Consider the following 125,052-nt stretch of genomic DNA (forward strand, 5'->3'; position numbering starts at 1 on the left):
CTTAACTCATATTCCACAAATGCGATATTAATCGGAATGCCATGTTTGGACTACTGAGTATGCATAGAACATATTGTCAAGAAAATTTGGAGTTGACTTCCCTTCAACAATGTCTTTAGGACACTGGCTGCTTCTCCGTCCACTGCGGCCTCAAGCGTATGAGGAGCTGTTATAAGCACAGTGGAGTGAAACAAACACAGACAAATTGACTTTATCCTCTTCTGCAAAGTTCAGGGGTCTGACAGACGGACAGATGCGGCCAGATGGGAGGAACAATATCTCTGAGGATGTGTATGTCACCAAGTCACGGGCCATCTCATGGAAAACGGCAGCAGGATTTTTGAAGCCGGCGGTAGTGGTGGCGGCAGAGAGGGACAGTGTCATGTGGAATGGCGGGGCAGTCGGAGGGGGGGGGGGGGGGTCTTTGTGCCTCCAGGCAGGTGGGGGTGGGCCCAGAAGTTAATTGGTAGTTTGGGCTTTGACGGTGAGTGGCGCTGACAAGTCTGTGTGGCCGGAGCCAGCCAACCCGTGCTGCACATTCACTGTGTTGCGGGGCATGCACGGCGGCAACTGTCACAGCTCTCCGAGCGCCAGCGCGAGAGGCGGAGAAAGGGCCAGCTAGGCAGGGGGAGGATGAGGATTGTGGAAGAGGTGATGGAAAACAAGTCGCACTAGAATGCAGACCACCGCCAAGGCCAAATCAGGGCTTCTCAACACGGAAATGTGGCTTCAAGGAAGGCAGAAACGTGCGTCTGCAAGTGCGGCTTTCCTTTCCACATGCGAGGACATTACAGTCAAAACGTTTGTGTGTGTATGTATTGTTTTTCTTTGACTTAAGGTCAAAAACTTAACAGTCAAAAACTTAACAGATGTTTGGTAGGTAGTGAGTTTTTTTTAAAAGATGCTTCAAGCTATATGTTGCCACTCCCAGTTGAAGTTTACTGTTAAGGGTGGAACGGATTAATGGCATTTCCATTCACTTCTATGGGGTGAGATGATTTGAAAGTGTTTTGATTCACAGAATGAATTCAAGTCGTGTCACGGCACCACTGTATATTGATATGAGGTTGTTCATATGCCATCACCTGTGTGGAGGACATTTGGCGCAGCGTGAGTGTTTCAGCAAGTGAGGGGAACGGCGGGAGGGGGCGTCTGTTGCAGTGGTAGCCCGACGCTGGGGTGACTCAGAGAGGACCTGCTTCTAATTGTGGCGCAAGGAAAGCATTGTAGCTGAGGTGCGGGTCAGCCGGGGGGGGGGGGGGGCCCAGGAAGGTTACGCTGGCCCTCTTAAACCTGTTGTTGCCTGGCGCTCACATAAAAATGACACCTCGTAAATATGGACAGCCCGGGAGTGTGTGAGCCAGCACGGGGTTTGCTTACTTGAGTGAACCTTGCCCTTTGAACTTGTACTCACCTTGATCCTGCCGCCAAGTGCCCGTTAGCTTGTTAGCTTACATACTACGAGGAATGGGTGACAAGCAGCTGCCGGACTCTCTGGTTTTGGACTTTTGGTTTGGGTGGGTAGTATAATGCTGCCTACGCTTGTTTTTCGTTTGTTGTTTTTTCTAAAATAAATTCTTAGAATATTTTATTTTACACAAATATGCTAATACATGAATGAAGTCAGTATAGGAAGATAAACAATATGAAATAACAATAATGTCAAAGATTTACAAAACAAAAGTTGTAATGTTACAAGAAAGGAACACTTTTTTTTTTTTTCAAGAATAACGACTAGAGAAGAAACAAATTGAAAAATCGGTTTTGATCGAAGAGATGAGTGCACTGTGAAAGTGCAAAGTGAACCGAATCTAATCGTTCCACTTTAAACTCGATGGCGATACCAAACGAAACACGTTTTATTTGAAAGCTATATCTTTGAAGGCCACATTTACAGTACTGACAATTTCACCCAACTTGTAAAATGCCAAACTCATTGCAGCGCGCTCTCTCAAACTGTGCCTTATTGAATCAAATCCTAATCCCAATGATTCAAACCAAATTGAATCGTTGGACATTAACCCTCCTTGAATCGTATTGCATCCCGAGTATAGATATACATATTAAATATATATATATATATATATATATATATATATATATATATATATATATATAGAGAGAGAGAGAGAGAGAGAGAGAGAGAGAGAGAGAGAGAGAGAGAAATGGATCCCAAGTCGAGGGGAAAGCATCAGAAAGAACAAGGTATGTTTTCGATGTTTATTCAGTTCAAGAGGAGTCTCGTCACTCTCCATCACTTCGCCCTCTTCCCCGGCCCATTTTCCCCGTCTTTGCTTTCCCGGAGACCAACGTGGGAACAATAGATTTTCATTTAATGCGGGCCAGGCACGGGGTAGCGAGCGTTTGATGTTCCCGTCGAGCGTCCTCCTCGCCAAGTGCAGGTCGTCGTCCGCGTCTGGCCACGTCCGACTTTTCCATCGGAGGCTATCGGCTCGCGCAATATTCAAATTTGGGCTGTGGAAATAAGCTGATGGCAGCTGCCATATGCCAGAAATAATGTTTGCAAAGCCAAGGCCCTCATTATCTCCCTGAGGCCTCAAGTGGAAAGACAAAGCGTGGTCGAGAGAGGTGGGGGGGAAATGCTTTTAGCCTCCTTTATGCTCAATTGTTGTGTGTTCCTCTTCACTCTCATGTGCCACTTGCATTTCCAATTATTGCGAGCGGCAACCGCCGCGCGGACATATGAATAATGACAGCATTAGCAGAGACACTCCTGAAGACAATTCTTCTTCCATATGCAGTCGGAGCCTTTCAAGTTCCCTCATCGTTGACCTCAGAAGTCCATCAGAGGGCCAACAATACAGAAGAGCTTTGATATGGCCAAGATTCACACGCTTTAAATTACAGTGCAACGCCGGAGTTCAAACGCTTTATTATGCTTTTTTTTTTTTTTTTTTTAATCTCACAATGCCACTATACTTGTTTTTTCAGGTGTAGATGTTGCGCAGGTACATTCTGACCTACCTTTGCCTTCTTTTTAGGGGCTGGATGATTTTGAAAAAATAATGTTTTCGCATTGCTTTTTCCTCAATATTGCGATTGCGATTGAATATGCGATTGTTTTGGCCGTCGCGACTGACTCTATTTGCATGATTTTTCCAAGACGAACATTCAGCTGCTTCAGCTGCTTCCACTTGGCAGGATGTAGCGGCACCCCGATATGATATATTTGACAATAAACTAATGGCCTATTAGAACGCGTATGGACCACTTCCAGGTTTTTCCAAAGTTAACAATGCTTGGCAGAGATCATATTCCGCACTTTAATGCGAGGATTAAGCGGCGCGACTCGTATTCAATGGAGACATCTGTCACAGTGATGTATGGGACAAAAATTGTTACACAAAGACGGGAAATAGTTCAAAAACTGCCTTGTGTGTTCGGTCTCGTCATCTTGATGTTCCGTCGGGATGCAGGTGAACGTGTGTCACCCTTTGAAGCACTGACTCACTTGGATGGTTCCTTCCAAGGTGCTGCTTGACACTTGACTTTTACATCTTAGAAAAAGCACTTCAAAAGGTGCACACAGTCCAATAATTATGGGGTGCGTTCGTTTAGGTTGAGGGAAATACGTTGGGCCCTAGTGTAATGTACCCTTACTTCAGAGAGCAGTGTTGTCCCTAAAGTGGGACGATTTTCAGAAAGGTGGTCAAAGGGCTTATAAAACCTTTGTTAGGTTTAAAAAAAACAAATGATAATAAGGTTAAATGTACATGTAAAATATAGTCGTTTATTGTAATAATCAAATCCATTCTGTATTCTGTTCGTATTATTTCTAATGAATGTAATTGTAATACGTTGAGCCAACTCTTTGATACGATTTAATGGAAAAAATAGTCAAGTATTCATTTTACTAATATTTATTTTATTTACAAGGAATCCATTTATCATTTATTTAATCCACAGATGTCAAACCCGAGGCCGGGGCCCAAATCCGGCCGACCACATCATTTTATGTGGCCCGCAAAAGTAAATCACGAGCATCGACTTACATGACCCTTCCTAAAATGTGTTCTGAAATTTTAAATGATCATGTGTAATAGTTAATGTTCGGCTTTTGACAGAATTTATTGGAATTACCTTTTTACTTTTATCATCCTTGAATTCTGATTTCAAAACAAGTAGGCCATCTTATTTGGTTTCACCATCATGACCGCTCATTGAGGGAAGTCGTAACTATAAAATGGCCCGTGACAAAAAATATTTAGTCAAATACGTGATTAAAGGGAGGAGAAATTCTGGTGTTATAGTACAGCAGATTGTTAAAAAAAATAAAATAAATAACAGTAAATAAATTGAAAGTATGCTCACCTGGCACATATTCTTTATCCTCTGCAAAAAAAAATACTAACAATACTGCCGCTTAGCCTTCTGTTTGTTTATCAAATCTCTGAGTTGTTTGTCTGTATTATACTGCCCTCGGCTGGTCAAGACAAACAATTCCCATTGAATGCATGCATCAGATCATGTTGCACAAACAATTGAACTCTTTACATTCTATTTCATTATTACCGTATTTATTTCATATACAGTAAAGTGCAAGACGTTAGAGTGGCATTTCTCGAAAAACCCATCACCAAAAAACTTTTGTTGGTGTTTTTGTGGGGTTCTTTTGCTCTCCTTCCTAATGATGTGTGGCGGGCAACAATGAGAGGAAGAGCACGCCTGCGCAAATGTGTGCAGTAACAAGCATACAAAAATAAACATACGCACACACTCAAGTGAAATATAAACATAATGCCGCGTACACATTTGGCACAGTGGTGGCAGGTGCTTGTGGAACATGTCAGTCTTTGATCAGGCCAAGTGCTGAGGGACAGAGTGTGTTTTCCTAGCACAGATGAGGGCAGGACGCACCCGCGTGTCAGCCGCAAACTTGTTGTTGTTTTGTCCGTGAAGCGGCTCGCTGGAAATGTGAAGTGTAGTGTGGCGGCTAATGAGGGTGTTGAGTCTTTTTTCCCCCCCCTCAAAGAAGATGCAGCGCACGAGTTGCGCACACACACACCATTAGATGCAAACAGTAGGAGAAAGCGGGATGTGACCCATCAGTCGCAAGGGGAAAAATATCCTGATACGGTATCTTTTCTTTGGAAGATGCAGGTGCATCTCAATAGAATGTTTCACTGCGATATCAACAGCGATGTCTCAAGTCGTCATACCCCATCAAGTGAATGGAAATGCCTTTATTACGTTATGGTCTCCCAAAATAATCTAACAAAAATATTTGTCTTTTTTTTTCTGACAAAGTATATTGTACTATTAGCCTCAGAGAAGTCAGTGCTTATCATACTATCCACAGTCACGGTTTCATTAAGTAAAATTCACACATACCAATCTTACCCAACACACTCATAATACAAGCAAAGACAGTATTTTTTTAGAATATGGATGAATTAAGAGGTTTTTGTGTCATTGTGCGTTTTAGATATGATTTGAATGAATCAGCCATTGATCCCAGTATGGAAAATGACGTCAGCCATCTGTGATCACTCTGATTGGCTGTTGACTATAGCCAATCAGTGTACGAGGTCGAAGTTTTTACCATGAATGAACTGAGCTGCGGCGACAAGAGTGATGTTCCTACGAATGAGACCATTTTCTGATTCTATGGTTATCTTTGTAGTTTTCTTCTTGGAAATCACAAAACTGTGCACCAAAGACACCAAAGAAAAAGCAAAATATACCTGAAACCAAAGTCTCGAACCAGTACGTTTTCCCGATTTAGGGTGTATTTTACTCATAACTAAATGTCACATGAGGAACAAATTATCACTTGAAGTTGTGATAAAAAGACAAACGTGTGCTGCAAATGTCCGAGGTACTCTGCAACGTGTTTACTGCGTTAGCAAATGTCACCCTCAGAAACAACACACTTGAAAGTCAACAAGGGATGATAAAGAGATGACGGATCACCACGGAATATTTCAATCCGTCCGTAGCCAATGAAATGAAAGCTCATGTGCCGAGGACGAATTAGTGCCATCTTCTCATCTCTTTTTTTTTCCCCCCTCAATTTTATTTTATTAAAAACGATGCCTTCAATTTCCCTGCGCTAGGATCAATCTCTTTAAGTGTGTCTAAGACATTCCATTTGGCTGTCACTTTGAATCGCCGTCTTCTCTTTGAAGAAGCCGTCTCGCCCCGCCAAAGCCAATGGAAGTGGCGTGGAGTTGTGCCACTCTGGGATACTTCGGATGGTTGAGGTGTCACAATGGAGCAGAACCACCAGCTGACGGCTATCAGGCGCGTGCAAACCAACAGGGAAAAAAAGAAGTCATTGTGTATCGTTTAGGATGGCACCAAGCAGCGCATCAACCTCCAACATAGCTGAAAACAAATGGCTGATTTTAAGACGTTTTTATTCATTTAAAAAAAAAAATAAAAAAAATAAAAAACTCCTTGTGTAAATAATCATAACACCAAAAGTGCTAGTATAGCGACTTTGCTAGTCACTAATTCACACGAGTGTATTTCGGCACTCTTTCTGTAATGCCCACAAAATGGCTCTAATAATAGGAAAGTAGTAATTACTTTCAAGAAAGTATGTTCAGAAGTTACGCAGCACACAAAGAATTGAAAGAGAAACAACATGCGGGGTCACTAGTAGCAGGGGAGGCAAGTGAAGCAGGTCCTCACTGGCGCCCCCTGCTGGATGTTCTCAGCAAGTGAAGAGTTTTACCATGTTTACCGCACGTGCTGACCTTCAAAACTCTGTCGAATATATTTCGTGAATGTGTGTGACATATTTAGTCACTCTTACAGCCAGACACCGCGACTCAAGTGCGCGCTAGGACCCAGAATGTACCGAGCTGCTGCCAGCGTGTGGCAGTGTTGCGCTCCATTGTAGCAAAGTGTAGAAGAAACCCACAGACGTCTAACCATAAAGGAAGCCTCGTCTGGTTGAGGACGTGCCGACTTAGCCGCCATCTTGAACCGGGAGTCCCCGGTGATCCGAATTTGGCGCCAATAAATTCATCACTTGTCAAATTCTTTACCGAATTTGGACATGGATTGGTTTGTTAGAAACGTCAGATGTGGTGTTATGATAGCCGACACCGAGGTGGTTTTATTATTGGGGCTTTTATAAAATTTCATTGATTTTGAGTGTTGAACATCGATAGGAAAATCGACTAGTTAACTACTCAGTTGAAGCCCAATTCAGAAGCAGATGTAGGTAGACGGGGCTTTGTGAAAAAGTCCACTACGTTTATTTTACAATTCACTCAAATGGGGCTGCAGTTTGGACTCATTGCTGCCCTCCATCTTGCCATTTTGTCACGTCTGTCGAATGAAAACGACATCACAGTTGCTCAGGGCTCAAGTAACGACCAATCATGGCTGACCTGTTTTCTGAAGCTGAGCTGAGCCGCGATTGGTCGAGCCCTGAGTAGTTGTGATGTCATTTTCATTCGACAGAAGTGACAAAATGGCCGCCCCCTGACATGGCGAAAAAGGGGTGGATTTTGCTTCTTAACTCATATTCCAATAACGCAATATTAATCAGAATGCCGTGTTTCAACTAGCGGGCCTGCTGGGAACATATTCTTGAAAAAAATATGTTAGGGTTGACTTCCCTTTTAAGGTCCTTTTTTTTTTTTTTTTTTTTTCTGAATGTGCCAAATGGTGATGAAACCGATCCTCGTGCAGTTGCTGGCAGCAGTGAGGAAGTGAAGGAACCGTTGGGCGGGTGCGTGAATCCAGTCAAACGCCGGCAAAATTCTCTCATCTTGATGAGAGGCGGGAATAATCAGATTAGATTTTTTTTTTTTTTTCTTTCTTCCTCCTTTCCCTCTGAGTGAGAGTGGGCGTTCGGGCCAAGTCTAAGTGTCGGGTGATGATGTGAGCAGAATGGACAGAACAAGGAGAGCTTTCTCCGGATGGAAGGCCCAAAACGAGCCTGTTCTCTTGGGGTTGGGTGGAGATATTGCTTGGGGGGGGGCAAGGATACCATGGTGGCAAAAAAGCACTGAGGAGTGAACATGAAGCTCTTTGCGGAAAGCAGAAGATGCAGCGGTTGATTTGTGGCTCCAGTAAGAACGACAGGAAACGAGTGAATTTATCGCGGTCATTTTGGTTTTATGTGCTGGTGTGTGCGTGTTATTTACAGTACATGCATAGTCACAGCTCAGTTGTATAACACAATTTCCATGACTCTGCATTCCACTGCCTTTGCATATTTGGACAATGTGCTGCTTTTATCTGTCCCAAAAAACAAAAACTACATGAAATGTGAGCTTGCTTGGAGAAGAAACAGTGTGATAGTTTTCGGATATGAATCATCCATCAGTGGAAGAGTATGTTTGGATAGGGGAGGTTATTACAACCTTTCTATTATGATGAAGACTCAAAACTTACTTGAATGGATGACATGACGGCACTCACGCCACACTTGCTGGCCTCTTCATTTGTTTAGTTACATGATGACATCATACTGAGAAATGCTGTTATAATTCATTGTAGATGAGTGTGGGTGTGTGTGTGTGTGTGTGTGCGCGCATATACAATTTTATTCTCCCCTTACAAAAATCAGTGGTTGAAAATAACTGTTTCTATATTACTGTAGAAAATACATTGAATTTTACAAATATGAAATAAAACAAGCCAATTGTTTGTAATTATGGTTATTGATTATGCAAGTAATTAAATCTTTAACTACGATTTATTCTCATGACAATGTTTTACCTACTTGATTAACCCCACAACACACACACACGCAAACAACATAGACGCACACAACACATGTGAAGTTGAGTTTGTGTGCGTATGACATTTCTGGCACTTTTTATTTCGAAATGCAAATAAAATCTGATTTACGGTAAATCGTGTATGCATGCTGCAACATTTATACGACCATAAGCAATTTGTTTAAGTTTAAATTTTAAAAATAACCATATTGAGTATGGATTTGACATTTTCTGATATAAATAAATTGAAGCTTGTTGAAAAGCCTGATTGGTCATGACATTAAAACCAACAATCAGAAAGGTGTAAGCTTCATTAAAAGTTACTTTGCAATATTAATATTTTGTTTTGTTTCTGTTGTACTAAAACAAAGTCCAGCTTTTACAATCAGGAGAGAAAATAGAACAAAAGATTGTATTCTTATCCCACTGCAGATTAAAATACATTTTACAAGACATTTATATATATATATATATATATATATATATATATATATATATATATACCTCAAATTCATAGTCTTTCAACGGAAAATCCTCAACTGGAAAATGTTATCCATCCTAAAAAGTTGAAGTTGATTTTCCCTGAGAAAATGTTTCATTTCTTTTATTTCGGACAGTGCATGGATCGATATATATATATATATATATTTTTTTTTTTTTCTCTCCCAGTTTCTGCATTTCTAATTCATTGTACAACATTTCAGTTCCGCGTCGGCTACTCAGCATTCACACGCAATTTCTACCGTCAGCGTTCTTCCTTCCTATTTGTTTGTTTTGCACACCAAATCATTGTCTTGCAGGACCCGAGCGCCATTCAGTGGTCGGAGTAATACAATTTTTAAAACATATAAACACGCGTGCAGACGCGTGACGGTTAATGTGACCCCCCCCAACCCCCTACACACACACACACACACACACCCGCACACACGCACACACACACACACACACACAAACCTTTAAATGATAACTCTCCCATTATTTGGTTGATTTTAAATCGTTTATTTTCTTTACGCGCCCTGCTTTGGGTGGGAAAAAAAACCCACGCCGTCCTCCCCCACTTTGATTCGACGTAGGTTTGCACACATCACATCAGAAAGTCAAATAAACTTGACTTTCAGTGGATGTCAAGAATCCAAAGCGTTTTAGCCCCTCAAATCCGTTTTGGGGAGGGAAAAAGCTTTAATAGCCTAATTGGGGCCGACCCAGTAAAATTGATACAATAACATCCCTGCGTGCGTGTGCGTGTGCGTGTCTGTGCGTGCGCGCGCGCGCGCGTTTTTCCACCCTAATGACTTTTTTTATTCTTCTTTTGTCGTCGTGGAGAAGCCGAGAAAATATTACATGAATACATTGAAGACTTGATTTGTCTCTGGCGCACTTTTGTGCGCCTCACTCCTGAAGGGAGTTTGAAAACATGTCACCTTTCATTAGTGATGTCCCAGTCCTGCACTCCTCCTTCTCCTCCTGCTCCTGCATGCCTCCGATGGTATTTATTTGCGCTAAAACAGACACACACTCGCACGCACGCACGCACGCACGTACACACACACACATACACACACCAGTCAAAATTTTAGAAATGCAAACGCGTGTCAATGTTTTTTATTTTCGTTTTTAACCTAACAAATCATTTTTTCCCTTTTTGGGGAGGTTTTTCTTTTATTTTCAATTTTCAATTTGTAATAACCATTTAATGTGCCCCCCGAACCCCATGTTTGTAGGAGGTGTAGCGATTATTTCATTTCAAGTGTTATCCAGCATGACGTCATTGATCACGTTTTTTTTTTTTCCCTAAAATGAAGACGTGAACTTTGTACGCTTGATAATTAAACGTTAATTGATGCACTTATTTTATTGGCAAAGTAGAACTTGAAGAGATTTTCCTAGGACATTTGAAAAGAATAAAATAAGCATTGTAGTTGTAGTAGGAGTAGGAGTAATTTTTTTAGTTCGTTATTCTTTGTAAAAGGTAAAAAAAAAAATTTCAATTTTAAAATTATAATTTGATTGTTATTGTTGATTTTGTTATACAAATTATTTCATTTCTGAATATATATTTGAAAAATAATTTAATTTAAAATATATGGTGAACGCTGCGTTAAAGTGTTGATTTGCTCTATCTGTCGAGCTAGTTAGCTAGCTAGCTAGCTGTCTTTCTGTGCTAAAAAGAAGAGCAACTAGTAAGAGGTTGTAGGCCTGACAAGTCTGTGTCGCTCCAAATGACTGAAGAAGAAGAAAAATGAGGTTACACCAAGTCTTCCACATGTCAGTGACGAGGCCAATGTCACCCATAAGCATTGAATCATGTTTTTCTTCTCATTTAAGGACACGCTAAAAGCAAGTCATCAATCTGCGTCTCACACCACCAGCAACCTTAAGGGTGTTTTGTTTTTGCTTTGCGTTTGACTGCTGTACTGCGGTGGTAACGAGGTGGCGGTGGGAGCGAGGCTCTTGGTGAGCCGCCATTGAACTAAGGACGGCTTCTCCATCTCGCTTTGTCAGGGGCGTGTTGATGTGAGGAAACATCTGCTGCGTCCAAATAGAGAGCGATGACTGAAATTATATGCAGACACGGAGGCCTGCCAGCCCTTGTGGCTAATGTAATCACAAAGGAGAGCCTCTGATCGTCCTCCTTTTATTAAACAAAACAAAAAAAATAATAACATGTGCTCAAAGCCTAGAAATGTAACTTCTTAAGGTTGCTGAATATCACCCTGGCCAAACATGTTGTCACTATCAACCACAACAACACGTGGGCAAAAGTATTGCGACGTGCCACCAAATCAATAAATGAAGTCATTTCTTGAGAATGACGAGCATGGATTTGATTTAGAATGCACTTTACATTTGGAGACAAATCTCAAAGTGCACAGTACAGGCAACCATAACTGCAATAAAAACAAACAACCGATAAGAGGAAGGAATTAATTTCAAACAAAACAACGAAAAGCAGTAAACAGATCAAATCGGGTAAAATTTGGCAAGATTTTTTTTTTTCGATAAAGGAAGATCTGAAAACAGTCCTTAAAAGCTAATTTTTCTTTGTACTCATGAATACGACGCTTGGTTGTTACCTACCCGGCAGGCCTGGGAAAAAAAAAACATCCGGATAAGTTAGCTACAAAAAAAGTGTATAGACAGAATGTCAGCCTTGACGGTACACCGGCGCCATATTTCTTGCCATCTTCCGCACACATTTTCATTCAACGTTTGCGAAAATAATCTCAAATTATTATGGCTCAAAGAGGGAGAAACGGACCCATGGGTCAATTTGACCCAGCTTTTTGGGTTATTCATTTGATCCAAAAAGTTGGACCCCACAAAACAACCCCCCAAAATCGGGTAGTTTTGTGGGTTATTCAATCGACAACTTTTTGGGTCAAATTGTGATAAATTGACGCAAGTGGAATCCGTCCGTTTTTGGACCCATAATTGGGTTATTTCTGACCCACAGTCTGTTAGCACCCTCTACTGGTGGAAGGTTGATACTGCAGTCAAACATTAGGTAACGGGAATCTGCAGCGTTTAGCCCAGCGACCCAAACGAACGACCATCACAATTTACAATGTCATTTCCATGGTATTGACGTTCAAAAGTTCTCTCAAAACTCTGTTTTGACCCCTTGTTGGTTATTTTTGACCCGGCTGTTTTGAGAGTGTTAACTCACACACACAATCGTGTGTTGATGTGTGCATTTTAAGGGGCGTGGCCTCGAGTGACATCAGGATCTGCAATCAATCGGATTGGCTGTTTAAAACCCAGTTACTTCAGTGTTAACGTCTGCGCCATGCTCCTTGCGAGTGCTTTCATTTTGTGCATCGGGTGGCAGTTACTAGTTTTTTTTTTTAATTATTATTCTCACAGTGGGGCTATGTCCCTATTATTACAGTAAACTACTGTGGGGTAATAACAAGGTAATATTTCGGTAACGTGATTCCACAAAAAAGATTTGGGGTCACAAATTGGTCGAGCAAATTCCTCACTGACATCGTAAAATGGCCCCAAAAAATCCTGACACACTCACATTAGCTTACCTTGTTGCCGGTCCTGGGTACGATACGCCACAATCTCCACTTTGCTTGCAGTGCCCCGCTTTGTGTCCTCTTGGATGCAACGTGTGTCCTTAGCAATGCGGTAGATCCCGGAGATGTGGCGTCTTGTTGCCAGTGGGTGTGGTGGCAACCGAGCGGCAGCCCAGTGGAAAAAGTGGCAGCCGGAGATTGCGGGCCTGGTCAGAAAAGCTACAAATGTTCTTCCCTCCCTGGAGGTGTGGAGTCAAGTGTGCCCCGATACTTTTGGAGATAGAGCATGTGCCAGCTTCTCCGGATTTGCTGTGCCCCTGGGCAGTCTGTCGCCTATCGAATCCCCCTCCCCCCTCCCCCCGCATGGTCCTGGTAGCGGTCCACTTGAGAGAAAAATAAATTTTCAAAGGTGGGGCCCACATTTCACCTGGTCGGTTTTCACTCGGCAACAGCAGCTCGCCCGATGCTTTTATGATTGGGATGGCTAAATTGGAACCAGAGAGAGGGAGGGGGGTGCGAGTATAGGGAGGGGTCGGGTGACTTTTTCAGCGAGCATCACGGCAGCCGGTGAAGCTTTGTTAGGTTTTTTTTTAGGGGCGCAATGAATGTTGTCATTGTTATTATAAGGATAATCGCCACGTCCAGGGCTCGCTGCGCTGCATGCTAGCGTGTCACTTGTCATGAGCGTCAAGACGTCGGCAACGAGAAAGCTCCACTGCGGAAACGTGTTGGGCGGCTCCGAGCTGTGACACTGACAGCAAAACGTTGGCAGCTTCACTCAAGTTTCCCCAAAGGAGACACGTGGGGAGGCGAATTTTGCGCAGGACAGATCGTTGATCATCTCTCTGGGTTCGGCACTGGATGGATGCAGTGTCATCCGGATGACGTCAGGACAGGACTCTTGTCATTTTGGCTTTGACTTTCTTGCTTCTGATTTGCCCTTTTTTGCTTGCCCTCTTACAAATAAAAATCTTAAGAGTAATACTATTCTTTTGACCGCTCTCTTTATTGTGTGTTATAATTATGATGAACATTATTATTATTAGAACTGGTCGTAGTATAGTAGCAATAGTCCAAGCATAGTACAAGTTGTAGTAATTTTATTAGTTGCATTCAAGTAGAACTGTGATGATGATAATGATGATTGTAGTAGTAGTATGAAGTAGTCGTCATCGTAGTAGTAAAATAAAATATTTAGTTCCATTGGATTAATTAAAATCTTTATTCAGACATGTACATCTGCTGCGCATTAGGAAAATGTGTTAAATTCACATGCATCATTTGAATAGTTTTCTCAAAATTACGTCAGTTGATTACATGCATACGTTTAGAAATATTCATTTTTTAATCAATAATCACAACCAAGCTTTATTTTAAGGATAATTGTTTTTAATTTCAAGAGGTGCTGATTTATTGATGTTTTATTGGGGTTGCATCTTTTGAAGCTAAATATCATACTAAAAATATATTTTACAGTACATGCACAGACAGGCGATTGGGAACAGAACAGTGATGTAATGTTCTACACCACCATTACCATAAAGATATTGTGAAATGTTTAAATATTTTGACTGTTTTAATTCAAATAAAATAATAACATCCAAAACATGAATGTCTTTTGAAAGACATAATTTTAGCGACTGCAACAGATATTTCTTTATCTTTCCAATTCTTAGTAATCCTACTTATTCTACTGCGCCAGGTAAAATACTTTAAAAGTGATTCTTTTGATTGAAATAAATGCTAACATTTGTGAGCGTCTGTAGTGCCGGGTTGGCTGACTCCATCTCTTGAGTTACATCGCCTCTTTGTGGACATGTTGGGTATTGCATCAACACGGAGTCGACATAAAAAGTCTGTTGGCTTTTTTTCCCCTCATTATTTACACCAACTACCACCTCAATACTTGGCACCTCCAAGTGCCCGCTGTAACTTACATTCAAGGTGAGGAATAACAATTTATTTATTGTTTTTTGTTATTATTTTTTTATTATTTTTAAAAAATAATAACAATGAAAAAAACAGAAACAGTAAACATTATTCAATTCAATCTACGGAATTCAAATGTATTGCCCATAAAAGTTTATTTTATTTTATTTTTAAATCAAGATTTGAAAACTGAATGTCTAAAGGATTAAATGCTTAAACCTGTTAAACGTGAAATACAACTCAACTATAATTAATAAACGTCCTGTACTGGATTTAAAAAATAATAAATGGAACCTTTTGTAACATGCACAATTTGAACATTTAACTCAATAATTTATTTTTTCGTACCACTAGAGGGAGTAGTACTTTACTCTTTTTTTTTTTTTGAAGGTAGCAAGAACATGCTACCATCTTCAACAGCATACTGTATGGATATATTCACATACAGTGAGCAAATCGGCGTTTATGTAAAAAAATAATAAAAATCAAACAGCATAAACATTACATTTTTTTTATCACATTCAAGCCACGAGAATATTGTAGTATTATATATAAGTGCACAACATATGGAAAAGTAAAATGCTTTTGTTTGTGTGTCTAACAATTAAATCGAATAATTAGCTCTAACCACCATCTCTATTGATGAATAAAAGGCCCCAGGGAGGGGGAAAAAAAAAAAAAACACTGCGGTTGCTAGGCGACACACACACGCACGAACACGCACACACATATTCATAGGAGTGTCTAATCACCCAATAGCTCTCCATCGGTGTGTGTTTTCAAAGTCGCTGAGGGTTGAGTCACAGGTGTGTGGCGTGCTCGGGTGTTTGACAGCTGCATCAAACGTCGTTCCTCTCGATAATTAGGTCAACTCATTAATGGCACAATGAAAGAATGAGCGTGGAGAGGTCGTGTTTTACATCTCAGAGGCGTTGATAGGCCTCGTCGCCGGGGCTGAGGGGGGCTTGTGTTGAGCGATGGCTCGTCGCTTCGCCACGAAAACAACTCGAGTACGTATTGTGAAGCGCAAAGAAACATGTTGCGCAAGTGTTTTATTGTGTTGTCTTTGGGAATAGTTACACCACAATGGCTAATCGTAAACCTGTTCGCGAGGGGTTTGATTTAGTGCATTAATATGCAATGATTGCAATTATTTTCATATGTCAGGGATCATGAAAAACAGCTGTAACATCCATGCACTCTTAAAAGCAATAATAAATATATAAAAGGGCCCGACCGATATGCATTTTTGTGAGGCCAATGCTGATTCCGATATTTGACAGTATAGTGTATTTAGTATTTGAGAAGCTTAAAGTATTAGAAATTTCATTTCAACACTAATGCTAACTATGGTGCAGTAATGCAATTCAAAATGTTTATTCATGATTTTTCATCTCATTAAAATGTATTTATGAACAACATACACTTATAAATTGTTACCCAAACTACGATCATATGCATATTGTTGATACCACTCCACTAACATATTTATTTTGCAAGGGCAAAATTGTCAATACAGCTCTTCAATTGGATTGCGCAAGTGTACCTAATGAAGTGGCTGGTGAGCATGCGTCCCAGCACAAAATCGTGTCAAGCCTAATGTGGTGTTTGCATTGCGGCGTCTTTGAAGGATCTGATGCCCTGCAAGGAGGAGGCATTGTGTCGTACAGCGACTGCATTCAGAATGTGCGTCGTCCTTTTAGGCGCCTCTTCTTGCAAATGCAAATCCCCCCCAGGACTCAATCTGATGTTTCCAAGCAGGCCACATCGTGTTTTGTTGGCAGCTGTTGTGTCGCCTCAGCAGTGCCTTGGAACAATAGTTGCTGAGAGCTGCGAGCTTGCGTTTTTTTCGTAATACCATTCTGAAAACAGCTCAGATGTGGTCGGGATATCACGGGACGCTGGTCCACAGGACGTAATGCAAATGGAAATCTTCTGTTCCAAGCAGAATTTTTGGTCGTATTTTAATGTTCTTAAATTGTGAAAAAAAAAAAAAAAAGAATGTTCTTAAATCGTCACTTAAGATGTCAGATGTAAAAATGAATGGCCGCAGTTAGGACACCCCGAAAAGAATGGAAATCGAAAATCGGTTGGAACTGGAATTGAAACAATGAATCGAAGCGGAATCATTGAAATTCTAATGATGCCCAACCCTACTCTGCGCTGTTTTGTTCTCTTCGCGCTCTTGTTCTCATTCGCACCATCGGCAGTGACTCCTACATTCCCAATAAAAGACTATGCCGTAACGCTACACAATGACGTTAAATATGCCCATTGCCGGCGCAAATGCCGATATTCCACACTACAGTCAAGAGTGCAACAAGCGCAAGAGAGGTAAAGGATAAAACAGCAGAGCTAAAGTTGAATAAAACAAACAATTGCCTGTTGGATATTCTGATTGGCTGGTAACTTTAGAGAGTCACAAAGCCGCATTGGCAAAAAAGTTCGTAAAGAATCCTGATCGCATCATCATTTATTGAAGAGATGCACGCACACGCACACACATGTATGCATGTATATATGTATATACAGGAAGTCTTCAATTTACGAGTTCCGTTCCTACGCTGGCGATGTCACCCAAATTTCCGGGCAAGTCGGATTTCACCGTCAACGTGAAATCTTACGTCAAAATACTAAGTATATATAAAAAAAAAAAACTAAAAGACATTAAAATAACAAAATAAGATGCTGTACTTATCATTACTGCTGTAAAGTGGATGGAGAAGAAGGAGGGGAGGGCGACAAAGGAAAAGATACTCCCAGTGCTCAAACACAGATACGATCGGAATATCCCGATTGCACAGGACACTCTCCGCATGCTCAACCTCGAGGAATCTTGGTCTTTGTACTACAGGAAGTGCTTGTATGTGCGCTATTTGGAGTGCAACCCCACCGGAAATACACAAGCAGAGGTAAACAAACTCAGAAACCCAGCACAAATTCACACTTTTGGAGCGAGGAGGAAACCGTGCTGCTTTATTCATGTGGTGAGTGACATGAATATCAAGTGTTTTATTGATAGTCGAAAGTAACACGTGGAAATGACGTCCATTGGAGTCAGGACGCCCATGTGTCACCGTTCACAATGGGTTATTCAAAAGCCAGAGCAACTCTGTCCGCTCATTCATATAAACGGGGTATTCAGAATGTTTCAGAAATCTGAATTTTGACCTTAACCCGAATATTGACTGCATGTAAACGTGTAGTCACTATGGTGCTGGGGACAAAATGGCGGAAGAGGCACGGGCGTCGTAAAGTCGAAACGCGGTAGGTTGCGTATGTCGTAATTTGAGGACTTCCTGTATACGTGGTATATATGTGCGTGTATATACACACACACACACACACACACATATATATATATATATATATATATATATATATATATAATATACAATGTACAGTATATATATATCCACCATTTAATGGATCATCAAGTCCAACATGTATCATCAAATCAGTCACTGAAAATACGAGCAATAGATCACTTAGCTTACTTTAAAATATTCAATCAGTCAATGAGTGTAAAACGTCCAAACCTTTTAAAGAGTCAAAGTCAACATGGCAGTAGTAGGCCGCCACCATTCCTTACCTCCAGCGCACCTTGGCATCCGTTCAACACGAGCGCGCCTGAGGGCTGAACATCTTTCTTCATTTCTCACGCGGCGTGTGATGACGGCGCAGCGGAGCGCAGTGTTAAACGTGTCCTTACACGATTCTCCTGTAAAGCGTTCACACGTACACATCACGCCTCGCTTTGTGAGGCAGCCGCGTTCGCATTCATCAGCCTTGACCACGTGACGCTCCTTTCATTTTGTGCTGTCTCATGTCGGGCGCGGGCTCGCAAATATTTGAAGTGGTGTGTAGTCGGTGGAGGGTGTGGATGTGGATGGACTGATAGTCGTTACATAACTCACCACCCTAGGTGGAACAAAAACAAATTAATTGCTGCCGCCTTTCTTCCATCATTGACCCAGTTTTCAGTTGCCACAACACCCGCACTACGCTAGTAATGACAGCCAATACACCCTGCAAAAGTATCGGAACGGCAAAGTCAATTCCTTTGTTTTTTGTTGTATACTGAAGACGTTTGGGTTTCCGATCGAAATAAGGAACATGAGACAAAAGTTCAGAATTCCAGCTTTTATTTCATGCAAGGCCAAGCCAGGACATGACTTTGACGTGTCTTTTGCAGCATAACTGATCATTTCTTTCGCCATACTTTTCCCTTTCTATCACTTTGCCATTCCATCGCAATTCTAAGAGAATTACATGTCCAAATGAATCAAAATCACCACAAAGTTTAGCCTGTAGTGTGCTAGCTTAATGCTACACATAACCATTTTTTATGGCACTTAAATCAGGGAGGGGCTTTTTCAATGATGGATTGGCTCACATTTTTTCATTAGCATTATTGGTGGGCCTCAAAGGTTCACGCTCGTCCTTACAAGATGTTCGACAAAAATGCCAGTTTAAATGATGACAAAATATGTTTGTTAATATACGGGATTTTAATGTTCCTCAACTACAAAGGTTCTAAAGGATACAAAAAATGTGACCCCCGTGCAAAGGGCTCTTTGCATAAAAATTAACATTCAAAGATGGCACAAAACTGCTGAACAGCAAACCAACAAAGTGCAAGAACTTATTTTGTGCATGTTTTTTTTTTTTAATTATTTTAATACTGCATTACAGCATGATTATCATGCATGTCATGCAAAATTCAAAATTCTTTTCCTGTAAAATACAACAGTTGAACGATACACCAAAGATGTACACCAAATATGGAATTTGAATTTGTCCGTGCAAAGTGCGCAAATTATTTTGGATTTCTCCAATGAGCCGTCAAGTAACTTTTAAGTAAGTAAAACTACGTAAAAGTCCGTATTTGCAATTAATCGCGATTCATCTTTTGTCAACCCTAATGCTTATATAACTATTTAAGTGATATTTAAACACAAAAGATGCAGCAACACAACAGTACTCGCAGTCGTCTTCCCCCTTTGTGAGAATCTGAGACGGGCTGAGACGGGCCATACCCGTCTGTCTGCCTTATACTGCCCCCAGGTGGAGCAGCAAAATGGCCATTGTTTTTCTACTTAATGATGGAATTACTCTCAATGATTTGAATAGTACTTACTGCATATTGTGACTACAAATACTCTTACTACTACCTACCACTAATGTTATTTTGATATTATTACGATTATCATTCATTCTATCATTCATTTACTACCACAGTCACCAGTTGTCACTGCTTCCCTTACTTCCATTGCTGCTACTAGTGCTATTACGATTTACTACTGTTGCTACTACCATTATTTCTATTAGGGTTATCTTTATGATCGCCATTATTAGTAGTGGGGTGTTTTCGGGACAAACATGCAAGTAGTAATTAGTTTGAATTATGCCGTTTAAAAAGCATGCGAACACGGCAGTTTTCAGTCCTGCGCGACCTTTCACCCCTGGCATCTCGCACATTGTAACATTGCCGCTTATGACCCGCGCCACACACAGCGTCCCGAGCCTCGAACCCTCCCTGACCCGGCAGCGAGAGGCCCCAACCACGTCGTACGGGCCCCCGCCCCGAAACCCCGGCATCACCTCCGATTGCCGTGACAGACACCAGACAGACAGCAGTGTATCCAAGGAGTGTGTGTGGGTTGTGCGCGCGTGTGTGTGTTTTTCTGTCTGTCTGTCTTTAAGTTCAGAACAAAGAATGGTGTTGCCGCCGACTTCAAGGCGGTGTGACGTTACAACCGCCAGCTGCCTCCACTTCATAGGGCGAGTCGGGGGTCATCTGGAGTGACAGTATGGCTGCAAAACTCACCCTGAAATCAACTTTTTTTTTTTCTTTTTTTTTTTTACTTTTAGCTCCTTCCTTGTTTAAAACTTGTTTCTTGCTTGAAAGAACTTAATAATAACAAACAGCAAAGATAATTACTTCTTGTGTAAAAAAAAAAAAACCACACGGCTCTACTTTGCCTTCCACTAGCTTAATGCTAACACACAATGCAAAACAGCATAGAGAGAAAACGAATAACATTGATACTTGTTCGAACCCTTTAAGCAACGGATACACAAACGGTGAATCAGCACATGTAGACAGACAATCTAACAATACTTATACCTGTGCTTAATGTTAGTGGCTTACAAGAAGAAGAGGTTATGGTGTTCGGTCCCAGTGGGTCTTCTACATCCCACCCCGTTGAGCTGGGCCCCCTGGCTTCATAACTAAAGCCAACAGTCTCGAACTTGGGTTCTAACCCCATGTAATTCCACCTGGCATTTTTACCTGAACGCCTAAAAAGGTACACCCAAAGAAAATTTCAACCAAAATTTGAACCATTTGGAGTGTCAGCATCCTCAACTTTGAATCCTCAAACAGAATCTTTTTAAGTGCTACCGGCACTGAATTATGGAAGCTTGAATATGTAAAAGACGGCAGATTTTATGTCCGCCTATTTATTTATGTATGTATGTATGTATGTATGTATGTATGTATGTATGTATTTATTTATTTATTTCAAAATCTGCCTGGAAAATTATGTAGGAGGGTGGTGGACTGAATAACACAACAGGATTACAGCTCAAAGGCTCCTAAAATTCCATTTCAAATTTGACAACAATACGACAGAAAAGGGTAGGGGAAAAGGCTGCTACTCTGGAATGCTTCAGCATACAAAAATTATCAGGAGTTCTCATGAAAAGTAAGACTTGGATCTATCTTATCCTACATCCAGATTAAAAAATAAAAAAAACATCAAAAAATCAAAGAAGGTGACGTGATATGAGGTGCGCTCTGACGCACGGCCTGGCGTCGTTGCCGGCGGCTTTGAAAGTGTGTTTTACACAAGTTATGCACGGTTTGTTTTTGTTCAAAAGGGCACCAAGATGGCCGACGAGTGGGTTACGTTGTGATTAGCGTAACCCTGAAAAACTACAGCCTACGGTGCCTCTGGTCACCAAAACCGCCTAACTATACATGGTTGTTTTTTCTACCAAAAAAACGCCTTACTATATACATGGTCGTTTTTTTTTCCCCCAAAAAAATGCCTTACTATACATGGTCGTTTTTTTCACAAACAACACCTTACTATATATGGTCGTTTTTTTGTTTTTGTTTTGTTTTTTCACAAAAAACATCTTTCATTTCCAGTTCAGTTGTGTTTAACTTTTAACCGCAATACATTTGCATTAAATCTTTCAAAACGGATTGTTTTTAATCCTTTATTAAGGTCAGTAGTGTGGTAATAGTACGGCCAGTCGTTTAGGTTCACCTCAGGGGTATGAGAAAGAATCATTGACCATGTACAGTTCAGTTGCATTTAACTTTTTTTAATACAATTTTCCATTATCAAGACACAATGTTAATGTTTCAATTGTGCATAATAACTTGCAGTAATGTTATTTTCATGAACACTATCTGTACACAGTAGCTGTACTTAATATTCCAGTGGCTTGAAATAATACTAAATGAGTATGTATTTACAACAGTGACTGTACTAAAGTACATTCAATTCGACATTCTATATATTCAATGTCGGCCCCCTTTTTGACCCCATTAGACCTCTTATGAGGCTGTTATGGGATGTAGCGCTGGGAGAAAAGCGAGATAAAACGCCACCGACCTCCAACTCTTTGCGAGTTAGTGTCCTTAATGCCTCGGACGACTCTGGCCTTCTCCTCGTCCTGCCCACGGGCCATTTGGCTGCGGCCCAGTCACGTGCTAGTTGTATGGCCATGGTCTAATATGCCATCTGCAGGCAACACAATGCGGTCAATTAAGAGGCCGCTTCCTCCAGTGGCTGCGGCCATTAGTCAGGCGGCTCCACAAGTGACCCTTCACTGGCTTTTACTCTTCAACCACTCATGGTGTGTTTTTTTTTTTTTTCCTTTCCAAGCGGGGCCGCTGCCTCCAAGAGTGACTTGTTGTCTGCTTTTTCCGTCCCTTCTGGCTCCTTTAAAAATGTTGTTTTCGCCCCTCAGTCTATTCATATGACCTTGACGGTGGCGGCACAATCTCTTCAGCGCTCGTTTATATCGTCACAAAAGCAACGCAGAGATCGTCAAGGGGGATGTGTTTTGGAGTGGCTCCTCAAATGTAAATTCTCTGTTGGCACATTGTCGGGACATTAACATTAAGGCCCTTTAGCCACAGTGCTGGCCGCAAACCTTGGGAGGATGAAAATTTTCAGTGGCGAGAAAATATAAGAGGTCATCTGTCAGATGATTAAAATGCTCGCCACACCATGTTCATTCAAAGGTAAATTACTTAATTACGTAAATTAATTAAAGTTGTATTACCATCTTGTTAGACACTTAACAATAACCTTGTGATAAAAGTTTTCCTCCTAGCGTAAATGGGCTGCTAGCTAGCTTCAGGCAAAAGTTAGCGTTCTTGCGCTAACGTCAATTCATTCGCGTATGTGATGTGTGTAGTACATGCAGGGACTTTTGCTGGACATGTCGAAATGGCTAAAATGTGACTAAAACTAACAACACTGGTCACCATCAGATGGGTATGTAAACCTTGGTTAGCATGGTGACCAAGTGGTTAGCATGTCAGTTCACACATTTCCTGTGAATTCTGTTCAATAATTACGATGGCAAATAACGACTCCTTTTTCTTCTTTATATTTTCCGGCAGTGTGGATGCCCTGAGGCACCATGCTGCCTCTCTAAGGTCAGTCTTGGTAGCATGACCGAATTCTTGTAGGAGGAGACTAGCGATTTTGGGTGGAGATATAGTTGTGTGTTGTATTTTTTTTTTTTTTTTAAATATAATTTGCCTCATCATGTATACATGGCGTCTCTCACGCTTTAAAAAATGGTTAAGGTGTTAGAAATTGATGTGTGCCTAATGAAGTGTGCCAGCGAGTGTAATCAGTGCAAGTAAAAGAGCACAGTGAACACATCCTGACTTGGAAGGCTTTTAATAATTTACTTTAAAAAATAGTGTAAAAGTAACAGATATCTCCCACTTGTGTGGATCTGTTCCATATTCAAATTGATGACCGACGTAACAAAGTCTTGCAAACTTGCATTTGTCTGTACAATTTGTGAACACTCACTTGGCAATTTCCACGTTTTTGGCTGGAAGTAAATGACTTTTGCACTGTATACTGTATATATTTGTATGTATAAAAGCTCACAGCAAAAAACAAAAACAAACAAAAAAAAAACAACAGCTTGAAATGTACAGCTTTAGAAAATTCCAGAAAAAAAACACAGCTGAATGGTGTATAATACAAACATGCTCAGATTGTAACAAATAGCAAAGTGAAGCGGACGGGCCTTTCTGGTGGTTTGCTTGACATCATCTTGAAATCCTACAAAGTGTCATTCTTAAATATTTTTATTTGAACATCTTCGATTGCCTAGTTCAAGGATTCGTTGTACTTATAAATATCTCCTGCATATTTTAATTGAAAGGCATTAAATAAACCAGAAAGAAACTATATATGTTTTAATTGATGTTCATTCTGTGTCCACCACCCTTTATTTTCATTAAGTGCCTGTTTGGAAGAGGTAATATATATTTATTAAGTATATACGTATAGATATCAAATTCTATGACATGATATAATTTGTATAAATATTGCATTAAATTGACAACGTTCATTTCAGACCCCAAGAGATTTAACATTTGGGGATAAAAAGGCCTTGGTTTTTTTTTTCCATTTGTTTCATTTTAAATATTACAAAATAACTTTCAATTCTTTGCAAATGTTTTTACATTATGAACACCCCTGCCTGTCTTCATCTTTTTTGTTGTTGTTGTTTTGTACCGCCATCGCTTATCTACAACCTTCTGAAAGGTGAGGAAAAAGTGCCGCTTGCAAACGCTCCCCCATCGGAGTTAAAATATAACCTTTCAACAGCTCTTTTTTTTTTTTTTTTTTTTTGCGTACAAAAACAAAGTAAAAACGACGCAACAATGCCACGTGTGTGCGTGTGTGTTGACATGCAAATTTGCTGGTTGTACAATATTACAGGTATGAAGAGTTCTTCTGCAGACGTTTGTTTCAAAATGCCACTTGGGTCTGACGAGAGCTGCAGTTTCTCTCCATTAGAAAGCACCGTGACTGCCATTCCGAAGTGTTTTCTTTCTCCACTGGCTTTGCGTCTTGTCACTCCGATTTACATTCCACGCCCCGGGAGAGTCCTCTCTCTGCGAGAGGAGGAGCTGCGAAGAGGGAGGCCGAGGAGGCACGGAGCCGTTGGAGAGGAGGTGCACACGGCTATAGCATGTTGAGGATGGCGTTGTACATTTGGACCAGCACGGCCAAGTGGACGGGCAAGCAAGACTGGCGGTCCTGGGTCGCTGGCGTGCAGGTCAGCCAGGAGAGTGCATTGTACTGCTCCAATACAAATCTGCATTTAAAGAAAAAAAAAAGGAATGTAGCATTAACTTTCCGCAGCACATTTATACATGCACATTTGTGGTAAAAACTGCTCAAATGAAAAAGTAATGATCATTCCTTAAGTAGCCACTGACATTTTATAATGTTAAAGCGGAAGTCAACTCAAATATATTTTTTTCAAGGACATGTTCCCAGCAGGCCCACTAGTTGAAGTACGGCATTCTGATTAATTTTGCGTTTGTAGAATATAAGTTAAGCAGCAAAATGCATTCGTTTTTAGCCATCTCAGGGGGCGGCCATTTTGTCTTCTGTCGACTGAAAATGACATCGCAACTGCTCACAACGACCAATCACGGCTCAGATTCAGAGAACAAGTCAGCCGTGATTGGTCGTTGTGAGCAGTGATGTCATTTTCAGTCGACAGAAGACAAAATGGCTGCCCCCAGAGATGGCTAAAAACAGGTGAATTTTGCTATATTCCACAAACGCAAAATTAATCAGATATCTGTGTTTCAACTAGTGGGCCTGCTGGGAACCTATTCTTGAAAAAAATATGTTTGGGTTTTTCATTACATTACATGACAAAGTAGTGTCATGTAAAAAAAAAAAAAGCTGTAGACAATATCATAACAATGATAATAGGTAGGTAGATTGATATAGAATGTTTTCTTTGATCGATGCTTTTTAAACCAAGAAACTATTTGTCGCATTTAGGAAATGTTTCAACTTTGGCAGTCTGAATTTATTATTACTAATACAATAACCATTCCAAAAAAAAAAAAGTGCTGCTCATAAAATTATAGAAATAGCTCAAAAGCCACATGCAAGAAAATACTTGTGTGCTAAGAAGTTAAAATAAATAAATACTAGCAACAATTTTTCATGTGTCATCCGCATAAGTTACGACACATTGTGGCTTTGGAGCCGCAGAGCTTCTGGAGTCACTTTAGATCCCATTCGACACCCGCAGCCAGGACATCCGACATGTGTTGCATATTTACCGGAGCACATCAGAGGTGGTCTTTGAGTCCAGCGGGTGAGGGGTCCTCTTTGTCTTGTCCGCCAGCAGCTCATCTGACTGGACCATGGAGATGTGGTGGTGGAGCGAGGCCTGCGGAGAAGCAACGAGCGGCAGCTCAGCGTCACGTGTGGTGATCGACCGCGCCACGGCACATCAGCCATCCTGTCGACCCCGCGTCGCCGTTTCTTTTCAGCGCTACTTCGAGCCAATTTCAACAAATTTGACTGGGATTCCCTCGCGTGCACGTGATCACGCCTCCGAGCGAAAAATGATTTGGCGGCTATTTCTGTCAATAATATTGATTCTTGGTTATTCACACTCATAGCACTGGTAGTGTTGTCTGAAAGGTTAAAACTAAACAAAAAAACAAAAATCTGTTAAGCCATTTAATCCATTACAGCTCCTGAAGAAAAGTTATCAAAAGCAAAATGGCACTATGAATACATAATGAAAGAGAATGTTAAGAAATAAAAAGACATTTTATTACTGTACATACTGTGTGTTGGATGTGCTTTTAAGGGGTGTGGCCGAGTGAGTGACATCAGGAGCTAGGGTTGGTGCAAATTGGCCGTTTGGTTTGTGAGTGTCCGGGCGTGAGTTGTGGTCTACAGCAGCTTCTTTCGTTCTCATTTTTGTGTGTGTGTGACTGTTCAATAAATGACCTAAAGTACATTTAAGTAGTGCAATACAAAGTACAAATTACATTATACTGTAGATAGCGAGCTATGTTTTGTTTTTCCAGAGCTGATGCAGGTGCCTATTATTAGTAAAGAAGACCGATTTGAAGCCGATTTCCATTTTGAAGGTGCGACTTTTCACAGGATGTGTTATGCAGATGTTGGCCTGAGAATTGCAGAAATATAATGTTAATAAAAGGTTGCAATGACTGTTGAATCTTTAATACACAATGTATGATTTTTTTTTTTACTGTATTTTTTTTTTCGGATGACCTTCATTCCGGAACATTTTCAAAGAAAATTCGCAAAAATGTAGGTTCCTCTGTATTAAACTAAAACAATTAAGCTAATCAAGCAAATGCTTAATTGAATCAAAGTGACAAAAATTGTTTAGGAAACAAGGATAGTTTAGTAATTAGGTCTTCCAAATATGGACAAATGTGGAAATGTGTATCAAAATAAACGACTTTAATCCCAAAATGTAATATTTTAATTCTCTCTTATGCAATATAATATATACAATATAATTGCCAATGAGGGCCCCTTCATCGTCGCAGGGCCCTTAGTTCGATTTTTGCCTTGTTGCGATATTTAATCTGATATTTAGTTACTTTCCCGAGCCATTGAGCTGAATTTCTTTTTGTAAAGGAGAAACAAAATCTAAGCGGAATGCAACTGTCATGTTTTGAGTACCTTGAGGAACAGAGGGCACTGGTTCTCAGCTTGCGGGTACGGAGCCCAGAACCAGTGCGGGAGTCCGCTGGCCTGCGCCGTGGAGACGTAGTAGCCCAGAGCCAGCGGCTGCTGCTTCAGCTCTTCCGGGGGATTGTCTCTGGAGAGCAAGCGCTCCCCCTGGCTCTGTGCAAAACAGGAAATTCAATTATTGTCCATGTGCATGGTGAAGGCGTGCAAAAACAAGCGAGATGCATCACTGATAGTTCAAGGAAATGAATGCAGTCCATCTGGCAGGCCTGTATGTGATTTTTACGGTGGGAAAAAAAAAAATGTTGTTTACGCCGCGCAGCCATTGAAATGGCAAGGAACCGTTTTGATTAACTTAAGCAGAAATGGCCACAAAAGACGTCACTATTGGGTCAGTGGAACCATCTCAGCGCTAAAAAAAAAAAGTAGGGTTAGGGTTTCCAAGTAGGGAATCAAACAAATGATAGGGTTTCAAAGTCGGGTTTCAAACTAGGGTTAGGGTTACAAGGCAGGGAGTTAAACTAGAGTGTGATATATATATATATATATATATATATTCAATATATATATATATTCAATATATATATATACATATTATATATATATATATATATATATATACATATTATATATATATATATATATATATATATATATATATATATATATATATGTATAAAAAATTACGCACACACAATATATGGATTAGAATTATTATATTGATAGTTGATTCGATTTTATGGATATATTTTTTATTTACACCCAAGTGAAAGAATGACTTAGCTTCTCCAAATTGCGCATAGCTTCAAGCGGTTAAAAGGACATTTAACTTCAGCGGAGGCAAGTTCTAAAAGAGAAATCACATCGACTATTTGTTGTCTGTGAAACAGCGTCATCCTGTCGTTTCCAAAGGTACAGTATGCGCAAGCTTTTCCCATAAATCAGAGCAGCTCTGAAGTCGACTTTTATCTCTCCCCTCAGGTGAGCGATGACACCGGCAATGCGTTGGAGCCACGCTGCTCTCTACTTTGCGATTTAGCCGCTAAGAAACTGTCATCGCGTCTCTCTTCGCCCCTTTCGCCTCGGAGCCAAATTCCTCCACGCTTGGCAGCGCTTCACTCTCACATGCTGTTTGCTCATGTGATGCGTGTGATGTTAAGTGTCAGTCAAGATGCAATCGCATGAATCTGAGCTTCAACAGGTACGCTGCTAAATACCTCCCCGTGTGAAGAAATATACTCTGTCGCCAATTCATTAGATACGCCGGCACCAACATATTTTTTGAAATATACAGGGTCTTCCCAAAAATTGTAACATTATTTCCAAAATTAGCTCAATTTTTGAAAAAGATATGAAAAGATGGAGTTTAATGTTTAACTTTTTTCAGTGAGAAGGTAAGAAAATCCCATTACACTTACTACGCTACCACTCGTATTCCTCTATAGAGCTCAAATTGAATCAGGGTCTTTCTGGAATTGGTTAGAAAAATCAATATCCATTTGCCTTGGACAGTGATGCTCAAAGCGTGGTACACGTACCATTAGTAGTATGGCGTGCTCCCTTTAGTGGTACAAGAATCAGCGCCTCAGTACAGTTGTGTTGAGTTGAACTTTTTAGTATATTACAATTTAGGGGTGTAACAAAAAAACGATTGAATCATGAAATGGGTTTTGATTTAACAATACTGAATCGCAACATATATATACATATAGATGTATATATGTATATGTATGTATATATATATATATTAGGGGTGAAACGGTACGCTAAATCACATTTTGGTTCGGTTTGTTTTTTTGGGAAACTTCAGTTCTGTAAATTTTTGGTTACACCCCTAGACACACACAGTATGTTAGTTTAACACAACAATATTAAGTTCATCCATCGTTCATTTATTTTATTTTGTGTTGAACAAACATTAAATGAAAATATTGAGTGATTTTTTTTTAGATGTCTCTGTTGTAGCAGTAGCACAATTTACATCTTCAAAAGCACTCACCAGCCTTTAATTAGTCTTGTTCAGAGGTGGGAGCAATTATTTTTCACTCACCCTGGTGTGTTGAAAATGGGATCCCATTCCCATTCCGGATGGAGAGCCCGGCGACGGCACAGGGGAGGTGTTGGGGGAAGGATGGAGGTTACCCGTGATCAGCATCATGTCATGGCCGATGTCGTTCTCCAGTTCATCAGGAAAGGGCAGGTCGAACATGTCATCTAAAGGAACAAAAGTTATTCATTTGCTGATTTTAAGCTAGATAATAATGTACTTTTTCATTCCGTGATTGGATTGCACAATGTGACAGACATGGAAGTTCAATAAACTGCACAAGCCATACTATTGGTGAGATGGAACAAACACGCCCCCTATTGGTGGAATAGAGTAAAATAACTCCATCATGTTTCTTTGCATTGCTTACTCTATTAATGTTCCACTGGAACTTGACATTTTTCAAGAAACGTAATGCTACTGTTTTTTTTAACTGAAAAACATGAATGAAAAGCACAGCTACCATTATAAGTCCTATCTGCGAAGGCAGAATAAATTATACGCTGTTGCACCATCGGCCGAGCCCATGATTTCACTGGCTGTGCATGCGCAGCTTTATGGCTGTCTAAAGACGCGACCTTGGCGCGACAGTATCCAGTAAAAGCTAATGAGTACCGTTATTGTCCTCAGTGGGGTAGGAGCTCGGCGCCAGCTGGGTGGTGGCGGATGTCGGGAAGACGAGGATGTGTGTGCACGAGGCGTCCTGAGGCGTGTTCAGCTGCGACGTCTGCAGGTTCAGGGCGGTGCTGCGACCGAACACGGAGCCCATCGTCACGGCGTCTGAGCGCAGGCGTGTCACAAAAAAAAAAAAAAATTACATTTAGTGTCGTTAATTTGACTTTGTTTTGTTTCGCTATATACAGTGCTTGCGGATGTATCAGGCCAGTACGAGCATCGCTCGTGGTAAGCAGGCTCCCTCTAGTGGTATGCGAAAAGTATCACTGCTCAGGTACAGTTCAGTTGTATTTAGCTTTAAAGGTCTATACATTTGCATTTAATCTTTAAAAAGTCATTGCCTTTAAACATTTATTTAGGTACAAATAAAAAAAAAGTGTCACTTCTAAACGTCCTTATTTTCGTAAAGGAAAAGCACAACATACAAACATTGTTTTTTTTAAAAAGCATCTCAAAGTTAACCTGAAACTTTTAAACAGTGGTATGTACATTGTTTGATCATTTGCTATCGATTTATTTTCAAAGATGTGTTATTTATTCATGTATTTGTGTATGCCCACGATGTTTTATGTTCTCTGGCCCTCACTGTGAAAACCCTCATAAATGATATGATCACCTTCACGTGGGAACTCAAGAAGTCTCCACTGCGCAGCCTCTACTTACCAGGCATGACCACGAGGGAGCCCTGCGGCTCCATGGCGACCAGGCAGGCACTGAGGATGGAGGGGGTGTCCGCCGCCGAGATGCCACACATGCGACACGCCTCCCTGAGCTGGCGCCCTATCGAGTGCAGCGAGTGCTCCCCGAGGAACGAGCTCCAGTCTGGCGGAGAGAAAGAGACAAAGTGGTGTGACCAGAGGAATCCTCCTGCAGTTAAGTAAAGACATCATCTTCATGACCGAGTTAGCAAAATGAGCAGTCGACTAGGTAGCGCGCTCGCATGAAGCCATTTTTTACGGATGCTTTTGGTATTCGTTCTTGTGAAAATTCACCGATACTACACACCGATACCACTTCACCGGCTCAGCCTGACATAAAACCTCCGAGTCGGAGCCATGTCAGCCACGCGGAGATACTTTAAGGTAAATGTGAGTGAATTTTACATAGTGCCCCCTAGTGTTCAGACTGATATGCCACATCACTTAAAGGCTTCATGTTCCCAGTTACATTTAAGATTGAGCAAGACTGTTAGCAAAGCAGGCGGGTGGATGTTAAAATGGAACTAATGGAATGTTGTTGCTCTAAAAAAGTGACATTTGTACCGTGTTCAAGAAACGTTTGTGGTTTCAAACAGTATTTCATTGAAATAAAACATTTTCATCACAATTGCAAGACGTAATGGAATTATCAAGTATCGGAACTTGGTTTCAGCCACTACTCAAATCGTAGTATTTGTACTACTTGTACTAATATAATGTAACATATAAAATAAAAATGACTGATTGAAAATTTAAATAAATACATGAATAAGTATGTCAAGTATTTTTTTTTTCTTCCATAAAGTGAAGCCATGTCACTCACCTTTAAGTTCACCGTGGCCCAGTCTCCCTAACCGACCAATCACAATCCTCCATGGTAGTGAGGTCATCTGGATGATGCCGACGCACCACTCCCACAGCTTCTGCAGACCCATCTTCCGAGCGGACACCTTCGGGCGCCGTGCCCTGCAGTGTTAAAAAAAAAAAAAAAAAAAAAAAAGTTCAAAGTCTGCATATGACGAGACGGAAGTAGCAAATTTGCTGAGGTCGACACCAACCTGTTAGGCACGTCCACGTTGATGATGCACGTCTCCAGCAACTCTCCATGCTGGTCGGTGCACGACACCAGGATCCAGCGCTGGTCATGTGACAGGCAGTACCCCACAAAGAGCACGTTGTATCTGGGAGGGACTTCGGCCCAAATCTCTCCTTGTTCTGGCTGCTTGGGACGGGTGGGCCCAAGGATGAAAGGGGGCGAATATAGATGCACAGAGCTGGGATGCTGGGGGAGGATAAAATGTACACATGTAAAAAAACACCCCAAAAAAAAAACAACGATCTGCATGTTTTAAAATCCTACTTATCATCATTATGATTGTTATTTTCATCACTTACATCTGGGCTCTTGAGGACGGACGTGATAGTGGACACGGGGCCAAAACCGGTCAGGGACTTGATGTGGGTGTGCTGCGGTCGCAGGCGTCTGCACTGGGAGTAGCAGGAGAAGGCCAGAGAGCGCAGGTGCTGCAGGTACAAATGGCTCTCTCCACTCGCAGGCTGGAGGAGGTACTGACATGGCACCACCTGCAAGAAGAACAGTGGCGAAGGCATGCTCTTAAATTCTGGGGGGGGTTTTTCAAGAAAAAAGAATTAGATTCGGGTTTGTGCCAAGTTATCAAAACAGGTATTGTAAATAAAAAATGAACTTTGACTTTTTAATTTTGTACAGGCTCTAAAATGTTCTTAGTAACAGAGGTTCAATCAAAATTTCTATTTCTGTATCTGTACTTCTATTAAGCAAACCCCGACGGGACAAGCCGAAACTCCCAACATCGACAGTATATTCATTCTCCGACTTAAAGCGGAAGTCAACCCAAAGATATTTTTTTCAAGAATATGTTCTATGCAGGCCCCACTAGTTGAAACACAGCATTCTGATGAATGTGTTTGTGGAATATGAGTTAAGCAACAAAATCCACCCGTTTTTAGCCATCTCCGGGGGCGGCCATTTTGTCACTTCCGTCGACTGAAAATGACATCGCCAGCTCAGATAACGACCAATCACAATGACAGAATGGCCGCCGCCTCAGATGGCTAAAAACAGGTGGATTTTTTTGCTTAACTCATATTTCATATTAATCATAATCAAGAACATATTCTTGAAAAAAATATATGTTTGGCTTGACTTCTGCTTTAAGTACGTACATGTTGCTTTGGCACCCCTGATTACCTGTAAAACGAGTGCGGGTCTAATGGTCTCGGGCAGGGTCTGCAGCATTTCCGTGTAGCAGCGAAGAAGCCCGAGCAGCCACACGCTCTCTGCCTCGACTTCGTCACCTTCCTCTTCCTCCCCTCCTTCGCCGTGCGTGCCAGTCGGGCTAAGGAAAGCGTCCACGATGTAAACGACGATGGCGGGTGGGTTGGTGCGGCTGTCCGTGGAGTCGGGGCCAGTCGGGATGCCGATTCTGGATTGCTCGGCGGCGCTGGAGAAAAAAGCGGGTACCATCAGGTGTGCACTAGTGCAAGGGTCTAAATGGTAGGCGAGTGGAGTAGTGTCCCACCAGATCCAGCAGATGGCGCTGTGGTTATAAAAGACACTTGTGATGGGAGTCCATCTGTCTGTCCATTCTCGTCTCAGGGCTAGACGTTACATGCTAACCACTAGTCCACTAGCCCTTTGCGAGATTAACAAATGTTTTATTTTCCTTCCGGTATGTTTTTTGGAGGATAGCAACAGGTTTTCATAAATTGCTCCAACACTGAGGAGAGCAGCAAAAAAATCTCGGCAATTCGCGGAGAGATCAAATTCGTCATCAGTCAGAAATGAGTCCGCTAATGAACAAATGGAAAAACCATCCATCCATCCATTTTTTTTTCGACAATATCTCAAAATTGCGAGGTGGACATGCTAACCGGTATTGCAGGCTGCCGAATGGACAAAGAAACAAAAAAACGCGGCGATGGGATGTGAGCAAGTTGTTTTGGCTCTTACACTTCAGGGTTCTCTGCTGGTGCGTTGGCTGCTGGCGCGCCACCCGAAGTTCCTTTGGACTCGCCGGACCCTCCGGGCGTTGTCTCCCCCGTCTGGCCAGAGGGTGTTGCGGACGGAGTGGAGGCGCTTGCTGAACCGGCAGCGCCAGAAGCTGCTTCTGCGTCGGGTGCCCACGTTTGAGCTTGTCCGGAGGAGGCGGGCTGCGCCGAAGAGGTGGGTGGTGGGATTTTGGATGGCAACAAAAGCGTGCTGTCCAAAGGCAGGACCGACAGCTGGGGTCCTGCACAGTCAGCGGGGAACTTGTAAATATTGGTATATGTGTAAATACTGCGCATATGCAAGAGTTGGGATTCTATCAAAGGTGCTTTTATTGGAAGATGACACTTGGAGGTTCTTACCTAGCTGCAGCTTACAGGCATAGGCGTAAAGTTTCAGTTTGCTGAGGTTGTTTGTGTGTTGCTCTCCAGCCCAGGGACCGCTCAACCACCGGTCCACATCCAGCTCCTCGAGCCTTTCCGACTCCACCTCCTCCCCCACGCGGATTATGCCATCCCGGGACACCTTGGCCAGAGGACGGTGCTTCCCGAGGCGACATGTCTGAGAATGACGACATCTTCTTTGAGGACACTTCCTTCGAGGCGCTCGTATTAATTTGACCAATTATTCATTGGAGGCTCTCTCCTACCTCGTAAACAGCGCTGAGCTCCTGGAAGAAGGCTCGCGCTGCGGCCAACAGGGGAGGGCTACTGGGACAAAGTACCACGTAGGCCACATCTCGCTGACCGCCGTAAGGCTCCAGCAAGAGTTTCTCCCAGAAGGGCAAGGCCAGAGGGGACAGTGCCAGGAAATCCCGTTCTCGGTCGTAGCCGAGCAGGACCGTGGGGATGGGCAAGGGCTCCGGGGACTCCTCAGAACCTGGAGACAGGATTCCCGCCGTGAGCCTCGGCTTGAGTCTAATCGGGCGGCGAGCTAAAAAGCATCAGTCGTTCCTACCATACGAGCCTCTCCCCGCCATCTTATGGAATTGCTGCCAGGTGAGCGGGCCCTGAACGTGTTGGATGTTATCCCAAGTCCGGCCGGTTCTTTTCTTCTGGATGGCGTCTTGCAGGAAGGGCTGCAAGGACAGCAGCAAGCGCACCATGTCCTGCGACGACAGCATGCTCATGTCCACCACTGCGGGGCGGGGGGGGGGGGTGAACAGAGACACAGAAACGAGTGCACGCGCGCGCGCACAGAACAGATACACACGCGTTAACGAGAGCCTGTACACCGAGGAAACAGATGAACAAACATGAAACACATCAGTGCACGGTTAAGGTCGCGCGGAGGCAGACGGGAATTTGCAGAAACCGTAGATGTTGCTTCCAAGGTTGCTCATCCACAAACATGCCACATTTCGCCGCTAAATGTGCATCTCACCGTTGGTGTGAGGCCACGGATGCAGAGCTGTACTTCTCACAACGGCCGGATCGACTTTCCCCCCCGTGGAGTTGTCCACGTACTGCAGCCCCTGCTCCAAGGCGTTGTAACACTCCACGCAGGCGTCGCTCCCGTCCGCCCACTGCTTTTCCGACATCCAGCTTTGGAGCAGCGCCCCCTTGCGGGAATAGCCGGAATAGCCGTGGGGAAGGTGCAGCGAGGCAAGGGACGAAATGGGCTGCGAGCACTGCTCCTGAAGTAGGACCATGACCGACGGCGAGGCGGGCGCCGCGTCCTGAGGCCGCTTTGCCCTGGGGTCGCCCATGGTCGGCTCCCGCCGGCTAAGGGCCAGCCGCCTCTCGGCCGCCCGGCCCACCTCGGAGGAGCGGCCGTAAATATCCAGCTCGTCTTCCAGGAAGAGGCCCGTGCCGTGGGCCAGCTGCCTGTTCACAATGGCGCTGAAGCCACACATGCAGCGGTACTGATCCTCACAGGTGGAATCGGGGATGTATACCCCTACGTCCGCCCCTTTGACGTTCATGTTGCAGGCGCAGATGCAGCAGCTGTCAAAGTTGCGGTCCTTGAAGACGTTAAGGACGGAGTCGGACAGAAGGAGAATGGCGTACAGGCTGTGGCTTTCGGGGAGGCAAGGTCTAGGTCGAGCGAGGGGCTCCACGGAGCTAAGAGGCATGCTGGTGGAAGGCGTCGAAACGGGCGAGCTCAGCTCAGTGCCGTCCTGCTTGACGGAACCTTGGCCCGAGCTGGCGGGGTTCATACCCCGTGGCGTGCGCGGGGTGCGCGGAGTGGGCACAGAGAAACGAGGCGTGGCCGGGGAGGGCAGGATGCCCACGGTGGTGCTCACAGAAGCCGTGGTGCCGCTCATCTGGTTGTAGTCCTGGTCCGTCAGAGCGCTGACACTTGGGACATTTCTGAAAGGCAACAAAACGTGTTCAGACACTATTTCACGTTCATACACTATTAAAGCGGAAGTCAACCCAAACATTTTTTTTTTCAACAATACGTTGCCAGCAGGCCCGCTAGTTGAAATAGGGCATTCTGATCAATATTGCGTTTGTGGAATAAGTGTTAATCCACTCGTTTTTTAGCCATCTCCGGGGGCGGCTATTTTGTCTTCTGTTGCCTGAAAATGACATCACAACTGCTCACAAAGACCAATCACGGCTCAGATTCAGAAAACAGGTCATTCGTGATTGGTCGTTGTGAGCAGTTGTGATGTCATTTTCAGGCGACAGAAGACAAAATGGCCGCCACCCGGAGATGGCTGAAAACGAGTGCAGCCAGTCCAAAAAAACAACCAAAAAACTGACTGATGAACGAGGAGTCGGCAGTAAATAAAACAAAATGTCCTACCAGAAAAAGGGGGTTCCCTAGATACCAAGAAGTATTTTCCAAAGCATGTCTATTCTTGCCGACATCGCCATCTAACAACTCTCCCACCTCTGGTCCTCTTTGTAACATTAAATCGGCGTATAGAGTTTCTGTTCTGCGTCATTGTTGAGAAATTGTGTGTGATCCTGTGAAATTTTTGCCTTGGGGGACATTGACAGTCAAAGACAATCGTTGTGTTTGGTGCTCTGTTTTGAGATTATCAGAGGAGACCACACACAATATGACCAGAACTGTTAAATGCCTGATTTTCCATCTTTATATGTGGGAGCCATCCAAGATTAAAAAAAAAAAAAAATCCTTTAATATTTGAAAAATCCATATACCCGACCTAAGATACAAACAAAACACATTTTAGTTTCATTTACTGTTTAGGATCATAGCGTACTTTCAGAGAGAAATTTCAAACCCGTTTGTATGAACAAGCGCAATGCTCAAAACGCTGTCGTTGCATTTTACTCACGTGTATCCGTCCCTGACGAAACTGCTGTTCTGGGTGTGCATGGCGGCCGGGATGTGCTCCATTTTGGGCAGGAGCGCCCAGGACGGCCGGTAGTAGCACTGCTCGGGAATCTTGAGCGGTGCTAAACTCTGACTAGGGAGGCAGGAAAGTGGCGCGAACATGCAGGAGACCACCTGTGTCTGGACAGCGGGGACAGAAAGACAAAAAACATTGCTTTGGAAGTGATGTCTATATTGCTGCGAAAACGGGCATAGTAGTGGGATCTGCATGCATTTGTCTATGATTAGCATTTGCCAGCTTCTGCTCAATATAACCCAGGGATGCTTTAGGTATATAAGACAGATAACTCCAAGAGGGGATATGTGACTCCTTGTATTGATTTCCTTGCTAAGGAAGAATTTTAATTGGATTTAAATGATTTATGAAAGACGCATTGTTTTTGTAAAGAAAAAAAAAAAGGATTGGGACACTTTGCAATTACACCTACAGGATGTGGAAAATATGTTCAGTGGTGCCATGTGTCTCATTAGCTTTACACTGAAATGAGTGGAATTAATAATAATCATTTCTAGCCTTCCCCCCCAAAAACAGCAAAAAATATTTTATTATTTTAATGATGAAAAATAGCACTCAATAAATGGAACTGGCCTGGAACTCAAGTCAGATTCATAATAATGCGTCATTAAGATGTCTCAACTCCTCTTTTAGACGCCAAGACTATTTGTTGCTCTACGCAGAGGATGAAGAATATGTTCCACAAAGAAAAAGTGGTGACTTTTTGAATAGCAAACCGTGAACACGGTTCTTTTATAAGGTACCATTTACTGATTTGTCCTAACCTTGAAATCTTCTTGCCAGGGACTAGCCATGCCCTCCTCATGCTCCATCCTGAATTCAGGCAGCTGGTTGGAAGTGACTGGCAGAAGGTGGTCAGGCCCTCCGCTGGGTGCCGGAGGCTCCTGGCTGGGCGTGTCCCGATACGTCATGATGGGAGAGAAGGCCGGATGCTGCTCCAGAGAGGGTGGCGTGGGGAACATACGTTGCAGGTCTGCTACTGCTGAGATGGACAAACGCAGATTTATTATGGCGTTATACTTGGGCCGCGTTCTCTATGACGGCGGATAGATGGGAACTCACTTGATGGATAAGGTACTGCCGCTCTGCCCTCTTTACTCAGAGGACGGTCCTCTGTGGATACTGTGACTTTGGTTGAGTGCTGGTTGGGGTAAACCGTCTACAAATTAGTACACATCAGATTAGAGGATCGGGGAAATATAGCTTGTCAACAACAGAAACGTATGCTCAGGTCGGCCTAAGAGCAAAAGACAAGTTGCAGTAAAGATTCTGCCTTTACAGTGCAAAAATGTAGCATTGTAGCATATTTCCTCAAATAATTGTATTATTCACACCACTACAGTAAGTAGCAGGCATTTATTCGAGGTAACTCATTTACCAAACTCGGTCCTCAAGGGCCTCAAGGAGAGCCGGAAATCAGGCAGGAAAGCGGCCCTTGAGGACCGGAGCTGGGCGTGGCTGTCTTAGAGCGAGAGACAGCGTTTTTGTTTTTTTTTGTACAAATTTGGTCATATGTTTCACAAATAAATTATACTTACAAATGGTAGTAATTGGTGTCAAAGAAGTATGTTGAAGGGTTGTTTGCGAAACCTATGGACAGTCTTTGTCACATAACTTGTTTCCCCTGCTTGGTGGGATTTATTGCAAGTGTAATGTTTGCAATGATAATGATTTGGTTTTTCAGTAGATTATTCATATTTTGGGGATGTCATTTCATGTTTTTTTTCACTATTTGTGTGAGGACTCGTGCTTAATTAATGCACTGTATAATAAATATTTCATATGATAGTTATTATATTGATTACTGTACTGTAACTTGTTGGTATGATTTGCTAGTATTTTGAAATAAATTGGACAAATTGGTAAGAATGAATGACTCAAGAAATAATTTGACACTATCAAATGTCATTAATAACATTTGGCACTATGTATTGTTTTATTTCCTAAGGGGAGAAAAGCAGGCATTTATTTGAGGCAAGTCATTTTTGTTTGGTTTGATTGATTGATTGATTGAGGCACCAAGTCTAATGTGAGGAAACGCTGCATTCGATTTGTGAAGGCAGAACGGTTGCTACTTGCTCATATTTCCCCAAAACAGGAGCTTGGATGCCTCACCCCAAGCTCCTCCTCATCTTCATCAAATATGTTGTCCAGATCCGAAATGTTGACCACCAGGTCTTTTTCTCGGGTCAGAGAAGGATTGGCTTTGGCGGCTGCATCGTCTTGACTGGACTCGTCTGAAGGAAAACACAAACAATTTAAGGCCTGATGACTTCTATATGACAACAAAGTTGGTTTACAATGTGGAAGTGCAAGTCCCACCTGACTTGGGAGCAGAGTTGAAAATGGACATAGCGTCTTTCCCATCTGGCAGGTTGCCATTGCTGGTGATTTCGTCACTCTGTTGGGTGATTTGGAAGAATTAGTCCAGCGAGAATAACTCTGAAAGCCTGTACAGGCTAATGGCAGTGAAGCCGCTTTTAATATGAGCGCCCTGTGTTTCCCTACCTTGGCTCTCTTGCTGGATTCCCGCCCTTGACTCTTTAATCTCTTGGAAGTGGAGAACGTGTACTCGATGTCGCCTTCCTTGAAGTCGTAAGGGTCTTCCCCTGGCTCGCGCAGCACCTCCGCGACCGGCTGCTGGAGCAGGCCCAGTGTCTGGACGTGGTCCCGCAATCTCTCGTCTGAGATTTTAAATCTCTTGTGCGTCTGTGTGTAAAGTCTGTCAGGGACATTTGCAATCTATTACAAAAACGAAGATTTCATGATTTTATTTGACCTTCAAATAACAACTCAAAAGCGCTTAAATAGCACACTGGCTTCAAATAAGATAAGCAGCATCTCGATCACTGCCATGAAAATCTCGGTTTCCACATCGCAGAACAGCCTCGCTCACATTTACATGATCACCGAGGTCTCTATTTTTGTGCGAGTCCAGGGGCGTAAATCTGTGCAGGGGTGGGCTAGACCAAGTTTTGGTATTTTCACCAAAACATGTAGTTTGGCACAGTTAAATATGAGTGGTCTCCGCCGTTGTGTGAGTGAGCACGGCCCACTTGGTTCGCACCAATCGAAGCGGCTCTTTTCACCCACTTTAAAATAGCCGCACCAGAGGTGCACAGTCCTTGACGTGGTGGGAGCAGAAACTGATTTGCTGGAATCCATGCAGGAGTTTGAAGCATATTACGGTAATAAGAAACTACAGGCGGTTGACATATAAATGCCCGGGGGGATCGCAGATCTGTTGTGAAGTGGGCAAAAAATGTATGCCAAATTGCCAAATCAGTGTTTGTTGACCTCCTGCGATCTCCTCCCTTGTTGTTCATGATCTGCTATCACCTCCTGCTATCTCACACCAAGAGCATGATATCTCCTCCTACCTCTTTAGCGCAACTCCCTCAGGGACCGCCTCCGTCTTCCCCTCTTCGAGTTTATCAGCCGAGACTTCTGGAGGTCGGAAATCCATTTTATCAGTCCTGGGAGTCCGGAAGCCTCTCCACCAGCCGGCCTCGTTCTCCCTCTGCTTCAACAAGGCCGTGTACACACACGTCTCGCTGGTCATCAGCCCCATGGCCGCCGCTGCCTCCTGACATGCGTGCATGTCCAGCGGCTCTTCTAGCACCTCTGGGTCCTGCACCCGAGGGTGTGGGCTAAGCGTGGGAGGGAGCGGAGACATTGGCGACAAGAGAAGTGACTCCGGAGCCTTCCTGCCGTTGGAGAGCGGTTTGGGATACTTGCAGCTCGCCAGAGTGGCCAGAGGCTCCATAGGTGGCTCCAGTGCTACCAGACCACTGAGCTGGGCCCCCCCAGGTGAGTCCTGCTCCAGAGAGGTGTCCTGGGTGACAGATACACGGTGGTGAAAGGGAATCATGGCCGGTCTCTTGGACTGTTTGTCAGCCTTTTCCGTCTTGTCGCTGGTCTTGTGTTTGGGGATGGAAGACGCGTATAATGACGAGCCAGAGGACGGGTTGGCACCATTCTGGGGGTTCGAGATGCTTGCGGTGGTTGTCAACTTCTGCTGCTTCAGCCTGAAATTGAAACAGGACAACGGCATGATATTTTTTTTAGAAAAACAAAGTTATTGTCATGCCGTCAACGAAGAGCTTTGAGAGAGCGGCTCGCTGGTACCTCGAGCAGCTGCACGGCGCTCGTGCTCCGACGTCATTGAAATCCCACGCGGTGACTCCGTTTGGCACTTCCTTCTTAGGCGTCACGTCAGCCGGCTGCTTTAGTCTGCCAAGAACAAACATTTGCCCATTCAAGTCCGTCCTCCACAGCGGGGGACCACAGTGGGCTGACGTCACTCACATGTGCTGAGACTGGCTGAGGTAGCACTCCCTCCAGGCCTGATGGACCACCTGACAAGTCAGCTTCTTCCCAGAATGCTTTGGGCTAAGGCTGGTGACCCCCAGACTGCTGTCTGGCGTTGGGACACTCGAGGCCGAGGTCACGAATCCGCTGTCCGCTGGAAATATAAAACGTATCTATTCAGTTTATCATTCGGTGTCTTACTAAACTTCAGAGGTGGCAAAAATAATCACACTACATATAAAAGTGGGAAGTACTGATTCAACTCCTGTACTTACAAAGTAAGTAAAAGTAAAAAAGTCCCGACTGTGAAATAGTAAAAAGTAAACATGACTTTTTACTGTTAATTCTGCACACCGTTTCCTCTTTCATTCATTTACAAAGTGTTCGTACTGAAAAGAAGCAAAGAGAGAAAAAACGGTTTGTGACATGTTGTTAGCTAGAGCTAGCTAGCGTTCATTTTTATGCTATCAAAACAGTGTACTCTCATAACTTTGCTAACATTGCGGTGTTATGATAATGATACAAATACCCTTTACTTTTATGTGTTTTTTTTCAGATTTCAGAGAATTTTTGAAAGCTAGGAGATTGTGTTTTTTTTTAGGCTGGCACAAACCACAGCACATTCAGCCAACAAAATCAAACTATTCTCTTAAATAAGGCCATGGATAGGAAATATCTTGCTTAATCGAATCTGTTGGCCTTAACTTGAATGCTCACTGGGTTATGTACCGCCATGCCACTGTCGGCCTGTTTTTTCCGCCCTATAGAAACTATAGATCTCAACCAATCTATATCTCTTTACATCTTTTTTATGTGATGCCGTCATCTGCGGAGGTTGAGAAAAGTAACAAGCCTATTTTGATCAAGTAAGCAGTCGAAAGCGTCCGGTCTCTTGGGAACGCAACACCTGGCCGTGTACATGGTGCAATGGCATTTGTGCGTAGTCGTTACCGGAGCAGGGCTGCTCCGGCGATGTTGGCGGCGTGAGCGGCACGCTGCAGTGGTTCTGCTCTCTGGCGAGGGCCTGAGCTGCAGGAGCAGGTGGAGGTGGCTCCACCGGCAGCTGGCCCTGGGCAATCAGCACAAAAGCAGCTGGGTAGGTCATCCGTACTCCACCTGAAGAGACCAAAAAAGGACATAATGAGGCTGCGGCTTCACATCCCTTGCCTTTCACTGACATGTATGGGCCTTGTTTATTCCCATTTTTAGAACCTACTGAATGGGTGTCTACAACATCTTGATCAACGCTTTTATTATTTGTTGGGTTTACAGCTAACCAGCGAACGTTTTACCTGCTTTTAATGAACTAATTCTATTCCCTTTATATATCATCTTTTTAACCCAAGATGTTTCTGTTCTAGTTAAAATTGACTAAAAGATGTTTAAAAGTTCAATCAATGTTAAAGCGAAAGTCAACCCCCACATTTTCTTTACGAGAATGCGTTCTACAGTATGCACTTAAGTCGAAACATGGCATTCTGATTAATTGCGTTTGTGGATAATGAGTTAAGCAGTAAAATCCATCCGTTTTTGTCCATCTCAGGGGGTGGCCATTTTGTCAAATCTGTCGACTGAAAATGACATCACAGTTGCTCAGGGCTCAGATAACGACCAATCATGGCTCAGCTTCAGAAAACGAGCTAGAGGAGAGCGTCAGTAAACAGGTGAGCCATGATTGATCGAATTGGCAAAATGGCCTCCCCGTGAAATGGAGAGTACATAAACCTTAAAGTACTTAATTGTATTGTTATTATTTCTATTATCATCACCATTATTTGAATTATTAATACTCCCTAACTTAGTCTTCACAGATGCCATATTAAACTGCAGTTTACGCATCTGCCAATTAGCATTTCAGTGGAATGTTATCTAATCTAATCATCATATCAGAAAAAAAATACTTAGGATATTATACGTGCATAGTAGACATTATGTATCTATTAGGTTTTTCAATAACATTTGAAATAACGTGATTTTTGTATTAGAAATTTTGGAACACGTTCCGAATTAAAGACAATGTAAAAACAATGCAAATGTGTTTCGTAAGTGTATGTAGATCGCCAACTGAGGGGCCGCCATATAAAAATCGCCATATTGGGTAAGGCTGTTTTGTATGTGCCTTGTTTCCATGAGTGTCCAAAAAATATACAAATTGTTGCTCAAATGGAACGGGATAGAAGAGAAAGACTTTCACATTAAGAAGTGGCTGTTATGCATTTTTTTGATTGTAACGATGCCAAAGCCGCCCTGAGGGAGCAGACCAAAATCCCGGGAACTTTGGCTTCATCGGCCCAATTTGAACTTCCTGTCATCTCATTCATCCTCCTTTCCTTCCGCATCATTTGATTTTTTTTTTCTTTTTTTTTCCAGCCGGCTAAAAGGCTGTGAAGGTGCTTTTCAAGAGCATCGGCAAATACCTCAAAGGAAAGCGAGAGAGGAGGAAGAGAATCGGCGGCTAATTTATGGGATGCCGTTCGCCCGTGTTTGCTTGAGCAGAACAAAGTCACTGTGGTCCAAAGTGATTTCAGGGGGAGTCCAGCATTAATGTGCGGCAGTGGCTTGTGAAGCAACACCGGGGAAGTTGCGGCATACCGACGACCACCTCCAGCGCCACGTGAGCGTTGCGATCATCGGCCGGCTCGTCGATCTCCTCGCCTCCTCCCGCCTTCCGCCGCAGTACCATCGGGTAGAAGTAGCTCCACTCCTCCATCAGCTTGCGTGCTGCCGGGTCACTCATTTTGTATGCCTGACCTGTCAGAGTACCGCTCAGACCGTATGGGCTCAGGATTACTGAAAAACATGGCAGATCAAACGCTTGCAGTTAGACCAATGAAGTGACAGGTACTGGTGTTATGCAGCCTTATCGTAGATGAATTGATTTTTCTGTCTTATCGGACTTTGGATGCAATTACAAAGTCTTAAAAGGATGCAATTCAGGATGTTTTAATACAACATAATATTAAATGAGTAAATGAAAGATATATTATAAGGTTTAAGTGAGTCCAATATAAGACTTTTAAGAATTGGCAAATCCAATCTCATTCATGGAATATGACCAGTAAGGATTGGTCCATATGGGCTCATTATTGCAATATTCTTTCTTTTTATGGCATTTCCACTTTTTTTTAAATCTACATGAAGAAGGATTTTCAAAGAAAATACGGTATTGAAACTGAAACTGTTTAAAGGGGAAAATGAACCCAAACACATTTTTTTTTCCAAGAATATGTTCCCAGCAGGCCCACTAGTTGAAACAATTCATTCTGATTAATATTGGGTTTGTGGAATATGAGTTAAGTAGCAAAATCCACCCCTTTTTAGCCATCTCAGGGGGCAGCCATTTTGTCACCTCTGTCGACTGAAAATGACATCACAACTGCCCAAGGCTCAGGTAACGACCAATCAGCTTCAGAAAAAAGGTCAGCCGTGATCGGTCGCTACCTGAGCCCTGAGCAGTTGTGATATCATTTTCAGTCGACAGAAGTGACAAAATGGCCGCCCCCAGAGATGGCTAAAAACGGATGGATTAACACTCGTTCCACAAACGCAATATTTATCAGAATGCCTTGTTTCAACTAGTGAGCTTGCATAGAACATATTCTTGAAAAAAAAATGTTTGGGTTGTTAAATGTTTAAGGATCCGTGCAACCCCTTACTGTATAAACAAAAGTATTGGGACAGATGACCAACAGTTATACCAGCAGGTAGTACGAACAAAATGAAACTTTTTAGTGTTTTTCAACTCCTGATTGATTACTTGATTAAAAATGTGTGTCCACTTGTCTCTGATCATTTCCTTTAATATAATTCAAATGCCTTTCTAAGATAAATTATCTGCGTTCAAGAAAGCTGAATTTTAAGACTTTTAAGACCTTTTTAGCCCCTTAGGGGTGGGCCATTTGGGATCATTATTATTAAAATGAGTGACAGTGAGAGTCAGAGAGTGTGATCAGCACATTCCAAGAGCGATAGAACAACACTGGAGGTTAGAAGTGGATGTCATTGAAAATTCTCAGGAATTAACAACTTGTCAATTTTGCCATCCAAGTCCTTGTTAGAGAACAGCAAATTGTGCAAAAACAACATTGAGCAGTTCGGGATTAAAATAATAAGATCACCTGTAAAGGTTGTAGTCCATTTTAGGTTCATGTGAAAATTTCACCCGAAAACTGAATATACCTAACTTATTGTGACTAGTGTCTAGGACTGTATCCTGCGCGTTACCTTGTATTGGTGCGACGGAGGTGTGTGCGAGGCGGATGTGCTGTTCTGTGACGTGGTACGCGGGCTGGTGCTGGGCGATCTCCACACTGGTGCACACGTTGCTCTCCCCGTGCAGGAAGAAAGAGAAGGAACACGATAGGTGCTCACTGGGGGGGGACAGAAGAGCACACAGGTTTCCATCAGGAGAGCCAAGGCCAGCCAAATTAGCTTTCTTAAATCTTTAAAAAAAAATAAAAAAAATACGGTTGACTAATTGAGGACTAATTCATCAACTCACTACCTGATTAATTAATCAACACCCGAACAAAGCCAGTAAACGCCGTGACTCTGTGTGACCGCTTTACCTGCTCAAACAGAAATTGCGACAGCACGTAAAGCGCTTGTGGGCCGTCCAGCCTTTGCCACACACATCCATCATCGTCCTCCTACGGCCTTCTTATTGCAGGTATAAATCCTCATTTGCTTAATGACTGATTGTTCATGCTGCATGTTTATCGCTTTATTACACCACCTCAGACCGTCCATCATGTATACTTATTTATTTTTAATCACAGACGGGTAATAATTTGGGTCTCATTGCAATCTACATAGCAACGGGCGATCTGCGCGCCATTAACCGCCACCGAGGCTTCTGTGATGTATATTTTTAATCTATAAAGCTCCTTATAACCTTGGTTATATACATCAAGATGACAATAAAGTCAGCAGGTAGGGCGATCTCCTCGTGATTACCCCGCTGCCCATGCAATATCTCCTTTGCCCCCAAGGCACTGGACCTCCATTGGAGCAGTAATGGGTCATCAAATTCAATAAAAAAAAAAAAGAAAAAAAAAAGCAAGTTCTGGCTTTAATGGGCTGAGCTGAAGGATGAGTCGTTAAATACTGTCCTAAAATGGCCTCCAGATGGCGCTGAGTGCACTCAGAGGGAAGGGAGGCCCAGACCGGAGATGAATGTCTGGGGCAGAGAAACAAAAGCATAGAGCAATGTTTCCCAGCCTCTATTGAGCCAAGTATAACCACATGAAAAATGTCTAAAATGTATTTTTGATTCATCTAATATCATGTACAACATATCTTTTTTTATTTAAAAAATAAGGATACTTTTAAGGACCACCGACTTTCGAACAGTATTGCATTTCGTCGCTGTCCTGTGAAAGACACTTATGTTCAATTTTGGATTTTTTTTTTTTTTAATTTTCATGTTAATGGGATGTCTACACCATTCATGTAAAAATAAGAAAATTGAAAAAAATGGACAAAAGTGTTTTTCACAGGACAGCGATGATATACTGTTGTGTATAACGTGTCCCACCTCTCAACTGAAAGTAGTCTGAATTATGATTTTGTAGTGTGTTCATATATTCAAGTGACATGTTATACAATTAGAGAACACCTGTTAGTGAAGCAAAGTAATAAAAAGAGCATCCATTTTTAAATAAATCCTTTGGCAACGTCAGTCAAACTCTTTCATTTTCTTTTGGATACGGATCGCGCATTATGCTGTCATCGCCGGGCGTAAAACTAATCACTCAGCCAAAATGTAATGCACGATAATTATGACGTTAGCTCTCCGACACTGTTGGCACGGCAATAACAAAGACGTAGTTAAAGATGAGCTACATCGCTGGCGTCAAACTTGTTTTCATTGTGATCCACATAGCCACCGTTGTAAGCGCGAGTCAACTTCCAGTAAGTGCATAATTGCTATGCCAACTACTTAACAATAGTAAGGGAACAAAATGAAAAATAAGTTTGCATTTGGTGTGAACGGGAACAGATTTACTGAAACCGACCATTAAAAACAAAACATCAATAGTGCGTATTTCCATCAATAGTATGTATTTTTCTGATGGGAAAAAAAACCTAGACAAAAACAAGAACTGCAAGAGGCTGCAGTAAAGGCCTGGAAAAGCATTTCAAATGAAGAAAGCAACAGTCTGGTGAAGTCGAGGGGTCGCAGGCTTGATGCAGTTTTTGCAAGGTAGGGTTATGCCACCAAAGGATAAATGTGACTAACTTTAAGTTAATTTAATAATGTGTGTTCCACTCCGTTTGCTCACTTGAAAAGTGGGCGGCTTCAACAAAAAGGTGCTCAGGACTTATTAACTCTCAATGTTAAATACCATGATAAAAAAGCTGGAATTCGGAACTTTTGCGTGATATTCATCTATTAATTAGCAATCACCCCAAATCTCTTCACGTGTACAACAAAAACAAAGAAATGACCTCGACCTTGCTGTGACCAGTTCACTCATTGACATATTTGGGAGTCCTGACTAGCAACGGCTAATATGAGTTAGCAGTTGATGCACAAAATTCATGTTATATTCTTTAAAGTGTAAAGATGTCCTTTTCATAGCCGTTTGATGTGTGTATTTCCTAACTATAACAATTACATACCATAGCCACATACGTAACCTGTGAGCCACACATCCACACAAAGGTACACGTCCTTTAGCAAAGGGCATTTTCCTGCACCGTAAGCGAGTGTGAGTATGTGGACACACAGCACTTCTTGCGTCCTCTGGGACCCAGTGTGCACGTGTGTGCGTGTAGGAGTGTGTGTGTGTGTGTGTGTGTGTAAACAGTAGTAAACATGATGTGCGGATGGTACTCAAATGGAGAGTGATCGACAAAGCTGGAGAGAGGGTGATAGGAAACGACGGGAATAAGGTATTCATTTTATAACATGTAAAAAAAAAGAGAGAGAAAGAAGAATCCCTGGTGGTTGAAAAATTAAGCAAATGCACGAGATGAAGCGTAAAGCTGTGAGGCAGGCACAGGCAAAAAAAAAAAAAAAAACATACAGTTTGAAATATAGAGTGAGAGCAAAGCCAGCCTGAGAGAAAGTGCTGCGAGTGAATAATTCAGCGACACACACACACACTTTGCTGCAATTGCCGCACACATATCAATGAAATTGGAGTTTTAGCAAGTGCGTCTATGTTTACGCTAACAGGATTCAAGCTGTGACAAGCAGAATCCCGATCAAAACGTAACAGTGCTTTTATTTGAGATGCTGTCATTGAACTCAATATGTTTATTATTATTGTTGTAGTGGCGTAAAACGACGCTGCATCCTGGAAAGTGATTTTAATCTAAAAAAATAATAATAAAAAAAAGGTAAATTCTCTCAACATTTATCTTCATAATATGCAAATTATTCTCCCAAGATTTTTAACTTTAATAAGGAAAATATTCAATTTTTTCCTCAAAAATAAGCAACTTTAAAAAATATACATATAACTTATTTTCTTGGAGACATTACTTTTTTTTTTTTTTTTTTCAAAAATATGCAACTTTATTCCTGTGAGATGAGGCTTTATTCTCAAACATATCAAACTTTAGCATCTTAGTTGTCCTCCAAAATATTACTCTCAAAAATATACAACTTTACTCTTGTAAGATTTACAACTTTAATAATTTTCTTAAAATAAACACATCATTTTATTCTTCAACTGTAATCTCCCAAAAAACGTTATTCCCCCCCCAAAAAAATTCTCAAAAATATGTGACTTTATTCTCATAAAATTACAATTTTAACCTCATAGTGTATTTTTTGTTTATTCAGCGTCGTCTTAATACCACTTTGTACCTATCTATCATTATGACCGACTGTCTGTCTATTGTATCTTGTTTCAGTTCTAGCATCGGATCTCATCGTTAGCAGGTGTACCTAATAAAGTGGCCGCTGTGCACATACATATGATTAATTGCATGTGGGCATGAAGAGACCTCCTAACTATGCTATAAATATGCAGATAAGCTCGCGTCCCGTTGTGAGCGCAGTTCAAGTGACACTTACACGCGTATTGCAACATCACTTGCTGAGGCCAATGAGGAAAAACGGAGCTCTTTACGTGTCAAAGTATTGTCAGACTAAAGAGGACGGAATATAATACCAATAGCACAATAACAAGACGTAGCGAGCATCTGTTTCTGAAAGCCAACGGTGCGACAGATGCATACTCTGCTTATGCATCTGTATAGTGTTGGAACTTACATAGGAAGTGTAGCTGTGCCGACTGAATTTATTTGTATTTTTTTGGTCCAAATTTTCACTGTACACTACTGCAAATACAAACAAAGAATATATTATGTTTTCTTCTACTACTACTGTAAGTTACTTAGTAAGATTCTGCAATATTATTAATTTTCTGTCGAATAGTATCTACTCCGGTGATTTATGCTCAAAGATTCATTGCTCCTAAAACCGCTACTATCGATGCTAACTGTTAGCATGGCGTTTTGCATTAAGCATTAAGCTTGGCGGACTTTTTCATGAATCGTTTTAAATACACAATGTCTAATACTTTATGTTTAGTGTGACATTAACTTCAACTGGGAGTGGCATTTAAATAGTTTGAAGCCTCTTTTTGGATCAATTGTTCAATACTGTTACTTATTGTGAGTTGAATTGAATTGGGTTCACTGCCACCATACAGCAGCATAAAAAAAATAAAAAAATAAAAAATCTTCTTAACACTCTTAGTAGTTGTGATAAGATGCCAGGCAACACAAACTGGCGCCAAGACTGAGTTGCCACTGTGGTTAAAAAGAGCAAAGCAACTTTTTTTTGAACTTTTCTATCTTCCGTGCTAATTAAAGTGAAAATCATTTGCTACTCTGATGCGTCGCCATCGCCTCCATTGATCCTCGGTTTAATTTCAGCCTCTGGCTGGGGTTTACCTGCTAATGTTAGAATGATACCAGACATCTGCGGAATGTGGTGTTGTTTGTGTTCCACCTCTCCAGGGAGGCCCGGTACACGTGTAGTACAACATGTTTGTAGTGCGTCAATAAAGCGCGTATTTAACGAGAACGCTTCAAAATAAATTGGCCGCGACGCAAACGATGGGCTCTCAACGACAACTTTAATTGCTAATTCTGTCAGTGCACGTACATCTCTAGTGATGAATGGATGCACATTTGCATGAGAAACCACATTTATAGTCCAATTAATTGCTCACTGTTTACCATTAGCAAGGATTGTCCTAATGCCTTGACGTCTTTAATGACACTTGTCAGCATACTGTATATCGTCATTGTCTGGTGGAATCCTCGCATCTTCACAACCACTGCAGGGAGATTTTTTTTAAATTGTCATCTTCGTTGGGTTAGCAAACATCGTGAATGTAATTCAACCGCCCCCTTTCTGTGATCCTTGAATATGATTCTTTTAAAAAGTTTGGCTGCAAAGTGAGCAGAAATCAGCTGCCACACGAAGTAAATAAAACTGAGTTTGCAGAGTTCATTTTTATAACGCTTTATAAAATTTAAATTCAACTCCAAAGTTAACGCTTTAACTTTGACTGCCCTAGTTTAAATTGATGATTTTCATTTTTCTGTTATGCTCCGATGCTTTCACCAGCCTTTTTTTTTTAACCATTTAAATGTGGAAATGGAATGTGGAATGGAAAAACGTAGAATCTACCTTTTTTTTCCCTAGTGAAAGAAGAGACTATTCTTTTTCATTTGGTAGCTTCAATGATCATACAACAAAATAAAGCTACAGTTACATTATGCACAGTTTGAAAGTTTAATTTGGTTAATCGTTTCTCACTTTGGGAGGACTAAGTCACCCGACTGCCCCAAAAATGTTGCGGAAAATTCATCAAATTGCACACGCGATAAACACCCCTAGTTGCACAATAGAACACACTTTTAAAATAATAACAAATGCAACGTATAATAGCACCAAAATGTTTCCCTTCTGCTTCGATATTCCGTGACCTTGGGATATGGCCGGGCACCAAATGTCTGTTGCCAAGACGACGGCTAATAGCTCAATGTCACCCGAGGAGAGCAGAGCATCTGTGCGCTATGTATTTAGTATGAAGTATTGTTAAGGAGATAATACATCTTTCGCCAGCATGGTCAGTCAGGGGAGGATTTTTTTTTTTTTTCTGCTTTAAAATATGAATAGAATATGCTGTACTGTATATGGCCATGAATTCAAATGAGAATCCCAATAAATTTACATTGTATTGTAGTTGGCATGCATACAACTGACTGAACTAATGAGAGGGACAGACTGTAATGCATCAATTCAGCCGTCTGTAGTAATGATTAATTTATGACCATAACTCCAGCCCCCCCCTCCCTCTCATCCCTCTTCCTCCCAGTACCCCCCCCCCCCCCCACCACCACCACACCCACCCACACACCCCTCCTTTTAAGCGTCTGATGCAATTCGCTACCAACCCAGAGAGCTTCCTCCTCATTCCGACACAAAGAGAGCAGAGGGAGGAGGTTTTGGAATTCTCTCCTGGATGCGCCACTCTTCTCCGCCACTATGGCCCCAGGGACACGCGCGAGATAAACACCGGGGAAGCTTGACAAAGGCGGAAGGGGGGCTGCGGGGGGGTAGGGCGGGCGGCTTGGGCCACGATGATGGCGCGCGCTGTTATAGACGCCCTCTGTTGGGGATAAAAGGCACGGACGGAGTGAAGGTGCAGGGGAGACAAAGGAGCTGGTTACAGCTGAGGCAGGAGGTCACATGACATCAACTGAGCAATGCTCCCTCGTGGCGTGAGCAGGTGGGGGGCGGGGGAGGGGTGGGGGTGATTCCTCAGGCTGCTGCAATGCTATTGTGGAAAAGAAGGATGTACACGTGGGTTACATTTGGACCGCCTGCAAGAGAACTGCAAGCAAGCAGAATGGCTTTAAAAAGAAGTGTCATTGGCAAAACCCCGTTTGTTTTTGCACAATTGAAAACTGCAGCGATATTGCGCCTTCTCCCTCTTTGCAGGATGCTCAATAATTCAAAGAGGCAACAGTGGCTCAGCATGAGGCGAGGACGGGAGGGTGTGTGTTTGTTTGGGGTGGGGGGGGGGATGGGGGGTCGCAGGGGCGCATGCCACATGACAACACAGACACACAGAGAATTCAAATCAGATATTGATACACGCCCACTGATTCTTTAGAAATAAACAATAGAGAAAAACTATTGGGACACCTACAGCAATGTTGCAACACTGAGGGTCGACAATGGCACTGACGTGACCTTGGTCATATTGAGGTAAATGCCACTGGTGTGTTAGTGATGTGCTTATGTGCCACGTACAGAGTGTAGTGTATGAAGTGCAAAACTTCTTCATGTTTGGCGTAATGTAATTATTTGGATAAAACGCCTGATCGGAATAAAAATGTTTATTTCATTGACGAATAGAGGAACGGACGAAAACCCAGTTCCGCCCTCGCTTAGTCCGTTCTTTTCAAAAGACTTCTCATCCTCCGTCCGTCCTCCCTGGGACGAAATGTCCTGCTCAAGTAATAATGATTGACCAAACATTTTTTTTTTACTGGCCTCCAAATTCAAAAGTAGTTCTTCCTCAATTTGTTGTGTATACTATATGTAATATAAGGCCATCATATATTTATTTGGGTTCACAGTCGTAGGAAACCATAACAACGATGTGGCCCGCGACCACAATGAATTTTACACCCCCGTGTGTATGATATGCAAAAATAAAATGTTTCATCTCAGGATACATCCAGCATACGATTTTTTTTTTACGAGTTAAAACAGCAATTATTACAACTAGCAAACATACCAAACCAATCACTCCTCCCTACTTTAGCTTCGGCCGTAAATTTGACATCCCCGCGTGCTTTCACTTGCACCTGCCCAGTGGGGGAAGCAAATACCGATTGTTGTAAACTGTGAGAAGAGGGCCAAGACAGCCGTCGCCAGAGTCCACAAAGACTTAAACACACACACATACACACGCATCCGCACACATCCGCTCTAGCTAAAATTAACCCCTCTACCTTTGAATCACCTCGCGCTGGGGGGCAGGTTGCTGTTGCCCCGAGGACGACGGCGCGGGACAAAGGACGTGAAGGCTGTTCCCGCGAGCTGTGACACTCTCTTAAAATGCCGTTTGACAACATACTGTAAGCGCGAGCGGGTAAAACACACAGTTGAGTGAACGCCGCTCACCTGCTGCCCAGAGACTTTTCCTGCACTTGGTGCGGCTTGAAGAACCACTTGCCGACTCGCACGAAGCCTTTGTCCATTAGACATCTGCAGCAGTGAGAAGAACAGACAGAATGTAAGGATGATTGCAATTATCATTATGACTAGCTTTGTATAGCACCTTTCACGAGACTAAAGACTGCCTCAATAGATGGATTAATCCACTGCATTGTCGCATTTTTTTTGGTGGTCTTTCCGAAACGCTTTAAAATGACACGCGTTGGCTAAACCGGAAAGTAGTACAGTCATTGTTTCCGAGGAAATATGTCAAAAAGAAAACATCTCGGCCGAGAGCGAGGAGGGGTTAAGTTTAGCCTGGGTTGATACAGTATTCACGTGCGAGTACATGTGCATATGCTGGTAAATTATTCATTTTTCAAGATCAGTTTTTTTTTTTTTTTAGTGGGAGTGTTGGAAGATGAGTTTAAAATGTTGTGAAAGTGTTATCAGGTCAAATTCGGTGGTGGTTCAAACGAATAATTCAGGTAATTACACGCAGGGCTCGATCCCGAATGACTGCTATTGATGATAGATGATTCAGAAGCAGAAACATTTAATGCTTCCTCTTAGAGAGCCCTGCATACGTATATACGGTACATATAAATATATAAATACGCACACATTGTACATACAGTATATGGATCAATGAGCCTTGTGAAAATAATACGAGGAAGATTTTACCTCCCCCCGAAAGTATATTACTTTATTATACTATGCATATGTACATTTTTTAAATGAATTTATCATGCACTTTACTGTTTTTTTTCAAGGGTTTTTTTTCTCTATATAGTGCTTCTTTCATAAACTTTATACAATTTCATACTGAAGTTTAGCAGTACTTGAGCTCGTTTAGTTCTGTTTAACTTTTTCAAATACTTTTTAGTGTTCTAACTAGGATTTTTTTTTTTTTTTAACAACCAAGTAGTTAAATCTTTCTCAACAGCAGGCTCTAATAGAAACATCAGAGACGGGAAGGAGCAAACGTGTCTATTGTACGCCTCCACAAAACAAGGAGCCGGTAAACTTGAGTGGCACAGTAAAACCGACAGAACGGCATGTTAGAGTCAGCAAGTGCCCCGACAGTATAACGGGTTCATCAGATGTATTCAAATGGTATTTCATTCAAAAAGGAAATGCTTTCTTTAACCACAATTTCACAGCACAGAAAGGCAACCTTCCAAAGTGGGCTTCCAGAATCTCGCCTTGCGTCAGATGCTTTTGATGCTATCAAACAGTTGAGTTACTATGCGCCCAATTTTTTTCTTTCCTCCTTTTTTTTCGCCTCCCCTCAGTGACCTTCTCCACGGTCTTGACTTGCACTCTGTGTGCCGGCGCCAGAGAATTCCAAACTGGATCTTCTGACCCGGGTCAAAGATTTACACGCTTGTTTTATAGACTGCGCTTGGCAACGTAAATCTGCGCAGCCTCCGGTGCTTCCACTTTACGTACATTTCGTCCGTTCGTGCATTCGTTGGCTTGGCTTCCATGTTTCATGTCTTTACTTTGATAGAAATCAATTCAACATCAATCCAGTGGGGGGTGGGGGAGCATGTGAGCAAACAAATTTGTTATAATTCATCTTACTAAATTGTGGTACACTCATATTGATAACTGCAACTAATTTGAGCATTTTTCTGATCAAAGGGGGTGTGTTAAAAATAGATTTAAGTGCTTATAAAACGTATAACCTCGACAATATTCGCGTTTTGTCAATATTGAACACACCTCACATAGCAGGATAATCACTTAGGGCAATCTTGCAGAGACATCTGATAATCAATACCTTTGTTGACTTTGACTTTGGGCACAAATTCAACCATGTTATCGGAGTGATTATCAATAATCACTCGGGATAATCTTTTAGACCCATCCGATAATCGGGAAGGGAAAATGCTCAAATTTGGTCCGATTGTTGGTATGCATGTACCACGCTGAACATGTATGATTTTATCCGATAATCGGGAAGGGAAAATGCTCAAATTTGGTCCGATTGTTGGTATGCATGTACCACGCTGAACATGTATGATTTTTTTAAGAATATTGAACAAAAAAATTCTAACACACCCCACACCATAGGATAATTGCTCAAGATCGTCTTTTACAGACATGTGATAATGGGGTCTTTGGGTGGACTTTGCGGGTGGAAATGTACAAGTAAGGTCCGCTTATCGGTAAGTGTGTACCCATTCTAACCTTTAAAATTGGCAGCCCGCACACGGGATAATCTCTCAGGAAAATTCTTTGAGACATCTGATAATCTGGCCTTTGCTGTCTTTGACCATAACAAACCGGCTGATTGTCAAATTTAGCCCCGACCGTCAGTGTATATATGCAGCGTGTTTTAAAATGTCAAGAAATGGCGATGTGTATACCTTGCATTACACAACCTCGAGCTTCAGCCAGCTAATTTAGTCAAACAATTACAAGTCCGCCTTTTCTAATGGACCTGATCGTTGCTCGGTTGTAGTTTGCGCGCATTATTAAATTGTTCCTAATTGCTTTGATTGTTTGATTAAGACCCACTTGACTTAAATGTATGCTCGTTCGAGCGGAGCGGAAGGAAAATCAGCGCCCCGGCGACAAAGTTTATTTCGTGGCGAAGGGGAAGGTGATCCCTCTCGCGCCGAAACCGCTAGCAATAAAAGAAGTTAGCTTCAAGGTAATAGGAAGGTTAATTCCGCCTGCCCCCTATGATGATCGCTGATGCTTCACTTAATAGAGAGCAAATATGTGCTGCTTCATTTAACAGATGGCTCTGGCTCAGAACGGAGAGCTTTGGGTACTTGAGCAAATGATTCAGTGCTCAGATTATTAATTTCAGTGAGGTGAGGATGCCAGAAGGCAAGTGGAGTTGTCTTACGGTGACTTTTTAATCATTTCGTTTAGCACTTTTGTTTGGGGACGCACTTCAAATATCTTTCAAAATTTGACCTGAGAGACCGACAAGAATTACATTCAGCCCGGGTATGTATTTGCATTGTTTCATTACATACTCACGAGACAAAGTTGATCCGGGCCCCATGAAAGGTAAAGCTTTACATGGTACTTTAATTAGCACGTTGTAAATTAAATAAACAAGGGGGGAAAACTGACTGTCATCATAGTCCAATGAAAAGCAGTTTTAGAGTGTGGGAAAAAAAAATTGGAGCCCCGCATACTTGTCATTTGGAACACAGGGTTTCACCTATTCATTTTTTTTTTACAACTTTTTTTTGGGGTGTAAGTTGGGGTTGTTAATGGAGCCAAACCAATAATCGGCATCATTATTAGAATTTTTTTTTTTTTTTTTTTCGTTTAAACAAGTTACAACATGTAACATTTACGCTAATTTCCATACATGCCATTTCACATAATGTTAGCGTTACACTGCTGGACTTTCATTAGATGAAATTAAATGGTTTGGTTGAACATTTTGGTGTTTAAATATACCATATTATATTCTCATTTGCTGCGAATATAGTCAAGTGGGAGTGACAAACAGCTCGTAGCAAGCACGCAAGGCCTCTTATTTGGAGAAATATGCGGGAGTCTTCCTCTTGTTCCCTCATGGTGATGTTATATCCATTTCTTGAAGAAAAGGCACCAAGGAATACGATAGCAAGTGTCTTTGAATAAATTTAAATGTATTTAAAGTGTGTTGAAACTGTAAAACTAATGAAAAAAAATCTGTACGGTGTCGTTTTTATATCGCAGATTTTCAGCAATCGTGAGTTGGTCTGGAATGCCTCCCCATGATAAACGGGGGCTCGTCGTATTTCCGCCATTTTCTCGGAGAGAATTGTTTTTGAATTCCAAACAGGTTCCGCCGTGCTTCGGTTTTTGCCTGATAACAACATCTTCCCATACGTGCAAGTGTTGTATGTTTTTGTCCTTCACTTTCTCATTACCTCTCCAGCAGGTTGTGGACGGCCTTAAACAGCAGGGTCCTGCACTCGTAGGACAGTCCGCACTCCCAGAGCCCCTCCTCAGCCACTGAAAGTGAAAAGCATCAAATTGTAAATCTCAATATACAGCATTATTACCCCCGCCGCTTTATAATCCCTCTCGGTGGCAACAGTGATGATGTTTTCAGAGACAGAGAAGCATCTGCACACGCCAGCTTGAGGATTACAAACAACACGCGCCGGTTTATGGCGTGCTCTGTCAACACATGCCGCATGTGCTGATGAGGAAATCTGCGTATCATATCGGGAATCGCGCTCGGGGATGAAACTGTGCGCTGCAATGTCACTGTGTGTGTGTGTGTGTGTGTGTGTGTGCGGGGCAAGTGTCAGGTTGACTGCAGCGACAGGCCAGTCAAGCCCAGTGCAGTTGTCAGCCTCGCTTAGCCCAAAAGCAAGCGTGCATTAGCGGAGGCACTCGCGCCACTCGCGTGCTCAGGTTCTCGCACATGCGTGTCCGGTTGAAGGCCGGCCCACTTTTGCCTAAATCCCGCCCACACAGCTCCGGGCAAAAGAAGAACAACACAACAACACAACAACAACAACAACAAAAAGGCAGCTAGTCAGCTATACTCTAAAACAGTTGGATTAAAAATAACCCAATTTGGACCCTCCAAAAAAATGACCCAATTTTTGGGGGGTTGTTTTGCGAACAGACCAGAAAGTTGGGCCCCAAAATATTTTTGACCCAACTGTGTTTACAGTGTTCACTTTACTCCACATTTTAACCTGTCAGTAGCCACAGCAAATGTGCGTCAAAATGTGTTTTGAAAAAACACTCCACCCCGAGCACCTATTTGGGAGTGAATAGTGCTAAACCGCAGTTTTCCTACATTGCTGTATCATGGAAATCTGCGCTTTAGAGTGATTATTGTATGAATGCTTCCAGCATTCACACACAATTTAACTGTATTATATTTTATTCTCATTTTTTTTTAATTACCGGTAATGCTTGAATACTTCTACTTCAACATTTCTCAACAGATTCTCACTACCCCAATTTCAACATATTCCAAAAATTCCATTTTCCCACGCACACAGAAAAAAAAAAATCCCATTCATTCCTAATGACACATTCAATATAATTGATTCACATCATCACCATTCGAAATTCAAAATGTTCCGCTGATTGAATTCACAGTCGGAACAATTTTCAACACTCCCGGAAAAATCCCATCATCATAATACATGTTATTCATCATTCCACACTATCCCTTATCATTCAATATTACCCAGTATTATTCCACAGCTGTCAATATCATTCTAAATCCTTCCGTATCATTCCACATGATTTCATATTTTTTCATTACGCATACGAGCATTCAGGTGCAATTTCCCCCATAAATTGCATTTTCTAATTTATCACCGGTACCACGATGAAGGGGCGAGGATTTGAAAATAATTAACCGTAATTTGTCATCCGTGTTCTATCTGCCCAAGAAAAATAGTAAAAGTATTCTTCTTTGCATTGATTTTTTTCCAAATTTTGATTCTAATTCCGGTTCAAGCGCCCCTAGCGGTGGAAGAAAAATCCACAGAATAGCCGCACCTTGGTATAAGCCGCGTGGTTCAAAACCTAGGAAAAATAGTCCGTAAAAATATGGTATATAGTTTTCCGGTTAGACAAAAAAAATGTGAAAAAATACATTTTGGAGATGTTCAGGGACGAGGAGGTGCTTGGTAAAATAATCTTGAAATTAGCTAGCTGTAGTGTGACTGTTCTGTATTTACTGAAAGTATTGCTATATTATTTATTCCTAGAGGTAAGATGTTATATTATTGCCATAATTGATGAATGAATGGTTTGTAATGGCAAAACATAAGGCATAAGGTGTATTGTTTAATATAACTATTGTATAAAGTATGTTATACTAACAGGTCAATGATACAGGGAAAGGGGGGGGGGGGGGTTCCTGCAGCACATGCTCCCAAATAAACACGCACACAAGCACACATACTGTATACACAGAGCGGCCAGTTAACAGTGCTTGTCTTTGTTCCGTGCCATATACCTGCAGGGCTGCTGGAGTGAGCGTGCGCTGGGTGGGTGTTGTGTTTGCTTGTAGGGAGGCGGCGGGGCAAACAAACCCCAGCATCATCACAGAAAAGAGGAATGCAAAGATCACATGGAGTCGGGCGGGGGGGCTTCATTCTCCGTCTCTGATTTATGTCACGCGTCTTCCCGCCCTTGCGCTGGGTTAATATTTTCATCTCTTGTATTTTTTTTTTTTTTTTTTTTTTCCTCTCTGCCTCTTAACAGGGGTGAATGAAATTTCCTTACTCGCCAGAATTACCCTGTCGCCATGGAAACGCAGGCGGGAGAACATGGCGTCCTGGCATTCAATTCCAACAGTTCGCCCTCCTCCTGCTTCTTCTTCTTCCTCTGTTCTTTTGCTTCCAACACCCTATCCACCCCCTCTTCCCTCTTCAGCCCCCCCCGCCCCCAGCTCCCCCCCCCCCCCCCCCCTTCCCAACACCCAGCCCTCATTTACTCCTGCTTGAGGGCGCAGACAGGAAGCTCACTGGAGCCAGCTCGCTCTATCTAACACAGCAGCGAGATGAGCAGAATGCCAAGTCTCCGGCAAAATCCAGCTCATTAGCTCTCACCGCTCTCCTGATATCTTTTCTTTCTCTGTACACCTCTTAAAAAGACCAACTTTGCAGCCCACCACAGCTGAACCCGACCCACAGGATGAAGTATTGTTTTGTTTTTTTTGTTTTTTTGTAGACTGAAACGTGTCTTCCCGCACCTTGCTGCAAGTCTCGACGGAAAGGCAACAAAAGTGAACCAAAAAGTGAATGCAATTCATATCAGGATTGACAGTTATTCTTTTTCTTCTATTTGTGAAAAGTGTGAAATGCAAGTTGCAAGGTGTGCTTTAATGTTCCATTACAATTGTTTTTCTTGAATAGTCTTTTAAACTCTGTGCCGTTTCAAATCATCTTTTCCCATTGAAATGAATGCAAATGCCATTAATCCGTTCAAACCTTACCAAAAAAACAAAAAAAAAAATTGCTGTAGTGCTCTATAATAGTGCACATTATAAAAATGTCCAATAGTAACACAATTCAATACAATTTAAAGAAATTAACAGTTTTGTCATATTGCAGCTGGGCATTTCCTGCCTTGAGCTCAGGTGGGATTCATAATAACGTCTCAACTACTCTTTGAGAGCTTATCAGTACGACACTGATATTAGTCATTCAATGCAGAGGATAAAGAATATATGAGGGTGTGCTCTAAAAACACTTGGACAGTAAAACAGCACAAAAAATGGAGCAATCCACTAAATGGATCAATTTGACGCACCTTCTTGCGTTGTTTTGTACAAAACAGCCACATTTTTGCGGCTGTTTTGTACAAACTACCCATTTTTGGGTCGTTTTTTGCAATAACAACCCAGAAAGTCAGGTCAAATTGAGCCAAGTAGTGGATCAGTCCATTTTTGACCAATAATTGTGTTATTTTTACTATCAACTGTGTTTAGAGTGCGAGTACTGTTGTATTGTCTGTCTACAAGTTGTTGCTGCAACGCTTGTGTTCAATCTATAGCTTCAAGGCAAGAGTGCCCAAGTCCGGTCCTCACGAGCCCCGATTCGGCCCGTTTTAGATGTCTCTCTCCTCCAGCACACCTAATTCGAATGATCATCTCATCACGTTGCATAAGAAAACCTAGTCAAAATCAACACTCAGCGACGGTGTCAAACACAAAACAGTTGGAGAAATTGTGTACGTAGGCTGGAGGAAAACACGGCGCCACTGTCACTGTAGCAACAGCGCGTCACTAAGCGCCACATTTTCAGATTTACTGCCTGTTAATCAGGGGAGGAAAACAGATGGCCCGAGGGAAAAGCGTGCTGCAGAGACTCAAATGTGCAGCTGAGTGCAATAGGGCTTTAATGCATCATGATCCGTCATTCATCACAGACGCGGCTACGGCCAACTGCAGTGCGCCCCGGAGAATGTAAATGGGCCGCGTGTTATCAGCCACACTCTCTCAACTAGATTAAAGTCATTTTGGCTTTTTACTGATTATCACAGAAAACACCGCGGAAAAAAGAAAAAAAGTCGTTGAAGAAATGGATTTCCTACACAGTATTTAAAATGGGAACCACTTGACTAAAAGGCCACAGTAAACTGTTGTTTATCATTAGGTGAAGCTGCGCGATATAGGCAGATCATAGGAAAAAATATATATATTTTTTTTACTTTTATTATTATTATTATTTTTTTTTCTATTTATTATTATTTACTTTTTTTTACTCATCACATGCTAGAAACACATTAATGCATACATAACAATTTACAAGCAAAATATGTATAGAAAATACTGTACCATGTTATCGTGTGCCTTTAAGGGGCGGGGCTTGCTGGCGTGTTCTGGCAACAGCAAGTCGGCGCGCGAGTGTCTGCGTGAGAGCTGTGGCCAACAGAAGCTTCCTCGTGTGTAATGTGTGCTCAGTTTGTGTCAGGCCGGCAGCAAGTGACTTCCAGTCTGCCAAATAGTGAGCCACGGCCTTACTTAGATTGGAAATTGGACTATCAAACTCATTTTGTATATTTCAATTATATTGGTTATGCTTTACTACCAGGCTCCCTTCTGCCATTTGTGAATGGTAAGGTTCCAGATTTTATACAACAGTGTGTCAGTATTACACTTGCCAAAGAGTGAGTAAATTGCAACTGTTTACTACATGATAATTACACATGACTTATTTTGGGATCAGGTACAAACAGATGCTTTACCTCACAATTCAAGATAAAAGACAGTTATTGATGTTAAGTGTATAATATTAGTTACCAGTGCCTAATTTATAAAATTGTTATTGCCTTAATAACATTGTTGTATAAAAGTAGCAGCGTAAATTAAGAATTGCTGCGGCGCCACCCAAAGTGATTTTAGCCATGCTACATTACCACTAGGGAGCGCAACCCCTCGCCAAGCGCACAAGTGAGCAAACAAAGAAAGCTGCGATTGATCACCAAGGTGCGACAACTTGCGGCGACCTCTCCCCGCACGTTTGCTTCCCTTTCCCCAACTCTTTCATTTGTTCATTTGCCTCGGATCAATAGCACCCACGGCTCTAGGCCCGAGAGCCGTTCCCCCAAACTAGGCCTGTCTCAGCATTCGTGGGAAGCCCGTGCAGATTTACCACAATGTAGCATGAGTGCAGTTGGTGCCCCCACCTTTGTCTGACTCCAGGTGTTTTCCTATTTTCCTCACATAAGCATCAAGTGTGATGATTATGACAAGGCCAGGTAAGGTCAATAGCACGTAGCAACACTCTAATGAGGTTGAATTTATCCAGCAGTGCGTAAATATTGTTAGCGGGCTGTGAGTGTTTAGGCTCAGCTACACACACACACACACACACACGCACACGCACGCAGCTGAACCTTGTGTGTAATAACAGTGTAATAAATGTGTAATAACATGTACGGCATTTTCTTTCAGAAAGCTTTCTTCCCCTTTAAGCAAGCGCTGTCTGCTCAGTACAGCGATGCAGCCGCCAAGCCTCAGAAAGCAGCAGCAGCTCTACAAGGTGTTTAAAAAAAAAAATACACCTTGTTTCAACCTCATGAAGTACTTTACGACCTGTTGAGATTTTGGCAGCCTGTTTATCAAAGCCAGTTTTCCGACCACGGGTGTAATAACTTTAAGCGTTCACACTCCGGATGAGCTGGAATTAAACGGAAGCGTGATGAGACAACGTGTCAGAAAATCAAAAGGCTCTTTTTGGGGGGGGGGGGGGGGGGCGTTTCTGTGTCGTGCAAAAACATAGTATGTTTTTATTACCACGGCAACTGGTGGAGGCACTATGGCATTGCGATAAACCAAGAGGCTCCTCAGTGCAGCCAACTTAGCAACACAGTGGAACCTCAATTGAATGGACTAAAAAGGGGGAGGGGTCGTCTGAAAGCCGATTGTCGGATAAATCAAAGCACTTATTGTAAACAAATACAACAAAGTCCGAAAATGTTTGAAAATCAAGCATGTTCGACAACACTTTTTTTTTAGACCGATACCAATACGAGCATTCACTCTTGAGTACTCACGATACATACCGCGACGCGAGCACTTTTTATGCATAAAATTGAACTTAACACAACAACAAAAAATTGTGAACAAAACACTTTCTGACACAGCTGATGAGTCACCGATGTTTTGAACCGCCACAGTATACATCAACTGGTGAGCAGCAAATCCCCCTTGTTGTATCAGCGACTGGTATCGGCAGCTTCCATGAGGACCCGATTCCTTAAAATAAGGCTTAATAAGGATTAAGATACATTTTTAAGTAGACTATACATTGACTAAACAAATGTATCTGGATCTAGATGATTTTTAACACACCATTTTTTTTCGGTGTAAGTGGAGAGAAACGTGACATGCCCTGATGATAACGATCCCGTACTGTCTGTTTTTTGACTTTGGTTTGATGTTTTTCCATGTCTCTCATTATCTTATTGAGTCCACCTGTGCTTGTCATCCAAGTCCCTGGTGTTAGCCAATCAGCTCCCTCCTACCTTCTGCGCCTCGTCCAGGTGTTCCTCGTTGTCTCGTCAACTTTTATTATTAGTAGTATTTAGTTCCCCGCTTTCGCTGCCGTTTGTCAATCGTGCGTTGTCTGTTATCCAAGTCAAGTCCTAGTGTTTGTTTCGTTTCGTTTCGTTTGATCCTTGTTGGTTTTGGACTGTAGAATTTGCGAACATCCCAGACCCTTGTTTGCCTTTACTTTAAATTAAACAATTCAATGTCTGCACTCCTGCTTTTGGGTCCCCAACCCGAACAACAAACTTGACACTGTACGTGTATTGGCAGTAAAGGATTTTAGTCAATATTTTCTAAAGCTAATATTGGCAAAAGTAATATCATCCAAGTTATCCCCAAAACAGATCAGCTTGTTTAAGAGCCTTGTTTTTACTTGGGAGCTCATATAAAAAAATGTGCATGCACACACTGCGCATGGACAAGCATGTTTCCATAAAGTCATTAGATGGAAACATGAACTCGGCACTGAGACCCAGAGAGTCCAGGAGGATGTGTATGGAGAGTGAAGGCTTGTGGGGGAAGTCTGGAATCAATTAGGTGACTGAGCTGGAGTTGCTTGCATAGTTGTGAGGGTGAGTCAGTCAAAAAAAAAAAAAAAAGGCACCAGGGTTGTGTAGGCTGTGTCTGGAGGTGTTTAGAATGTGAAGCACTAGTGCAAACACACGCACGGGCGCACACACACACACACAATGGCATGTGTGTTAAAAATGAAAAAAAAAAAAAAAAATTACGAGTTAGGATGAAAAGGTTCATGGGTGTCTTGTTTTGGTGAGAGTGAGAATTGAACCGGCAGAGTCAAGTTGCAGTCAGCAGAGCTCCACCTCTGCAACGCGGAGGTCAAAGTGGAGGGTAAAAGCTCTCAAACAACTTCCCCTTTTTACTTCTCTGCACTTTGCTTTCCTCTCTTTGCTTTGACAATGGGGGAATTTGACTCGGGGTGTAGGGGAAAGCAAAAAAAAAAACAACAAAACACTTGCAGGAACTATCTGAGCAGATGTTGTGAAAAAATGGTTTACACTGTATGTTGGATTTTTGTACTGTAACAAAGTGATGTAAAATGACTTAGACAACAAGTAGCGGTACTGGCCCCATATAGTGTGTATATATATATATATATATATATATATATATATTATTATTATTATTATTATTATTATTAATATTATTATTATCTCATTAAAACTGGACAGGCAAAGTGACTCAAAATAGCTGGAAATATGTTTCGGTCTCCATTTCATTACATAATCGAGGAGAAGCAGTTGTCATGGGCACTCTGAAAGGGGAAAATCAATAATTGAAAACAACATAAAATACAAACATAAAAAACCCCACTAGCACAGCTGAAATATTCACTTAGTCTCGTACTCAAATCAAATACAGGATGTTGGACGCTTTTACAGATTAAAATAAAAATGCACAGATAATCATCTCAGCGGAGCCAGAGGACAGATTGCGCGCGATAAACTGTTTAATTGATTAAGCATCACAGTTACAGCGATAGCATGCGAGATAGTGTGACAGCATGTTGACAGCGCAAATATATAATTCAACGGCTATTTACTGTATTAATGCAGAGTCGGCGGCGCAATTAAAATGACTGGAGAGGAGCAGCAGGGAAAGATGGCGCCAAATACGCGGCCACTCTATTTTGGTGTGTTTGTGTGTTGGCATCTCACCAACACTAACACTGACTTTCCCCATTCCCTCCCTCATAATTTGACAGTCACTTACTGTGGCTCTTCACACACAAAGAGAATCGTTTTGATGTTTGGGATGCGCCGTGGATGGATGCAAAGTGCCAAGTGTTCTCCCATAAGTCTCCGGTAATGAATAAATGAACGGGATGTGGTGTCTGAGCTGTTTTTTCGCACGTCGTCTGAAATCTCCCCTCTTTTGCGCTTGCACCAAATTCTGGATTCCATAACACCGGCATTTAATAAAGGAAAAAATCAAAATTAAATAGGAATATCAAATAAAATATATCATCAGACACGATGACATGTGCTCCATATTGTTGTTATTTTCATGGATCACTGCTGTTTTTGTTTGATTTTTTTTTTCTTCGTTTGGCGGCGTGTCTGCTGGTGCGGCGCCTGCTGGTGACGTGAAGATTACGTCCTACGTGATTGGCTGTCGCCGGCGAGGGATGCACCGGGACCACGTGGTCGATTAAATATGCAGGACCGAACGAGGTGGCGGTTCGACGATGCCCAGCTCTACAGTGTACATACACATACACATATAAGTATATATATATATTTTTTTTTTTTTTTTTTTTGTGGGGGCAAACCCTGCTTTTCAAGGGAAAAAGAATCCCTGAATTTTTTCGGGGGGGGGGAGTTAAAATAGAAAAATGCAAAAATGTCCCAAAGCCGTAAATTGTATGTAGATTTTCAATTCACTTCATTTCATTGTGAATGGCGGGGACTGCAGATGCGACCCAAAAAAAAGAAAAAAAAAAAAAAAAAGAACTCCTTAGCTGTGCTTTAACAAAGACATCAAGCAACTGGGTATCATTACAATTATGCGTGCCATACTTTATGGCTCCTCTGAACGCTTCGACTCTTTTTGGCTTAATTTGCTGAGCGTGCTTCCTTTAACCGATGAGATTATAAAAATGTGTATCGCCCTCATAGTCTCAGTTTTATGCCTCTCTTTTATGATGTTGCCTCTCCTCCAAAACACAACGTGTTTCCTCGCCGCATGAATTCAGCCTGTGTAAAAGTGTCTGTTTGCTTGCAGGAAAGCTTTTATTGACAGTTTACTATTAAATATTACGTCAAGATGTGCGTGAGAAAAATGCAAACGCACGTGGGATGGAGTCTCTCCATTTATGGCCTCAAAGACTATCTTCACTACATAACATGCAACTATAGACGGGGGCCATATGATGAGAAATGTCAAGAAGGATAATAAAACAGGTGAGATATTAAGAGGATCCAAAAGAAAAAAAACGCATAAATCTTTTCAACTCAACTGTTAGCCTCTTAAGCAAGCGAGCGTAACGTCAACACTGAACTCCGCTTGTTGAATTTGATCCTGACAACTTCTCTTCACAGAAAGAGAAAAAAAAAACAGCGCAGCGCACGAGGTTCCTAACAAACAGAAAAAAAAGAAAAAAAAAAGAAAATATACTTGGCTTGGTTTGCCGCAGGATTGGAAAACGGCATGCTAGAGTTTGAGGCTTTAGAGTGGATCCGAAATAAAGACGAGCAGCCTTTGGTTGTCATGACTCAGCATGCAGTTGAAGTGTGTTGTCGTTTTAAATTCCATTAATTTTATTTAGTCTTTAGAGCATATTTGTTTTGTTTTTGTTTTTTTTTAGTATTAGATTTACTTTATTTGTGGAGTGCAAGTGTACTAAAGTGAAGTAAACAAAAGCTCATGTATGAAAATGAAATGAATTCACAAAGATGAAAAGAAAGGGCACTTTCACTATAATTATAGTTAGCTTGACTAAGTTTTACAAACATAAACACTTTTGACCGTAGTGAAGCCCATATGGAAAAATAAATACATAAATACATTTTAAAAAATGAACCATAACTTCCTATGAGGTCAACAGACTCTCAGTACAGCATCCAAAGAGCAGAATAACATTTATCATGTTTGCCTTTATGAGCGCAGGATGTAAATGGCTGTTTATTAAAAATAATAACAAAATAAAAGGTCTCATTTCTGTGCTGTTGACCCTCATGTTAAGCCACAGACACTTGAGCACCTCATTACAAGTGAATGAGGCTCGAGGTGGGAGGCAAGGCGGCTATTGAGAGGCTTAGTGGGACTCCACAGGGCTCCCTAACTGCCACTAGAGGGGGGAGCGAGGAGAGGCGGCCGCACATTGACAGTGAGGCTCGCTCTCACTCTCGCCTTCACCTACACTGCCACTGCCCCTCCCCAAAACGATGAGCGGGAGGGAGCTGGAGAGCCCTCCTGGCATTTTCCCAGGCATGGCCAAGATGCACTCGATTCAAGCGCGGGATGAATTTGCTCAGTGCGTCCTTAGCCACTCGCAGCGCTTAGGATCTGATGGCGCTGTTCTCAGATCAGATCGGTAGTCAGCAGATTTTCATCTACCTTGCAAGTTGTTCTGGATCATACTCCCCGAGATGAACTGTAAACTATGAGTGGTATTTATAGTACAAACAGGCAATTATCATTCATGGTGGATGTCAATTATTCGTTTTTTCACTGAATGGCTCAGTCCCTCCCCCTTAATAGAAAAATGTCACTGTATTGTCGAAAATTAGTCAGGTAGTTCTCGTGTCATCTGATAACATACTGTGCGCACAAAACAGCAGCGATACAAACAGGAAGGGCTCAAAACAAGACATCGTTGACGTATTTTTCAACTGGCGCATACGCTACATTGTACATGTTGCTCTATTTCATCATGGCGGCATTAATTCATCTTTGCTATTTGTTAAAACATGCAACTCTAGTGGAAACCGGCTGCTGTGGAAGCAGCGATTGTGCGGCTACAGCAACAAAATCAGCTTTTCTAAGCTGATTAAAAAAAAAGGGGGGGGAAAAAAGCAAGAAAAGGCCAGGGGAGAAAATCAATTTGGCCGTAGTAGTCACTTGACGCGGGCTGAAGGGCCACACAAACTGCTGATATGCGTCCTCAAACACCAGGAGGGAAGCAGACGACAGTATTATCCCGTCTCAACCACAAAGGCACGCGCGGTCCGAGTCACGGTCATTCGGAGTAAACATCGTTTACAGCACTCGCTAACCGTATCTTCACCTTTATCATTCAAGCAGAAAACGAGTCAGCTGTAGCACATTTTTCAAGCTCGACATAAAACGTACACACATAGCAGCATGAATTTGTTTGTAGTAAACATGAGTCATCTGTGTTACTGGCACGTGTTTTTCTGATGGCTTTAGGCATCAGTTAATGGGCGAAGACAAGCTGATTCATGAACTGAAATGACAACCTGAGGCAGCATTATTATCAGCCTCAATGTTCAGTTTCTCTGTCTGCTGACTGTTAATGTGAGCCCTCTGTTGTAACAATATACAAGGAAGGACATAGGAAAAGTTATCGGAGTATTTATTAAGAGTGAGGCATTAGCTAATGTATTTTTCGGACTATAAAACGCACCGGATTATAAGACGCAGCCTCAACGTAGTCGACTAGTAGACTAGTAGTCGACTACCAAAAAAATTCTAGTCATTCAACCCCTAGAGCTGCATGATGGAAATTATTTTCTCTTTTTACTATTAAGAGTTAAGATGAAACTTAACATAAGAATTAAAAAAAAAATAAAAAAATAAAAAAATGGGACAGTCCTGTCATCTTACATCGTCCTCCATGAAAGGGAAGTGGCGCCAACATACAGTTACGAAAATAAAAAAATAAATAACACACACACACACACACACACACACACACACACACACACAGACACAAATACACTTTTTGAAACAGATGAACTCTGACGGAGGTCTGCTCTTTCCTGACTGTTATTGTGGTTTAAACATGGGAAAAAAGTTGAGCTCTTGTTCACAATCCCTGCAGCCTACGTCGCACTTTTTCCCCGCCTGCCTGTCAACTCCGAAGTCGCACTTTGTCTCTGATACCTTGGAAATTTCCTTCACGCTGTAATATCTTCAAAAACTTTTTCCTCTGTTTACTTCTTTAATATTCTCTCTGTCGCTCTTTCAGTCTTCCTATCCCGTTTCTTCTTAAGCGCAAACACGCACGCACCCGCACACGCACACGCACACAAAGCTTTCATTCTTTCTGGCGGTGTTTTTTTCTTTAAAAAAAAAAAAAAAAAGGAGAAGAAAATGCATGGTCCCTCCCAGTCACCCTCACCCTTTCTGTGTGCAGCTGGGAAACTTCACCCTTACATCTCATCTCATCTCACACACACACACACGCACACACACACACACACACACACTCGCACACAGTAGAGGGTCAGGAGGTCACAGGCCACGCCCTGGCAGCCCAAAGGGGGTGGATACAAAAGAAGGAGGGAAGGAAATCAGAGATCCTCAGTCCTTCCCGACAAATTTACAGACAAGTCAACACGACTGAGGTCATTTTTTCCTCATTTCTTCTTTTTTTCAACCACCCACCATTAACACCACTGCAAGCCAAGCTAGAGGACGGGGGAAAGAAAACTTTCCTTGTTCCGTCGTGACTGAACATTTGTCCGTTTGCTGTTTGGAGATGAACAGACTGGTCACACATTCGGTGTGAATTTTCCCCAAATAAGCCAAGGACAGGGCGCGCAGTCTATCTGATGGGCCTCAAGACAAATCCCAGATGTTGCCTCCCACTTCCTTAACAAGCCGTTTCTTCTTTTTGGAGGCACACTCCTCCGCCTCCACCTCACCCACGACATGTATATCTTCCCCTCCCTCGTCTTAGTGCCCCTCCTCCCCCTCTTTTTCTCCTCGGTTCCCATGTTTCCCTTTTTTCGGGGGCGCTTTTCCACATGTGACTCACTCTTTCGCCAGCAAGCAGGGGGAAAATACGAGTCAAATATCTCCATTTTCACTCCCTTTCGCCGGTCTTACAGGGGTCTGATCACCTCGATAGGTCTCCCTTTTGAGGGAGCCTGGTCCCTACTGAAAAGCGCGGCGACCTAGTTCTTGACTTGATTACCCCTCCCAAAAAAAAAAAATAGAGGGGAAATTATTCAGTGCGTCTGGTTTAAGTTGGGCTGAGGTGAGAGATGTTCCTAAGACAAATCCCGAGGGACCAAAGAGGAGCAGGCATTGATTGGCGCTCGTACAACAAACCCCACCCCCACCTTTTATTTGCCGAGGAGGCAGGCACGCTAACATCACAGAGAGACGCGGCAAAAAACAAGCGAGGAGAGCAAAATCAAGCACAACAAAGGCTGAGAAGAGGAGGGAGAGGATGGCGAGCGGAGGGTGCGAAGACTGCAAGAGGCAGGCGTCACAGGAAAGAAAGCATGCCAAGGAAAACTTGTTGACACAGAAAAGCAGCTCAGGAGTTGTTATGGATCTGGAATATACTTTTTTTTTTCTCCTTCTTCTTCCTTTTAATCAGAATCAGATCATTCTATCATTTCTTCTTCGTGCAACAAATTAGTAGGGCATCATGACACATTTTAAACACTATAAAGTGCACAAGGTCTGAAGGATTTGGGAAAATGTAATTGTAATTTTTTTTCAACTCAAAATGGCGATTGTGATTTTAATAATCAATTCTTTTTTAAGGTCCCCTTCCCATGTAATATTTTTGTAATATAGATTGCTTGTTTGTAGAAAGAAAAATACATGGGACCTTAAAAAGAATTGATTATTAAAACAAGCAATCTGTATTACAATGAAGAACATCAGTTTTATTATATATTTATATAGTTATAAGTCATATTACAACGACAATGCAAACAAATCTGTGATTTTATCAATTCAGCTTTTCATGAAACAATGAGATGTAAACATGTGGACTGCACTTCTTAAGCACTTCTACACACTATATACATAAATCAAATTCAATTATATATTAAAATAATAATAATAACAATAATAAAGCTGGGTGACCCACCAAAATGAAGCTTTCCCCAAATTGAAGGCTTGGGGATTTGAACATTGAAATCGGCTTCATTGCAATGTCGATTCGAATTCAATTAATTGTTCAGCCCGACAGTGAATCCCTGCCACAGTATATCGCAGTTAATCTATCGCAGAAGAAGAGCAAAACAAAGAAGAAGAAGAAGAAGAGGCCGAGAAGGTACCCAACAAAACTCCAGTAGTACATTGGTCACACAGAGTGGAGACAAACTATGTCATTGAGTGTTGTTGTACAGTATGCTCCGTTTTTGTATGGTGCTCCTCCACGTGTGTTAAAGTAGCAGTTGTTTTGGAATTGTTTATAATTAGTGTAATATCAATGCTAATTACCTTTAGCTCATCTATAAGATAATTAACTTAAGTAAGAAACAAATATAAGATTAGGTTTAATATTTTGGTGTTTAAATATACAACGTTTAATTCTCTTCTGATTTTTCTTTGAGTTTTACAACAAACTCAAACCGGGACTAAAAATAAACAGTTTGACGCATGCACGCTTTGTGTTTTATTTGGAAATCTATGCAGCAAGAGTCTTTTTTTTTTCTTCCCATTTCCTGAAAGTGATGTTATGTTTAATGACTCTCCAAGTTAAAGTTTATGTCAAACCAAACATAAAACAAAGAACTACACTTTGTGTATTTCAATATTCACTGGCATGTATTTTTGTCACACCAGAGGCAGCAGCACAATGTCACTGAACTTAAGCAAAAGAGAGCAAAAACTGCTCTGAATTCTTTACATTCTCCTGAAATATGTCAACGCTGTATGTTTTTTTGCTATTTTACTTGAAGACGCCAGCTGTTTGCCGACATCTTTTTTTTTTTGTGTACCAAATCCTGCTAAATGCACAAGGGAAGGCTCCCTTATTACATTTTTATCAGTAAATACCTTTTTCACCTCACACAAGGCAAATAGACATGTGTACTCTCAGGAGCATATTTCTCCGCAATGAATAATAATAGCTAGTTCTCTTTTAAAACAACCCCATGAAAAGCTCATTTTCACCGACTCTCTTTTTATTCTGCTTCTCTATTTTTAAATGACCTGTGGGTCCATTTGCCCTTAATCTCTAACGCCTTCCGACAAATTCATATTGGCCAATTTACAGCCAGTCGTAACCTTAAATGCCTTCTAACAAAACCTGTGCAGGGGGAAAAAGTTGCCGCTCTCAGCCTACAAGTCGGGAAACGCACCAGAGGGGGCAAAAATACTCGCAGGCTGTAATTGGAAAAAAAAGTAGAAGGACTGATTCAACGACAGGACCAGGATAAAAATGAAAAAGTCAAGACTTTGAAATGGACTTCAGTACCGCAGTAAAAAGTCTAAATACATTTTTACTGTCAATTATATTCAATATTCATTTTGAGAACACTGCACAATGGGGAAATAGATTCTCTGCTCACAAAAAAACACAAACCACACTTTTGTTTTGGTCCCATTTCCCATATTCTGAACTCAAAAATCTAAGATTTAACTATCTGTCTAAAACTGTGTAAGTGAGCACTTCTCCTCTCTGCGCCAAGATAATCCATAGACTTCAGGGGGGGCATACGAAAATAGGATAGAACTTTGTCACTGTCACGTGAACAATGAAATCAGAAGAGCAGATGCCCACAATAAAAGGCCACTGGAAAATATGCAGTTTTATTGTATTGTAGTATATCATACTCACCAGGGGTGCTTACTATTAAATGTATTAACATGTACACATCACTACGGATGTGCTTTGCTAGTCAAAGTTGGCAGGAACAAGTTTTGCTCAAACTAACCAATCGGAGGACGGAAAAATGCTGATGTCATCCACCGCTATGGCACTGGAGGACGAATTTGAAATCTGACTGGTTAAAGCAACTGTCGCATCACGAATATAGATTGAGTTGTATTGGCCAGCGCTACTAATTCTGAAGGCACTGGGAAGATTAAACTGACATGGCAACACTGAGGCTGCAATCTGATTGGAAGAAAAAAAAAAATCTAGAATCTATATGTAATGGAAGCAATGCAGAGAGAAATACTAGCAAATGAATGGGAATAGACTAACGTATATGGAATAAAGTAATACTGTTTCAGGAACAAATATTTTGGTTAAGCAAAGGATAAATTCCTGAAAAATCTACTTAACGAGGAAATCAACCCAAAGTTGTTTTTTTTCAAGAATATGTTCCCAGCAGGCCCACTAGTTGAAACATATTGTGTTTGTGGAATATGAGTTCAGCAGCAAAATCCGGCCGTTTTTTAGCCGTCGCAGGGGGCGGCCATTTTGTCACTTCTGTCGACAGATAATGACATCACAACTGCTCAGGGCTCAGGTAGCGACCAATCATGCCTCAACTTCACAAAAGAGGTCAGCCGGGATCGGTCATTACTTGAGCAGTTGTGATGTCATTTTCAGTCGACAGAAGAAACAAAATGGCCGCCCTCGGAGATGGCTAAAAACAGGTGGATTAACTCTTATTCCACAGACGCAATATTTATCAGAATGCCTTGTTTCAACTAGTGGGCTTGCATAGAACATATTCTTGAAAAAAATATGTTTGGATTGATTTCCACTTTAAGTACAATAACAAAGATGTGTACTTTGTTACTTCCCATTAGTGAAAACAGTCAGTTTAGTGTTTTCTTTTTTTCTGAAAACGAATGGGACAGCAATAGACGCTGGGAAGCAGCTGCTAATTTGCACACACAGACAACGTGAAATTAAGATTTCCCGGCAGCCCTTAAAGTGTGTTGGGCGGCCCTCTCAGCAGTGCATAAAGATTGGACGCGTTAACATTCGTCCGGGCCGCCGTTAAGCAAGGAGGTTAAAACGCGCGCAAGCGTTTGGTCCCTTAACAACTGCTGCCGCGCTGCACTTCAAGCAAAACACTTCATGCATCACCGATCTGAGGATGCGATACTGCTATTAGGTGGACAGGTGCCATTGTGTGTGTGCGTGTGTGTGTGTGCGTGTGTGTTGAGGGACATGGCTATAAACGCTGCATCTGTTCAGCAAATCTGCCCTACAACAGCGAATTACAGAACACTTTAGCCAAATGTGTTTATTTGGTGTCGTGCCGGGAGTTAAATTAACAGGTTTACGCCCTCAAACTACACAGCCACTATGCGGACAAAAAGATATCCGGACACTTGGCCATTACACCGACAGGAAGCGAAAGCGGACGAATATTCGGTGCCCGTTTTTACCACTTCAACAGCTTCCGCTCGTCTGTTTTGGATTGCATTTGTGGGGAACTGCGAAGAGAGTGAAATTCAAGGAACGTTCCCAGAAGTTTATATGTTGAATTTTGACAATATTTTATCATTTGTCTACAGTATATGGCAGTTTATTGGAACTGACGGGTAATTTGGATTGGTTAACATCTCAGCAATTTAATTCTTAATATTGTGTCGATTCACTACGTATACAATGCAATATTTCATGATTGTTTGAATCACTATCATTATAATTTAACCCAAAATGTACCAACTCAACATAAAGAATAAAAAAATATATATGTAAATTTGTTGTTTAACTGTTTAAATTAATCTCCACAGTATAAATGTCACTTTGTAGAAAATGAACTTTTCTACAATATTCAAATTTGCTGAGATGCCAGTTGATTTTTAACGCATTTTAAGCAGCTTGTGCAGTCAAAGCAGTGCTGCCTCAATATTTCTGCATGAGGCTGAGGGATGCACAATGCAACTAAACTCTTAAATGTTATTGTTTTAGCCATGATTATGATGCAACAGAGGGGTAAACAATTCATTTGATTAAGCAACGTTTCTGAATACCTTTGCCAATGTTAGGCATCTTCGATTTGCATGTGTGTCTGTTTAAAGCCAAAGACTAAAATGATATCCAAGTCACTCTGCCCTCTTCTGTTAATTCCATTACGCGTGATTATTTTCTCATAAGTGCAGACGCTCTGATCCACTTGTTGCTCACGTATCTTTATGCCACCAGAGCTGATAATGAATATGCACGAGACAGTTCTTTTTTTTTTTTCTTTTTTTTTAAATTCATCTCTCACTTTGTTTCACTTTCACTCCCACGGGAAGGCAGTGACTGCTCAAACATTCATAATGACGCTAAAATGTTTTCAAAAGGAGCGGGATCATGATGAAAGCGAGCCATTTGTAGGTTCTGGGAGCAGAAAATTACACATTTGAGATGTGCTATTTAATCATTTCTCTCCTCTCTGCTCTTTCAAAGGAGCGTTTGAATTAAATGTGCATTAAATTGAGAGTTGTTAGCAACATACACCCCCCCAGTGCGCTGTCAGGTGTTGGTAAGGCTGACCTGCTAAACAGGCACGAGCTCTTCCTCTGAAATGACAGGAGGTGCATCATACTTTGGGAAGCGATAAAACAAGAAAGTGGCACACTAGGAAAAGAAATTGTGAACATGCTACTGCGAATGTGCTAACATTCAATCGTTTTAATTTTCAGTTGAGTTAGTTGGACGTTATTAGCTCTGCAGTTAATTCAATATGCCAAGGCTAATGTGCTAAGGCTAGCTTGTCAATGCTAATTACCCAGTGACCTGCGAAGGTGATGATTTTAAGCATAGTTACCTTTGCTTATTCTGGGAGTTTGTTTCATGGATCAAACGCAAAATTATTTTCTTTAAAGGTTTTTAACCCGACCTGAGTTTATCGCCTGAATTCCCCAAGAGAAATTAGCAACCTTAGCTTTCCTTATTTTCACGTTATTTGGTAATGCTTTGTATTTAGTTCCTTCATGTGCCTTATTTTAAAGATTACCCAAGTTTGTTTCAAGTATATACCATTCAAATTCATCACCTGCATTCCCTATTGTTGGTTGGCCTATCAAGTGTTGGTTCCATTCCAAATCCTCCCCCCCCTCGAGTCATTTGTATTCTGCTCATCTTAACTACAGTTTCAAGAAAAAGAGGAAATGTGGAAGCCTCTGTGAGAAGACAGATGAATGTTGCGGTTTAATTTACAAGTGGGACGTTTTCTGTAACGATGAAAATTTTCCCACTGTGGGATCAATAAAGGCCTTCTTATTATTGTACAGAATTGGGGGAGGGGAACCAACAGTTGCAAAAATGTATCTTGTCGTCCAGTAGATTTTATATAAATGAAACGTCTCAGCTGTTTAAAGTATTCCTCCTGCACTCACCTTGACCACATGCTGTCGTGGCAGCGCACTAGAACACCGCCTGCGGCGTTATCAAAGTCACCAGCCTCTGCTTAACTCCACGCCATGAAATACCTTACATTCATTATCAGCACTACTTTAAGATTCATATGTCCATATTTGTGTGATGACAAGAGAAACAGACCCACACAGTGTGGTTTGAATACACTGATCATTTTAGTCAATGACAAACGCGGCATGAGAAAGAAAAGGCTGTGGTCTGATGAGACAAAGATTGAACTCTTGGTGATTGCCTGCAGCAATCATCACCTGACCAATACCATCCTTACAGTGAAGGTGACAGCATCATTCTGTTCAGCGGTAGGAACTGGAAGACTCGTCAAAATTGAGGGAAAGATGAATAAAAAGATGTTACAGAGACATCCTGGATAAACACCTGCTCTAGAGTGCTCAGGACCTCTGAATGGGGCAAAGGTTTACCTTGCAACAGGACAACCTTAAGCTGTGTTGTCAAGACAACAACGGAGTGGCTTCAGCACAACTCTGTGAATGTCCTTCAGTGGCACAGACTTGAATCCTATCAAACGTCTCTGAAAAGATCTGAAAACGCCTGTGCACCGACCCTCCCTATACAACCTGTCAATTAAGTGTCACGAACATCGCTTTCAATTACATTCTGTAACATGTTGGCAAATTAGCTTGGTAAAAGCTAGCTTAGCCTGTCAGATAAGAAGGGACAGTGCCAACCCGTTCTTGTTATAACATGATGCGCTTCTTGTAACTCACTGGTCGGAATTTTAATCCTAATTCATCCAGATGTTGAAGAATGTTGAAGTGTTGCATTAGCCATTTGTTTGTCAACCATTAAATGATTATCTGCTCATGTTTAAAGGCATGGACAATGCATGTCAGAGTTTGTCTCAATGTTTAATGAATTTCTTTTCGCTTTGCATAAAGGTCTCATTTCGGCCACAGCTGGGATATTACGATATGGCAGTTATTTAAATAGCCGCATAACAGATAATATCGCTCCTGTTTTGATGAAATATACATCCATATGATGAATCATCTCATTATCCGCACTCACAGATTGTGCTTGTGCATGAGTATTAACGCGGCAATGATGATGCACAATAACCTCCGAAAATCTGCTGGGTTGTATATGATCCTGCAGCTGGGGGAAAGTACTTGCACTCTGTACTTGAGTAGAAGTACGTATAATTGTGTTAAAAAAATAAAATAAAAAGACTGGTAAAAGTAAAAGTGCTGATTCATCTCCTGTACTTAAATAAATTGTATTCTCTGCTATTTTACTTTTTAGGACAAAGGCAAATGTTTGTTAAATATAACATGCATTTTGGTTACTTGGCAGGATGAAAAAATAACGTCACATGTACTGTTTTTTATTTTTTTTAATTCATACCAAGAGCTAGCCAGCGTTGGCTCAACTTAACTAATGTTGTGAAATGAATGATTTGAAAAAAATCTTTTAAAGCTAATTTTGACACTTAGGAAAAAAAATGCACCTTACTTGTGTATCTTTTTTTGGATTAGAATTTAGAATTTTTGAATGCTTGCCTTTGCTGACAAATAAGAGAGCACTACGTACAGACATCTGTTTTCAAATATAGGGAGTAAAAGTAAAAAAATAGTCAGAAAAATAATCAAGTACATATGCCTGAAAAAAAAAAAAAAAATCGCTTGAGCGCAGGTGCAACGTATTTGTACTTCCCACCAGTGATGCATATCTAAAATCAGCATATCAAAACTACAACATCATTCATATTGTAAATCTACTGATGCGAGTGTATTCATATTTATGACTATCATCCAAAATATGTCACTTTCTCTACGACTGTGCAGGCAACATGTTGATGACTCAGCCCATTCATCATATGCACTCATAAACAGCACTCAACCAATACCTTTTGCTGCATTTTTTTTTTTTCATTTACAGGCCAACCTATTTAAAGACGCCACTTAGTGTGAAAACAGGCTCCTTAAAGACTTGCCATTGAAGCAAAGACAATATCAGAGAGGTGAAGCGAGCCAGAGGGGGCGACACTCCATCCTGGCTGCGTGCGCTCCTGGCACTATCTCAAAGGCATCATTTATTTAGACTTAAGCACCAGTAAAGAGATTTATCACCTTCAAACAATGGCGACGCTCTCAACATTTAACTGCGCGGCTACTCAGCACTTCTTCACACCAACACGTTCGGTCAGCGGGTTCACGGACGCACGTCGTAATTACAGGATCTTCTTTTCTTTTTTATCGATTTGACTGTCACAATTACTGAGAAGGGGTGACACATCAGTCCGATCAGGGGCGCACAAACTTTTTGGGTCCAGGGACCGCTGACAGGCGAATATTTTTCCAAGGCCTTCCTTGTAAACATAAGGACGTTGTTATTTTTTTGTTTGTTTTTTTTTAAGAAAATGTCATAGTCCTTGCAAGAACAAAGATGTATTTTGTCTAAATAAAAAGTATTAATCTTATGAGAATAAAGTTGGATTTTTTTTTTCCAAAGTATCCCGTGTAATCAACGCCAAATAAGATAACTACCAGGTCACCAAGATGCAATAAAAATTAAAAAGCTGCCTATTTCTGAAATTGTGATTTTACGACAAATTAAATTTTCAAGAGTAAAAAAGTTATAATGCTATGGAGAATAAATTCATAATTGTTCAAGAAAAACATAGCCGGACTCATTACAAGAACAAACACATATTTTGTCTTGATAAAAATTAGTAATCTTGTGAGAATATTGGCTGAATTTTTCCAAGGACTCCTTCGTAATCAACGCCAATCAAAAATAACTACAACGTGTACCCCTATAATGCCGTTGGGAACAAAAAGTTGACTATTTTCAAGAAAGTCGTGATGTTACAATAAAGTCCTTTATCGCATTCATTCTTCGTTCATTATCATTTATCAAAAAAACTTGAAATAAAAAGTCAAAATTTTACAAGAACAGTCATATTTTTCAGGGACAAAATCGCAATATGACAATAAAGTCAAAGTTTAACGAGGGAAGAGAGTCATATTTGACCAAGTGACAACAACAAAAGTACAACATATTCATTTTTATTCCGGAAAAGATGCCTTCACTCTCTCTAAAAGTAACAAATAATAAATAAATAAAAAATACTGTGACTATATTCTATTAAAAAAGAAAAAACAACTTTTGTAATGAAAAGAAGAGAACAATCTACAGCAAAATTTACCTGGAGCAAGCAAACTCGCATCAACGCCGTAAGACCTCGACAACAATCCCCCACACACGTTGATTTCAGGATGTGTTGGTCACTCAAGTCCCCGGACCACTTCACTACATTTAGCTAGCTCATATAGCGGCCTGCAAAGGTCAAGATAAACATGTCTAATCCTGACAAATTTGTTATCTATCTTTCGTGTCTCACTTTGCAAACATATGAAACTGTTTGCATGGAAAATAAGCAACAGAATGGCTCATGTTTTCATTTCCCGGCTTGCACTGAGTGCTTAACGACTGCGCAGCCCAGGAAAGTTCAGTCAGAAAGCATGGGAACTACTTTTTAAGATGGAGAGTATCATTTCCCTCTTATTTTTTTTTTACTTTCGCCAAGCTACCGTATATAAATATCTAATTTGTTATTATCATGAGAAAAGTACAAAGTATGAAGGAATGTATGTTAAAAAATATTTAATTTCAATGAAAATAATACAAATGACAAATACCACATTAGATAATAATCAGTAGTAGTAATGTTACGGGAATTGCTTTTGTAGTATTAAAAAAATACAAACAACGTATCCTTGTTCAACTATCTATGCCAGCCACGTATAGTGACATGCAGAACAATTAAATTTTCTACCTCAAAATGGCAGGTGTTCGATACTATAATTAACCTCTGCAACCTTTTTGTGGAATTTTTGTTTGGTGGTGTGTCTAAGTTTATTTTGTAATGTTAAATATGTGGTTTTATGGTCGATCTGTGGCTAGTGAATGAGGAGACGCCTTGAGTGCCTCGTATGTAGAAAAGCATTAGACGGCGAAAGCCAACTTACATGGTTAATTTTTAAGCGTTTTTAGAATGTTTAGTGTTGAGTTTTTCTGTTGAAAATCTTGTACACAAGAAATACCCGACAATTAAAAAAAAAAAAAACTTTAAGAAAAAAAGAAAACTAAACTCATATGAAGCATATGTGAAAAACACTAAATTGAATAAAAACCAACAAACTCTCTCTGACAAACTATAACTAAATTCAACTAAAAATTAACGAAAATGAAAATTCCAAAACAATTAAAACCCTGTTTAGTACTGCAGCAAACAAGCCACTATAACAAAATGTACATTTTACAGAGAGTCATTAAGTCATGCGGTACCAGTAATACCGGCCTATTATGTACCTATTCATAATGCTTCTTTTCTGTCTCGGTAATATAGGATAATTATTTTCATCATTAAGGTTATTTTAAGCTCAATGGATATTTTCAGCATGAGCTGCCAGTGGCCCTTTGCAAGGAAAGTCATACATACAGTCCAGTACATTTGGTCGCGCGCACAATAGATTTCTCCCATGAAGCCTAATTTGTGCCTGAGCCCCACGCTGAGTTTATTCTTCCATCCTGCACACTTCCAACAGGCTATTAGATGACTGGGGACCGACTGCGTGCTGGCAGTCGCATGTCTGGAACAACAATATCAACGTACAAAGGACCTCTCTGTATTACACGCGCTGGAACAAAGGGCTTTCGCCGACATCTGTCAAGCATCCGCATGCTGCGCCTTCAAAGCTCTTTTCATGGCCAATTCTCACTATCGCGACAACCTCTGCATCCACGCTTCCATCTTTCTCCCCCCCCCCCTCTCCTCTTGTTCTAATGAAAGCAGAGGCAGAAAAATATAATCCCTCTCCCGCCTCCCCCGCGCTCTGTCTTCCCGCGGCTTAGTCGATATGTTGGATTTCGACACACGTGCGCGGCCAGATAATGCAAATGTTTCTATAAATAGGGGCAATAGTGCTGACAGTAGCAGTCTCCAAAGTGCGATAGCTCCGTGCGATTCCCTCACACGCGCGGCGCTTCATCATAGCGATAGTACCCGAGCAGCATATAAACACTTGAGCTGCAAAGCAAACACATTATAGATATGTGCTATAGGAGGCGCAAATAAAGGACTTCTCCGCACAAAGCGCAAACACGTCTTGAACAAACAGCACAAAGCCCGCCGAGGACTCGACAGCCCGCGCCACGAGAGGCCTTTTGTGTGTTAGACAACAACGGCTCGTGTGTAGCATTAGTGCGCATTGAGCTGCATTAAAAGAAGAAAATACTTGTCTTCATGTTATGACACAAATTGGAATGGCGGCTCATTTCAAATCGAGTACGAGACAACTGAATCTGGCACATGAAGCAAAGTGGTACCATGACTTTGTTGCGTGACCAAGCTTATGTCAATTTTCCCGATGCCAACTCCCCAAAAAAAAAAAAAAAAAAATGGCCAATTTTCTACTCAACCTCACTTCACAGTGAGCAGTACTTGAGCAAATGGTGAATGTTCCTTCAAAAAGAGGCCTCCAGCCATTAATGATGCCACTCTCGGCTGAAGTTAACTGCCATTTTAAACATGTAACTCTGAAAATTATAAATTCAAAGAAACAACAAATCATCAAAAATGTATAGCTGGTGTACATTTCCCCCCCCCCAAAAAAAGACTTATCTTGACCCGATTCAACATAGATTTTTCGATTCAAATCAGTTTTTGTTACACCCCTAGATATCAGTATCAGATATCAGTATCCAGACATATATTCTTTATCCTCTGTGAGGTTCTGAGACGTCTCTATTGTACACACGGCCATGTATAGTATAACCATCTGTCTTATACCGCCCCCAGGTGGCCAAGGGTGTTTATTTGTCTTTAGTATATGGTTTCATAAAGTACAATATCATAAAGTCCTATTTCGGTCATTAAAAAAGAATGTTTTTTTTAGGGGGAGGTTCGAACGGATTAATGACATTCCCATTCATTTAAATGGGGAAAAATGATTTGATTCTTATTTCAAGGTACCACTGTACATTCATCAAGTCTTTTTCATCCAACTTTGAACTCTGCCTACATAACCAAAGAAAAAATGAACTGTAGGGTCATTGTGAACAAATTTAACCATGTTCAGAGGCTTTAGCACAGTACAGCTAGAAAAAGGGAGCAACATTTTTTTTTTTTTTTTTTTTACTCCTTCTCCCACTCACCTTCCAGCTCATGATGGATGACATCCGACAGGTTGGGCTCGTCGCCCCACCAGAAAATCCACAGCTCCTTGGCGTCAGGCTTGATCTTGCGGCGCCACACGCACAGCAGGTTGGCCTGCACGCAGCGCATGAAGCTGCGCAGGACCGGGTCATCCTGGGCGGGCGCCGAGATCACTGGACCGTACTCGCCGCCGCCACGGAAGTTGTAGCAGCGCCATTTGATGCCCGTCAAATCCGCCTGATGGGGATAGAAAAGACGATTAAGAAATCAATTCAGTGTTCAATTTGTTTCTTTAGCATCTGTGGGCATTCATCTTTATCAAGTTGTTTTATTAAAGGTTCGAGCATCTGAGAGCGCGAAGGCCGTCTTGTAATCGTTTCGTGAAAGTTTAGTCGGACTCGCCGACGGACGCCCGTTTAAAATTAGAGGCGGACCGGTCGGGTACTATTTTTTTCCCCCACCTGGAGTAAAAAGGCGAATGACGGATGTCATAAGGGTACCCACGCTGCAGACGGATGACGGATAACAATTGAGTCAATTGCGGGGGGGTTCGAGAGCCAATAAACGAGGGCCTACTGCGCTCCTTGCCTAGCACGTGGTTAGGATTGATTTTTCTTCATCTCTGCGAAATTGGTTTGTTTTTATTGCCGTTAGCTAGTTACTTGGTTAGTTAGTCCAAGAAGATACAGGAGGTCTATGATGTGAGCAATTTGCTAAAATCGCTCACTTGCCGGAGGTCTTTTATCTTTGAGTGCTATTCTAGTGTGTATTTATTTTCCTACACGCAGGATGATATAAAGCAAGCACTAACCATGAATCAATAACGGTAGTGCGGTGAGGCTTTTACACTGCAATAGCACTGTTGTGTTTCACATGGAAAAAAAAAAAAAAAAAAAAAAACAACATCTAATGCGATCAATAACTCCTCGGAGGACGTCCAATTACGGTTGCCTACTTCCTGTTCAGATTCACATGTGCGCACAACGTCTTGCGGTAAAGTGACAAAGAAGCATTGAGCTCACTGGACCGGAAGAAACACACAGATTGTCTATAATATGGCATAAGGCATTCAGGACAGAAGAAGATAGTCAACGATTACAGTCATTCCAAGCAACGCATTGTGTGTGTGTGTGGGGGGGGGGGCACTTTTTGGGGGTCCCAAGAACATTGGGGGCACTCTTGTGAACCGCCCCGCCGCTGATAATGACACATCATTGAAAAAAAAATTGTCAGGGGTGTGAGATAATGCAATGCAATACACTATGGACGACATGGAGTCAATCCTCGGATGCTAACTTGTTAGTTACAGTGTGCTGAGGTCTTGTGTCTTTATATACTCTTTATTTCACCGTGTTAAGATCCTACTGTAGCTGTTCATTCATCAGCTAACGTACATTTAGCTTTGGCGGAGGTCTGCACCATCTACAGCACGTGCTTTTCTTGTGCCTGTTGTGCGTTAGCTTGTGTTGCCACATCTTGCGCATGAGTGCACAAAACGCGTTGTGTGGAAGAGCAGACAGTGGGGGGGGCTTGTTTGGGGGGGGGGGGGGTGGATTCATTGCTTACCCTCCTCCTCTCTTGTGTTCACTCAGCTGTCTGGATCATGTTTGGCACTCTGGTCACAGGCGTACAGCCATCGAGTAGTACTTTACAGAATGCCTAAATTAGGCTGGCCACACACGAGCGCTAGCTAGACAGCCACACAAATGTATTTTTTACATTTAATCTTTTTTGTAGTAGTAGTGGAAGGAATGCAAGAAGCTAGGCTAGCTGTTAGCTTATCTGATAACTCCTGTGCGGTGACAAACGCTTTGTGTTATTTTTATTGTGGCGAATGACAAGTTTATACAAACATTTGAGCACAACCAGTTGCTCCTCCCACGGACTCTCACGATTTGGCTCAGCCCAAATCGTTGTTGACCGCAGACGTCAAGATTTGTGATTGAAAATAGTGAACGGGTTTACCATTTTTTGAGCAGATCGGGAAGGGAAATTCTTCTCATCGTACATAACATCAGAGGATAACCACTGAGGACGACTATCGGGCCTTTGCTCGGTTTGACTACAATGGGAGGAATCAGACTCAAATTAGACCCAATTATCAGTGTGTGTTTGTTAACTGTGTCCCGAAGTCCCTCCAAATGTCAGTCCAAACACGAGCGACAATGCACTGCAGCGGCTTGCATGTGCACAGCTGCATGCCGAGCTCAGCCATAATTACAAACGAGTCCCTCCTATAATGACAGTGCGTGTAATGGGAGATATAAACATTGGCGCTACGATAAGTCCTGCCCTAAAATTAGCCACGACAAGGTCAAGGATGCAGCGTCTACCAAAGCCAGTGCAAGTAAAAAAAAAAAAAAAGAGAGAGAGAGAGAGAGAGAGAGAGAGAGAGAGAGAGAGAGCGAGAGAGAGAGACATCTGCTTGCACTGCTGCCTCGTCACTCCCAGTCAGTGTCAAAAGTCCTTCCACTGTTTGACACTGCTGTCTTCTGCTACTGGATCAGGGAGGAGGGTGGGGGGCGGCAGGAGAGGGGTGGTCATGCAGCCTGTCAGTAGTGTGTGCCAACACAAGGGCGGGAGGCAAAATGTGCACACTTCCTTTCTGTGCGGTGTGTCGCCGAATCCCGCCGAGCGCTCGTGGAGGATTACGTATAGAGCGCGCTGACATGTTTGCAGTCACACACACACACACACACCCACACACACACACACACACACACACACACGCACACAACAGATGCGATGATGATGACACGCACGCCATGTTGGATGCGATCATGTAAACAGACGCGTGTCAGGAAGCAGACATGCGCTCAATTGCCTATCTATCTGTCACACCTACATAATGTTTTATTTATCTATTTATTTATTTAGTTATTTTTGTGGACAGTGGTGCAGTAAATCGGCTATTTTTTGTGACTAGCCTAAAAAGTACTGTGGTACAAGTAGGCCGAGTTTTTCGAAATACAAGCTGTCGTCCGGCTGATTTTTTTTTGTTTTTTTTGGGGGGTTTGCTTTGACTTGCAACTAAAAATTTGAGAAGAGTGTTGTATGGCGGCATCGAACTCAACTCAACTCATTCTTAGTAGGGCTGAATAATAACTCAAACTCAAATAAAAATCGCAGTGTAGCAGAATGAAATTTTCAAATCGCAAAGGGTGCAACTTGGGGGGAAAAAAAATAAATACCTTTAAGCCTTTACGTCCGCTAGCTTAATTAAAAACCCGTAATGTGGTAGGGTTTAACCAATGGATATTTGAAACAAATGGTGCAGCAGCAAATGTAGACAAACAATATAAAAATGCTTGCGGGCATATATCATTTATCCTCTGCGAAAAGCGACTAATATTACTGCAGTTACTTAATCACAGTAACTGTGAAAGTCTTCTTCATTTGTATATGCATAACAATATTATACTGCCACCCGTTGGCCAAGTCACACACACCGAAAGGAGCCCCGCAGGGAATTAATCACTGGGAAATGATCAGATGCGATTTATGTTGTACGATGCCAACAGGTCGACCCCAGAATTATTATTCCTGTTTCCATTTATTTCCCAAGGGAAAATTTGCCTTCAAAACAAAACAAATGGAAATCCTTGGCACTAGATTACAATGAGCGATGTTCCTAACGTTTGGTCCCTTTGGATTACTGATCACTTTCATGCTCATATTCTCAAGACTCTTTTTGCGCAAATTATTCATTGCACGTGGAGGTACAATAACATACAATAGAGAACAGAAACACCTTTGCTATTCTATTATTCAGCGTCTGAGATGTCTCATCACGCTAGACTGATAGTATCAGCCTGTTATCGTAATGCATTTACTAAATTCACACTTCAAACACGAGGGTGAAAGCGGAGGGGAAAAGCACCGCCAACCCCGCAAATTAAATTATCTGCCGTTCAATCGGCGCATTTAGTGATAAATCAGCACGGCAATCTGCCACGTAAACAAAAGCAACCTTTTATCGTCACGGCTTTAATGGTACGGGTGATAATCGCTATGAGGTAGGTGCAGAGAAGTGTAAAGCACAGTTGCAGTGACACGTCACTCGCCCCTGAGTGAAACGCTGTGCTTGTTTAGCTTTAGTTCCATAGCACAATTAACAAGAATAATATTCCTACGCAGGGCTTGTTTTGGGGATGGAGGGGAAAAAAAATGTTCATGAAAAAGATTCTAGATCCACACCTTTATCCAGAATCGCACCAAAATCAAATGAGCCCTTCAGAAGAGTCATTGAATTTTGGCTAAATTGTTAATATTGAATCTGTCAACATGACAAAAATGGCAACTGGGAATTCCAAGCAAGTCCCGCAGGGAAAAAAAACTGAAGAAAAGAAAAAAATCATTGACAGTCGTGGTGAAAAACAAAGTGGTTCGAGGGGAAAAAAAACAATCGTGTATTTTTGTCACTCTGTCAATAAAACCGTCGCTCTTCCGAGCCTGTTGTTCACTAGGTCGCTCGGTTCAATTTAGGACTCGGCGCAGGACCCAAAAACAAGAGCTTTCCCTTCCACCACTAAAGCGGTGACCTTCCTCTCACCTCTATTATCTTTCACCATCTTTGCTCTCCCTCTCATCTCTCAGCGTCACCCATAGCCTTTTGGGAGTGTCTAAAGAACCCTCCCCCAACACCCCCCTTCAGTCATCTATGACTTAAAAGTAAGCAGAAAAGCCAACAACTGCATTCCCATACATTTCTCGCATACAGTAATAGTAACCTCATACAACCTTTTGTTTTACCGCAAAAGATAAGAAAGCAGACCTTGTTCCGCCCTCTTTTCGGTATTGTATTGTCACTTTGCTTTGGACAAAGCAATGTCTCTAGTTAGGAGGGCACCAGAAGCACAAGGCAGATGATAACTGCCTGTTTGTGTGCGTGTATATACTGTATGACCTCACCTAAGGGGAAATAGTCACACATCCGTCCAGTCAACCAGGTTGTATTTGAATGCTCGATCGATGCAATTTTTTATTAAATTGTATCCCTCGTTATTCTCAAAACGCTCGTCCTGTCTCTTGTCAATCAGGAGTTAACTTTTGACTGTAAAAATACGTTTAAAAAAAAAACAAAAAAAAACTGCCCAATATAGCAGGGGAACACCATTTATGAAACCGGAGCATAAACAAGTGTGTTAACTGTAACGTCCTGACGAAAACAAGGTGACCTGGAGGCTTGGAATTACTGCATGTATGTGTACTCCAGCAGAAGGTCAAGCTTGGGACATGTCCTCATAATCTTCATCATCCATTACAGTAGACAACAGAGGGGCTCATTTCCTTACACCGCAGAGGTTTATCATAGTGTAGTCCTGAAGGGAGACGTGTGCATGTGAACTGAAACCGGAGCTTTAAAATAGATAGGAAGCATTCACTGGCTTTTAAACGTCATCTCGGCAGGGAAACATTATGTTTTAGAAAACCAGAAAACCATTGAATTCAATTTTATTTATAGAGCACTTTAAAACAAGCAGCTCTGCACGTAAAGTGCTGTACATGGAGTAAAAATTAGACATACAAAAACCGGAGCTGGTCATTCCGTCCCTGGGATGGAACGGTCCTTCAGTGTTTTTTTTTTAAATGGACAAGAGAGGGGGTTTGCATAACATTTAACGAGAAGTCCTTCCAAAGAGATGGACTGGCAACAAAGAAGGCTCAATCTCCTCAGAGCCTCCGTTTAGTCCTCGCCTCGGTACCCCCAGTAGTGGTTGTTCCGCTGACATGAGGCACCAGGCAGGTGCGTAGGGGTGTAGGTGTTCAGAGTCGTAAGGCGAGACCATTTAAAGATTTGAAAACAAAAGAATCTTAAAACGTACAGGCAGCCAGTGAACGGAGGGCAGAATGTGCTCCCTCCTACAAGGTCCAGGTAGGAGGCGAGCAGCAGCAAGTACAATGAAAACAACAGGGGCCCCACAATTGAACTCTGTGGAACACCGTCACCGCCTACTACTACATAACAGTCGGCAAAAAAAAAGGGTTAATTGCAGAAACTACCAAGAGCCATACTTCTCTACTTCCTCAAACATCCCTGCCCTCGTTATTTCTCGTTAACTGATGGCTAATATAGCTTTGATTGTGTTTAAAAGTGAGCATGAAATATGATAAATGCGTGAAACAGTCCAAAAGAGGTTATGTCCACATCAACGACACAAATGGAAACTCCCATAGACACTGCAATCACACTTAAAGATTCGGGAATCCTCCTAACAGGGACCCCAATAAGCAGTCTTATTTATTTTAAGCAGGCTTTGTTTTTGGCAATTATTTAATAACATGTCTTTGCTTCTCCGTTATTGTTGGGGTTGTTTTGTTTTATGTTGGGTTCTCCATGTTCCTTCTTGCCTGTTGCCCACTGCATGAGGCAAAAATGAGTTTGGAAATTGCGACCGGTAGAAAGGTAAAAAAAAAGTTGACAAAAGACAATGAACATTTGAAAACCACATCTGTCGAAGCTCTAATAATGAAATGAAATGTCGGTGAGCCGGAGGCTCAAGCCACCACAAGCAGGCATGTCTGGATATCAATAAAAATCAATAGGCCTAGATATATAAAAAATCCTCATGTTTTTGGCAAGATTCCCTGACAACCGGCTTGAACCATGGCAAACACTGAACCAGCATGACATTATGACCACAAGCACCTTGACTCAGATATCAATAAGAATCAATATGGTTCTTGCCGTGACAAATTTGGGTCTTATAGACAGGTGACAAGCACCCATTTAATTTAAGATACCTTTTGGGTCGGATATACTTTAATACCTGCAGAGTTCTTGCCCTTCCATGTAACAATCTGTGTACAGCAGGGTACTCGCATACTGATTTTTAACATCTTAACCAATTTTTAAAATGACCCCACACAGGACGAGAACAATTTACAACAGTTGGTTTGGCTGTCGTTTGATGTTGAAGAATCACTCTTAATACGCCCAACGGCACAGCATAATCGCTAAGCATAAACTTTTGGAGGGATTGGACAAAGGATAGGGAATAATGCTTACATTTGGCCCAACTGCAAGTATGAACAGTGCATCAATATGATATAACTGCGGCTCTCAAACTGGCGCTGATGAGCCATAACTTGGGGGTCCGCAAAATAATTAGCAATAAATCATTCGCGTAATAGCATCGTTGCTGAAGTAAAGTCATTTTTTTTTTTATGTTTTCAGAAAACAAGAAAACACACAACAAATTCAACAAACCAAAAAGGTAGGTTGTCTCAATTTAACATTTGCAAATTTGAGCACATTTGTATTGATTGGCTTCATTGTGACAGCAAGTTAAAAATTACTTGGGCAATTGAGTCGGTAGCCTCGCAAAATTTGATGTTTTTTAAAAGGCTACATATGGCGCTTTTAGTTCCTTTCTATTAAATAAGTTATGAACAGTTAAGTTAAATATTGTGACAAATTTCCATGGCATAGGGGTGCACACGGCAGTTTAATTGGCGTTAGGGTTAAAAAGGGGGTCCTGGGATAAATGTCTTCCTTGTACGTTCTCCAAAAACGTTGATAACCCCTGCGTTTTTAAATTCAAATTTTACGGGAATCAATAATTGCAAAGAAATATAAAAGGGGCCTCACAACTAGTATGGGGAGCCTGGGAGCAAAGGACAACAATTTTAATGTTGTTGTGTAAAATGTCTTGATAACCTTATGAAACGTATTCTTACCCACTTCAAACTGTGTGTGTTTAAAAGAGGCGAAAAAGACTATTACTCTTAAAAGGCGCGCTTGTAGCTTTTAGCCGTCTTGTATTATTGTGGCCGATGCGCACAGTGGGCAGCTCCATCAAAGCTGACACACGCTCTGCAAGCACGCCATCGAAGAGCAATGACACTTTTTTTTTTCCTCTCTCCTCACACTACGCTTTGTAGAGCCTCGCGAGCTGATGGGCTGACAAAGGAGGCCCTTTAGGCAATCGAGAGACGGCTTGTATCAGCAGTTTTCGCCGGGCACAAGTGAGACACTTGTTCTGGCCGAGTGGCATCGCTTTCTCATCAACTTCCAATCTGCTTAGGCGCTTGATTAGCTGCCAATATCGGGGCACGTGGCGTGAGGTACACGCCGCTTTTGTCATAAGTTATCTTCATCAGGCAATCATGGAACATGCTCACTTTCGTTTCATGTCAGAGAGCAAGGAGGTGTTGAAGTCACTTTGGAATAAGTGAATGCATTTAAGTACAGTGGTGCCTGTCAAACAACTTAGTTTAAGGGGCGTGGCCTCACAAGTTACACAAGGAGCTGTAGTCAGGTGGGCCTTTTAGTCTGCGTGAGCATCTGGGCATTAGTTGTGGCCTACAGCAGCTCCTTGCGAGTGTTTTCAGTTTGAATTTGTGTGTTTGAAAGTTGGTCCGGTTCAATAAACCGCGGGAAAGCGCATTGGCGACTGTGGCTCACGTTTTCCCAAATGTGAAGCCATTAAAATAAGTAGACCGTAAAATAAATTGCAACTACAGAACACAACCTCGTTGTTGTTTCACATGATCAATACATTTATTGATATGAAAATAACTTAGCTCAGTGGTTCTCAAAGTTTTCACACCAAGTTCTACCTCAAAAAATACTTGGCTCTCCATGTACTAACATGACAAATATAATACAGTAAGCCTAAATGTTCATCCAAAACAAGGCAGAGGTTTTATTCCTAAAAAGTATATTTAATAAAAAATGTGTACCACTCTAAAAACAGTTGGGTTAAAAATAAAACAATTTGGGGTCAAAAAAGGACCGACTTGGGTCAATTTGACCCAACATTCTGGGTTGTTTTCTACAAAAAGAACCGCAAAAATGGGTAGTTTTGTACAAAACAACGAATGAAGGTGGGTCAAATTGATCCAATTTGTGGATTGGTCCATTTTTTACCCAAAATTGTGTTATTTTTAACCCAGCTGTTTTATCCCTATTTAAATAGGGATAAAAAAGATTAAATGCAAAGCTCTACCGTTAACCTGGTAACCAATTTCTCGGGAGCTTTAATTCATCAGTGGGGTTTTTTTTTTACCCCTTCTTGACCCAAAATACTCGGTCAAAATCCTAAACCCAATGCACTGGGTATTCTGTAAATAACCCGGGCATTGGATTAGTCCCTTTTAGACCTTTCCCTGGGTCAACTGTCATGTCATGTCATGTCATCTTCCAAACCGCTTATCCTATGCAGGGTCGTGGGGAGTTGCTGGAGCCTATCCCAGCCGTCAATGGGCAAAGGCAGACTACACCCCGAACTGGTCGCCAGCCAGTCGCAGGGCACACATAGACACTGTCACTGAGCGGGAATCGATCCCACGCTGCCCGCACACAACTCAGGCGTGTGTACCACTACACTATCAGTGGACCCCTGGGTCAACTATTCCACCCAATTTGGGTTACTTTTTAACCAACAGTTTGAATAGTGTTATAGCTAACTCAATAGAGACAAAGACGATAAAATAGCGGTAGAAAAAAGGAGGAGGAGGAGGAGGAGGAGGAGGAGGCGACCCCCCCCCCCCCATCAATTAGCCCACCGAAATCAAATTAACCCGCGAGGAGTCGCGCTCCCCTCGGGCGTCTTACAGCGCAAATGAAGAGCAATGCGCATTACTGCACTAGAGAAGGAGCGCAAGTAGCAACCCAAAAGCGGCAAACAGGTGCGGAGGGAGTGTGTGTGGGGGGGTGTAAGGAAAGCGGCCCGCGGGGCTGCGGGCACTAAACAGATGCTTTTCCTTCGCTTTGTGCCGCCACCTCCGCCCAAACCCACAACACAAGGCGGCGTCATTTGATCTGTGCTGTGCTGTAGCATGCGGCCCTGGGAGGTGAGCAAGCCAAGTGACCTAATTAGAGCAGTGAGAGTCCCCAGGGCTGAGTGACAGATAGAGCTGCCAATCATGAGGCGGCGAGCGTCCGTCAAAGCCGCCACTCCTCACCTGACACAAAGAGGCGGGCGGCAGGAGGCCGCAAGACACCAACCAGGCCCGTCGGACACAAATAACGACACACAAAGCCTCGGCGTCCGACTGCTGTCAAAGCGTGGCGGGATGGTCTGAAAAAGGGTGAATCCTGATTCGCCTAAATAATTAAGGCGCAAATAAATAAACCAGTCGGCCTCACTAGTGTCTGTGACTTAATTAAGTGTGACGAGGCGCGCAGAAATGAAGTCAAGACAAAGACTCGCAGAAAAAGCCACGGAAGACACAGAAGCACAAAAACTGTTGCTAAGCAACATACAACAGCTGCAGGATTTTTCTCTCCCGCAAACAAAGGAAAAGATGAAGCAAGAACAAAATATTCTTTGTATCTATTTTCGTATTGCTTTTTGTGTCTAAAACTAGCAGCTCTGTTCTTTCGTTTGATATATTCCACACACAGATGATTTGGCTGTGGGAACATTAGTCAATTTTCTTGGCCAACTGTTTTTTTTTTTTCTTACAAGACTGCTGAGGGGAACATTAATTAGCAACTGGGTGATATTCATAATACTCTTGTTCTTTAGGGTTTCATCTTTATTGGAGGTGTGACAAAGGCTGAGAGGCAATCAACCGGTCCAGGCAACCAATTAACAGTTACATGACTAACAACAGTATCACAGTCAAAACACTTATTGTAACACAACAAGTACAAGTTGTTCATTCTATGAGAAAGATGACAAAACACATGAAATATGTGTAAAAGAAAATAATGTTGTTGTTTTTTTACTTATATAGTTGCATCTAATAGAGGGCTGGATTCATTTACGAGTAGAATTAGTTGTGTTAGTAACTCACCCCTATTAAAATGAATCCAAATTCAATTAATCTGTTCCAATGCCACTACCAAAAAACATAAATAAATCTTTTTTTTTTTTTCCTCCCACGTACATTTTAGTTACAAGCCGTCGCAGGGCATATTTTTCTTTTCTTTTTTTCCATCTTGAGTTACACAATTAATGCTGCTGGGTTAACAGTAATCCAAATTGGCTGAAATAGCTAATCCAGCATTGGCTTGGTCACTTTCGGAACCAATACTGGGTTACTTATACCCAGCACATTGGGTTGTCGATTTGACCTAGCATGTTCATCCAACAAGGTGTAAAAACCATACCCATACCCTGATGAGTTAAAGTGACCGAGAAATGAGTTACCAGGTTATAAATACAATTGTGTTTAAAAACAATACCCATTTTATTTATTATTACCAACATTTTCTAAGAAGAAACATCTTTTAAAAGTGAAGAAATTAAAAGTTGATGCACGAGTTGCCTTTGCGGGCCAGATAAAATGCCGTTGCTGGTCGGATCTGGCCCCGAGCCTTGAGTTTGACACCTGCGATCTATATTCACACACAGACATGCAGTAGTTAAGTTAATACAATTAGCTAAAAATGCATTGAGCCTGCTTATTTCACCCCGTGATTCTTTGAATTACTTTGATTAGATAATAAAAACGTCATTTCTTTAGGTACTTGGATTGGATCTCTCTGTCAACGTCTGTGTAATTCTATAATAAGTGATGTAAAACGAGAAAGAAATGATTCACCACTGTGGTTACCTGCTCGGCCCTGCATGGAGGCGTCAGTGCCTACGAGTAGCAAATAGTGTTATTGTTCCCGAAATTGGCTAAATGGAGCATAAGTGGTATGAAACATATCTCATTTTGCTTGCAGTCTGCTGCATTGATTTTTTTTTTTCTCTCTCTTCTCTTTCTCCAACAGCGCAAGAGTGGAGAGCAGCCGTGTGTCAGGAAGTAGTCATGGCCATGCCACCGACTTGAACCTAGATCTCACCTGGGCAGGTTGAGACTCGCGGCTAATCTGCTGTTTACTCAAAGACGCAACAACTGCAAGTCCCCTAAATTGTACGAGGTAACACGTTCAGATCAGTTTTGCGTAATGCTGACCGTTTGCACACAAAGGCTTTATGTTCTCATCTCAGCTTTTATTACTGGCAAGCCAGGACTGAAATTGAGCTGTGCACATTTCCATTAACAAAAAATTAAAAAAACAAAAAAAAAAAACAGAATCATGGACCTAATTCGAGATGAGCGCGAAGGAGAATCGATGCAACAGAAACTCTGTGAATCAACAGTCCGTACACGTGTTTGTTCTCCTCAAGTAGCCTTCTGATTGGTCACAGATAATCTCTTGGCGGAACTCGAGCACATGATGATCATTAGAATTTGCAGCGGCGAGCAGACAACACCATGTTGTCTCTCTCCTCCTCTCTTGTTCGCCGGATCTAAAAGGAGCCCTTTTAACCTAAGTGGGCTCTGGACGGCGGCCAAGTGGGATACCGGCAGAGCCGTTTGGGTTGCAGGAAATATGTGGCCACTTACGAGCTTGCGAATACATCCCTTAAATAAAGTTCATTCTCTTTGTCGGTGTGGCTTCCGTCGTTAAAAGATCGGCCTTAAGATAAAGACGCCTCCACCAAGGCTCGAACATTTGTCACCTGCAAAATCAATGACTAAGCGGGCAGTTTGTACTCTGTTTTGTACTGAAAGCTAATGCAAAAACTGCTGCGTTTTGGGTTGTTTACACTGTTTGGTAGCCTGAAGCCGCAAAGTTTCACGTTGAAACTTTTCCAAAAAATGACCTAACATTTGACCATGTTTTTGCTAACTACGTTGCCGCTAGCGGCGAAATGGAAAACTGACGAATGCAAGCTCTCACATCTCCTGACTTTTACATTATTCTCCGGCATTCAGTGAACGTCTGATAAGTGCACTGGCGACTGCGGTTCTTCTTTCTCACATTCGAGGGCATTATAGTAAGTTTACTAAGCACAAGAATAGCAATTTGAGTTGCATTTTTATGTATGAAAAGTGCTATATAAAGAAATGTGTTTGAAGAATAAGAATAAGAAGGCCTTTATTGATCCCAAAATGGGGAAATTTTCAGTGTTACAGCAGCAAAGACCCAGCAAACATTCGGAAACAAACCTATGTAAATATACGCAATATCTATGTATATACACTTATACCCATGTATATACACACTTAAATACATCTACATATACAGTATGAAGAAATACTCCACTTACTGTAAAACTGCATTAAAAGACGACGGCCTTAAAAAAAACGTGATATGCTGTACTTCTACTGGATGTTCCGAAAGTCAGTGTCTGTTAGTAAAAATATAATTTTTCAATGTTTTTTTTTTTTCTAAACATGGACATGTTAAGCAGGGGTAAAAAACAAACAAGAACCGAGCAAAATTAAAGCATTTTCCCTCTCATGATCAAAGTCTGCTGAAACACACGATTGTTGGATGTTTCTGAAGATTATCTGTGACCAATTATCCTGTGGTGTGCGTTAAAGTTGTTGGGGTTTTTTTCTGGTGGGAAAACAGTTGGGCCGACAAATCGTAAAAAGCTGTTCAATATTTCCAATGTGTGCTTGGTCAACATCGATTTTGTCTGAGCCACAGACTGAGTGATTGACCTGAAGTTAGCTAACGGTTAGCCTAGCTTTTTCTATCACTTCTTCTACGCCTACTTCTTGGTATTTTGAGGCACTATGCTGCCTCTCACAAGTCACTCTTGGTACTACAACAAACATGGTCTCGTCGGTGTATTGCTGTCAGCACACCTTACCCGCCCGTCCCCCCGTCATGTGTGGTATTTCTAACATATTAATGATTAAATGTTAAATATTGGGGATGTATAACCTGCTGTGAGAGGCGAGTGCAAGTTTTTCAAAACTAAAACAATGGCAGAATACGCAGCCGTTTTAGCCGATATCAACATTACGGCATTACATAGCCGTATTCTAAACTCACGCTGAACTGCTTAAAATGAGCATTCTCGTGACACTTTCAGATAAAACCAGGCAAGCAGTTGCTGCACATGCTTGTTGTATTTCATCATCCAATTTCTTGCTGTTGACCGGGCTTGCATACTGGAGTGTTTTCAGCCACATAAGCACAGCAAATTACTACCTGATCTGGGATTGCGATTATAAGGGTGCTAAACGGGATTTTCCAGGTTAAGTATAAGTAGTACAAAATGCTCAATGTCAGATTTGAATCAAAGCTGATTGGGCGTTACAGCTCCCGACCCGAAAGAAGATTTCTGCCGTTATAAAAAGTAAACATTTATTGGAAATTTTGACACCTCACCAAAATGTAATGGAAACATCATTTGCTGATAATGAAAGAGGTTAGAAAAGCGCAGACAGCAAGTTGCACGGGAGCAACCCCACGCAGATGAAAGTATAACACGCTTGGCAGGGATAAACCATAAAATGTCTTGGAAGGCAGAATAATCCGTGAAGATGTGTCTGAGCCAGATGGAGTGTCTCTGCCCGAGATAACAAGAACATCCCCCTGATGCAACATAACAGCTAAATTCGTCATAAATAAGAGCGGCAGCGGAGGCTGCGGCGGCGTGACAATGATGTGTTTAATCTATCCATCCAGGACTCTATCTGCCAGTCTTTTGCTCGTCTGCCAAGCTAACTTTCCAGGAGCCAGCTAGCGTCGCTCGCTGCCAATCCGGCGTTCCCGCTCAGCCTCCTGTCGCCCAGCACACATGCTCCAACACCAGCGGGCGCTAAGAATAGAACACAGCTGGCACCGCGGGACTTACATATTTCACACTCGGGCCACAGCGCTTCGAAATACCCGTGCCCCCGTCTGGTCCCGTTAACCAACATGGGAAGCTAGCAGTGGTTGCATCCCAACCTGCCTCAAGCAACCCACCCCCTCTTTCTGCACCTTTGAACCAATCTTCACCTCTGTGGCTTTCCTCTTAGATAAGATCCAACACTTGAATGTAATTTAGAAGAGGGAAACACTTCACAAAGGCTTAATCATCCTAATTTGGAACCGCTACATGACCTCCTAGCATGCAATTATGCATGCTAACAAACAATGAAAACATAGACCTCATGGACAAGGCAGCGTTTCAAATCTCCAATCTGCGTTCCTGGATTCACATTTTCAACTGGATCTCCACCAAAATTTTAATTTGGCAAATTAACAAATAGCAATGAAACAATAATAATGGCCAAGGTACGCAGCACTTAGCTGAGCACTGACCTCTATTAACCTAAGTGCAAAATTGATTCACACATATGCTAGATGTATTTTTTGGAATTCAGGCATTATTTAATTGAAAATTTCAATCCATTTTTGAAAACTACCAACCCCTAAAAGTATTTTTATAAAGTGGGTTGAGGTTAGGGTTGATTCACAGATCCCAAGTTGATGTGTATACAAATTCATTCATTATTCACAAAAAAAGTCTGAATGTTTCCAATAACAGCAGACGAGCAAAACTTCCCAAACCACATTGTTACCCAGATCTGTACTTAAATTTTAATTGAGCCCTGACACATCAGGCAATTAAAACAAACTCATGGTGGAGCTACATTAGGCAAGGCAGCTTTACTTATATAGCACATTTCATACACAAGGCAACTCAATGTGCACACTACCAGAAAGCACTCAAACCAGACTTCAGCTAAGGCAGAACAATCCTGATTTTTAATAGGAGCTTCTTGCATTTCCACCTCCTCTTTCATTTTGTCATTAAAATCGATTTATTGTTGACTTAGAAATTCAGTTAATGTAATCTGCACTTTTTGCTTTTCCAGATTTGCGCCACATTTTTCTAGAGCAATAATCTATACAGTACCCACCACGGCCAACGTAACTACAATAGCGTTCGGCTAAATACAGAACAGTCCTAATTCAACTGAATGATAAAGATGGTGCCAAGTTCATGAGTTGCATTAGTCACATTTTTGGGTGGATGTATTTCTTTTAGTTGATGAATGTACACCTGCATCATTTTTTTTTTTTTTTCTTTTTTTTTTATTCAACTGAAAAAAAAAAATAGCCTTGAAAACAGAACCCCCAAGGACTGGAAAGCAATGCACCACACCCAATCACAGCATTTTGTGAAAATCAGTTAAGAACTCGTGACGCAATCCTGCCAACAAACACAAAGAAACAAACGTCAATGAAAGCATGACCTCCTTGGCAGAGGTAGCTAGAGGAGACGTAAAAACAAGGCGCGAGCGAGTAAGTGAGTGAGTACTGCACAGCCTCTTTTTTTTCTTTTTTTCTTTTTGAGTTCTTTGTGATTCCCTGCAGCCGCCCCACCCACACGGCACGCTCACATTATGCTACAGCGGTACAGGCGCTCTGAACTGTAGACACACATGATGTCATGGTGATACAGGTGAGCCAGAAGAGGAAGCAAAGGTACTCACATTCTGTACTTAAGTCAAAGTAATAATAACATTAAAAATAACATTTGGGTGTGGCACCTTTCCAAAATTTGTGATCAAGATAAAAATACTGAGCTATTTATGCAAACCGTAAAATACGAGAGAAACTGTACTATCAATACTTGCTTCCATCTAACCTTGGGGTACATTTAAATAATCACAACAATTAATGGTTAACAAGGGAGTGTTTTGGGAGTGTGCAAGAGACCAAAGATACAAACTATACACGGGAAGGATTTTAACTCTCAACCACAGAACTATGTGGTGGATGTGTGAACCATTCGTCCACTGAGCTACCACAAGAAGAAATGAGTAAGTAAATAAATAGATAATGGGGAAAAAGTGATAACAATGCAATGTGATAAAACAAACTTAAGAGAAGGCCAAATGTTAGTGAGTAGTACTCAGTACTGGTACAACTTCTTTAAGTAAAAGCAGGCGACTGCACGCAAAATAGTTTCCCTCGTTATTAACTTAGGTAGAGCAGACGGGGGGAAAAAAAATCATGTTTCATTTCACTTGTTGTTAAGCGCTAGCTAGCATTAGCTTGACATTGATGCTATCAAAACAACACGCTCCCATAGCTTTGCTAACGTTGTCGACTACAAATTCTAAATTAGGAAGTGATACACCTTACCTGGTGTTTTTTAGGCTGGCGAAACATAACACATTTGGCTCAAATCATTCTAGTAATCAACAACAACAAATTTCTTCAATGTGTTTCCTGCCCTTCCGCTCTGTCCTGTGCCTCGTTAGCCCCGCTTACCTCATGTATTTAACCTTGTCTCGTCCTGTCCTGCCGCCAGTTCGTTGTACCTTGTCGTCATGTTCCAGCATTCCTTGTTCTCGCCACTGACTCATACTAAAAGCGTCAACCCTGTTTGATTATTGATCTTGTGACGTTTTTGGATACCAAAGCAGTCTTGCTCCTCCAAATCTGTTTGCAATGGTCATTAATGCTACCTGGTTGGGGTTCTCGACGAAGTAACAATTAAAAAGTACCGTGCTGCCTTCAAATCCAACTTCAATTCATTTCGTGAGTAGGCTCAAAAAGCAAAAAACACTTGTATCTCAAATCATCTTTCAATATGCTGCAATAATATAAGCTGTTTTCCACAGAGTATAAAGAATATATGCCTGTGAAGATTGTGACATTGTCTATGTGCTGGCATTTCAGGCAAAAGTGGGAGAAAAAAAAAATCGACGGAGTAATGGCATGGTCACTCTTATTTGAAAACACTGCTGTATCGGTTTTCAAATGTAAGGAGTAAAAGTAAAGGGATTAAAAACAGTCAAGCAAAGTACAAGTACCTAATAAATCTACATACTGTAAGCACAATAGTGAAGTATTTGTATGTTGTTACTTCCCACCACTGTGAGCAAGTAGTAGGTGGGGTCAAGTCCCACTGTGATGACAAGGGGCTCTGGCAGCAGCGACAGGGCCAGATTAGTGGGAGGCGCCACCACAGGCACTCAAGGTGAAGCCGACGCTGGCTGTCAACAGAGTGGGGCAAAAAAAAGCAGCGCTCGGGCCAGCGCAGGGTTCAGCGAGAAGTGACCAGACGGAGGCGCTGGAAAAGAGTGGTGGTGGATTTTGTCGAGTCTCAAACAATTGACTTTCAAATGATGGCTACACAATTGGGAATGAAGGAATTCCACAATAATCGCAATGTCACCTGTCAAGGACCTGCTGCATTATCATCATGAGTATTTTCACTTGCTTTCATACATTTGAAATCCTATTCTACTTAACTTTGGCTCATCCTGTATTCCAAAAGAAATGCATTTTAGGTTTATTGAAGACTCTAAATTGTCCACATCAATGCAGTGTGTACCCTGCTTCTCTCTCCAAAATGCAGCATAAAATTAATATTTGTTAATATTAGGGTTAGGGATATTTTTCAGCTCTCTCACTCTCACACATTCTCTCCCTCTCTCACTCTCTTTCTCTCTCAAACCTATAGTATTTGTTTCACTTTACAACAGAGGAAAAAATGGGAAAAAAATGACTTATTTTTTTGCCAATTTTTGGGAGGTGAAATATTTGAATGTCATTATCTTTGTCATATGTTGTCATATGCAAGTATGTTTAAAAAAAAACACACACAAGCAGCAATAATGGGCCACTTTTTTTGTTTTCCCCCCAAAAAAATCAAGGCGATGCAAAAAAATGTAAATATATTTTCAAACGTGTTTCTTAGTCTGTTGCCGCTTACTACTATAATGATATGATTTAAAGGCAGAATATTTGACATTTTTACAATACTTTGTGCTGTAGTATTTAACTTTACACTACAAAAATCGGCAAAAATCGGCCGATTTTTGGGGAGGGGGCGTATTTGTTGGGTGGGGGGGATGTTTGAATGTCATTATCTTGGTGTTATGTTGTAATGTGTATAAAAAAATCTGCAAAAATTGGCACATTTATTGGGCTGAATCCATGGGCGCCAAACCGTGAATCTTCTTAAAATATGACACTCGAGTCATTCCCACCCTGCAAGCAGTAACTCCTCAAATGCGATAAAAAAAAAACGATGTGTTTTCGAAGCAGCACGTCCTATTAAACTCTCGCTCCTGTCGGACTTGAAATTCCTCCGGTCCGCGCTCTCCCATGCTTACCCGTGCGAGTCCTATTAATAAAATGGCAAACACAAACTGCCCCGTGCTAAAAAGACACCGCTCCTGATCACCTGCGTCTCCTTACAAGCCGCCGCGCCTCGTCCGCCATAAATCAAATTGCCGCGCATAATGGCGCTCCCACAGCTGCATAGCTTAGCACTTTATTTCTGGGCCGGACCATCACATCATTATTATAAAGGCGGGATCTCTATTGGAATACAGTTTGTGCTAATGAGCGCCTCTTAGTTGATCACATTAGACCTCCACTCGAGGACACTTTAATTACAAGTGGTGCACTCCTCGCCCGTTGAGGGGGGGCGGGTGGGGGGGGGGGGGACACAAGACGTCCTCTAATTAAAGAGTCTGCATTCTACCTGTGTTTGCACAAGCCGGCGTCCTTGGCGGGGATGTTTTCGAAGCCACCCCAACAACCCCTCCCCCTCAACCCCCCTTCAAGTCCATAAAACATATATACTGTGTGCATGCGCAAGTGTGGCAGGCAGATTTAGTGCGTTTCCAATATGAGATACATACTGCATGTTTGCGCGGCCATGTGGGTGCCTTCAATCTCCGTCGTGTTTATGTGCGTGTTACACGACGACTGAAGGTTGTCTCCTGGGTGCGGACGTTATGACCACCTGCACATACTGCCAATACAAGTGATGTAGCTAAAAAAGATAACACAGTGGACCGCTGCACTACTCACATGTTCGAATTTAAAAATATATATATATATTTTAATTTATTTGTTATTTTTGGGAGGTTTGTCCCCGCTCAGGAGGGTCCAAAGAGCTGTTTAACCGAAGTTTACTGTCAATGTGAACGAAAAACAGAATTATACCAAATAGCTTTGCGTCAGGAAAGTTCAGTTAGCTTAATGCTAATAAAATGTGCAAAAGGCCACAGTATTTTGCATTTCTTTTGTAAGATACGAGCGTATTCCCAAGTGTTTCAGAAAAATAATTTTTGGTATATTTATGGTTTGAACCAGGGGTGCCCAAGTCCGATACTTGAGATCCCCTATCCAGCTTGTTTTACATGTTTCACTCCTCCAGTGAACCTGATTCAAATGATCAGGATCGTTAACGGACAGAATAGGGGCTTTCGAGGACCAGACTTGGGCAGCCCTGGTTTAAACTATTCACAGAGGCAATTATAATCACTTGAGTGACCACAGCTATACTCACAGAAATGTGTTATTCGCGGTCGGGCTTAGCCGGCAATAGCGAGGGGTCACTGTACTCTAATGCCCTCGGATGTGGGCAAGCCAAAGTCGCTGACCCGCACTGAACGGGACAAACAGGTCAAATGCACGAATACAAAATGAGAGCACCCTCAAGGAGCTGCCACGGCTCGGACGCCGGCCAACCCGACTCCAGCTCATGATGTCTAGGCCACGCCCCTTGATGGCACACATCCAACACAAATACTACAGTGATCTGCCTTGGCTCAATAAAGGTTGGGAAATTGTTTTCGATTGTGCAGGTGTACCTAATTTAGTGGCCGGCGAGTGTACAAAGCACAGTGGAGCCTTCCTGAGTGTTGCTCTTTTTTCTTTTTTTTTTTTTATAGTCTCCGCCTTTGCTTAGCTTGAGTCACTGTTACAATAAGCTGCACATGTCCACAGCCAGATGACTGTTCTCGCTCGCTCTCCGCCCTCCCTCTCTCATTATGCTCCCTCGCTCTTTAATTTTCTCTCCCTCCGTCTGACTCGCTCGCTCGCTCAAACGGGGGCTGAGGCCAGCAGTCAGGAAATGCACATCAGTCATAATACTTTCCTAAAATGAAAACAGATTCCACTGCAGTCCCTCAGCCCTGCTCTTTCTCTCTCTCTCTCTCTTTTCCTCTGTGTCAGAGCTAAAAAATATTCCCCCCACCCTTCGTCTCGTCCTCCGCCCTTTCCCCTCCTCCGTCGCCAGCTCACGTCCTACACAAGAGTCGTTTACGTCCCGTCACAGATGGAGAATCACCGGCACACAGGGCCGTTGTTTAGTGACGAAATGTTACGCGTGTCGATCCCATTGTGTGACGTCACTGATGGACGGCTCACGACAGTAACGCGCCCTGTAAAGTCTCATCACATTTTCCTCTTCTTTTCTCTCTCCACTTCTTATTTTTATGATAATGATGCAAGTTGCAGTTACAAGCAGTAAATCAGTGAGAGCGACAAGGTTGGCGCATGGAGGAATGCAGTAAAACAGGTTGTCAGACTGCTTAGCCAAGACCTTTTTTATTATCCAACATAGGTCAAGTAATGTCCAGTTGAGACTAAAAAGAGGCCGACTACACGACTTTTTATATTTGAATAGAGGTGGGTGGCAAAAGTACTCACACTCTGTCTCTAAAAAAAAAAAAAGGTTAGGTCAAAAATATTACCGCTACTAGGGTCGGCTTATTTCTCCCTGAATGTATTTTTGTAAAATAATGTCTTTCAAAAATGTCTTTACTTTTGTCTAACACATCAAGTTGTTGCGGTAGGAAACTTTTTACATTTTCACTTTAATGCGATGTCTGTAACGCGGAAACATGATGTAAAAAAAAAAGAAAAGGAAAAAAAAATGGAGATAAGTGTTTTTCACTCTATAGAAATAAAAAGCCCAATCTTCATTTGCCAATGACGGCATAAGACTTCCCAAACAGAGGCAACATTTCTGCTTAACAGGTAAGTTGAATTGAATCAACTCTTTTAGATTTTTAAATGATTGGATAAGCCAAAAAATAAACTTTTAAAAGATATCATTTGGGATTATAGTAACACTCCAGTAGGTCCCGTATGCTACCAACGTAGCAGTCGTGGCTAACGCTGGCTTGTTTACAGTGCTAATCTTATTTTTGGTTCTGCTGCTATTTTTCACTTAGTTCTGCATTTTCTGTGACTATTTATTGAGACTACGCACTTTCATAATGCCATCAAAAGGTGTTCCAAAGGTTTTGCTCACTATATGAACTGAAAACTAAAAAATGCTACATTAGCTAATGAGAAATGATCAAATGGCCCTCACTTTTATGCGTTTTTTCAGATTTGACAAATTTTCTTTAAATTGCTGGTTCATAGGCTAGCACAGGACATGACGCATTGACCATGAATCATTCTTGTAGGCGACGGTATTAAAAAAACAATCTTCAAAAAAAAAAAAGGCCATATTGAGTCATGGTCGTTATGCTGCCTGGTTCACGTTCCTCCATGTGGCTGCTGTTCCTGTTTTTCTGCCTTATAAGATCCAAGATCAGTTAAGATTTCAACTGCAGTAAACTCTCTCTACGTCCTTTTTTTATATTGCTTTGTCATCCACAGAGGTTGGAAAAAAGTAACAAGCCTATAAGTAAGACGTCATCAGAAAAATAGATACTTAAATAGGAAGTCAACCCAAACATATTTTTTTCTACAGTATGTCCTATGCAAGCCCACTAGTTGAAACAAGGCAATATGATTAATATGAAATACTGTATGAGTTATCCACCCGTTTTTTATCATCTCAGGGGGCGGCCATTGTGTCACGTCTGTCGACTGAAAATGACATCACAACTACTCAAGGCTCGGGTAATGACCAATCACGGCTGACCTTTTTTCTGAAGCTGATTGGTCGTTACCTGAGCCCTGGGCAGTTGTGATGTCATTTTCAGTCGACAGAAATGACAAAATGTCCGCCAATGAGATGGCTAAAAAGGGGTGCATTTTGCTGCTTAACATATTCCACAAACGCAATATTTATGAGAATGCCGTGTTTCAACTAGCGGGCCTGCTGGGAACATATTCTTGAAAAAAATATGTTTGAGTTGATGTCCATTTTAAGAAAAGTAAAAGTACTGATACCTGAAGAAGCTTGTTTAGGTACAATATCTACTTCACTGAAACTGACAAATGATGGCCGCGTGTTTCCGAGTTGTATGAACAATAGCAAATGTACAAATGATTGCACCATTACAAGAAAAAGCAGGAAATGACCACAGCTCAATCACATGTGCACCAGCATAAGATTGAACTTCTGGTAAATCTCTTTTGCACAGCCGTCACTGGGTTTTTTTTTTTTTTTGTATGCGCTGCATCACTTGCCGAGATTCCACTTACACAAAAGAATCTTGCAACCTCATCTAGGGTGACAATGCTCTGTTTTGACTGATACTTGAACAGGCATGTTTACTATTGTGGTTGGAGTGTTAAACGGCGTCCAACTGGTGGGGCTAAATGAGGTAACTCAAATCAACACAGTACAAACGGCGCTCAATATAATCAAAATAATTCATGTATTTACATAGCAGTCGGATTATGTACAACTACTAAAGTAAGTAAATGATACAGATGCCATTACTGCAAACTATTACAACCACAGTGACATACTAAACAACATTAATGCACTATCAGCCTTACGTTCGCCACCAAACACTAAAATAAAATAAAATATCAAATACGACTTAAAGATAGATTAATTGAATTTTTAACATTAAAATACATTTATTAGAATGAAGTTGCCTTTAAGATAGCTTTTTTTAGATTTGTCATATTACAAGAATAAATTGTACCTATTTAAGAAAAAGTATACTTTTTTGAATAACAAAATCTTTGATTTTCTACAATACAACTGTCATTTACAAGAATCAAATATTTTCGCGAAAATGCTCTACACCTGAGATGTGAGTTGTAGACGTGATTTATAAGAATTGTAATGTTACAAGAATATAGTTATACCTTTTTGAGAAAAACTTTTTTTTAGATTGACATAATATTACAAGATTAAAGTTGTGTATTTTCCCCCCCAAAAAATTACATCTTTTTTTTTTTAGATAAAAGTTGTAGACGTTTAGAATTAAAATTGTAATATTACAAGTAACAATTTTGGTGTTTACAAGATAATGGGTTGTAATTTTTTTTAGATTAAAGTCGCAATATTATGAAAATAAAATATTGGGGGAGTCGTGGATTTTAGATTGAAGTTGTATATTTTTTCTACATTCAAACTCATTTAGGACAATAAAATTAAATTGTATATGTTTAAGGTATACAGTATGTACAGTATTTTCTTAAGATTAAACTAGTTTTTGAGATCTGAGTCATAATATTACAACAACAGTTGTATTGGAGGTTAAGATTGTAGATTTTTGTAGATTTAAATCATAACATTAAGAGATTAAATTTGTATATTTTAAGAATAATTGGATTTTTTTTTATGAAAGTCAAAGTGTTGCGAAAATAATGTCGTATCTTTTGGGGGGGAAATGATTGGAGATTAAAGTCATAAATTGTTTTTAGATTAAAAGCGTAATATTATGAGAATAAATTTGCATATTTTCGAGGAGAAAAAAAAAAATCAATTTTCAGTAGATGGAGCTCTTGCGTTGGCTCTCATTGGCTGCTGCAGGTGTAAACAAGTCGCGCAAACGTCATGACGGCAAAGCCCTCAGAGCAATGTCATCGCCACATTGAGTGACACAAGACCTCTTGACCTCTCACAACACTGTCGACCCACCCACAACTTCGATGGTCACAACTCAAAAGGCGCGATGACGACCGCCCGTGTCGCGGCTTCGTTGCAACGATCACCCTCGGGACCTCGGTGTTGCTGTCTGAAGCCAAAGCAAAAACTCCAGTCAACTGCATGCCTTTCCACTTGGCTGCTTTCAGGGAACTGGACAGTTAGCATGCTGCTTCCTTCTTTCTTTCTTTTTTTTTTTTTTTTTTTTTTTTTGGAGGTGGAGGGGCACAAACGTCACCCGCCTCCCGACAAAGTCACCAAAATTTCACCTCGAACCGTATTCGCCGTGCGTGTTGCCGCCTGTCAGAAAATTCCTCTCAGCCAATCTTTGTGAGGGCAACATTAACATTTTATCAGCTTTTATCTGGAAGGTTGATGGGAGGAGGAGGAGGAGGAGGAGCGAAAAGCTTTCGACGGCTCCTCGGCTGGCACGATCCTCTGATTTATGAGCTGGTAAGCCGTTTGTGTGGCTTGACACATTACAATATTGAAGATGAGGAAATCATTATGCCTGGGAGAAATATTTGAGGGGCAGCCGCCGCCCGGCATTGGAGAATGAAATGATTATTTAAAGAGAGGGTGATCTTCACCCTCCACATGAGCTTAAATGCTGTGTGCGGAGGAGCACAAACAACATGTGCATCATTAGGAGTTGTGTTTTGCTCCACTATAACTGGTTTTCAGCCTCATATGCTAAGCATTACTTATTGACGAGGATCTTGGACTATAATGAATATATCACACCTCCCATGGAGCTAAATGTGCCTGTGCATTATTAATTGAACAACATGTTTATTAATATGGTTTACAGTGGTGTAGAACTGCACGCACTCAATCAGGTATGTTGAATGCTGTATTTTGCTTGCTTTGGTTTGTAAAATGACTGGGTCACAAATTTAGTAACCACACATCATAAGTGATTTTTTTTTTTGTAATGGAGTTGAACCAGTTGTACCCAATGTTGGGACCAAAAAAAAAAACCAAAAAAAAAAACAATGCTGGGGCAAAAATAATCTAATTCCAAGCAGTAAATATTAGAACAGATAAAGTTGGGCAACTGGCAGCCCGCAGACCAGTTGCAGCCCGCAACCACACTGAGTGGCCCCTTTATTAATCATCAAATTCAATAAACGTTTTCCGCGAAAAATGTGGGGAAATAAATGGGGAAAGAAATTCTGTAAAAAAAATGGAAAGTCCAAAACTTCAATAAATATACTTTAAAAACTGCCAAAGTGCAAATATTCAGGGTTGACTGTAGTTTTAAGGTGTAATATCACCAATCACCACTAGATGGTCTTATATTGCCTAATATTACAATGTGAGTAGGCCTATTCATTTTTGGGAGACTTGGAATGAGGACATGCAGGAAAAACATAGTACCTCAATAACATGAAATTTTGAGGTAGTTGATTTTTATTTTAAAAAAATTTTAATAAAAAAATAAATGACAAAATAAATTCTTGCACATAATGTTGGCTTCCTGTTCGGCAGTTTTGTGCTGTCCTTTAATTCTATTTTTTATACAAGAGAGCCATTTGCACTGGAAAAGAATATTATCACAATCTGTGTTATTTTGTTGTTTGCTTCAAACCCTTTGTTGTTGGGTTATGATAGTGGATCTTTTATACATGCATTGAAAAATGTATCAAAAATGTAATATTCTAAGAGTTTATGCATGCATCGAAAAATGTATCAGCAAAAATGAAATAGATTAAGAGCACGCATTTTGCATGTATGCACCAATTTTGTCCATATCTAAAATAGCATTTTTGTCATACATCTCGTTAAGAAGTGTGGAGTCCTATTTGCCCCCGAGTAGCACTGATGAAAAATTGTTTAAGTTGCCTATCCCAGTATTAGAAACAGCCCTCAGTATGATCCAGTGGCATTCTACAATCCAAAAAGAAATAAACATTTTTTAATTAATGCCACGGGGACCATCAAAACATAGCATCAATATCTCGTGTGTGAAAGCGCCAAGGTTTTTGGACTTCATTCGGACTCTCATCTTTGACATGACCGGAAGTGAATCATCAAATGCAGTTAATATCGCAACCTGCTGCGATGAAGAATGAAATCATCAAATGTGGAATACAACTATGACAGAGGTTTGCTTTTTTTTGGTTTAATCATTTCATAACTACTTAATTTAATGTGTTATGTAAACTAAGAAATACTTTTCCAGAAGATACACTCTTAAAACTACTGGGTCATAAATGACCAAATTTGCTCAAAAATTGGACCAAATTTGCTCAAAAATTGGACCAAGCCACTACTTGGGTCTATGTGACCCAAATATCTGGGTTGTCTAACTAATTTTTTGTTGCTTTTTTTTTTTTTGTAAACTTGTTTTGAGACTAAACAACCCAAAGTTGGGTTAAACTGACCCAATAGCTGGTCGGTCCATTTTTTTTTTTTTTACCAAAATTGTCTTACTTTTGACACAGTAGTTTTAAGGCTGTACAGTGTTGGCTTGCTATGATGATGTTTAGGCCCGCATTACATCACAAAGGGGGGTCATAATTAAATACATATACTGTATACACATATATATATATATATATATTAATTGTAAAATCAAAATTAATTCAATGAATTGATTCAATATATAAATATCAATTATAATTCATTGTACTTTTGGACCATTTTTGGAGGGTCATATTGGATTAACCCAACAGCAAAGTCCCATTTAATCCATTTGGTGGTTCACAATCCCATTCCAACACGCAGGGTCACACCCATAACCCAGCCCAGCTGGTCTACAATAACCCCTGGCTGGGTTAGTCCAACTTTAGGAACAGGGCTTTAGTTACCTAAATAACCCATTTGGGGTCATTTTCGACCCAGCAGTTTTAAGGCATGATCCGTAATACTGTCCAGTGTGCACCATGCGGTTTTGGGGGCTGTATAAAAAGAAGGGGCACCCCCCGCCCCAGGACTTCATGACGTAAGGTTTGTAATCATTTTTTTTATTGATGCATTTATGTGTTCAGCTCTTATTGTATAGAAAAACTAAACCAAGCCATTTGCATTAACGACATGACATGTATACAGAGTAAATATATCCCTGTTGTGTAGCCACATTTTTAACTAACACCCCTCAGTATGATGCAGTGTTGTTCTACTATCACAGCAATGAAAATACTGTTTAATTAATCCTGCTAATTCCAATTAGCCGGGAAGGGAGACCATTACGTGAAGTGTCAAATTATTCTTTGATTTAGGCATTTATTTTCAGCTATGTTCAGCTCTGCATTTTATATAAACATACGATTTTCCAGTGCTCTAAACTGTCAAATTCATTTTCGGTTATTTAAATGTATTCATAATCCGCTCTGTATTGTATATAAAAGCTAATGTTTCTTAGTGATGTAAGATTTCTGAGGGACCGGGAGCGACAACAGCAAGGGGCATCTCCAAGACACCACAAGGTTTCAAGTCATTTCAATTTATGCTTTTTGTTTATTTATGGTCAATTTTGGGGGGCACCAGGGACCATAAGAAGGGGCACCTTTGGGACACAATATGGGTTTGAAATGATTTTGAATTCTGCTTAGAAAATCTAAAGCCAATGCTTTGCATTACAGACATTTCTGGTGTAACTTTGACGTTAACGTTGATGTGTCCTACCAGGGAGAAGATGTTGGAGTGGCAGTCCTCAAGGCTTGCCCCGTTCGCCACCCAGTTCGTCGTTGTCGTCATAATGCTCCCAGCTTTGGCTCCTCAGCGTTAGGCATGTCGAAATCCTACATCAACACCCCAAGGGGCTGCCACACAGAGTGGGGGTCCCGTCCCTGAAGTGGGGTCCACTCCACACAAACACACAGCGAGGAGGGGGGTAAAGCAAGGCTAAAAACCTCACAAGAGGTCCAGATAAATAAGAGAAGCAAATAATGGGGCGTATTCACAGCGAAGAAGAAGTGCACGATGAGCCCATGGTCGAACTGAAAATAATCCACGCAGGGGGATCAAAACACGATTCCAATCCAGGTCAGGCGGACAGATCCACGCCATTTGGAGAAGATCAACCTGAGACGAACATCGTAATGATAATCGGAATAATAATCCATAGTTGCAAACGCAGCGACGACAGCACGCACACACACAAAAAAAACTTCTCGAATCGAGGAAAAAACACCCAAACAAACACGAGTGTGATTTTTACACGCGTGTGATTCTTCACGATCCCATGCACCACTTGTGATAGTTTACGAGAATCGCGCAGGGGCTATTTATAGCCGCCTTTCTTAGCACAGCGCACAATGTAACCCGGCCAGGAATGTTTTAATCCCTCTGTTGCTTCTCTATTCAGGAAACCGATGGAGATTCTCTTCCAGATGAGAGAAAAAAAAAGAAAACAATCCCAAACGGCGCTTCCTCGCGTACCCTCGACCCTTCCTGGGGGGACAAAAGTGGGGCACAATCCACGATCGTCCGAAAGAGGAGAGAAACTATTCTTACTCCAGCGGCAGGAAAGCGACAAGCAGCCTTCTGTGTGTGCGCGTGAAAAAAAAATCCTTCCTTCCTTTCAGTTTTATATCATTACGACACGTCCTCTCGCGGCTGCACACACACACACACACACACACGCGTGCGCGCGTCTGCACGCGCATTCAAAGAGCAAGCCAAGAAAAAGCAGCGATTTCTTGCACGCTTTATTGTGTGTGCGCGTGCGTAAAAAAAATGCTCGCTCTCGCACGGATTTGGCGTCCTCGCTATGTATGTGTGATCATGTCATTGAGGTTGGTAAATAAGAAGTGCTGGTGTGGAGTGGGTAGGGGAGGGAGGCGACCGTGGGGTCTGCGCGCGCACGCTCGTACAACGTAACATTCAAAGACAACCCCCCCACACCCACCCACGCCCCCCCCCCCCTTTACGCGCGGCAATGTAATGGCGGTCGTCGCACAACAAGAGACTCGTCTTTCCCATTTGACCACCGCCCCCCACCCCGTCTTTACCCCCACCCCACAATCACCACCCCCTTCCACACACACCCGACCCACGTGATCCAAGTGTGGGATTACATTTTGCACAGCTGCAGAGATCCACTGTGTGTGCGTCACCTTCTCGATTATTAGTATTAATAGTAATATGATACAGTACATATTTGGGCTGGTGCCTTTAAGTGCATGTTTACATAATGGAAGTTATGTACAGCAGGGAGAATGAGACGGTGGACTGAATGTGGCACACTAACAACAACAACAATTTTTAATTATTTTTTATTATTAATAATAATAACAAATATTACTTGACAGCACCTCCGTACAAATCAGTATTAGGGCCACCCTGAAAACGCAAAAATCTGAAATATAGAATTTCTTTTTTTTTTTTTAATCTCAAAAATATACATCTATTCTTCTAATATTATGACTAAAATCACAAGGAATATGCAACTTTTGCTTGAAAATGTATTTTTTCTCTAAAACCTTTATCTTTTTATAAACAGTAGCTAGCTGATGTCTCTCACAAATAAACAATTAAGATTGTCAAACAAATGCCACTTTATACTCATTTAAACTTGAAAATACACTTTTTCTTGAAAATATGACTATTCTTGTAATACTACAACAATATATATATTTTCAAAAAATGATACTTTCTAGAAGAAATGTACAAATGTATCTAACAATACATATTAAAACTTTAATCTAAAAGAATATGCAACTTTCTTCTTAAAAACGTAACAACTTTATTTCTGTAAAACTACATTTTTACTATATTAAATTAGCTTTTAAATTTTGAAAGTACACATTTTTTTTCCAGAAAGTGTACGACTCAAGCCTTTATTTGCATAATATTAGGTCTTTCATTTAGAAAATGTACAGTACAATTTCTTGAGAATATCTGACCGTTTTTTCAAATTATGATTTTAATTGAAAAAATACACAACTTCATTTTCAGAAAATTATGACTTGAAGTGGAAGTCGAGTCAAAAACTTTCTTTAAAATAATATGTTCTCTGCATCGCCACTAGTCTAAACACAACATTCTGATTAATATTACGTTTGCGGTATATTAATTAAGCAGCAAAATCCACCCGTCTTTATCCATCTCAGGGGGCAGCCGTTTTGCCACTTGCTGTACACTAAAAATGACATCACCATTGCTCAGAGGAAAAGTACTGGCCAATCGCGGCTCAAACCCAGAAAACAGGTGAGCCATTGTTTTGGTCGGCTTTACTCTCATGATACGCTAATTTAGAAAATGTATGACTTATTTTTAGAAAACTGTATTCATAATATTAGCCCTTCGATTAAAACAAAAAACTTTACTATCATAAAATTATGATTTTAATCCCAAAAATATATATATTACTCTATTTCAAGCATCTAATTTTTTTCCCTAGAAAATATACAACTTCATTCTTGTACAATTAAAACCATCTTGAAATATACTATTTTTTTAATCAAAACATTTGCTACACATTTTTTTTTCTCAAAAACATATAACTTTATTTTCGTAACAGTTTGACTAAAACATACAACTACACTATTAAAATTGTAAGGTAAAATGTAACCTAAATTGGATGAAATAGCTAGAACCAATGCTGGGGTATTTATACCCAGCATATTGGGTTGAGGATTTGACCCAGCATGTTGGGTGATGATTTTGATTCAACAAGTGGTAAAACCACCAAGAAATGGAGCGCCAGGTTAGTAGTTAAAAATAATACTCATTGTACTGGAAAAATTTCAAAGAATAATAACAACAACTTTGCCCTGTCAAGGGTCACAACAGCAAGTCACTCGCATGATATGTTTTGTACAGTTTTTTTACACCCGATGCCCTTCCTGACACAACTCACTAATTTGTCATTAGTTGGTCGTCGGTTTGACCGTGATTTGAGCCCTGTGTCTAAAGTAAGCTTTCGAGCCAGCACCAAAGTTTCTAAGAATGTTACATGAAATGTACTTCAACTTCAGCACACAACAAAATTCAAAAAATGGCAACCGGCTTCAAACCTTCAGCCCGCCTAAATCCAATCTTCATCCCAATCTGAAGGGTTAAAATAGCTAACCCAACATTCGGTAAAAGTAACCCGATTTGCTCAAAATCCAAAGCTACCCAATGATTGGGTTTGGGAAAACAACCCGGTGGTTTTTAAAAAAAATACGGTATTCATATCACGTCTAACATTTCCGCCGTGTCCATTTGATATATCAATTGTGAGTGAATCTTGTTTAATGGATTGAAAAGGTGAACACGAAGCATCACTTCGCAGGTCAACGCAATCTCCCGTCAACTGCGTCTAACGAGAGTTTCCCGTGAAACGATCCACGGTTTGCACAGTGAACGAAACAACAAACAAGCAGTTTCACGACACAGACGGAGAGGAGTCATCCCTGATTAATCATTTATTAGGAGCACTTATCACACCGCTTTTCAGCCGGTGTGTTTGTATTCTCATGTAAGGAGACCGCTCTGATGTTTCCGACTATTAACAGAACAGTTAGCATCACATCAGCGACGCCAAACTAAAAGATGATGATTAAAACCTTTGGAGTGGAATCCCGCCGCGTTCGTATGTCACGTCAGTCTTTTCTTCACGCATAATATGTAGAAATGGAAATGATCACGCCGCCGTGCCCGGGATTGTTTTTATGTCTGCATGTCGAGCCTTTGAATTAGTCATGGAGAGTGACAAGCAAGACAGGCTTTACTCGACTACAGGAGATATTCAAATCCGATTTTAAGTGACAATCATTTAAAAGCGCCGGCAGATCAAGCCACATTGTCGCCAATCTTATTTCCTAAGCTGACACTTTGGGGGTATTTACATTATTTTTCAGACACTTTTGACAAGCGGTCCAGCCACATCGAAACCCTGCGAGCAGTCACACACAACATGGCAGCAGTTTGATTTCTGCTTTATAATTAATAGCTTCCTCCGAGCGGCGACGCTCCATCCCTTTCCGCCGAAGCGAGATGTTACCTTTATGTGTAAATCTAGCCGAGCTATTTATAGGCCATTCCGTACTTTGGCGCCACGCGACTTAACTGGGGGGAAAGAGACTCGCTCCCCCAGTGATATACCGAACCTGTCCGATGATACTGGTGCGGTTCTGACATGAATCATTTAACGGCGCTTCATGCATGAGAGGACACGTTGTTGCGCGGTGCCGCAGAGGGAGAAAAGGGGAGCCTTAAAGTCCACGGATTCCTCCTCGAGCTGCTGGGGAAAGATAAGCATCAGATGGATGAGCAGGGGACTTAGCCTGGCGGTTATTGATCCCTCTGCTCCAGGAATGATCCACAAGTCATTCGGATAACCTTTTTTGTCCGATAGATCCTTAAAGGCTTTATAACCAAAAAAAAAAAAAAAAAAAACAAACAAAAAAAAAAAGAGAGAAGAAGAAGTGGCACACACAGTTTGGTGCACTTGGCGTGCCGCTGATAGATGAGATTCGGATCAGTTTGAATAAATCTGTTTCCATATGTCGCACGCTTTCTTTCATCAGGCCCCCGCTGACTTGATATGTATATATACACCGTGTGTGTGTAAGAGTAAAGATGTGCACTAATCTCCCTCCACATATTGTACTCTCTTTTTATTTTTACTTGTCCTCTATTATTTGCTGAAAAACGCACCTATTTTTGTCTTGAAAATATACAGCACTGCCTTGAGATACAACTTTAATTTACCTGGTGACCACATCCACAACTCAAAACAGTTGCATTGCAACTTATCTTACCCAATAAAATGAATGAAAATGGAAATGTATTTTTTTTAAGGAAAATTACACTTTTTAATATTGTACAACATGTGAAGATATACAATATTGACACGATTAAATAGATTGTAAATAACTACGATTTTTGCCTGATGTTTTTACTTGAACGCAATGGACATTGTACCGCTTCTACTGGTGTGCGCTTCTAGTGTACTACATACAGTACATAGGCCCTACATATACATGAAGGACACGGGTCCAGTTGCTCAGTCAGCCGTAATAATCAGTGGTTCTTCACAGAGGATAAATAATGCATGCCTGTGAGTGTTGTGAGTGTATTACATATTGACATCACAATGTAGTCAAACGGAATTTTCAAATCGCAAAGGCTACAATTTAGGACTGAAAAATAACGGATCCGCTTCAGTCAGTAGGATTTCGTATACGTACAGACACAATGTATATATTTATATAGTGTTTAAATACTGATAGTTCTTACAAAGCACAATCCACGTTTACATATATCGTTTGGTAGAATTTTGTGAAGCTGTCATCGTGAAAGCTTAAGAGACCGCAACTCACTTTGTTTCGCAATTTAACAACTCTAAATGAAGTTGATATGAACTCAAGGTTCATTTTTGCCTTCATTTTAGCGTAAGCCTGACCTATAAGAACAAAACATTTATGCGTAACAAATCTGATAAGGTTTATTGTAGTACATATTCAATTATTGCTTGTGTTTGTAAAAATAAAAATAATAATAATAATAATACATAGCAAGAGGATCTTGAAAAATATAATTGCATATGAAATCGCAATCGCAATCTTGGGGGGGGCGGGAAATCACAATTTCCTTTCAAAATCGTTCAGCCGTATTATGAATAATCAGAAAGGGGTGTCGTTTGTGTATTTGTTGCATCTCGAGACGATCACATTGAAGTGGGAAGCGCGAGGAGCACTTCCGCTCCGTGTTTCTCTTCATGTTTTTGCACACCGTTAACTGCGGGAGTGCTCATTAATGATTCAGGACGAGCATATTTCAAGGGAATATGCTCGCGTGGACACTGAAGGGTGTTCATCAGTCATACTGTGCTCTCCCCCCCCCCCCCCCCATGTCCCCTCCCCACACACACAAATAGCAGTTATCCAAGTGGGTATCTTCATCAGTGATTGATGGCTCACTGGGCGCTAAGTTAACACACGGCAAAGCAAAGCAGCAAAGTCTGGCCATGATATCAGATGAGGGCTTTGCTCTTCTTTGTGCAAGTGCGCAAGTACTACCTCGCTGGAGCGCGGCAGAGTGTGGCTGAGGAGAATAGATGGTGTGCATTATAATGAACATGGGCTGACACCACCTCATCCATCATGGCACCCGGCAAAGTTATAGTAGTGGCAGAGTGAGAGAGAGACTTTAAATCACAGGAACGTCGGCAGATCTAAACTTTGTTGTTGTTGTTTTTTTGTTTTTTTTATTTAGAACAGCCGAAGTTCATTGTTGTATCCTCAGGTACACTTCTCCTTGTTTTTGGTCAGACTGCTTACTATTTGTCATTCCTGTCAGGTTTCGGTATACTGACCCTCAAACAATCACGACTCTGGATCTGGAGCAAGGACTGAGATCCAGCAGAAGGCGCTAAACTGACGTCCACATTTTTAGTTCATTATGGGCATGTCTTTTTTTTCTTTTTTTTTTGTTGGTATATATATAATATAGTCCAACATAATTATGTCATGCAACGAGCTGGAAAGCTAAAGGGCTGGGCAAACGTCTGTGCTCAAGGGCCACATTAGATTTTTCAAATTGACAGATTATTTTTTTCATTATATAAATAATTATACAGTATGACATTATATATTACTATATAAATCATTTTGGGTTACACCCTAATAGATAGCTGTATCCATTAGATAGATAGCTAGACAGCTAGCTAGTTAGCTAGATAGTTAGCTAGAGAGCGAGAGAGAGAGAGAGAGAGAGAGTTAAAATCGGAATAAAATATGATAAATAAAAATAAAAGTACAAAATTGACACCTAGTCATTCTAAATTAAGGCTGGATAAACAACAAAGACACCCGGCATTATTCTTCTTCTTCTATTGTTGTCATTTACCATCTGTGTAGTCACATTACAAAGACATCTCTAAGTCACGCTGAAATCGATATGCCGCACAAGCACCATCACAACACAACCACGCCAGAGTGAATCAGCCCAGATGTCATAGCGTGCACTCCCCAGCAGCAAACCGCAGCGCCACAAACTACACACAATGTGCTTTGGTATGACAAAAAAAAAAAAAAAAGGTCGCTTTAAAGCCCTCCTGTTAAAAAAAATAAATAAATAAAAAATAACAGGCGCTCAAGTGTGATTATATTGCGTCTCATCGAGTCACTTCTTTGGCTGCGATTTGTCTTTTTTTTTTTTTTTGCGCTTGTGAAACTAGTGCATGGGGGGTGAATCATAGCTCCCAGAGGGCGTGGTCGAGCAGATAGACGGCGCCTTACATTCGTCGCACACACACACACGAAGGTACGACTCACAAAAAGCCTCCTTCTGTTAGCGTGATTTGTGGCATTACAAATATTTTAACAGCCAATCTCCATCCTTGTAAAAGTTGCATGATCCTAAAATACACTATGAAGATGTCTTTACAGGGAACTTTTATTTTTTGATAATGCAGAAATAAGGATTGGTGATGCGAACCGCAATGGAACAAATAAAAAAGCAATTGACACTTACAATTGAGGTGTCTCCAGGGGGGTCGATTCCCACGTACCAGAAAAGCCCAGGCTACGGCCCTGGAAAGCAAAAAGATGAATGAACACAAGCAATGCACATTTGGGAGACATTTTACCGTGTATGCTCATATAAGGAAGGGTGTGTTTATTTATGCAATGGCACAGAACATTGAGCATTTATTCGGGCCTTTATTGGCAGTGAGGCAGATTTTTTTTCAGCGATTATTTTTTTTTTTAGAGTTTCAAGAAATACAACAAAAAAGTGTATTTTGGGGGGGTGGAATTGCAATCTCCCCCTTTAAGCAAGCGGACTGTGGTAAGAAAAAATATATGGTTTGGTAGATAATTGTATTATCTATATAATCTTCAATGTCAGTTTTAAAGTCAACTTCGACTGGAAGTGACAAACAGCTTGAACGGTAAAGACATACCCCATTGAATTTCATTTTGAAAATCAATTATTTCAAATTAAAATTCAAATTATTGGCATTTGTTATCATTTAAACGGTATATGTTTTGAGAAAAAAAAATATTCTGAAGTCATATTTTTCCAAATTTTAATGCTGAAATGCCTTTCCTGTTATGCGTCCCAAATGAGGTTTTATGATTTGACAAGTTTTCTGAACATAATAATAAAATTCTTGGTTACATAGGATATTCCTCGGATTGCTTCATACACTTTCATACACTGGAAAAAAAATGGTTGAATTTCCTCAATTTTAGTTTGTCAAGTGGCTGCACAAAATAAAATCAAAATAAATCTGTATCCAGATACATTTGTAGAGTAGATGCATAGTCTACTTTAAAAAAAAAAAATCGAGATTCATTTAATTTTATTTCGTGCAACCACTTGACGAAATAAAATTGAGTAACTAATGTTTGTCTTGTACATTTTTTTAAGTCTTGGGGCACAAATGGGGCATCTTTTTTATTCAAGCTATCTTTTCCGTTACCACAACAGTTGAGCGCCTCATTATGTTGTTGCAATACATATGTTGCAATACAACAGAGGGATATGTGAGCCCAAGTGCCTATTTTGCCTATTTGGCATTCACACAATAGCACAAAGCAAAAATAAATACTGCCATTTCTGAGATGTGTGAAAGTGTCGGAACGATTGCGTGTCTTTAGCGTTATAACGATTATACAATGAAAAGACTGCAATGAGTAGTTACGGTCATTTATGCACTTGGGCTACACGTGTACAGTATGTTGTGCAACTCACGGGGCTTTTATGAGTCTGTTTATGTGTTTACCGTTATGCAGTTGCTTTACCATAATGCAAGAAGTGCATTTCAGTGGACCACAATTTGCCTATTGAGTTTACGATGAATGACTACAATTTTAAATGAATAACTTTTGGAAAATAGGATTTTCAGGTGGGCATGGTCCGGTGCATTACCAGGCAAAAGACATTGTGCTGAAATATTTCAGTCCACAAGGGTGGGGGAGTGCCACCTCCCACAGGTGGGTGCCCAGGGCCACTGCCCCGTTGCCGTATGCACGCCACTGGATGTTAACCATTGTTATAAACTCTCTAAAATCCAGCGTGAAAGCAAACTATAGATGTCATTTACATTGCAAATAGCATTTTGAAAACGTGCACGGAGGTAGCCTGAAGGTTCGAGCGCGGCCTGCTTGCACGGCACATTTTCACGGTGCGAGCAGACTGACGTGGTCCGAGCTTCCGTGTGGAGAGATTACCACACACGGCGCACACTAAGTGACCGGCCGGGGTTTCCGCTCGGCTGCACCCTCTGATGCCACCTGAACAGAATTCAGCAGGAGCCTTGGAGCTGCTCATACATTATGTATTGCTGAAGGTCTGCTCCGTTTTCATGTTGCCTCTAATTCATCGCACAAAGAGAGAGAGAGAGAGAGAGAGAGAGAGAGAGAGAGAGAGAGAGAGAGAGAGAGAGAGAGAGAGAGAGAGAGAGAGAGAGAGAGAGAGAGAGAGAGAGAGCACACAGAGCTGCATGACAACCATCAAGCATCAAATCATGATAAAGAACTGTCATGTTGCTGTTTTCAAGGCATCGCTCACTTCCCAGATTGTGGCGCCGTGATTGGCGAAATTAATTTAATAACATTGGTGATATGAGTCATGTATTCTCCGAGCCTCTGGTCCTTTATTTATATTGCAATACCATTCATATATCACGGACGGGCAACTTAGAAGATGGAGGGGGCCACGATTTTTTTTTGTCAGCACTACTGGGGTGCCACATAGGACCGCACACTTGCTCAGCAGATGTGTGACAAAAATACCATTTTGAATAAGGACAAAATGTGTTTTATCAAACCAACGTACTAGAGTGTATTTTTTGTTATAGATTTGAATTCTCAAAGGCATATATAACAGATCCACTCCTCATGTAAGAAGGCTTTGCATCAAATAAGAAATACTTTGATTTTTTTTTTTTTTCACCCCACAGGAGTTGAGGAACTTCTCATGCATTTCAAACGAACTGTTAACGGTTCTTATGGCCAAAAAAATAATTTGAGATCAGTGTTGAAGTGGCAACTTAGGTTGAAATCTTTCATGGCTGATAGCATCTCTAAGCGAACTAGGCAGATAGACACGTTTGTGTTGCAATTTTGATTAATTTATAATCCGCCTCATATTTTACCTGGCTTATGGCCAGGACCAATTCCCTTCTTCTCTGATGTAGACGTACACTCCTGGGGTTGGGGGCGCTCGAGCGATGTCTGCCATCCACTGGTGAACACTGTTATTACAACTTTTGAACTGCTCTGCATAAGTAAACATTTTTATTTTTAAAAATAAAAGTTAAAATTAGGGCCACTCCCAGTGTGGGCTTCCAGTTGCCCAACCCTGTCATATAACATGAATTCACAGCCTAATAAAATCACCTATTTTCGTTCAAAAGAAACATATTAATGGCATTTCCATTCATTTCCGTGGGGAAAGATGATTTGCGATCCGACTCGGGACGACCTGAACTTGAGTCACAAGGTACCAACGTGCAGTATGTCAAATTTTGGGGGACACCCTGCATCACATTATGCTTCACATCAATAACACTCATTTTGTAAGAGGTAATTTCCCACTTCGCCTGTGCGGAGAAGTCGATCATAAAAGCCCAACCCTGCATGCGTCTGCCCGCTCTTTGTCTTTCACAGACATATTTATCAGCACAACGCTCACTGACGCCATCGTGCCGTCGTTTCTTCTTGCGTCGACCTGCTACGTTTCCCTTTGTGTTTTAATGTGGCAAGATGGTGTTTTTCTGCCCCTCCTCCTCTGAGCGTGAAGTCATTCATGGAAATCAATCCAAAGGTATAGCCTTGTCTTCTCCTTTTCAAAACCTAGCCTTGTGCTGACCTCCATAAATCCACCGGCGAGCGTTAAACATTTCAGTTAGTGCCCTTAAAGTGGCCTTTCTACAAACATGGTCCTTCACTCAAAGTGTGAGGGCACACGGGGGCTCATTGTGTGCGTGCGCGTGTGTGTGTGTGTCTACTTAGCTGTCTGAGGAGAGCAATGTCGAAACCACAATCGTGGCATAATACAATTACTATCAACTGGCCATAACTAATGATTGTGTCGGATCATTTAATTATTTTAAAGGAGAAGTCAACCCAAACACATTTTTTCAAGAATATGTTCTATGCAGGCCCACTAGTTGAAACAAGGCATTCTGATAAATATTGTGTTTATGGAATAAGAGATAATCCGCCTGTTTTTAGCCATCTCCGGGAGCGGCCATTTTGTCACTTCTGTCAAATGAAAATGACATCACAGTTGCTCAGGTAACAACCAATCACAGCTCACCTGTTTTTTTAAGCTTAACCATCACTGGTCATAACTGAGCGTTTTTTTTTTTGTTTTGTTTTGTTTTGTTTTCCTGGAAATTAACGGTTTTGGAAATCCGAAAATGCCTGATGCCATCAGTAAATGTATCTATGTTTGGTTTTATTTGAGTTAAATTTTCTTTTTATGAATAATGTATTGAAGTATGCATTTTGATTTTATAGTTAAATATGTAACATTTAGAATTTAATGCATTTTTTATGTATTTGTAATTTTGAAAATGTGCAACTATAGACGAAACTGACTATTTTACATTGAAGTACAAGTCATTTTCAAAAGCAACTTTTTGAACTGCATTAAACTTCTATATTGTCGGCAATGTAATTGAAAAACATGGTTATAGGTCATAAATTAAAATGTACATTGAATATAGTTTAGCATTTTATTAAGAATTTAAGTTACTTATATGACTGAAGTATTTTAAGAAAAATGTAACGCATCATGTCATTTTGATTTTGTGATTATAGATTCTTGTAAATCTAGATTGAAGTAAATCAGTTTTCAGTTATATAGGGTTTTTTTTTTACTTTATTCGGGTAGCTTTTAAATTACAATGCACTGTATATTGTAAGTTTATTTTCACATTACTGAAATCATTTTTAAAGTATGATGTATTATAATCTACTTTGTCATTTACAAAATGTCGATTTATGGATAAAACAATTTTGCTTTGTAGTCCACTTATTTCATTAAACTCAAATATGTGGCTTGAAATTTTCTACAATGAAGTAGTCTATGCGACATAATGTGTCTGCTCTCATTACTGGGTAAAAAAAAAAGCGATAAAATCAAAAGTAGATCATCGCATTTGTCAATACAATTTTTCCTTCCCTTATTCAAATTCATAAGTCTACTCACTGCCTTTTTTCCCCCCTATGACATCCGCCATTGTTTTTATGGGGCAACTGAGAAAATTCTGACCTAATTCAGTCAGCGCAGCCTGAGGAACCTTTTTGTAAACACTTGTAACCCAGCAGGCACCAAACACCCAGCATTTATGAATGATAATCGCCTCTGAGAGGTTCACGTTGACATCTGCATGTATATAATAGAGCAAAAAAAAAAAAAAAAATGACATTCACGTTTGTCCCAAGTGAAGACTTATTTCTGTCTATCTGGGTTCATGGAAAACAGTTGCGTGGGGGGTGGAAGCAATAGAATGAAGTACTGGGACAGATACGGGGGTGTGGGGGGGGGGATCACAGGAGACAAGTAAGAATAAGGAGGAGAGAGGGAGGTCTTTCGTCCACTTGTGGCCTTCACCGGGCAGGCACCAATCATAGAGGGACGTGACAATCGGAGTGACACATGAACAATGGCTCCATTTTGCAGTCCCCTGTGAACAGGCCCATCTATCACGAGGAGGGGGGGGGGGGGGGGGATTAATTCAATTCACCAGCTCCCCCAATGCCACCTGATATTGCTTAAAGGGGGGAGTCATGAGTATAGTGGCGGAGTTGATGGGAATCTGCTTAATAACCTGTGGATTCATTTCTTATAATTCCAATCCAATATCAATAGATAATTTGGGGGGGGGCAAAAACGAAGGGGGGGGGGGCGTGTGTAACAATTATTTTATGTAAACATCAATGCAGATTTGATTTTAAACCTATCGTGAAGCAAAAAGAGAAAATACTGGATGGCCTACTGTTGTGTTGGTTTCAAAGATTGGAACCTAAATTGTACTACCGGCATGTTGCGTGATGTGCAAAATAAGAGCAGTGAGGACCTCTGCTGGTCATTATTGTAAATAAGGATTTGCAACATTGGGAAGGTGATGATAAAACTAGAGTACGCGATTTCTAAAGAAATTTGAATGCTGAAATTCTGAATTGATTTGAGTCTGGAATAAAAATTGATTGATATGAAATATTGAAAGATATAGAATAATCCTGATGAAAAACATGTTGGTAAAAATGGCTAATATTGAAAGATATGGAATGACATGAAATAATGATTTGGAATGAAGAAAAAAATGCAATGACATATGGAATTGTATTTGTGAAATATTTGCAATATAACTATGCATGCAACAATACTGAAAGATGTGGAACGATAATCACGTGGTATATAGAATTATGTGGAATATTGGTGAAAAATTTGGGGTGTGGAAAACCATTCTCTTCGCAGGTGAATTAAATGAGCTGAATATTTTGAATTTCAAAACCAAATCTGTTATGGTGAACATTCTTTTGGGAACGAACGAGGAATTTTGGAGTGAAGTGGAATTGTGGGAAACTAATGAAAAAAAAATACCCTGGAAGACGTGAACTTTGGGAATATGTTGAAAGTGGAATGATGCGAATTGGACGAGAAAGGCGATTCATTAAAAAAAGTGAAAGGGGTAAAAATAGCAATATTTTTTCATTTTTTTTTTTTTTAAATCCTTCAGCTTTCACACAATGAT

General features: G+C 41.3%; 1 protein-coding gene and 1 long non-coding RNA gene across 7 annotated transcripts; one reads left to right on the forward strand and one right to left on the reverse strand.

Annotated features, from left to right (window-relative positions):
• The first annotated feature begins 14,851 nt into the window (after positions 1–14,851).
• LOC147135629 (uncharacterized) lies at positions 14,852–26,538 on the forward strand. 3 transcript variants are annotated; one of them, XR_015089814.1, is made up of 3 exons: positions 14,852–15,669; positions 20,177–24,997; positions 26,096–26,538. It is a non-coding gene; the product is annotated as an uncharacterized LOC147135629 (long non-coding RNA). The 3 variants fall into 3 exon arrangements; XR_015089813.1 differs by lacking the exon at positions 14,852–15,669 and having other exon boundaries at positions 17,908–24,997; positions 26,093–26,538; XR_015089812.1 differs by lacking the exon at positions 14,852–15,669 and having other exon boundaries at positions 17,908–24,997.
• LOC147135630 (mediator of RNA polymerase II transcription subunit 13-like) lies at positions 23,580–112,165 on the reverse strand. Of its 4 annotated transcripts, XM_086053231.1 has the most exons (33): positions 111,861–112,165; positions 111,308–111,428; positions 111,030–111,208; positions 83,118–83,355; positions 57,606–57,690; positions 53,683–53,766; positions 45,738–45,883; positions 44,106–44,303; positions 42,465–42,629; positions 41,511–41,667; positions 41,331–41,435; positions 40,583–41,230; positions 39,711–39,924; positions 39,525–39,603; positions 39,318–39,439; positions 38,265–38,361; positions 37,967–38,184; positions 37,128–37,306; positions 35,258–36,186; positions 34,832–35,011; positions 34,524–34,753; positions 34,237–34,435; positions 33,839–34,118; positions 33,077–33,329; positions 32,242–32,430; positions 31,905–32,128; positions 31,670–31,812; positions 30,812–30,970; positions 30,089–30,253; positions 29,477–29,640; positions 27,418–27,582; positions 26,028–26,137; positions 23,580–25,036 (listed from the first exon to the last, which is right to left on the reverse strand). In XM_086053231.1, exons 3-33 carry the CDS (start codon positions 111,099–111,101, stop codon positions 24,904–24,906), a joined length of 6,330 nt encoding a protein of 2,109 aa, XP_085909357.1. In that variant the 5' UTR covers positions 111,102–111,208; positions 111,308–111,428; positions 111,861–112,165; the 3' UTR covers positions 23,580–24,903. The 4 variants fall into 4 exon arrangements, with proteins under 4 accessions (XP_085909357.1, XP_085909360.1, XP_085909359.1 ...); XM_086053234.1 differs by having other exon boundaries at positions 37,967–38,181; positions 38,265–38,343; positions 111,030–112,165; XM_086053233.1 differs by having other exon boundaries at positions 38,265–38,343; positions 111,030–112,165.
• Between the last annotated feature and the right edge of the window lie 12,887 nt (positions 112,166–125,052).

This window comes from Filicampus tigris, chromosome 15, assembly GCF_054856515.1.
Source record: "Filicampus tigris isolate MCC_2025a chromosome 15, RoL_Ftig_1.0, whole genome shotgun sequence".
Taxonomy (NCBI): domain Eukaryota; kingdom Metazoa; phylum Chordata; class Actinopteri; order Syngnathiformes; family Syngnathidae; genus Filicampus; species Filicampus tigris.

Bases quoted from the DNA above. Each gene is read 5' to 3' on its own strand.
- LOC147135630 (XM_086053231.1), bottom strand. From the start codon at position 111,101: ATGACGACAACGACGAACTGGGTGGCGAACGGGGCAAGCCTTGAGGAC. The intron at 38,185-38,264 runs GTGAGTTCCCAT...TGTCCATCTCAG, and splicing joins GGCAGTACCTTATCCATCAA to CAGTAGCAGACCTGCAACGT. The intron at 34,754-34,831 runs GTAGGAACGACT...TCCTGTCTCCAG, and splicing joins GGCGGGGAGAGGCTCGTATG to GTTCTGAGGAGTCCCCGGAG.